Source organism: Pseudophryne corroboree, chromosome 7 (genome assembly GCF_028390025.1).
Source record: "Pseudophryne corroboree isolate aPseCor3 chromosome 7, aPseCor3.hap2, whole genome shotgun sequence".
In the NCBI taxonomy this organism is placed as follows: domain Eukaryota; kingdom Metazoa; phylum Chordata; class Amphibia; order Anura; family Myobatrachidae; genus Pseudophryne; species Pseudophryne corroboree.
The window spans coordinates 446,762,733-446,906,911 of NC_086450.1; the positions used below are offsets into that span (position 1 = coordinate 446,762,733).

Genomic DNA, 144,179 nt, shown 5'->3' on the forward strand with positions numbered 1-144,179 from the left:
CATGCAGTAGTGGGTCTCCGGGCAACCCCAGCAGCTGTGTACAATTATTTGAGTGTAGTCTCAATTTTACAATCAGCCGTATCTTTTAGGGAGGCTGCACCAGGGACAGGCAATACAATTTTTTGTGACAGCCTGGAGACTGATGCATCCACTATCGGCGGATTTTCCCATTTTTTCCTATCCTCCATAGGAAAAGATGAGAGCAACCTTTTAGGGATTTGAAGTTTCTTATCAGGATTAACCCACGGTTCTTCAAACAGGGTATTCAATTCCTTTGACGCAGGAAAAGGGACTTATTTTTTACATAAAAATAAGATTCCTCACATTCCTCTGACACTATCAGGAATTTGCAGAACATCTCTGATAGCCTCAATTCCCTGTGACAGAGTAGCATCTCCCCCCTCCAAATCCACCTCACCCTCCTCCATGTATGACCAGTCCGCGTCAGACTGCAGGATATGGGCCAGAAATCGTTTTTGCGGACAAATGGGAGGGGATTGGGATGCTGGTTTGTGGATGAGGCGGCCAAATCGGAATGTGAAGGTACGCATCCTTGATATCCAGAGACACTAGGAATTCCCCCTCCTCCAGAGTCTCTATTCATAAACTCATCCACAGTCTGTCTTAAGTATTGTGTCTCTTTCTCATTGTGGGACAGTTTTGTAGAAATATTTTAGATCATTCCCTTAATGGAATTAACCCACTCCGGTTCAGCCCTGCTATTCTGGGTAGGTGCACTGCCCTGAGTACCCAGTAGTGAGCCCTCTGGTGAAGAGGAACACTCAGTTGTACAAGAAACACACTCTTTGCCTGACATAATGTAAATGTGACAGCACACACACAAAATATTTTGGTCTCTGTACACCACCACAATGGATTTGAAATGAAACAAACAAGATGTGCTTTAACTGCAGACTTTCGGATTTAATTTGAGGGCATTTACATCCAAATCAAGTGAACGGTGTAGGAATTAGAACGGTTTCTATATGTGCCTCCCACTTTTTAAGGGACCAAAAGTAATGGGACAAACTAAACAATCCTAAATCAAACTTTCACTTTTTAGTACTTTGTTGCAAATCCTTTGCAGTCAATTACAGCCTGAAGTCTGGAAGGCATAGACATCACCAGACGCTGGGTTTCATCCCTGGTGATGCTCTGCCAGGCCTCTACTGCAAATGTCTTCAGTTCCTGCTTGTTCTTGGGGCATTTTCCCTTCAGTTTTGTCTTCATCAAGTGAAATGCATGCTCAATCGGATTCAGGTCAGGTGATTGACTTGGCCATTGCATAACATTCCACTTGTTTGCCTTAAAACCTCTTTGGTTGCTTTCGCAGTATGCTTCGGGTCATTGTCCATCTGCACTGTGAAGCGCCGTCCAATGAGTTCTGAAGCATTTGACTGAATATGAGCAGATAACATTGCCAGAAACACTTCAGAATTCATCCTGCTGCTTTTGTCAGCAGTCACATTATCAGTAAATACAAGGGAACCAGTTCCATTGGCAGCCATACATGCCCACGCCATGACACTACCACCACCACCATGCTTCACTGATGAGGTGGTATGTTTTGGATCATGAGCAGTTCCTTTCCTTCCCCATACTCTTCTCTTCCCATCACTCTGGTACAAGTTGATCTTGGTCTCATCTGTCCATGGGATGTTGTTCCAGAACTGTAAAGGCTTTTTTAGATGTTGTTGGCAAACTCTAATCTGGTCTTCCTGTTTTTGTGGCTCACCAGTGGTTTACATCTTGTGGTGAACCCTCTATATTCACTCTTGTGAAGTCTTCTCTTGATTGTTGACTTTGACACATATACATCTACCTCCCGGAGAGTGTTCTTGATCTGGGCAACTGTTGTGAAGGGGTTTTTCTTCACCAGGGAAATAATTCTTCCGTCATCCACCACAGTTGTTTTCCGTGGTCTTCTGGGTCTTTTGGTGTTGCGGAGCTCTCTGGTGCGTTCTCTCTTTTAAGAATGTTCCAAACAGTTGATTTGGTCACACCTAATGTTTTTGCTACAGTATCTCTCTGATGGGTTTGTTTTGATTTTTCAGCCTAATGATGGCTTGCTTCACTGAAAGTGGCAGCATTTTGGATCTCATATTGAGAGTCGACAGCAACAGATTCCAAATGCAAATGTCACACCTGGAATCTACTCCAGACCTTTTACCTGCTTAATTGATGATGAAATAATGAGGTAATAGCCCACTCCTGTCCATGAAATAGCTTTTGAGTCAATTGTCCCATTACTTTTGGTCCCTTAAAAAGTGGGAAGCACATATAGAAACCGTTGTAATTCCTACACCGTTCACCTGATTTGGGTGTAAATACCCTCAAATTACAGCAGAACGTCTGCAGTTAAAGCACATCTTGTTTGTTTAATTTCAAATCCATTGTGGTGGTGTATAGAGCCCAAAATATGAGAATTGTGTCAATGTCCCAATATTTATGGACCTGACTGTATATCTATCTATCTATCCCAATCACAGCGCTTTCAGTGACCAGAGGATATATCAGAATACTCGTACAATATATTCTGTAAAAGTTACACTTTTTCTCAGCGAACACTGTCTGTATCAAGACATGTAGGATACTTAAGTGTTAGTAAAGTCTCAGCGCTGTGTACAGGCGGCTTTACAAGGGAGACCTTGCCCTGCAATCCCAGCTATGCTCAGAAGATGGCGCTCAGCATCTCAGTGAGGGAGAGTGTGAGGCAGCTCCAGGGAGGGAAATCTTCAGTGAGATGTCTCCCTGGGCCAGGGGAGGAGCTACAGGTCAAGCGCCACGTCCCCTATGCTTGACTTCCACCCCAGGTACTAGCGAGCCTTAATAAACAGGGCATTAGTACATCTGACCTGTGCTCTATCGCCCTGGTGGTTTAGTGGGGTCCCTGCCCAGTGACAGTGTCCACGCCAGCGTCGCAACCCATCTCCCTAAATCGCAGATGGAACGTGATTTAATGGCAGGTCCCGCCGGGGGGACCCTCTTACCTCCTCCCCGTAGCAGCCGCGCGAACCAGCAGAGTGGTCTGCGACTCTGTGCCTAAGCCGTGACTTCTCCACCGCAAGTACCAGGGAACCAGGCCACGGGAGTATGCAACATCACTTGGGAGGTGATGGAGCTGCAATGCTGAATGTCACTCTGACTTACAGCGCTGCTAGCCCAGCCAGAGATGAAGAAATCTTCTTCAGAAAAGCTTTTTCAGGGCTGCCCAGTGCAGCCCTCCTGTTAAGTGACATGCAGGCATCAACTCATCACTGAGCTCTCAGTGCCTGGAGGCGGGGTTATAGAGGAGGTCCCAATGCATCCTCAGACAGCCAAAGCTTTAGCCTGTTGGTGCCTCTGGATTAAGATCCACTCTACACCCGATGTTTTCCCTGTGGAAAACCAATGTAACCTGCTGCAGAAATGACTATTTACTCTACTGCTTAAGGTCATTATATTTTCACTGGGATACATACGCCAGAATTCCAAACAAGACACTGCTGGGATGCCAGAGATGTAATCCACCGGTGTGTGTGTAGGTTAGGTTTACACTGGGGGGAGAGGGGATACATTTAAGCACTCCCAGGGAGGGTTAGGGAGGGGATGATTCTCACAAATGGGATCCTGTGGACGGTATTCTGACCGCTGGCATTTCAAAACAAACCCTTTCCACCTCTATCATAATACAGGTTGAGTATCCCATATCCAAATATTCCGAAATATGGAATTTTTTGAGTGAGATAGTGAAACCTTTGTTTTCTGATGGCTCAATGTACACAAACTTTGTTTAATACACAAAGTTATTAAAAATATTGTATTAAATGACCTTCAGGCTGTGTGTATAATTGTTGGGTACACACCTAAAGATTTCTGTCCAATGTCTGGTCAGAACAAAAATCTGGTGATGTAAGGGAGCATATGACAATCAACTATTTGCTCCCAAATACTGGAAATGATCAAGAATGATTGTTTGGATAAATTTGTTAATTTAAAACAGATTTAACCAATTTGTCTGAATGCTCATTGTCTGTTTTCAAGCACTTTAGAGCAAATGGTTTATGGTCATTTGCTTCCATAAATTACCAGATTTTTGTTTCTACCAGACAGATTGAACAGATAAATCTACAGGTTTAGCTTAAAAATGTGTGAATGTACACACACTTTGTTAATGCACAAAGTTATTAAAAATATTGGCCAAAATGACTTCATGCTGTGTGTATAAGGTGTATATGAAACAAATGCATTCTGTGCTTAGACTTACAGTAGGTCCCATCACCATGATCTCATTGTGGTATGGATTTTTCCGTATTTTGGAACAATTGCAATCGCCAAAATACTTCTGGGCCCAAGCATTTTGGATAAGGGATACTCAACCTGTACTCCCAAATATTCAATAAAAATAGGAATTTAATACCTACAGGTAATTCCTTTTCTCGTAGTCCGTAGTGGATACTGGGGAATACTAGATTACCATGGGGCATAGATTGGATCCACTGGAGCCTGGCACTTTAAGAATTTAATAGTGTGTGCTGGCTCCTCCCCTCTATGCCCCTCCTAGCAGACTCAGTCTTGGAAACTGTGCCCGCGAAGACGGACATACTTTGAGAGAAGGATATAACACAAAGCAGTGAGGTAACGAACCAACACACAACAATAAGATAGCAGAGCTAACTGAAATAGAAGAAAGCAATGCTAACTATAGAAGGATAACAACACTGATCAAACATGGAACAGGGAAAGCAACAGCAAACCCAACCATAACACTTACAACCAGGTAAGCAGGAAAACGAAGTACTGAGGCGGGCGCCCAGTATCCACTACAGGTTTCGAGAAAAGGAATTACCGGTAGGCATTAAATTCCTATTTTCTATTACGTCCTAGAGGATACTGGGGAATACTAGATAACCATGGGGACGTCCCAAAGCTCCCAGAACGAACGGGAGAGTGCAGAGACCCCTACAAAACCGCCTGACCAAACTGAAGGTCATCCTTGGCCAAAGTGTCAAACCTGTAGAACTTAACAAAAAGGTGTTCACACCGCACCAAGTAGATGCCCAGCATAACTGTAAGGCCGAGACACCCTGGTCAGCCACCCAGGAAGAACCCACAGACCTTGTGCAGTGGGCCTGAACAGAACTCGGCAGCGGCAGAACCGCCGAAGTATAGGCTTGTTGGATAGTCAATTTGAGCCAAGGAGCAATGGACTGTTTGGAGGCAGGACGACCAATTTTTGTAGCATCATAGAGGACAAAAAGCAAGTCAGACTTCCTGTGACAAGCCATCCTTTTGATGTAAATCCTCATAGCCCTTACAACATCCAGGGACTTTGGAGCAACTGAAGTGTCGGATAAGACTGGAACCACAATAGGTTGATTCACATGAAAGGCAGATACCACTTTCGGTAAAACAGTGGATGAGTTCTGTGCTCCACCCTATCCTCGTTAAACACAAAGTAAGGGCTCTTACAGGACAAGGCCCCCAATTCCGACACACGCCTAGCCAAAGCCAAGGCCATTAACATAAGCCTTCCACGTCAGCTATTTTAAGGTATGCAAGGGTTCAAACCAATCCGACTGGAGAAAGGTCAAAACCACATTAAGGTTCCACGGAGCCGTGGGAGGAACAAAGGGTGGCTAAATGTGCAACACCCCCTTAAGAAAGGTCTGTACTTCAGGAAGTACCGCCAGTTGTTTCTGGAAGAAGATGGAGAGAGACGAAATCTGAACCTTGATGGAGTCTAATCGTAGGCCCTTATCCATTCCTGCTTGCAGGAACAGAAGAAAATCGTCCCAGACGAAATTCCACAGGAGAACATTTTCGACCCTCACACCAAGAAACATATTTCTTCAAAATACTGTGGTAATGTTTGGAGGTAACCATCTTACGGACCTGAACCATAGTGGAAACCACCTTGGAGGGAAGACACTTCCTGGTTAAAGATTTCTTGTTGAGACAAGAAGCCATCAGGTCCAATCTGTTTACAACCCAACCTGTGCACAAGTTGTTGAAACACCCGAGGGTGGAGACCCCATTCCCCCGGATGGAGGTCGTGCCTGCTTAGGAAGTCCGCTGCCCAGTTGTCCACTCCTGGAATGTACACTGCAGAGATGGACCCTGCGTTGGCTTCCGCCCAGAGGAGAATTCTTGACACCTCTTGCATTGCGGACCTGCTTCCTCCCTGTCGAATGATGTATGCTACTGCGTGGCGTTGTCCGACTGCACCTGGATGGCCTAAATTTCCAAAGGAGGGATGAGGCCCTAATTAAAGCATTGTAAATTGCCCCGAGTTTCAGGATGTTGATTGGAAGAGCTGATTCCTGAAAGGACCACGTTCCCTGGAACTGTGCACCTTGAGTCACAGCCCCATAACCCAAGAGGCTGGCATCTGTTGTCAACAGCGTCCATGACTGGATGTTGAAACTCCGACCCTCCACCAGATGGTGAACTTGTAGCCACCATAGCAGGGATATCTGTGCTATCGGTGATAGGTTTATATGATGATGCATGTGCGATCCCGACCATTTGTCCAACAAATCCAGTTGAAACGGTCGCGCATGGAACCTGCTATACTGTATAGCCTCGTGGGAGGCCACCAAACGGATGCAAAGGTGAATTGAGACCACGCGAGGTTGCAGCACTGACCGGACCATAGACTGAATAGTTGAGGCCTTGTTCATAGGAAGGTAAACCTTCTGAGACACTGTATCCAAGATCATCCCCAGTAACTTAATTCTCTGAGACGGTTCCAAGTGAGATTTCTGGAAATTGAGTATCCATCCGTAAGTACACGTGTAGTCAAGTCGATACTGTGCAGCAGCTGTTCCCTGGACACCACCTTTATCAGGAGATCGTCCGGGTACAGAATTATTTGAACACCCCTCATCCGGAGCTGTAGCATCATTTCCACCATGACTTTTGTGAAAACCCTTGGGGCTGTGGAGAGACTGAAGGGCAATGCCTGAAACTGGAAATGTCAGTCCAGAATCAAGAACCTGAGGAACGCTTGGTGAGGGGGCCAAATTGGGATATGCAGGTATGCGTCCTTTATATCCAGGGACACCAGAAACTCCCCCTCCTCCAGATTTGCCCTCACTGCTCTTAGGGATTCCATCTTGAATTTAACAGCCGAAGATACGAGTTCAGAAATTTGAGGTTCAAGATAGGCCGTACCGAGCCATCCAGCTTCAGAACCAGAAAGAGACTTCAGTAAAACCCCTTTGGGTGCTGGTGAGGAGGCACTGGAACAGTAACTCCCTTTGAAAGCAGTTTTTGCACTGCCTGCTGTAAGGAAACCCTTGCTTCCTGTGAAGCTGGTAAGCCTGACCTGAAGAATCTGAGAGGAGAGAGTTCCTGGAATTCCAGCCTCGTATTCCTGGGATATGAGGTCCCTCACCCAAGGATCCCGGCAGGACTCTGCCCATATGTGGGTGAAGTGTTGAAGGAGAGCACAGACCTGAAAGTCGCCTTGCTGCTGGGGCCAACAGTCACGCAGCGTGCTTTGTGGAAGAGGATCCTGAGGCCTGGTCTGCAGGTCCAGCAGCAGCTGGTTTATGGGACTTACCGCGAGATCCTCTAGCAGCATTGGAGGGACCTCTGGCATTGTCTACGAATTTAGCCACCTGTAAGGACTGCTGGGAGGGTCCAGGATAGGGATGCCTGGCAGGTGGCGGAGCAGACAGAAGATATGTAGATTTACCTGCAGTTGCCTGAGATATCCACTTGTTCAGTTCTTCCCCAAACAAGGCATCACCTGTAAAAGGAAGGTTTTCAACCCCTTTTTTGGAATCCGCACCATTGATGCAGCCACAGGGCTCTACGAGCCGATATTGCCATAGAGGTGGTACGGCCATTAATCATACCAAGTTCCTTAACGGCCTCACTGATAACGTTTGCAGCATCCTGGGATGTGTTGTAATAATGTAACTCTCTTCCTGAGGTAGTGTGAGCAACCCTTTCAAACCTTCTCAGACCATTTTTCCATGGCTCTAGAAATCCAGCCGCATACTATGGTAGGGCGTTGGGCAACACCCGCTGCAGTACAAATTGATTTAAGAGTGGTTTCAATTTTGCGATCAGCTGAGTCTTTAAGAGAAACAGCCCCAGGTACAGGTAAAACTATCTTACATGACAGCCTGGACACAGAGGCATTCACTGTTGGCGGGGTTTCCCAGAATTTCCTATCCTCTGCAGGGAAAGAGAATGAATTTAACACCCATTTAGGGGTAATACATTTCTTGTCAGGATTAATCCATGCTGCCCTAGCCACGGAATCTAATTCTTTAGAAACCGGGAAGGTTGCAGAGGACTTTGGCTTCACATTAAAATACAATTCCTCTGCCTGCTCTTCCTCCTTATTAGGGATATTAAGCACCTCTCTAATGGCATAAATGAGGGCCTCAACACCCGCGGACCGGAAATCATCCCCGTCCACCTCAGCCTCTCCCTCATCAAGCTCTGGTAGTTCAGAATCAGAGTCAGATTGTACAATTGAGGGAGAGTGCGTTTGTAAGAGACCAACGGGGGGGTGGGTGGGTGGGGATGAAGAGCCTGTTTGTGGTCGGCAGCAGTTACCATAAACGTGTCCATAGTCTGTTTCAGGGTTTGCCTTTCTTGCTTAGCCAACTCTGAATATTGGGAATCAAAGTTTTAAATGATTCCATCCACTCTGGTGCTTGCACCTCACTACCTTGTCAAGGAATTGAGCATTGGGTACACATATGGGACCCCTGTGAGGAAGGTGTAAACCTAGCCTTGCATAAAGTACACACAGACTTATTTGCAGACATGCCTGAACAGAGAGTACACAGATTAGTATGAAAAACACAGTAATATTAGGGAGATATGCACACTTATCCCAGACTACCCTGAATAGAGTGACACAGAGAGACATGGGAACCAGCACACTACACCACAGCTGAGCATCGCCCCGCTGGGTGACCTCAGAGTGTAATTTTTCACACGGCGGTATAACCCCCTGGTACCAGTTTACAATGGTGATTCAGTGGGTCATGGAGGAGCAGTGTCCGCATACAGCCTGTGTAGCAGCAGCAGGAGGAGGAGGAGGAGGAGGAGGAGGAGGAGGAGGAGGAAATAGCGCCGTTTGGCTTCTGATCCCGCTCTCTGGGAAGCCCCACCCCCATAATGGCGCACGGTCCCTTCATTATTTTTATACTGGCTGTCTGTATAACTAATGTAAAACCAAAGTACAGAGCTCCCGATTACTTGTTGCCAGTCTGGGTAGTCAGTGTGCACCGCAGCCCGGAGCCGGGTGACCACTGTCCCTCATGCCACCATCATGCACTGGGGACCCGCTAACTGGGTCCCTGGTGTAACACTCACCACACAGCGTCCGTCTTCGGCTTCTGTTAAGGGGTGGCGGTATGCTGCCGGCGTGGGCTCACCCTATGGGAATGTGAGAACATCACCACAGGAGCTCAGTGTCCTGTCAGCTGGAATGACGAACCATTAACTAAGGAAGTTAGTTCGGTCCCCCCCTTAAGTCCCACGACGCAGGCAGACTGGTTGCCAACCAGTGTGCCTGAAAATAATAAACAAAAATTTCTGAAGAAAACTCTGGAGAGCAACAGAATGCACCCGGCTCCTTGGGCACATTTTCTAAACCGAGTCTGCTAGGAGGGGCATAGAGGGGGAGGAGCCAGCACACACTATCCATTTATTAAAGTGCCAGGCTCCAGTGGACCCAATCTATACCCCATGGTAATCTAGTATTCCCCAGTATCCACTAGGACACAAGAGAAAATTAATTCATAAATGACACAAGGATAATTATGAATACAATTATATAATTATGACATGATTCTCTAAACAATGTATGATGCCCTACCTAACTATAATGACTAAATATTATTTAGCTCTACTGTATCATTCAAATCTTGAGGTGCTTATGTCCTCAAATGAAAGGTCCCATAAGCTTCCCTCTTACAAAGCAAATAAAAATAAAAAAAAGCAATGGAGGAGATATAAAAATGAAAGGTATAAAACAGATTTAATATTTTCCAACATACCCATAGAACAACTGACAATATGTGTTGAGAGACCACAAGATTTTGATTTATTAACAATATTCCTTTTATGTTCCATGAATCTTGTGCACAAATAACAAATGTCTCTTTCGTTCCAATTGAGATAAACTCAGTCTCTTTACGAATAATATAAATAATGAATCTAAGCAGCGGCATAAACAGTAATTTAATGGCCTGCTAGAATAATATACGTCTGTGCAAATGTGCAGCAAATTTGGATATGGTGAACTGAGGGTGGAACATGTCAGTGCGACAGATGGAAGTGGAGGTTGAACACCTGAACTGCAGGTAAAACGCAAATTAATGCGCATGTATGGAGCATGTATAGTCATTTGAGACTTTGTAAACCAGACGAAATATATACCAGTGCGCATCTTCTATCGGGATCTGTGGACCGCGTGAAGTTAGCAGCTGCATGGGTCGGGTGTTCTCATTGGGAGATCTTTGCTTGATAAGTTCCTTAAAGTACTCTCTATTGGACTACACACAGATGGGTGATGGAGTGGTGAGATTTACTTGTGCCTGTTTCTTAGACTCATGCTACCTGGAAACACTGCGCTGAGGACGTGCAGATTGAGCTAAAAAGTCACCCTTATAGAACATATAATAGGATTTTAATACCTACCAGTAAATCCTTTTCTCTTAGTCCGTAGAGGATGCTTCAAGAACCATGGGGTATAGACGGGATCCACAGGAGACATGGGCACACTAAGACTTTGAAGGGGTGTGAACTGGCTCCTCCCTCTATGCCCCTCCTCCAGACTCCAGTTATAGGAACTGTGCCCAGGGAGATGGACATTTCGAGGAAAAGGATTTATTTAATTATTTTAAACTAAGGTGAGATACATACCAGCTCACACCACTAACACGCCGTACAACATGGCATTCAACAACAACGCATGCAACGGCATGACCAACAACAGTCACAGATTGACTGAACTCAACGCAACATGAGCGTAAACTATAACCAAACTGCAGATACAGCCCGCACTGGGACGGGCGCCCAGCATCCTCTACGGCCTAAGAAAAGGATTTACCGGTAGTTATTAAAATCCTATTTTCTCATACGTCCTAGAGGATGCTTCAAGAACCATGGGGTTTATACCAAAGCTCCAGAACGGGCGGGAGAGTGCAGATGACTCTGCAGCACCGATTGAGCAAACAAGAGGTCCTCCTCAGCCTGGGTATCAAACTTGTAAAACTTCGCAAAGGTGTTTGAACCCGACCAAGTAGCAGCTCGGCAAAGTTGTAACGCAGAGACTCCCCGGGCAGCCGCCCAGGATGAGCCCACCTTTCTGGTAGAATGGGCTTTCACCGATTTCGGTAACAGCAATCCTGCCGGAGAATGAGCCTGCTGAATCGTATTACAAATCCAGCGCGCAATAGTCTGCTTAGAAGCAGGAGCCCCAATCTTGTTGGGAGCCCATAGGACAAACAGAGCCTCTGTTTTCCCAATCTGCGCCGTTCTGGCGACAGATCTTCAAAGCTCTGACCACATTGAGAGACTAACTCCGCCAAGGCGTCAGTAGCCACTGGCACCACAATTGGCTGGTTAACATGAAATGATGAAACCACTTTAGGCAGAAATTGCTGACGAGTTCTCAACTCCGCTCTATCAGCATGGAAAATCAAATAGGGGCTTTTGTGAGACAAAGCCGCCAACTCAGACACTCGCCTTGCAGACGCAGAGGCCAACAACATGACCACTTTCCAAGTAAGGAATTTTAACTCAACCTTGCGCAAAGGTTCAAACCAATGTGATTGCAAGAATTGCAACACCACATTAAGGTCCCATGAACTTCTGGAAGGGAGGCCAATTCTTTTTGAAAAAAAAGATAGACAAGGCCGAAATCTGTACTTTAATAGAGCCTAACTTTAGGCCCGCATCCACACCTGCTTGTAGGAAATGGAGCAAACGCCCCAGGTGAAATTCTTCCGTAGGAGCCTTCTTGGATTCACACCAAAGACACATTTCCTCCAAATACGGTGGTAATGCTTTGCCGTTACTTTTCTTCTAGCCTGAAGAAGTGTAGGAATGACTTCACTGGGAATACCCTTTCGGGCTAGGATTTGGTGTTCAACCGCCACGCCGTCAAACGCAGCCGTGGTAAGTTCTGATACACGAACGACCCCTGTTGTGAACAGGTCCTCCCGAAGAGGACGAGGCCAAGGATCTTCTATGAGCAACTCCTTAAGATCTGGATACCAGGCCCTTTTTGGCCAATCCGGAACAATGAGGATCGCCTGAACCCTTGTTCTTATAATTTTTATCACCTTTGGAATGAGTGGAAGTGGAGGGAACACATAGACCGACTGAAACACCCACGGTGTCACTAGGGCGTCCACCGCTATCGCTTGAGGGTCCCTTGACCTGGAACAATACCTCTGAAGTTTCTTGTTGAGGCGGGACGCCATCATGTCCACTTGAGGAACTCCCCAACGACTTGTCACTTCTGCAAAGACCACTTGATGAAGACCCCACTCTCCTGGATGGAGATCGTGTCTGCTGAGGAAGTCTGCTTCCCAGTTGTCCACTCCTGGAATGAAGACCGCTGACAGAGTGCTGGCATGTCTTTCCGCCCAGCGAAGAATCTTCGTGGTCTCGGCCACCGCCGCTCTGCTCTTTGTACCGACTTGGCGGTTTATGTACGCCACTGCTGTCACGTTGTCTGACTGAATCAAGACCAGCACACCCCGAAGATGTTCTGCTTGCAGTATGCCGTTGTAGGTGGCTCTTAATTCCAGAATGTTTATGTATAGACAAGCTTCCTGGCCTGACCACTTTTCCTGAAAATTTCTTCCCTGTGTGACTGCTCCCCAGCCTCGGAGGCTTGCATCTGTGGTCACCAGGATCCAATCCTGAATCGCGAACCTGCGTCCCTCCAGAAGGCGAGAACTGTGCAGCCACCACAGAAGGGAAATTCTGGTCCTGGGAGATAGAAATATTTTCCGGTGCATGTCCAGGTGAGACCCGGACCACTGGTCCAGCAGGTTCCACTGAAACACCCTGGCATGGAACCTGCCATACGGAATGGCCTCGTAGGCCGCCACCATCTTCCCCAGCAACCGAGTGCAGTGAAGAACTGACACCTTTGCCGGTTTCAGAATTTGTTTTACCATGTTCTGTATTTCCAGAGCTTTTTCCACTGGAAGAAAAACTCTGCAATTCTGTATCCAGAATCATACCCAGGAACGACAGCCGTGTCGTCGGATCCAACTGTGATTTTGGCAAATTTAGGAGCCAACCGTGTTGTCACAGAATAGTCAGTGAAAGGGCAACATTCTTCAACAATTGCTCCTTGGACCTCGCCTTTATCAGGAGATCGTCCAAGTACGGGATAATTGTGATACCCTGCTTGCGCAGGAGAACCATCATTTCCGCCATTACTTTGGTGAAAATCCTCGGAGCCGTGGACAGACCAAACGGCAACGTCTGAAATTGGTAATGACAATCCTGCACAGCAAATCTCAGGTAAGCCTGATGTGGAGGTTATATGGGGACATGTAAGTATGCATCTTATGTCGACCGACACCATAAAATCCCCCTTCTCCAGACTGGAGATCACTGCTCATAGAGACTCCATCTTGAATCTTTTCAGAAAGAAATTGAGGGATTTTAGGTTTAGAATCGGTCTGACTGAGCCATCCGGTTTCAGGACCACAAACAGGCTCGAATAAAAACCTTCCCCCTGTTGAGACGGGAGTACCGTGACAATCACTTGATTTTGACAAAACTTTAGTATCGCAGCGCTTACTATCTCTCTTTCTGGAAGAGAAGCTGGCAAAGCCGATTTGAAAAATCGGTGAGGGGGCACGTCTTGAAACTCTAACTTGTACCCCTGGGTTACAATGTCTACTATCCAGGTCCGAGTGTACCCAGACGTGGCTGAAGAGCTTGAGAAGTGCCCCCACTGGTGCGGACTCCCGCAGAGGAGCCCCAGTGTCATGCAGTAGATTTGGTAGAAGCCGGAGAGGACTTCTGCTCTTGGAAACTTGCCACAACCTGTGACCTTTTTCCCCGACCTCTCCCCCTTGCAGCAAGGAAGGAGGACCCACGTCCTTTTTTGAATCTATTGGGCCGAAAAGGACTGCATCTGATAGTGAGGCGATTTCTTCTGCTGCGCAGGGACATAAGGTAAAAAGGAAGACTTACCCGCGGAAGCCGTAGACACCAGGTCAGTGAGGCAGTCGCCAAACAAGACCATACCGTTAAACAGTAGAGCCTCCATCGCCTTCTTAGAGTCAGCATCAGCATTCCATTGATGTAACCACAACGCTCTCCTTGCAGAGACCGCCATGGCATTGGCCCTCAAACCCAAAAGGCCAATATCCCTTACAGCTTCTTTTAAATATGCTGCAGCGTCCCTGATGTGACCCAGAGTCAAAAGCACACTAGCCCCGTCTAGGGAATCTCTCTCAGATGACAAGTTATCTGCCCATTTTTCAATAGCGCTACTCACCCATACCGCAGTCACGGCAGGCCTGAGTAGCGACCCTGTAGTGACATAAATGGATTTTAGTGTATTTTCCTGCTTACGATCCGCAGGATCCTTTAGGGCTGCCGTGTCAGGGGACGGAAGCGCCACCTTTTTGGATAGACACGATAGAGCTTTGTCTACCGTGGGGATTGACTCCCACCTTTCCCTGTCCCCAGAGGGGAACGGATATGTCACTGGAATTCTTTTGGGAATATGTATTTTTTGTCAGGATTTTCCCAAGCCTTTTCAAAAAGAGCGTTCAGTTCATGAGAGGAAGGAAACGTTACCTCAGGGTTCTTTCCTTTAAACATACAGACCCTTGTATCAGGGACAGCAGGGTCCTCAGTAATATGTAGTACGTCCTTTATCGCCACAATCATGTACTGAATACTCTTGGCCAGTTTTGGATGTAATCTGGCATCACTATAGTCGACACTGGAATCAGAGTCTGTGTCGGTATCTGTATCTACTATCTGGGCAAATGCACGTTTCTGCGACCCCGAAGGGGTCTGTGACAAAGCATCTTCCATGGATTTTCTCCATGTTTGGTTCTTACACTCAGATTTATCAAATCTCTTAGTCAATTTTGTCACATTTTCATTTAAAACACTCAACATATTCACCAAATCATCCGTCGGCGGTGCCGACACAGCCACTCAGTATTTTCTGTCCCCACTCCAGCCTCCTCCTGTGAAGAGCATTCCGCCTCAGACATGTCGACACACACGTACCGACAGCCACAAGCACACTGGGGCTATAGGAGACAGACCCACAATAAAGCCTGCAAGAGGGACACAGAGAGAGATCTGCCAGCTCACAACCCAGCGCCTATCCCGGTACTGAGGCCAGTAAGGTGACTGCCCAAACCTGTTAGCGCTTTTAATATAATCAATCAGCACCAAATTGCCTGTGCCCCCCTCCCCCCCCTTTTTTCACCCTGTTACTTGTACAGCAGTGCGGACAGGGTCAGCGTCTCTGCAGCTTCTGAGGAGAGAGAGAAAATGGCGCTGGTCAGAGCTGTGCGGCTAAGCCACGCCCCCTACATGGCGCGCTTCAGTCCCGCTCAAAATACTGATTATACTGGCGGGGGTCCCTGAACTAGTGCCCGGAGCACTGTTACTATATATGCCAGTCTGATCTGAGGTCTCATGCAGCCCAGGGCACCCCCCCTGCGCCCTGCAGTGCCGTGATAAGCGTGGGAGCATGGCGTGCCGCGCGACCTCCGCCCGGTACCTCTTTAACTGTCACTGAAGTCTTCTGCCTTCTCATACTCACCCGGCTTCTATCTTCCGGTTTTCGTGAGGGGGCGACGGCGCGGCTCTGGGAACAAGCAGCTAGGCGTACCGTAGTGATCGAACCCTCTGGAGCTAATGGTGTCCAGTAGCCTAAGAAGCAGAGCCCTTGAACTCTTAAGAAGTAGGTCTGCTTCTCTCCCCTCACTCCCACGATGCAGGGAGCCTGTAGCCAGCAAGTGTCCCTGAAAATAACAAAACTAAATCAAGTCTTTTTCTGAGAAACTCAGGAGAGCTCCTCAGTGTGCATCCAGACTCACTGGGCACAGAATCTAACTGGAGTCTGGAGGCGGGGCATAGAGAGAGGAGCCAGTTCACACCCAAAGTCTAATGAGTTGTATGTGTATTAACCAATCTGCTTGGCACTACAGGTTGAGTCTCCCTTACCCAAAATGCTTGGGACCAGAGGTATTTTGGATATGGGATTTTTCCGTATTTTGGAATAATTGCATACCATAATGAGATATCATGGTGATGGGACCTAAATCTAAGCACAGAATGCATTTATCTCCTATATAATAGCCCTATTCTGTGACTTTGTGATTCATTTGCCAACGCTGGGCGGAGTCACAAGACTGGGCGGAGTTAGTCAAATGAGTCACAGATCTGGCCAAATCTACAGGAGACTAGGAGCAGAAGCAGATAGTATGGGCATGGCACAGGCAGGGGTGCATACCTCCCAGCTTTCTGCAGGAGCTGTCTTCAGGCAGAAGGAGGGACACACACACACACACACACACACACTCTCAGCGAAAAGGGGGCGTGGCTTCACGGGAGGGCCCCGTTTTAGTCAGTGAGGGGGCATGCCCAGCGCTCTGTGAGCTGCTGGCATGCCCCCAGGGGCTGATTATGAGTCCGGGGGGCCCAGGGCACTTGAGACAGTGGAGCCCTATCTCATTGCTGTGCCTGCTGTGGGGTTAGGGGCGTGGCCTAATCGCGGCCACGCCCCCTTATGCAAATTCCGATTTTTATTTTTATTTTTTAAATGGGATTTTGGCCCCTCAGCTAGGGCTAAATCCAGAGGGGGTGGTCGCTCCCCCCTACACACCCGCACAGGCAGAAGAAAGCAGGGAGACTGCTGCCTCCCTGTAACACCACAGACCTGCCAATACGCAGCAGCGTGTGCTGACTGTAGCACAATGCTGCCGCTGTTGCTGGTAGGACGGGGGAGCTTCTGAGATGGGACAGAGCTACTCGAGCCGGGGGGCCCCCTAAAACTGTGGGGCCAACGGTACGTACCCCCTCCCCCCCCCTCCCTCCCTAATCCGGCTGTGCTGCTGGAACCCCCCTTAATCCGTACCCCCTGATGCCCCCTCTCCCTCTGTCTCCACTATTCACCGCTGCTCTGCTAAGCAGAACGAGTACAGGAGCTTTCCAACTGCCCCCCCACCGCGGGACACTGCGACCCGCGGGTGGGACAGCGGGACAGACCCCAAAAAATGGGACTGTCCCGCGAAAATTGGGACATTTGGGAGGTATGGGGGTGGGTGAGGGGTATGTCATACAGACAGACGGGCACCGGCTCACTGTGTGCTTGACCCCCCACATCGGCATACTCAGCAGGGTCTCTCTGGCGCGGAGGAGCGTCACTTTCTAGCACACTCCACGCTTCTTAGCTGCAGTTTTGTAGGGCACCTTCCGCTGTGCAGGTTCCGTACTGCCTCTGTTATCTCCAGCCCCGGCAACCCCACCGCTAGCTGCAGCGCTGCCACCCGCAGTGAGGTGCGCCCAGCTCATTCACACACTTTAGCTGGCGGGTAGCGCTGCAGAAATCCAAGCTGCATGCTATGACCCCCTCCTCCCTCCAGCAGCAGCATCTCCTGGGGGCTAACCAGTCATTTCCAGTCTCACCCTACCACAGTGCCCGGCAGCTGCGCAAGGTCTGCGGTGTGTGACTGAGGAGGGGGGGAGGGATGCGGACGGGCAGAGGAAGCAGGACTCCAGCCTGAGAGAGTCAACCATGCCAAGTCTCCAGCAGCAGCAGATCCCAACAGGTTGGAGTGGAACAGCAGCAGCCAGCAGCAGTGACTCCGGTAAGACACATCTGTCTGTCACCACTGTTTTGTCCCTAATACCAATCTCTCCCGTGCCCTGTGTTCTGTCATGTCCCTGTCACCCCTGGCCTTGCCCTGCCACCCTTATCCTGGCCCTTTCACCCTTATCCTGGCCCTGTCACGCTTATCCTGGCCCTGTTACCACTATCCTGGCCCTGTCACCCCTGTGCTTGCCCTGTCAACCCTATACTGGCCCCGTCACCCCTGTCCTGGTCCTGCCGCCCCTACCCTGGCCCTGTCACCCCTATCCTGTCCCTGTCATTTCTGTTCTGGCCCCGTCGCCCCTGTCCTGGCCCCGTCACCCCTGTTCTGACCCTGTCACCCCTGTCCTGAAGAAGGGATTACTGATCCTTCTCGAATATCTGAAAAAAAGTCTGAAGAAGGGATTACTGATCCTTCTCGAATATCTGCAAATTGTGGGAAGGTAGCATTGGAGGTGATGTCATTAACATATAGCATACCGCTCGAGCGCCATGATGTATACGAGGCTCTACACGTACCCGGGGGGAAGGCTGGGTTGTGGAATAACGGAATTAACGGGGACGGGTACGGGGCCAAAGCGAACCGTCTGTTTGTCAGGTCCCATGTCGCTAATGAGCGACTTACCACTGGATGTGAGAGGACCGCACGGGGGCGCTGGTTCCGGCGGAGCCACAGTAGGGAGGATAGTGTAGCTAGACCCGTCTCCTCAGTCTCAATCCCCACCCAAACCTTCCGCGTCCCACCCTCGTTGCACCATTGTGCACATTGAGAGAGTTGCGCAGCGTAAAAGTATTTCCTAAAGTCCGGGATACCCAGCCCCCCACCTCTGGAGGGGCGCTGAAGCAATTTAAGCCTAACGCGGGGGCGCTTACGATTCCAGATATAAAAGGAGGATTGGCTCTGCAGGGTCTTGAAAACATAGGTAGGAACATAAATCGGGAGGGTCTGAAACAAATACAGAAGTCGGGGGAGCACACTCATCTTGACAGAATTTATTCTGCCTATCCATGATATAAAGTAGCTGGACCATTCCAGCAAGTCATCTTTGACTTTCTGCAATAAGCGGGGGTAATTTGCTTGGAAAAGTTGGTGGTGATGATGGGTCAAATACACACCGAGGTACTTGATTTTCTTTGTATACCAGTTACAAGGAAGGATAGCTTGAAGTTCTTGTTTGAGAGCTGCCGGGATATGAAAGTTAAGTACCTCTGTTTTGTTCACATTAATTTTATAACCGGAAAATTGTGAATAAAAAAAATTGTGAATATGAACGGAGCTCAGTTAATAGAGAGGGGAGGGACTGGGCTGGATTTGTGAGGGAAATCAGGACATCATCGGCATATAAAGCTATCTTGTGTTCGGATAGGCCTGTGGATACTCCATGGATAGTGGTGTTGTTACGAATCTTTGCTGCAAGGGGCTCCATGACTAGTGCGAAAATTAAAGGGGAGAGGGGGCATCCCTGCCAGGTGCCTTTGGCAATCCCAAAACTGGCGGATGAAACACCGTTAACCAAAACCTGGGCCGAAGGGGAGCGATAGAGTGCTTTAATCCCCTCTAGAAATTTTCCAGAGAATCCCATTCTGCCAAGGACTGCGAAGGCAAAAGACCACGAAATGCGGTCAAAAGCCTTCTCAGCGTCAAGAGCCAAAACGAGGGCGGGGGATTTCCGTTTTTGAATAGAGTAAATTAAGTCTATAGCCCTTCTAGTGTTGTCGGACGCCTGGCGTCCCGGAATGAAGCCGACCTGGTCCGGATGGACCAGTTCGGGCATCAGAGGAGCCAGGCGGTTGGCCAATATTTTCGCATATATCTTCAGATCGACATTCAATAGTGAGATTGGTCTATAATTTGAGCAACTGGTCGGGTCCTTATCAGGTTTTGGGCTTACCACTATGTCAGCCCGGGTCGTCTCCGGTAGAAAGGAGGCCCCCTCGAGAATATCGTTGAATAAAGAGGATAGGTGTGGGGCTAGCTCTTTCGCAAACATTTTATAATACTGGGCTGTGAAACCGTCCGGCCCTGGAGCGGCCGACGAACGCATGGAGCGTATAGCAGCTATTGTCTCCTCCTCAGAGATCCGACTATTAAGGGTGTCTAACGGAGTGTCAGATAGGGCTGGAAGGGGGGTATCAGACAGGTAGGAGCGTACTCCTCCAGCCCCGTCAGGTGGCAGAGGGGGCGGGTCAGACAAGTTATAAAGGGAGCTATAAAACAGGCGGAAATCTTCGGTCATCACTTCAGGGTCATAAGTATAGGTTCCCCTCTGTGGCGAGTACAACTTATCTATTGCGCCTAGCGCTTGTTTACGACGTAGTTTGTTGGCCAGTAGGGAGTCTATTTTATCCATTTTATCATAGAAACGTTGCTGCAGCTTCCGGAGAATTAGTGCTGCACGGTTAGAGAGAAAGGTATTAAGTTGTCCCCGGAGGGAGTCAATCTGAGAGAGGAGGGAAGCGTCGGGGGATGCTTTATGCCTAGTTAATAAGTTGGCTATTGCAGATTCGAGTGAGGTGATCTCCTGCGTCGCTTTTTTCCTAATTGCTGACGATTTCGCCAGCAAAGCGCCGCGAATCGTGGCCTTGTGAGCTTCCCACAGGACACTAAGCGAAATATCAGGAGACATATTTTCGGTGAAGTAGTGTGTGATTGCTAGTCGAATTTCCTCCAGTGCAGAAGGGTGTTGCAAAAGCGAATCGTCTAGACACCATTTATATTTCCTGCGAGGTGAACGGTATATATCTATGAGAAGGTAGACCCCCAGCGTGGTCCGACCAACTCAGTGGCGTGATACCCGCATCAAAGATCAGTGGTATCAGGGCCGAGGAGATGTGGATCATATCGATCCTGGAATAGTGTTGGTGTGGGGCCGAGAAATGGGTAAAATCTTTGGTGTGGGGGTGTTGGGAGCGCCACGTGTCGCAGAGGCCGTGGCGTTTCATGGTGGCAGTGAGAGTGCGGGAGGCTCGAGGCAGGGACATCGTGGAAGCGTGAGGTGGAGGGCCGGATCTATCTAACAACGGGTCAATGATGGTATTAAAATCACCACCCATGATAATGCTTCCCTGTGCTTCTTGTGACAGGCGCTTAGAGAGAGAGTCAAAGAACAGGTATTGGTCTTGGTTGGGAGCGTAAGTGGAAACCAAAGTGAGGGCCACAGAGCGGAGGGTACCCATCACCATAAGAAACCGTCCGTCTGGGTCCGTCACAGTCCTGGAGTGGATAAACGGAATATTACAGTGAATTAAAATGGCTACACCCCGTTTTTTACAGTCTGCCGAGGCAAAGTAGGACTGGGAGAACCATTTACCCTTAAGTTGAGTATGGGGACCTGTGAGATGTGTTTCCTGAAGGAATGCTATGTCGACTTTCTCTCGTCTGCAAGCACTCAGGAACACAGTTCGCTTCCTAGGGGAGTTCAGGCCATTTACATTGACAGAGAAGATTTTAAGGGGCATGGCTCTTCACAGGAGGGGGTATGACATATCGCAGAACATGATCCAATAAAGGACTATTTGAGTCAGGAGGAGGCCACCCCTCGGGGCAGGGAAAGAGAAGGAGTAGAAAGGTCAAACAGAAGCCACAAGAAAAAGGAGGAGAGGAAGAACGTAGAGAAGAGAAAACCCAAACGGGCAAAAATCCCTGAGGTCGTGGGTCCCATTCGGGGACCGCAGGCAAAGAAAACAGTATAAGAAGCAATGTATACATCAGGAAGGGATTGTAGGGGGGTAACTGAGGTACCATGTGAGAAAGGGTAAACTACCCGGGCCACAAGAGTTGAGAACGGTCGTAGCCACTCTACATTTATAAAGAACATGATATAATATAGAACAAATAGGACTGTGTCCAAGCAATAAAAACACAAGCAAAAAATCAAAAAGGGGGGGAATAACAACAAAAAAACAAAAAAAGGGGGGGGGACCACGGGGGTACAAATTAGTTTAACTTAACTATAACAGCAGTAACAGACAATAGTTACAACATTGGGTTTTGGACGGAGGTCAAATCCTCCGCAACCATTGCTCATCACGAGGCATCAAGATGCTGCTCCGACATTTAGCGGGCAAACCACTGCGGGGGGTCCCCCCAGATCAAGGAGGATCTCCGTCCATAGTGCGCTGGCGGGTCACTCTTGTCCAGTCAGGAAGGGGAGGTTGAGTGTGTGGCGATTTAGACGGTGAGGTCGCCAGGTCGGCTGCAGATGATACTGGGAGAAGGTCCAACTTTGCCAGCAACTCCTGTCCTTGGGCCAAAGTCTTGACAGAGTGAACAGAGTTGTTGACTGAGACGTGAAGTTGAAAGGGGAATCCCCATCTGTATCTAATCTGGTGCTGTCGCAGGACCCGGGTGACCGATTGGAGGTCCCGTCGTTTTGGATGGTGGAGGGAGCCAGATCCTGAAATATCTGTAACTGCATACCCTTAAACAGGATCTTTGGGGAGTCCCGGACAGAAGACAGGATTTTCTCTTTTGAGCGGAAATAGTGGAAACGGACAATGACGTCCCTGGGTGGTTGTGAGGGGAAGGTTTTGCACGGAGTGCTCTATGAGCCCTATCACATAGACACTCTTCGGCTGTGAGATCTGGTACGAGGTGTATGAAGAATTCTCTCAGGAATGACGGCAACGATGGGCCGAGGACCGATTCTGGAACATTGCGTAATCGTAAGTTATTTCTACGCGAGCGATTTTCCTGGTCCTCCTGTCGCTCTTTGAGAGTCTCCATTTCCTCGTGCAACCTAATGAGCTCTCTGTCGAGGCGGTGTTGGGAGCGGCAGAGATCATCAGTCTTTGTTTCCAATGCATCCGTTCGGTTGCCGAGAGCTGTCAGGTCCGATTTAAATTCTGCGATAGCGTTAGAGAGTTCCTGTTTGAATGCGGACTGCACTCCCTCCAGTAGGCTCGACATTACCGCCTGGATCTGGGGATCAATACCCGCTTCTGAGGAGCACGGAGAAGGAGGAGAGCCTGCGGTCATGCTGGGGTTCTGCGGGCCCTTAGATTTTGAGCCAAAAAAGTTAGACGGGGTTTGCGTTACTTTCTTGTTTTTGGACATAATGGAATGTATAAAAGAGGGGAATAGGAGTGGGGGAGAAAAAAGAACAAAAAAGGGAAGAAAAAATTATTGAAGAAGGGACACAGTCCGTAGATTGTATAGTAGGCGAGCTGCGCAGGCAGGTCGAGCTGCTGACCTACAGCTCCACCTCGGGCTCCTATGGGTATGGGAAAGCAAGCGTTTCAGGCTTTAGGTAGCTCGAGGGGTGGAGGAGGGAACCGCAGCAGGTTCGTAGAGATTAACCGAGGTCCGAATTGTAATTTATTTAAGGCTTCAGTTAGTGTAGAGCAGGTTGCCAGCAGCAGCGGCCGCCATAGGGGGACAAATATGTCAGCTTCAGGTACACCAACAGCGAAGTTGGAAGGAAGGTGCCAAGGAATATTACATATAAGGTCCAGCTACTTCATTATGGCACGCGTAGTATTTTATTATAATGTATTAAATCATCTTGAGAGTGATTCGAGGATACGTGTATCCGGGCGTCAACAATGGAGCCATAACTCTTTCAGGTGCTATCCCTGCAGCTGGGGTAAGTCGCAGCCCAATCTCTCATCCCGTGGCCCAGGTACACACGGTAAGTATTAAAGCATTTTTATGGCTCTCTCAGTTACGGGCAGTAGTGCGGGCAAATTTTGCAATCCTGCTGGGGCGAGGAAAGTGTGATGTAGTGTAGCTTAGACTTTATTCCGGCCAGTTTCCAGGCTGCAAGATGCAGGCTTTAAATTCCTGTCACAGGCCTCTGTGGAGCAGGAGTGTGAATAGAGAGATAAAATGGCCGCTGTGGCAGCAACTGGTACTCACTGTATTCCAGGTAGGCTGAGTGCAGAAGGTTGTGCAGCCTTCATGTGTCTTGTCCCAGGATAGGCACCCACAGGGTCCCCAGTGCAGCTGGGGTGCGGAGGGTCACTTAGCAGGGGAACAGTTCAGGAGCCGCGCCAATGCTTTGGCTGTCCCAGGTGTGTGTGCTGCGGCGGTGTTAACAGGCGCCTTGTAGTAATGATAGTGGGGGCCTTGGTGGTGTACAGCCCCTTCAGGGGTTATTACAGCAGCAGGAGCAGAGTTTAGCAGGGGTGGGTAAATTAATAATAGCAGAAAGGGTCTCACCTCTCCACCAGACCCTAGCAGAGAGGATCGTATCTGGAGCGTATTTCCTCAGCATACAGCTCTTAGTTCCGTGCAGAGCAGGCTGAGGTGTTCCCCGGCCTCCGGATCAGCGGGAGCCCCTGCTGGTCACCAGGGCAACAGATAGATTCAGCCGCAGGGAGAGGAGGAGGTGCGCCGCCCGCACAGCTCCGACGGGACCAGTCCTCAGCCGTAGCGGTGGCCTCTGAAGGTCAGGTCACGGGCAGCCGCAGCACAGCGCCTCACCCGCAGGCTCCGAGCGAGCGATCACAGCCGTCTGCTGGCAACTGCGGCGGCATCCGCGCCTCGGATCCCGCCGCCCGACCACAGCGATCACGTCAGTTCCCGGCTCCCAGCGAGTGACTAGGCCGCAACCTGCAGGGACAGCTGTCCGTGTCCCCCGGCTCCGCGACACCAGGTCACCCGATGCAGGGGCAGACAGGCACACCACAGGAGATGTGTAGCGTCAGGGAGATGCCCAAAAGCGTAGGCTGGGTGCACAATTTAGGTGTTGAAGCGGGAGAGCACAGACACCGCACGTCCTCTTCACAGCTTGCCAATATTTTTAATAACTTTGTGCATTAAACAAAGTGTGTCTACATTCACACAATTCATTTATGTTTCATATACACCTTATACACACAGCCTGAAGGTCATTTAATACAATATTATTAATAACTGTGTATTAAACAAAGTTTGTGTACATTGAGCCATCAAAAAACAAAGGTTTCACTATCTCACTCTACCTCAAAAAAGTCCGTATTTCGGAATATTCCGTATTTCGGAATATTTGGATATGGGATACTCAACCTGTATTTACAGAACTGTAGTTGCATCACATTCTGTAGGAGGTTTTATGCAATTTTTTTTATAATGTAACACTGGCCGTGTGTATAGGTGTTTAATAAATGTTTTAATACCTTGTTTTGGATAGACAGCGCTTCATTTAAAAAAAATTCTTTAGCTATTTTACATTTATAGTCTCCCTTCCCCCATGTTTTATAATTGTACATACTGCATATGAGTGAACGCATTTATGGCATCAGACTGTTTTATTGAGACTGTATTTTGGGTGTGTCAGGTGACATATCTTTGATGTAACACCTGTGCTGCTCCTGGTTGCGCAGTTGTTCTCTATATTTTTATTGTTGAGAGAAAGTGAAGATGCCCAAAGGAACCAACCAGATTCTAGCTATTGTTCCTCTAGCACAGTCTCTAAAATGACAGAAGCTGGTTGGTTGGATAACTTCTGTTGAAGGTTTGATACACCATAGTGATGGCAATTTTTTTTTATTATAGGTGCAGTTTACGTATGAGACTTTGTATAGGTCTTTCTTACTTTGTCACCTTGAGACCACAAATGTATTTTATTTTTTTCTATTACGAGAACATGTCAGAACCAGCAATAACACAAAGGGCCTAATTCAGAGTTGATCACAGCAGCAAATTTGTTAGCAGTTGGGCAAAACCATGGCCCTCATTCCGAGTTGTTCGCTCGGAGATTTTCATCGCATCGCAGTGAGAATTCTCTTAGTGCGCATGCGCAATGTTCGCACTGCGACTGCGCCAAGTAACTTTACTATGAAGAAAGTAAGTTTACTCACGGCTTTTTCATCGCTCCGACGTTCGCATTGTGATTGACAGGAAATGGGTGTTACTGGGCGGATGCACGGCGTTTTAGGGGCGTGTGGCTGGAAACGCTACCGTTTCCGGAGAAAACGCAGGAGTGGCCGGGGAAACGGTGGGTGTGCCTGGGCGAACGCTGGGTGTGTTTATGACGTCAGCCAGGACCGAAAAGCACTGAACTGATCGCACAGGCAGAGTAAGTCTGAAGCTACTCAAAAACTACTAACTCGTTTGTAATCGCAATATTGCGCATACATCGGTCGCACATTTAAGAAGCTAAGATTCACTCCCAGTAGGCGGCGGCTTAGCGTGTGTAACTCTGCTACATTCGCCTTGCGAGCGATCAACTCGGAATGAGGGCCCATGTGCACTGCAGGTGGGGCAGATGTAACATGTGCAGAGAGTTAGATTTGGGTGGGTTGTGTTCAAACGGATATCTAAATTGCAGTGTAAAAATAAAGCAGCCAGTATTCACCCTGCACAGAAACAAAATAGCCCACCCAAATCTAACTGCAAATGTTATATCTGCCCCACCTGCAGTGCACATGGTTTTGCCCAACTGTTAACAAATTTTCTGCTGCGATCAACTTTGAATTATCCCCAAAGTCTGTACAGAACAGGCAAAACTAGTAGTTTTTCTGTTTAAGGCGTTTTGGCCTTTAAATGATCTAGGATTTATTTTAGAACCGTAATACTGTATCTACAAGTAAGGCTAGATTAGCCATTATATAGTGTATACCACCTAGCAACAGTATATAAAAAAATAAAAAAAGATACACATAAAAAATAAAAAATAAGTGAGAATACAACATAAAACAAAGCCAATGCCTGAGATTCATTTTAATTCCTATTTTAATTCAAATAACATATCTATCCAGACTTGGGGTACTTTACTTTAACAGTCCTTTCAGTAATGGTTAGTTCTGTGGGAGGGGTAAAGAGAAGGAACACTGAACATAAAAATACGCGAGACATGTGGGAGGAAAAGTGTGCAGGAGGCCAGGTGCCCTGAGGATACCGGGTACGACCCCAGTGCAGATATGCAGAGCAACACCCCACGGAAAGACGGAGGTGTAAAGTCGCAGGACACTGAACTCTTACAGCCGGGCATGCCACAGAGTACAGAACATTCTTTCTGATGCCAACAGAAGCCAGTCTAATCTGGGAGTGCCAAATGAAGAGGGCACCGTTCACTTTGGTCCCATGAGACAGTCAGCCCATTACAGGTAAATTTCAATAGTTTTGCTGGTGCTTTGTTTGGTCGTCTCCATCAAAGAGCCAGCAGCTACAAGGTCTACAGAGCAGAGTCAGAAGCAGCAGCAGCTCACAGTGCATGGTAGAGCCCCAACAGACCACCTCGATACCTGCTCAGGTGTTTCAACATGGCCAGAACCTTGCGCAGATAGCTTAAGAATGAATCAAGGTAATGTAGAGGGACGGTCATCGTTGTTTAGATGGTCCTTGAAGCCCCACACCTCAATCGTTGCAATCTGGAAGGTTTCTGAGCACAGAGGTTGGTTATTGAAAGTATTGCAGTGACTGGTTCTTCCATAATTCAGGTCTGAATCCAGATATAGGGCTTGGCCATCACCGCCACCTGATGGAAGAGAAGGTCATTCTAGACGGAGGTCCTAGCAATAATAAGATTTTACTCACCGGTAAATCTATTTCTCGTAGTCCGTAGTGGATGCTGGGAACTCCGTAAGGACCAAGGGGAATAGCGGCTCCGCAGGAGACTGGGCACAACTAAAGAAAGCTTTAGGACTACCTGGTGTGCACTGGCTCCTCCCTCTATGACCCTCCTCCAGACCTCAGTTAGGATACTGTGCCCGGAAGAGCTGACACAATAAGGAAAGGATTTGGAATCCCGGGTAAGACTCATACCAGCCACACCAATCACACCGTATAACTCGTGATATTATACCCAGTTAACAGTATGAAATATATCCGAGCCTCACTAACAGATGGCTCATAACAATAACCCTTTAGTTAGGCAATAACTATATACAAGTATTGCAGACAATCCGCACTTGGGACGGGCGCCCAGCATCCACTACGGACTACGAGAAATAGATTTACCGGTGAGTAAAATCTTATTTTCTCTGACGTCCTAGTGGATGCTGGGAACTCTGTAAGGACCATGGGGATTATACCAAAGCTCCCAAACAGGCGGGAGAGTGCGGATGACTCTGCAGCACCGAATGAGCAAACTCAAGGTCCTCCTCAGCCAGGGTATCAAACTTGTAGACTTTTGCAAAAATGTTTGAACCTGACCAAGTAACAGCTCGGCAAAGTTGTAAAGCCGAGACCCCTCGGTCAGCCGCCCAAGAAGAGCCCACTTTCCTCGTGGAATGGGCTTTTACAGATTTAGGGTGCGGCAGTCCAGCCGCAGAATGTGCAAGTTGAATCGTGCTACAGATCCAGCGAGCAATAGTCTGCTTAGAAGCAGGAGCACCCAGCTTGTTGGGTGCATACAGGATAAATAGCGAGTCAGTTTTCCTGACTCCAGCCTTCCTGGAAACATATTTTCAGGGCACTGACTACGTCCAGTAACTTGGAGTCCTCCAAGTCCCACGTAGCCGCAGGCACCACAATAGGTTGGTTCACATGAAAAGCTGATACCACCTTAGGAAGAAATTGGGAACGAGTCCTCAATTCCGCCCTATCCATATGAAAATCAGATAAGGGCTTTTGCATGACAAAACGGCCAATTCTGATACACGCCTGGCTGACGCCAAGGCTAACCGCATGACCACTTTCCACGTGAGGTATTTTAGCTCTACGGATTTAAGTGGCTCAACCCAATGCGACTTCAGGAAATCCAACACCACGTTGAGATCCCACGGTGCCACTAGAAACACAAACGGGGGCTGAATATGCAGCACTCCCTTAACAAAAGTCTGAACTTCAGGCAGTGAAGCCAGTTCTTTTTGGAAGAAAATGTACAGAGCCGAAATCTGGACCCTAACGTAACCCAATTTTAGGCCCGTAGTCACTCCTGACTGTAGGAAGTGCAGAAATCGACCAAGTTGAAATTCCTCCGTTGGGGCCTTCCTGGCCGCACCACAAGCAACATATTTTTGCCATATGTGGTGATAATATTTTGCGATCACATCTTTCCTAGCCTTAATCAGCGTAGGAATGACTTCCTCCGGAATGCCTTTTTCCTTTAGGATCCGGTGTTCAACCGCCATGCCGTCAAACACAGCCGTGGTAAGTCTTGGAACAGGCAGGGCCCCTGCTGCAGCAGGTCCTGTCTGAGCGGCAGAGGCCATGGGTCCTCTGAGATAATTTCTTGAAGTTCTGGGTACCAAGCTCTTCTTGGCCAATCCAGAACCACGAGTATAGTTCTTACTACTCTCCTTCTTAGTATTCTCAATACCTTGGGTATGAGAGGCAAAGGAAGGAACACATACACCGACTGGTACACCCACGGTGTTACCAGAGCGTCCACAGCTATTGCCTGAGGTTCCCTTGACCTGGCGCAATATCTTTTTAGCTTTTTGTTGAGGCGGGACGCCATCATGTCCACCTGTGGCCTTTCCCAATGGTGTACAATCATTTTGAAGACTTCTGGATGAAGTCCCCACTCTCCCGGGTGGAGGTCGTGCCTGCTGAGAAAGTCTGCTTCCCAGTTGTCCACTCCGGGAATGAACACTGCTGACAGTGCTAACACAAGATTTTCCGCCCATCAGAAAATCCTTGTGGCTTCTGCCATCACCATCCTGCTTCTTGTGCCGCCCTGCTGGTTTACATGGGCGACCGCCGTGATGTTGTCCGACTGGATCAGCACCGGCTGGTGTTGAAGCAGGGGTCTAGCCTGACTTAGGGCATTGTGAATGGCCCTTAGTCCCAGAATATTTATGTGTAGGGAAGTCTCCTGACTTGACCATAGTCCTTGGACGTTTTTTCCCTGTGTGACTGCCCCCCAGCCTCGAAGGCTGGCATCTGTGGTCACCAGGACCCAGTCCTGTATGCCGAATCTGCAGCCCTCTAGAAGATGAGCACTCTGCAGCCACCACAACAGCGACACCCTGGCCCTTGGAGACAGGGTTATCAGCCGATGCATCTGAAGATGCGACCCGGACCACTTGTCCAACAGATCCCACTGGAAGATCCTTGCATGGAACCTACCGAATGGAATTTCTTCGTAAGAAGCTACCATCTTTCCCAGGACTCGCGTGCATTGATGCACAGACACCTGTATTTGTATTAGGAGGTCTCTGACTAGAGATAACTCCTTGGCCTTCTCCTCCGGGAGAAACCCTTTTTCCTGTTCTGTGTCCAGAACCATACCCAGGAACAGTAGACGCGTCGTAGGAACCAGCTGTGACTTTGGACTATTCAGAATCCAGCCGTGCTGTTGTAGCACTTCCCGAGATAGTGCTACTCCGACGAACAACTGCTCCCTGGACCTCGCCTTTATAAGGAGATCGTCCAAGTACGGGATAATTATAACTCCCTTTTTTCGAAGGAGTATCATCATTTCGGCCATTACCTTGGTAAATACCCTCGGTGCCGGGGACAGACCAACGGCAACGTCTGGAATTGGTAAGGACAGTCCTGTACCACAATTTTGAGGTACTCCTGGTGAGGAGGGTAAATGGGGACATGCAGGTAAGCATCCTTGATGTCCAGTGATACCATGTAATCCCCTTCGTCCAGGCTTGCAATAACCGCCCTGAGCGATTCCATTTTGAACTTGAACCTTCGTATATAAGTGTTCAAGGATTTCAATTTTAGAATGGGTCTCACCGAACCGTCTGGTTTCGGTACCACAAACATTGTGGAATAGTAACCCCGGCCTTGTTGAAGGAGGGGTACCGTGATTATCACCTGCTGGAAGTACAGCTTGTGAATTGCCGCCAGTACTACCTCTCCTCGAGGGCAGCAGGCAAGGCTGATTTGAGGTAACAGCGAGGGGGAGTCGCCCCGAAACTCCAGCTTGTATCCCTGTGATACTACTTGCAGAACCCAGGGATCCACCTGTGAGCGAGCCCACTGGTCGCTGAAGTTCCCGAGACGCGCCCCCACCGCACCTGGCTCCACCTGTGGAGCCCCAGCGTCATGCGGTGGACTCAGAGGAAGCGGGGGAAGATTTTTGATCCTGGGAACTGGCTGTCTGGTGCAGCTTTTTCCCTCTTCCCATGTCTCTGTGCAGAAAGGAAGCGCCTTTAACCCGCTTGCTTTTCTGAAGCCGAAAGGACTGTACCTTATAATACGGTGCTTTCTTAGGCTGTGAGGAAACTTGAGGTAAACTTTTTCCTTCCTAGCTGTTGCTGTGGATACGAGGTTCCAGAGACCATCCCTAAACAATTCCTCACCTTTATAAGGCAGAATCTTCATGTGCCTTCTAAAGTCAGCATCGCCTGTCCACTGCCGGGTCCCTAATACCCTCCTGGCAGAATGGACATTGCATTAATTCTGGATGCCAGCCGGCAAATATCCCTCTGTGCATCCCTCATATATAAGACGACATCTTTAATATGCTCTATGGTTAGCAAATAGTATCCCTGTCCTGACAGGTTAATAGACCACGCTGCAGCAGCACTATCCATGCTGAGGCAATTGCAGGTCTCAGTATAGTACCTGAGTGTGTATATACAGACTTCAGGATAGCCTCCTGCTTTTTATCAGCAGGCTCCTTCAAAGTGGCCGTATTCTAAGACGGCAGTGCCACCTTTTTTGACAAACGTGTGAGCGCCTTATCCACCCTAGGGGATATCTCCCAACGTGACCTATCCTCTGGCGGGAAAGGGTACGCCATCAGTAACTTTATAGAAATTACCTGTTTCTTATCGGGGGAACCCACGCTTCTTCACACACTTCATTCACTCATCTGATGGGGGAACAAAACACTGTCTGCTTTTTCTCCCCAAACATAAAACCCCTTTTTTTTTGTGGTACCTGGGTTAATGTCAGAAATGTGTAACACATTTTTCATTGCCGAGATCATGCAACGGATGTTCCTAGTGGATTGTGTATATGTCTGAACCTCGTCGACACTGGAGTCAGACTCTGTGTCGACATCTGTGTCTGCCATCTGAGGTAGCGGGCGTTTTTGAGCCCCTGATGGCCTTTGAGACGCCTGGGCAGGCGCGGGCTGAGAAGCCGGCTGTCCCACAGCTATTACGTCATCCAGCCTTTTATGTAAGGAGTTGACACTGTCGGTTAATACCTTCCACCTATCCATCCACTCTGGTGTCGGCCCCACAGGGGGCGACATCACATTTATCGGCATCTGCTCCGCCTCCACATAAGCCTCCTCATCAACCATGTCGACACAGCCGTACCAACACACCGCACACACACAGGGAATGCTCTGACTGAGGACAGGACCCCACAAAGTCCTTTGGGGAGACAGAGAGAGAGTATGCCAACACACACCAGAGCGCTATATAATGCAGGGATTCACACTACCCACAGTGATTTTTCCCTTATAGCTGCTATAATACACAGATTTGCGCCTAAATTTAGTGCCCCCCCTCTCTTTTTAACCCTTTGAGCTTGAAAACTACAGGGGAGAGCCTGGGGAGCTGTCTTCCAGCTGCACTGTGAAGAGAAAATGGTGCCAGTGTGCTGAGGGAGATAGCCCCACCCCTTTTTCGGCGGACTTTCTCCCGCTTTTTTATGGATCCTGGCAGGGGTATTTTTCACATATATAGCCTCTGGGACTATATATTGTGATTATTTTGCCAGCCAAGGTGTTAATATTGCTGCTCAGGGCGCCCGCCCCCCCCCCCCCAACCCCCGCCCCCCCCCCCCCCCAGCGCCCTGCACCCATCAGTGACCGGAGTGTGAGGTGTGCATGAGGAGCAATGGCGCACAGCTGCAGTGCTGTGCGCTACCTTGTTGAAGACCGAAGTCTTCTGCCGCCGATTTTCAGGACCATCTTCATGCTTCTGGCTCTGTAAGGGGGACGGCGGCGCGGCTCCGGGACCGGACGATCGAGGTCGGGTCCTGTGTTCAATCCCTCTGGAGCTAATGGTGTCCAGTAGCCTAAGAAGCCCAAGCTAGCTGCAAGCAGGTAGGTTCGCTTCTTCTCCCCTTAGTCCCTCGTAGCAGTGAGTCTGTTGCCAGCAGATCTCACTGAAAATAAAAAAGCTAAAAATAAGATTTTACTCACCGATAAATCTATTTCTCGTAGTCGTAGTAGTGGATGCTGGGGACTCCGTCAGGACCATGGGGAATAGCGGCTCCGCAGGAGACAGGGCACAAAAAGTAAAAGCTTTTGGACCTAGGTAGTGTGCACTGGCTCCTCCCCCTATGACCCTCCTCCAAGCCTCAGTTAGGATACTGTGCCCGGACGAGCGTACACAATAAGGAAGGATTTTGAATCCCGGGTAAGACTCATACCAGCCACACCAATCACACCGTACAACTTGTGATCTGAACCCAGTTAACAGTATGATAACAGAGGAGCCTCTGAAAAGATGGCTCACTACAACAAAAACCCGATTTTGTTAACAATAACTATGTACAAGTATTGCAGACAATCCGCACTTGGGATGGGCGCCCAGCATCCACTACGGACTACGAGAAATAGATTTATCGGTGAGTAAAATCTTATTTTCTCTAACGTCCTAAGTGGATGCTGGGGACTCCGTCAGGACCATGGGGATTATACCAAAGCTCCCAAACGGGCGGGAGAGTGCGGATGACTCTGCAGCACCGAATGAGAGAACTCCAGGTCCTCCTCAGCCAGGGTATCAAATTTGTAGAATTTAGCAAACGTGTTTGCCCCTGACCAAGTAGCTGCTCGGCAAAGTTGTAAAGCCGATACCCCTCGGGCAGCCGCCCAAGATGAGCCCACTTTCCTTGTGGAATGGGCTTTTATAGATTTTGGCTGTGGCAGGCCTGCCACAGAATGTGCAAGCTGAATTGTACTACAAATCCAACGCGCAATAGTCTGCTTAGAAGCAGGAGCACCCAGCTTGTTGGGTGCATACAGGATAAACAGCGAGTCAGATTTCCTGACTCCAGCCGTCCTGGAAACATATATTTTCAGGGCCCTGACTACGTCCAGCAACTTGGAGTCCTCCAAGTCCCTAGTAGCCGCAGGCACCACAATAGGTTGGTTTAGGTGAAACGCTGAAACCACCTTAGGAAGAAATTGAGGACGAGTCCTCAATTCCACCCTATCCGAATGAAATATCAGGTAAGGGCTTTTATAGGATAAAGCCGCCAATTCAGATACTCGCCTGGCAGAAGCCAGGGCCAACAACATTACCACTTTCCATGTGAGATATTTTAATTCCACCGTGGCAAGTGGCTCAAACCAATGTGATTTTAGGAATCCCAAAACTACATTGAGATCCCAAGGTGCCACTGGGGGCACAAAGGGAGGCTGTATATGCAGTACCCCTTTTACAAAAGTCTGAACTTCAGGAAATGAAGCCAATTCTCTCTGAAAGAAAATCGACAAGGCCGAAATTTGAACCTTAATGGACCCCAACTTTAGGCCCATGGACAGTCCTGTTTGCAGGAAATGTAGGAAACGACCTAGTTGAAATTCCTCTGTCGGGGCCTTCTTGGTCTCGCACCACGCAACATATTTTCGCCAAATACGGTGATAATGCTGTGCGGTTACATCCTTCCTAGCTTTAATCAGGGTAGGAATAACTTCATCTGGAATGCCTTTTTCCTTCAGAATCCGGCGTTCAACCGCCATGCCGTCAAACGCAGCCGCGTTAAGTCTTGGAACAGACAGGGTCCCTGCTGAAGCAGGTCCCTTCTTAGCGGCAGAGGCCACGGGTCCTCTGTGAGCATCTCTTGAAGTTCCGGGTACCAAGTCCTTCTTGGCCAATCCGGAGCCACTAGTATAGTTCTTACTCCTCTCCGTCTTATAATTCTCAGTACCTTGGGTAAGAGAGGCAGAGGAGGGAACACATACACCGACTGGAACACCCAAGGTGTTACCAGAACGTCCACAGCTATTGCCTGCGGGTCTCTTGACCTGGCGCAATACCTGTCTAGTTTTTTGTTGAGGCGTGACGCCATCATGTCCACCTTTGGTTTTTCCCAACGGTTCACAATCATGAGGAAGACTTCCGGATGAAGTCCCCACTCTCCCGGGTGTAGGTCGTGTCTGCTGAGGAAGTCTGCTTCCCAGTTGTCCACTCCCGGAATGAACACTGCTGACAGTGCTATCACATGATTTTCCGCCCATTGCAGAATCCTTGCAGCTTCTGTCATTGCCCTCCTGCTTCTTGTGCCGCCCTGCCTGTTTATGTGGGCGACTGCTGTGATGTTGTCCGACTGGATCAACACCGGCTGACCCTGAAGCAGAGGCTTTGCTAGGCTTAGAGCATTGTAAATTGCCCTTAGTTCCAGTATATTTATGTGAAGTGAAGTCTCCAGGCTTGACCACACTCCCTGGAAGTTTCTTCCTTGTGTGACTGCTCCCCAGCCTCTCAGGCTGGCATCCGTGGTCACCAGGATCCAGTCCTGAATGCCGAATCTGCGGCCCTCTAGGAGATGAGCACTTTGCAGCCACCACAGAAGAGATACCCTTGTCCTTGGAGACAGGGTTATTTTCTGATGCATCTGAAGATGCGATCCGGACCATTTGTCCAGCAGATCCCACTGAAAAATTCTTGCGTGGAATCTGCCGAATGGAATCGCTTCGTAAGAAGCCACCATTTTTCCCAGGACCCTTGTGCATTGATGCACTGACACCTTTCCTGGTTTTAGGAGGTTCCTGACTAGCTCGGATAACTCCCTGGCTTTCTCCTCCGGGAGAAACACCTTTTTCTGGACTGTGTCCAGAATCATCCCTAGGAACAGCAGACGTGTCGTCGGAATAAGCTGCGATTTTGGAATATTTAAAATCCACCCGTGCTGTTGTAGTACTTCTACTCCGACTTCTAACTGTTCTCTGGACCTTGCCCTTATTAGGAGATCGTCCAAGTAAGGGATAATTAATACGCCTTTTCTTCGAAGAAGAATCATCATTTCGGCCATTACCTTGGTAAAGACCCGGGGTGCCGTGGACAATCCAAACGGCAGCGTCTGAAACTGATAATGACAGTTCTGTATTACGAACCCGAGATACCCTTGGTGAGAAGGGCAAATCGGGACATGGAGATAGGCATCCTTGATGTCCAGAGACACCATATAGTCCCCTTCTTCCAGGTTCGCTATCACTGCTCTGAGTGATTCCATCTTGAATTTGAACCTTTTGATATAAGTGTTCAAAGATTTTAGATTTAAAATCGGTCTCACCGAACAGTCTGGTTTCGGTACCACAAACAGTGTGGAGTAATATCCCTTCCCTTGTTGTAGGAGGGGTACTTTTATTATCACCTGTTGGGAGTACAGCTTGTGAATGGCTCCCAATACCGCCTCCCTGTCGGAGGGAGCTATTGGTAAAGCAGACTTCAGGAACCGGCGAGGGGGAGACGTCTCGAATTCCAATTTGTACCCCTGAGATACTACTTGCAGGATCCAGGGGTTCACTTGCGAGTGAGCCCACTGCGCGCTGAAATTTCTGAGACGACCTCCCACTGTACCGGAGTCTGCTTGTAAGGACCCAGCGTCATGCTGAGGACTTGGCAGAAGCGGAAGAGGGCTTCTGTTCTTGGGAAGAAGCTGTCTGCTGCAGTCTTTTTCCCCTTCCTCTACCCCGGGGCAGATATGACTGTCCTTTTGTCCGCTTGCCTTTATGGGAACGAAAGGACTGATGCTGAAAAGACGGTGTCTTTTTCTGTTGAGAGGTGACTTGAGGTAAAAATGTGGATTTCCCAGCCGTTGCCGTGGTTACCAGGTCTGATAGACCAACCCCAAATAACTCCTCCCCTTTATACGGCAATACCTCCATGTGCCGTTTTGAATCCGCATCACCTGACCACTGTCGCGTCCATAACCCTCTTCTGGCAGAAATGGACAGCGCACTTACTCTTGATGCCAGAGTGCAAATATCTCTCTGTGCATCTCGCATATATAAAAATGCATCTTTTAATTGCTCAATAGTCAATAAAATACTGTCCCTATCCAGGGTATCAATATTCTCAGTCAGGGAGTCCGACCACGCCACCCCAGCACTGCACATCCAGGCTGAGGCGATTGCTGGTCGCAGTATAAACACCAGTATGTGTGTATATACTTTTAAGGATATTTTCCAGCCTCCTATCTGCTGGCTCCTTAAGGGCGGACGTTTCTGGAGACGGTAACGCCACTTGTTTTGATAAGCGTGTGAGCGCCTTATCTACCCTAGGGGGTGTTTCCCAACGAGCCCTAACCTCTGGTGGGAAGGGATATAGTGCCAATAATTTTTTAGAAATTAGCAGTTTTTTGTCGGGGGTAACCCACGCTTCATCACACACTTCATTCAATTCATCTGATTCAGGAAAAACTACGGGTAGTTTTTTCACACCCCACATAATACCCCTTTTCGTGGTACTTGCAGTATCAGAGATGTGCAAAACCTCCTTCATTGCCGTGATCATGTAACGTGTGGCCCTACTGGAAAATACGTTTGTTTCTTCACCGTCGACACTGGAGTCAGTGTCTGGGTCCGTGTCGACCCACTGAGGTAACGGGCGTTTTATAGCCCCTGACGGTGTTTGAGACGCCTGGACAGGCACTAACTGAGCTGCCGGCTGTCTCATGTCGTCAACAGTTTTCTGTAACGTGCCGACACTGTCACGTAATTCCTTAATTACGGCCATCCATTCAGGTGTCGACTCCCTAGGGGGTGACATCACCATTATAGGCAATTGCTCCGCCTCCACATCATTTTCCTCCTCATACATGTCGACACACACGTACCGACACCCAGCACACACACAGGGAATGCTCTGATAGAGGACAGGACCCCACTTAGCCCCTTGGGGAGACAGAGGGAGAGTTTGCCAGCACACACCAGAGCGCTATATATGTATAGGGACAACCTTACAATAAGTGTCTATCCCTTATAGCTGCTTATATCTGTTATTTTGCCAAATAAGTGCCCCCCTCTCTTCTTTACCCTGTTTCTGTAGTGCAGGATGCAGGGGAGATTCTGGGAGCCTTCCTACCAGCGGAGCTGTGTGGGAAAAATGGCGCTGTGTGCTGAGGAGATAGGCCCCGCCCCCTTCACGGCGGGCTCTTCTCCCGCTTTTTTCTGGAAAACTGGCAGGGGTTAAATACATCCATATAGCCCAGGAGCTATATGTGATGTATTTTTTGCCAAATAAGGTAAATTCATTGCTTCCCAGGGCGCCCCCCCCCAGCGCCCTGCACCCTCAGTGACCGAAGTGTGAAGTGTGCTGAGAGCAATGTCGCACAGCTGCAGTGCTGTGCGCTACCTTATGAAGACAGGAAAGTCTTCTGCCGCCGATTTATGGACCTCTTCTTGCTTCAGCATCTGTAAGGGGGCCGGCGGCGCGGCTCCGGGACCCATCCATGGCTGGGCCTGTGATCGTCCCTCTGGAGCTAATGTCCAGTAGCCAAGAAGCCCAATCCACTCTGCACGCAGGTGAGTTCGCTTCTTCTCCCCTTAGTCCCACGCTGCAGTGAGCCTGTTGCCAGCAGGACTCACTGAAAATAAAAAAACCTAAGTATACTTTTACTTCTAAGCAGCTTAGGAGAGCCACCTAGATTGCACCCTTCTCGGCCGGGCACAAAGATCTAACTGAGGCTTGGAGGAGGGTCATAGGGGGAGGAGCCAGTGCACACCACCTAGGTCCAAAAGCTTTTACTTTTTGTGCCCTGTCTCCTGCGGAGCCGCTATTCCCCATGGTCCTGACGGAGTCCCCAGCATCCACTTAGGACGTTAGAGAAATATACTTTCTTTTCTAGGAGCTCAGGAGAGCCCCTAGTGTGCATCCAGCTCAGCCGGGCACAAGATTCTAACTGAGGTCTGGAGGAGGGAGGAGCCAGTGCACACCAGGTAGTCCTAAAGCTTTCTTTAGTTGTGCCCAGTCTCCTGCGGAGCCGCTATTCCCCATGGTCCTTACGGAGTTCCCAGCATCCACTAGGACGTCAGAGAAAACACCATGATCACCATGCAGTCTATACAAGGCACCAGTAGTATACACACAGAACATTTCTTCACTTGTGTATCCGTATTACCAACATCTCCAAGGCTTCACACATTGCAGCGAGCTGAGCGGCTACTCACCTATGATTATGCAGTCCGTGCTCCCAGCCATAAACATAGAAGCGGTTTTGGACGGGAGGTTGAAGTGGCGGGTGGCCAGGAAGGGGGAGAGGCGGTCCGAAGGGTCAGTGCCATCTGCGGTCTCCAGGGAAGAGATTGTTTCTTTATCTACAGCTGCTGAACTTACTCTGCCGAGCTCAGGATGCTTAATGATCACCCACTCATAGCGCTCCACCTCCGGCTGCAGCTGGACGGGCGAGAAAGGATAAACGGGGAGTTCGGTTTATGTATAAAAGTTTGCTAGGACAACACTACAGTACTGTCCGATATTCTAAAGGGGCACAATAAATTACAAAGGAAAGCTCAATGGTCAGATTAACACCTACAAGCGGCTATCATGGAATAAGTGGCCATGGGTTACTGTAGAAGACTAGGTTTACATCTAAATCAGCTACAATCCATAGCCAGAGGAATTGCACCTCACCCGAAATACAAAGCACTCTCCAGTCCCGAAGAAGCTCAGCTTGTTCCCGCTTTTCTTGCGCGCGTTCCAGTCGGTAGAGAGGAAAGCTCCACACACCTAGGAAGAAAACCGTTGCTTAGTAAGGCAACTCATAGAAATTGGGTAACAAGGCTCCCGAGTAGATATTACGCCCTCACAATTTCAGCAGACGTTTACCAGGGGTTTCTAAAGACTGGGTGCTACAGATTTTCCTGCTAGCAACACGCAGTATAGGCGCATCACCCTTAATGGGCCTATAGCAATTTGAGAACGCTGCATGCATCATCAAAGTTTAAACAGCTCCAATGTGATTGGGTCACAGCATTAACCCTTTACTCCAACCCGTAACCCTGGCAGTGACTGAGGGCCTGTGATTTGCCAGCTGGAACAGTGACTACATTCAAACCATTACCAGACATAAGAAATCGCTGGGGTGGGCAGCACACCGGTGTTACATACCTCTTGGTTGGTGGTTTTGATGAGAAGGAGGGTTGGCTCGTGACCCTCACAGTGCAAGTAAAACCTGGCAACAAAAATAATAATAATAATAATAATAATAATAATAATAAATAATAATAATAAGAATTTACTCACCGGTAATTCTATTTCTCGTAGTCCGTAGTGGATGCTGGGGACTCTGTAAGGACCATGGGGAATAGACGGGCTCTGCAGGAGACTGGGCACACTAAAAGAAAGATTTGGTACTACCTGGTGTGCACTGGCTCCTCCCCCTATGACCCTCCTCCAGACCTCAGTTAGGATACTGTGCCCGGAAGAGCTGACAAAATAAGGAAGGATTTTGAATCCCGGGTAAGACTCATACCAGCCACACCAATCACACCGTATAACTTGTGATACAATACCCAGTTAACAGTATGAAATATAACTGAGCCTCTCAACAGATGGCTCAACAATAACCCTTTAGTTAGGCAATAACTATATACAAGTATTGCAGACAATCCGCACTTGGGATGGGCGCCCAGCATCCACTACGGACTACGAGAAATAGAATTACCGGTGAGTAAATTCTTATTTTCTCTGACGTCCTAAGTGGATGCTGGGACTCCGTAAGGACCATGGGGATTATACCAAAGCTCCCAAACGGGCGGGAGAGTGTGGATTACTCTGCAGCACCGAATGAGAGAACTCCAGGTCCTCCTCAGCCAGGGTATCAAATTTGTAGAATTTAGCAAACGTGTTTACCCCTGACCAAGTAGCAGCTCGGCAAAGTTGTAAAGCCGAGACCCCTCGGGCAGCCGCCCAAGAAGAGCCCACCTTCCTTGTGGAATGGGCTTTCACTGATTCAGGATGCGGCAATCCAGCCGCAGAATGCGCAAGCTGAATTGTGCTACAAATCCAGCGAGCAATAGTCTGCCTAGAAGCAGGAGCACCCAGCTTGTTGGGTGCATACAGGATAAAAAGCGAGTCCGTTTTCCTGACTCTAGCCGTCCTGGAAACATAAATTTTTAAGACCCCGACTACGTCCAGTAACTTGGAATCTTCCAAGTCCCTAGTAGCCGCAGGCACCACAATAGGTTGGTTCAAGTGAAAGGCTGATACCACCTTAGGGAGAAACTGGGGACGAGTCCTCAATTCTGCCCTATCCATATGGAAAATCAGATAAGGGCTTTTACATGACAAAGCCGCCAATTCTGACACACGCCTGGCTGAAGCCAAGGCCAATAACATGACCACTTTCCACGTGAGATATTTGAGATCCACGGTTTTAAGTGGTTCAAACCAATGTGATTTTAGGAAACTCAACACCACATTGAGATCCCAAGGTGCCACAGGAGGCACAAAAGGGGGCTGAATATGAAGCACTCCCTTTACAAAAGTCTGAACTTCAGGCAGTGAAGCCAGTTCTTTCTGGAAGAAAATCGACAGAGCCGAAATCTGGACCTTAATGGAACCCAATTTTAGGCCCCTAGTCACTCCTGACTGTAGGAAGTGCAGAAAACGACCCAGCTGAAATTCCTCTGTAGGGGCCTTCCTGGCCTCACACCACGCAACATATTTTCGCCAAATGCGGTGATAATGGTTTGCGGTTACTTCTTTCCTGGCTTTTATCAGCGTAGGAATGACTTCCTCCGGAATGCCCTTTTCCTTTAGGATCCGGAATTCAACCGCCATGCCGTCAAACGCAGCCGCGGTAAGTCTTGGAACAGACAGGGCCCCTGCTGTAGCAGATCCTGTCTGAGCGGTAGAGGCCATGGGTCCTCTGATAACATTTCTTGAAGTTCCGGGTACCAAGCTCTTCTTGGCCAATCCGGAACCACGAGTATCGTTCTGACTCCTCGCCTTCTTATTATTCTCAGCACCTTTGGTATGAGGGGCAGAGGAGGGAACACATAGACCGACTGGTACACCCACGGTGTCACTAGAGCGTCCATAGCTATCGCCTGAGGGTCCCTTGACCTGGCGCAATATCTCTTTAGCTTCTTGTTGAGGCGGGACGCCATCATGTCCACCTGTGGCCTTTCCCAGCGGTTTACCAACAGTAGGAAGACTTCTGGATGAAGTCCCCACTCTCCCGGGTGTAGGTCGTGTCTGCTGAGGAAGTCTGCTTCCCAGTTGTCCACTCCCGGAATGAACACTGCTGACAGTGCTAGTACGTGATTTTCCGCCCATCGGAGAATCCTTGTGGCTTCTGCCATGGCCACCCTGCTTCTTGTGCCGCCCTGTCGGTTTACATGGGCGACTGCCGTGATGTTGTCTGATTGGATCAGAACCGGCTGGTTTTGAAGCAGGGGCCTTGCCTGACTTAGGGCATTGTAAATGGCCCTCAGTTCCAGAATGTTTATGTGTAGGGACGACTCCTGACTTGACCAAAGTCCCTGGAAATTTCTTCCCCGTGTGACTGCGCCCCAGCCCCGAAGGCTGGCATCCGTGGTCACCAGGACCCAGTCCTGTATGCCGAATCTGCGGCCCACTAGAAGATGAGCACTCTGCAGCCACCACAGTAGAGACACCCTGGTCCTTGGAGACAGGGTTATCAGTTGATGCATCTGAAGATGCGATCCCGACCACTTGTCTAAGAGGTCCCACTGGAAGGTCCTTGCATGGAACCTGCCGAATGGAATTGCTTCGTACGAAGCCACCATTTTTCCCAGGACTTGTGTGCAGTGATGCACCGATACCCGTTTTGGTTTTAGGAGGTCTCTGACTAGAGATGACAGCTCCTTGGCTTTCTCCTGCGGGAGAAACACTTTTTTCTGTTCTGTGTCCAGAATCATCCCCAGGAACAGTAAGCGTGTGGAAGGAACTAGTTGTGACTTTGGAATGTTTAGAATCCAGCCATGCTGTTGTAGCACTTCCCGAGATAGTGCTACTCCGACCAGTAACTGCTCCCTGGACCTCGCCTTTATTAGGAGATCGTCCAAGTACGGGATAATTAAAACTCCCTTTTTTCGAAGGAGTATCATCATTTCTGCCATTACCTTGGTAAACACCCTCGGTGCCGTGGACAGTCCAAACGGTAGTGTCTGGAATTGGTAATGGCAATCCTGTACCACAAATCTGAGGTACTCCTGGTGAGGAAGGTAAATTGGGACATGCAGGTAAGCATCCTTGATGTCCAGGGATACCATGTAATCCCCCTCGTCCAGGCTTGCAATAACCGCCCTGAGCGATTCCATCTTGAACTTGAATCTTTTTATGTATGTGTTCAAGGATTTCAAATTTAAAATGGGTCTCACCGAACTGTCCGGTTTCGGTACCACAAACAGTGTGGAATAGTAACCCCGTCCTTGTTGAAGTAGGGGTACTTTGACTATCACCTGCTGGGAATACAGCTTGTGAATTGCCTCTAGTACAGCCTCCCTGCCCGAGGGAGTTGTCGGTAAGGCCGATTTGAGGAAACGGCGGGGGGGAGGCGCCTCGAATTCCAGCTTGTACCCCTGAGATACTACTTGAAGGATCCAGGGATCCACCCGTGAGCGAACCCACTGATCGCTGAAATTTTTGAGGCGGCCCCCCACCGTACCTGGCTCCGCCTGTGGAGCCCCACCGTCATGCGGCGGACTTGGAAGAAGTGGGGGAGGACTTTTGTTCCTGGGAACCTGCTGCGTGGTGCAGCTTTTTTCCCCTTCCTCTGCCTCTAGACAGAAAGGACCCGCCTTTTCCCCGCCTGTTTTTCTGGGGTCGAAAGGACTGTACCTGATAATACGGCGCTTTCTTAGGCTGTGAGGGGACATGGGGTAAAAATGCTGACTTCCCAGCTGTAGCTGTGGAAACAAGGTCTGAGAGACCATCCCCGAATAACTCCTCACCCTTATAAGGCAAAACTTCCATGTGCCTTTTAGAATCTGCATCCCCTGTCCACTGCCGAGTCCATAAGCCTCTCCTAGCAGAAATGGACAATGCACTTATTCTAAATGCCAGCCGGCAGATCTCCCTCTGTGCATCTCTCATGTATAAGACTGAGTCTTTAATATGCTCTATGGTTAGCAGAATAGTGTCCCTGTCTAGGGTGTCAATATTTTCTGACAGGGAATCTGACCACGCAGCGGCAGCACTGCACATCCACGCTGACGCAATAGCAGGTCTAAGTATAATGCCGGAGTGTGTATATACAGACTTCAGGATTGCCTCCTGCTTTCTATCAGCAGGCTCCTTGAGGGCGGCCGTATCCGGAGACGGTAGTGCCACCTTTTTAGACAAACGTGTGAGCGCTTTATCCACCCTAGGTGGTGTTTCCCAACGTGACCTATCCTCTGGCGGGAAAGGGAACGCCATAAGTAACTTCTTAGAGATTACCAATCTCTTATCAGGGAAAGCCCACGCTTCTTCACACACTTCATTTAATTCTTCTGATGGGGGAAAGACTACGGGTAGTTTTTTCTCCCCAAACATAATACCCTTTTTAGTGGTACCTGGGTTTATATCAGAAATGTGTAACACCTCTTTCATTGCTTCAATCATGCAACAAATGGCCTTAGTGGACATTAGACTAGACTCATCGTCATCGACACTGGTGTCAGTATCCGTGTCGACATCCGCGTCTGCCATCTGAGGTAGCGGGCGTTTTAGAGCCCCCGATGGCCTTTGAGACGCCTGGACAGGCACGAGCTGAGAAGCCGGCTGTCCCGCATTTGCAGGTCGTCAATTTTTTTGTGTAAGGAGTCGACGCGTGCACGCAATTCCTTCCATAAGTCCATCCACTCAGGTGTCTGCCCCGCAGGGGGTGACATCCCTTCTATATGCAACTGCTCCGCCTCCACCTCATTATCCTCATCAAACATGTCGACACAGCCGTACCGACACACCGCACACACACAGGGAATGCTCTAACAGAGGACAGGACCCACAAAAGCCCTTTGGGGAGACAGAGTGAGAGTATGCCAGCACACACCAGAGCGCTATATAATGCAGGGACTAACTGAATTATGTCCCCTATAGCTGCTGTTATATATACTGCGCCTAAATTTAGTGCCCCCCCTCTCTTTTTTACCCTTTTCTGTAGTGTAGACTGCAGGGGAGAGCCAGGGAGCTTCCTTCCAGCGGAGCTGTGAGGGAGAAATGGCGCCAGTGTGCTGAAGGAGATAGCTCCGCCCCTTTTTCGCGGACTATTCTCCCGCTTTTTTCTGGATTCTGGCAGGGGTAATTATCACATATATAGCCTCTGGGGCTATATATTGTGGTATTTTTGCCAGCCAAGGTCTTTTTATTGCTGCTCAGGGCGCCCCCCCCTAGCGCCCTGCACCCTCAGTGACCGGAGTGTGAAGTGTGTATGAGGAGCAATGGCGCACAGCTGCAGTGCTGTGCGCTACCTTGGTGAAGACTGATGTCTTCTGCCGCCGATTTTCCGGACCTCTTCTTGCTTCTGGCTCTGTAAGGGGGACGGCGGCGCGACTCCGGGACCGAACACCAAGGCCAGTTCCATGCGGTCGGTCCCTCTGGAGCTAATGGTGTCCAGTAGCCTAAGAAGCCCAAGCTAGCTGCAAGCAGGTAGGTTCGCTTCTTCTCCCCTTAGTCCCTCGCTGCAGTGAGCCTGTTGCCAGCAGGTCTCACTGTAAAATAAAAAAACCTAAATATATACTTTCTTTCTAGAAGCTCAGGAGAGCCCCTAGTGTGCATCCAACCTCGGCCAGGCACAAAATCTAACTGAGGCTTGGAGGAGGGTCATAGTGGGAGGAGCCAGTGCACACCAGGTGACCTAAAGCTTTCTTTAATTGTGCCCAGTCTCCTGCGGAGCCCGTCTATTCCCCATGGTCCTTACGGAGTCCCCAGCATCCACTAGGACGTCAGAGAAAATAATAAATAAGAATTTACTCACCGGTAATTCTATTTCTCGTAGTCCGTAGTGGATGCTGGGGACTCCGTAAGGACCATGGGGAATAGCGGGCTCCGCAGGAGACTGGGCACTCTAAAGAAAGATTTAGTACTATCTGGTGTGCACTGGCTCCTCCCTCTATGCCCCTCCTCCAGACCTCAGTTAAGGAAACTGTGCCCGGAAGAGCTGACATGACAAGGAAAGGATTTTGGAATCCAGGGTAAGACTCATACCAGCCACACCAATCACACTGTACAACTTGTGATAAACTTACCCAGTTAACAGTATGAACAACAACTGAGCATCACTCAACCGATGCTACATAACCATAACCCTTTGTTAAGCAATAACTATATACACGTATTGCAGAAAGTCCGCACTTGGGACGGGTGCCCAGCATCCACTACGGACTACGAGAAATAGAATTACCGGTGAGTAAATTCTTATTTTCTCTAACGTCCTAGTGGATGCTGGGGACTCCGTAAGGACCATGGGGATTATACCAAAGCTCCCAAACGGGCGGGAGAGTGCAGATGACTCTGCAGCACCGAATGGGCAAACACCAGGTCCTCCTCAGCCAGGGTATCAAACTTGTAGAACTTTGCAAATGTGTTTGAACCCGACCAAGTAGCAGCTCGGCAAAGCTGTAATGCAGAGACCCCTTGGGCAGCCGCCCAAGAAGAGCCCACCTTCCTTGTGGAATGGGCTTTCACTGATTTTGGATGCGGCAATCCAGCCGCAGAATGAGCCTGCTGAATCGTGTTACAGATCCAGCGAGCAATGGTTTGCTTTAAGCAGGAGCACCCAGCTTGTTGGATGCATACAGGATAAACAGCGAGTCAGTTTTCCTGACTCCAGCCGTCCTGGCAACATAGATCTTCAAAGCCCTGACTACATCAAGCAACTTGGAATCCTCCAAGTCACGAGTAGCCGCAGGCACCACAATGGGTTGGTTCAAATGAAAAGATGACACCACCTTTTGCAGAAACTGCGGACGAGTTCGCAATTCTGCCCTATCCATATGGAAAACCAGATAGGGGCTTTTACATGACAAAGCCGCCAATTCTGACACACGCCTAGCTGAGGCTAGGGCCAACAGCATGACCACTTTCCACGTGAGATACTTTAGGTCCACTGTCTTAAGTGGATCAAACCAGTGGGATTTCAGGAAAGCCAAGACCACGTTAAGATCCCAAGGTGCCACTGGTGGCACAAAAGGAGGCTGAAAATGCAGCACTCTCTTAACAAACGTCTGAACCTCAGGCAGTGAAGCCAGTTCTTTTTTAAAGAAAATGGATAAGGCTGAAATCTGGACCTTTATGGACCCTAATTTTAGGCCCATAGTCACACCTGACTGTAGGAAGTGCAGGAATCGACCCAGCTGGAATTCCTCTGTAGGGGCCTTCCTGGCCTCACACCAAGCAACATATTTTCGCCATATACGGTGATAATGTTTTGCTGTCACGTCCTTCCTAGCCTTTATCAGCGTAGAAATAACTGCGTCCGGAATACCCTTTTCTTCTAGGATCCGGCGTTCAACCGCCATGCCGTCAAACGCAGCCGCGGTAAGTCTTGGAACAGACAGGGCCCCTGTTGCAACAGGTCCTGTCTGAGAGGCAGAGGCCATGGGTCCTCTGTGAGCATTTCTTGCAGTTCCGAGTACCAAGTCCTTCTTGGCCAATCCGGAACAATGAGTATTGTTCTCACTCCTCTTTTTCTTACGATTCTCAGTACCCTGGGTATGAGAGGAAGAGGAGGAAACACATAGACCAACTGGAATACCCACGGTGTCACCAGTGCGTCCACAGCTATCGCCTGAGGGTCCCTTGACCTGGCGCAATACCTTTTTAATTTTTTGTTGAGGCGGGACGCCATCATGTCCACCTGTGGCAGTTCCCATCGATTTACAATCTGCATGAAGACTTCTTGATGAAGTCCCCACTCTCCCGGGTGGAGGTCGTGTCTGCTGAGGAAGTCTGCTTCCCAGTTGTCCACTCCCGGAATGAACACTGCTGACAGTGCTTGCACGTGATTCTCCGCCCAACGAAGAATCCTGGTGGCTTCCGCCATTGCCACCCTGCTTCTTGTGCCGCCCTGGCGGTTTACATGAGCGACTGCAGTGATGTTGTCTGACTGAATCAGCACTGGGTGGTCCCGAAGCAGAGGCTCCGCTTGACTCAGGGCGTTGTATATGGCCCGTAGCTCCAGGATATTTATGTGCAGACAAGTCTCCTGACTTGACCACAGCCCCTGGAAGTTTCTTCCTTGAGTGACTGCCCCCCCATCGTCGTGGAGGCTTGCATCCGTGGTCACCAGGACCCAGTCCTGTATGCCGAACCTGCGGCCCTCGAGGAGGTGAGCACTTTGCAGCCACCACAGAAGAGACACCCTGGCCCTGGGGGACAGGGTGATCATCCGATGCATCTGAAGATGCGATCCGGACCACTTGTCCAGCAGATCCCACTGAAAGATCCTCGCATGGAACCTGCCGAAGGGAATGGCTTCGTATGACGCCATCATCTTTCCCAGGACTCGTGTGCAGTGATGCACAGACACCTGTTTTGGCTTTAGGAGGTCTCTGACCAGAGTCAAGAGCTCCTGAGCCTTCTCCTCCGGGAGAAACACCTTCTTCTGGTCTGTGTCCAGAATCATGCCCAGGAAGGGCAGACGCGTCGCAGGAATCAGCTGCGACTTTGGAATGTTCAGAATCCAGCCGTGCTGACGCAACACTTCCTGAGAGCGTGCTACGCTGATCAGCAACTGCTCCCTGGACCTCGCCTTTATGAGGAGATCGTCCAAGTATGGGATAATTGTAACCCCTTGCTTCCGAAGGAGCACCATCATTTCCGCCATCACCTTGGTAAAAACTCTCGGTGCCGTGGACAGGCCAAACGGCAACGTCTGGAATTGGTAATGACAGTCCCGTACCACAAACCTGAGGTACTCCTGATGAGGCGGATAAATGGGGACATGCAAGTAAGCATCCTTGATGTCCAGAGACACCATAAAATCCCCCTCTTCCAGGCTTGCAATGACCGCTCTGAGCGATTCCATTTTGAACTTGAATTTCTTCAGATAAATTTTCAGGGATTTTAAATTTAAAATGGGTCTGACCGAACCGTCCGGTTTCGGTACCACAAATATAGTGGAATAGTAGCCCCTTCCCCGTTGAAGGGGGGGAACCTCTACCACCACCTGCTGGAGAAAAAGTTTGTGAATTGCCGCCAACACTATCTCCCTTTCCATGGGGGAAGTTGGTAAGGCCGATTTTAGGTAACGGTGAGGGGGCGTCACCTCGAATTCCAGCTTGTATCCCTGAGACACAACTTGTATAGCCCAAGGATCCACCTGTCAGCGAACCCACTGGTGGCTGAAATGTCGGAGACGCGCCCCCACGGCTCCTGGCTCCGCCTGTGGAGCCCCAGCGTCATGCGGTGGATTTAGTGGAAGCCTTTTGTTCATGGGAACTAGCTGTATGGTGCAGCTTTTTTCCTCTACCTCTGGCAAGAAAGGACGCACCTCTGACCTTCTTGCTCTTCTGAGAACGAAAGGACTGCATTTGGTAATATGGTGCTTTCTTAGGCTGTGGAGGGACATAAGGCAAGAAATTTGACTTCCCAGCCGTAGCTGTGGAAACTAGGTCCGAGAGATCGTCCCCAAACAATTCCACACCCTTATAAGGTAAGACCTCCATGTGTTTTTTAGAGTCGGTATCCCCTGGCCATTGCAGAGTCCATAAGACCCTTCTGGCAGAAATGGACATTGCGTTTACTCTAGAGCCCAGCAGGCAAATGTCCCTCTGGGCATCCCGCATATATAGGACCGCGTCCTTGATATGTGCCAGGGTCAGTAGAACAGTGTCCCTTGTCCAGGGTATCTATCTCCTCAGACAGAGTATCCGTCCATGCAGCCACCGCACTACACATCCAGGCCGAAGCAATTGCTGGCCTCGGCAGTGTGCTAGAATGTGTATAAAAACAGACTTCAGGATAGCTTCCTGCTTTCTATCCGCAGGATCCTTTAGGGCGGCCGTATCCTGCGACGGCAGGGCTACCTTCTTAGACAAGCGTGTCAACGCCTTGTCTACCCTAGGGGAGGATTCCCAGCGTAACCTGTCCGTTGGCGGGAAAGGATACGCCATAAGTAATCGCTTTTTCACATAATTCATTTAATTCATGTGAAGGGGGAAAAGTCACTTCATGCTTTTTCTCCCCATACATATAAATCCTCTTGTCAGGGACAGGATTTTCCTCAGAAATGTGTAATACATCCTCCATTGCTACAATCATGTAGCGGATGGCTTTAGTCATTTTAGGCTGCAACTTTGCCTCATCGTCAACGACACTGGAGTCCGATTCCGTGTCGACATCTGTGTCAACTATCTGGGATAGTGTGCGCTTTTGAGACCCCGACGACCTCTGCGCTGTAGGATCAGGCAAGGGTTGAGACTCTGACTGTCCCAAGGTTACAGTTTTATCCAATCTGTTATGTAAGGAGAAGGAGTTTACATTATCATTTAACACCTTCCACATATCCATCCAATCAGGTGTCTGCACAGTCGGCGGCGACACCACACTCAGCTGCACTTGTTCTGCCTCCACGTATCCTTCCTCAAACATGTCGACACAGGCGTACCGACACAGCACATACAGGGAATGCTCTGACTGAGGACAGGACCCCACAAAGGCTTTTGGGGAGACAGAGAGAGAGTATGCCAGCACACACCCCAGCGCTATATAACCCAGGGATTACACTGTACCTTAGTGTTTACCCCGTAGCTGCTGTTAAATATATTTCTGCGCCTAAATTTATGTGCCCCCCCTCTCTTTTTACCCTCTATTGCCCTGTATACTGCAGGGGAGAGCCTGGGGAGCGTCCTTCCAGCGGAGCTGTGAAGAGAAAATGGCGCTGGTGTGCTGAGGAAGAAGGCCCCGCCCCCTCAGCGGCGGGCTTCTGTCCCGCTTTAATGTGTAAAATATGGCATCGATTTCGATGTCTTCATGCTTCTGCTGCTTCTGTTCTTCTGGCTCTGCAAGGGGGACGGCGGCGCGGCTCCGGGAACGGACGATCAAGGTTAGGTACCTGTGTTCGATCCCTCTGGAGCTAATGGTGTCCAGTAGCCTAAGAAGCGCTACCTAGCTGCCGTGAGTAGGTTTGCTTCTCTCTCCTCAGTCCTTCGTAGCAGAGAGTCTGTTGCCAGCAGAAACTCTCTGAAAATAAAAAACCTGACAATACTTTTTCTAGCAAGCTCAGGAGAGCCCACTAGGAGCACCCAGCTCTGGCCGGGCACAGATTCTAACTGAGGTCTGGAGGAGGGGCATAGAGGGAGGAGCCAGTGCACACCAGATAGTACTAAATCTTTCTTTAGAGTGCCCAGTCTCCTGCGGAGCCCGCTATTCCCCATGGTCCTTACGGAGTCCCCAGCATCCACTAGGACGTTAGAGAAATTATAAATAATCCCACGTGGCTCCCTGGGCATCAATCCAGGCTACAGTAGGAGCAGTACGTGGTTCCCTGTGCATCAGTCCAAGCTACGGTAGGAACAGTCATGGTTACCTGTGCAAGTAGGAGCAGTACATGGTTCCCTGTGCATCAGTCCAGGCTACAGTAGGAGCAGTACGTGGTTCCCTGTGCATCAGTCCAAGCTACGGTAGGAACAGTCATGGTTACCTGTGCAAGTAGGAGCAGTACATGGTTCCCTGTGCATCAGTCCAGGCTACAGTAGGAGCAGTACGTGGTTCCCTGTGCATCAGTCCAGGCTACAGTAGGAGCAGTACGTGGTTCCCTGTGCATCAGTCCAGGCTACAGTAGGAACAGTACGTGGTTCCCTGTGCATCAGTCCAAGCTACAGTAGGAACAGTCATGGTTACCTGTGCAAGTAGGAGCAGTACATGGCTCCCTGGCCATCAGTCCAGGCTACAGTAGGAGCAGTACGTGGTTCCCTGTGCATCAGTCCAGGCTACAGTAGGAGCAGTACGTGGTTCCCTGTGCATCAGTCCAGGCTACAGTAGGAGCAGTACGTGGTTCCCTGTGCATCAGTCCAGGCTACAGTAGGAGCAGTACGTGGTTCCCTGTGCATCAGTCCAGGATACAGTAGGAGCAGTACGTGGCTCCCTGGCCATCAGTCCAGGCTACAGTAGGAGCAGTACGTGGCTCCCTGGCCATCAGTCCAGGCTACAGTAGGAGCAGTACGTGGCTCCCTGGCCATCAGTCCAGGCTACAGTAGGAGCAGTACGTGGCTCCCTGGCCATCAGTCCAGGCTACAGTAGGAGCAGTACGTGGTTCCCTGTGCATCAGTCCAGGCTACAGTAGGAGCAGTACGTGGTTCCCTGTGCATCAGTCCAGGCTACAGTAGGAGCAGTACGTGGTTCCCTGTGCATCAGTCCAGGCTACAGTAGGAGCAGTACGTGGTTCCCTGTGCATCAGTCCAGGCTACAGTAGGAGCAGTACGTGGTTCCCTGTGCATCAGTCCAGGCTACAGTAGGAGCAGTACGTGGTTCCCTGTGCATCAGTCCAGGCTACAGTAGGAGCAGTACGTGGTTCCCTGTGCATCAGTCCAGGCTACAGTAGGAACAGTACGTGGTTCCCTGTGCATCAGTCCAAGCTACAGTAGGAACAGTCATGGTTACCTGTGCAAGTAGGAGCAGTACATGGCTCCCTGGCCATCAGTCCAGGCTACAGTAGGAGCAGTACGTGGCTCCCTGTGCATCAGTCCAGGCTACAGTAGGAGCAGTACGTGGTTCCCTGTGCATCAGTCCAGGCTACAGTAGGAGCAGTACGTGGTTCCCTGTGCATCAGTCCAGGCTACAGTAGGAGCAGTACGTGGTTCCCTGTGCATCAGTCCAGGCTACAGTAGGAGCAGTACGTGGTTCCCTGTGCATCAGTCCAGGCTACAGTAGGAGCAGTACGTGGTTCCCTGTGCATCAGTCCAGGCTACAGTAGGAGCAGTACGTGGTTCCCTGTGCATCAGTCCAGGCTACAGTAGGAGCAGTACGTGGTTCCCTGTGCATCAGTCCAGGCTACAGTAGGAGCAGTACGTGGTTCCCTGTGCATCAGTCCAAGCTACAGTAGGAACAGTCATGGTTACCTGTGCAAGTAGGAGCAGTACGTGGTTCCCTGTGCATCAGTCCAGGCTACAGTAGGAGCAGTACGTGGTTCCCAGTGCATCAGTCCAGGCTACAGTAGGAGCAGTACGTGGTTCCCAGTGCATCAGTCCAGGCTACAGTAGGAGCAGTACGTGGTTCCCTGTGCATCAGTCCAGGCTACAGTAGGAGCAGTACGTGGTTCCCTGTGCATCAGTCCAGGCTACAGTAGGAGCAGTACGTGGTTCCCTGTGCAACAGTCCAGGCTACAGTAGGAGCAGTACGTGGTTCCCTGTGCAACAGTCCAGGCTACAGTAGGAGCAGTACGTGGCTCCCTGTGCAACAGTCCAGGCTACAGTAGGAGCAGTACGTGGCTCCCTGTGCAACAGTCCAGGCTACAGTAGGAGCAGTACGTGGTTCCCTGTGCATCAGTCCAGGCTACAGTAGGAGCAGTACGTGGTTCCCTGTGCATCAGTCCAGGCTACAGTAGGAGCAGTACGTGGTTCCCTGTGCATCAGTCCAAGCTACAGTAGGAACAGTCATGGTTACCTGTGCAAGTAGGAGCAGTACATGGCTCCCTGTGCATCAGTCCAGACTACAGTAGGAGCAGTACGTGGTTCCCTGTGCATCAGTCCAGACTACAGTAGGAGCAGTACGTGGTTCCCTGTGCATCAGTCCAGGCTACAGTAGGAGCAGTACGTGGTTCCCTGTGCATCAGTCCAGGCTACAGTAGGAGCAGTACGTGGTTCCCTGTGCATCAGTCCAGGCTACAGTAGGAGCAGTACGTGGTTCCCCGTGCATCAGTCCAGGCTACAGTAGGAGCAGTACGTGGTTCCCTGTGCATCAGTCCAAGCTACAGTAGGAACAGTCATGGTTACCTGTGCAAGTAGGAGCAGTACATGGTTCCCTGTGCATCAGTCCAGGCTACAGTAGGAGCAGTACGTGGTTCCCTGTGCATCAGTCCAGGCTACAGTAGGAGCAGTACGTGGTTCCCAGTGCATCAGTCCAGGCTACAGTAGGAGCAGTACGTGGTTCCCCGTGCATCAGTCCAGGCTACAGTAGGAGCAGTACGTGGTTCCCTGTGCATCAGTCCAAGCTACAGTAGGAACAGTCATGGTTACCTGTGCAAGTAGGAGCAGTACATGGTTCCCTGTGCATCAGTCCAGGCTACAGTAGGAGCAGTACGTGGTTCCCTGTGCATCAGTCCAGGCTACAGTAGGAGCAGTACGTGGTTCCCAGTGCATCAGTCCAGGCTACAGTAGGAGCAGTACGTGGTTCCCAGTGCATCAGTCCAGGCTACAGTAGGAGCAGTACGTGGTTCCCTGTGCATCAGTCCAGGCTACAGTAGGAGCAGTACGTGGTTCCCTGTGCAACAGTCCAGGCTACAGTAGGAGCAGTACGTGGTTCCCTGTGCAACAGTCCAGGCTACAGTAGGAGCAGTACGTGGTTCCCTGTGCAACAGTCCAGGCTACAGTAGGAGCAGTACGTGGTTCCCTGTGCAACAGTCCAGGCTACAGTAGGAGCAGTACGTGGTTCCCTGTGCAACAGTCCAGGCTACAGTAGGAGCAGTACGTGGTTCCCTGTGCATCAGTCCAGGCTACAGTAGGAGCAGTACGTGGTTCCCTGTGCATCAGTCCAGGCTACAGTAGGAGCAGTACGTGGTTCCCTGTGCATCAGTCCAGGCTACAGTAGGAGCAGTACGTGGTTCCCTGTGCATCAGTCCAGGCTACAGTAGGAGCAGTACGTGGTTCCCTGTGCATCAGTCCAGGCTACAGTAGGAGCAGTACGTGGTTCCCTGTGCATCAGTCCAGGCTACAGTAGGAACAGTCATGGTTACCTGTGCATCAGTCCAGGCTACAGTAGGAACAGTCATGGTTACCTGTGCAAGTAGGAGCAGTACATGGTTCCCTGTGCATCAGTCCAGGCTACAGTAGGAGCAGTACGTGGTTCCCTGTGCATCAGTCCAGGCTACAGTAGGAGCAGTACGTGGTTCCCTGTGCATCAGTCCAGGCTACAGTAGGAGCAGTCATGGTTACCTGTGCAAGTAGGAGCAGTACATGGTTCCCTGTGCATCAGTCCAGGCTACAGTAGGAGCAGTACGTGGTTCCCAGTGCATCAGTCCAGGCTACAGTAGGAGCAGTACGTGGTTCCCTGTGCATCAGTCCAGGCTACAGTAGGAGCAGTACGTGGTTCCCTGTGCATCAGTCCAGGCTACAGTAGGAGCAGTACGTGGTTCCCTGTGCATCAGTCCAGGCTACAGTAGGAGCAGTACGTGGTTCCCTGTGCATCAGTCCAGGCTACAGTAGGAGCAGTACGTGGTTCCCTGTGCATCAGTCCAGGCTACAGTAGGAGCAGTACGTGGTTCCCTGTGCAACAGTCCAGGCTACAGTAGGAGCAGTACGTGGTTCCCTGTGCATCAGTCCAGGCTACAGTAGGACCAGTACGTGGTTCCCAGTGCATCAGTCCAGGCTACAGTAGGAGCAGTACGTGGTTCCCTGTGCATCAGTCCAGGCTACAGTAGGAGCAGTACGTGGTTCCCTGTGCATCAGTCCAGGCTACAGTAGGAGCAGTACGTGGTTCCCTGTGCATCAGTCCAGGCTACAGTAGGAGTAGTACGTGGTTCCCTGTGCATCAGTCCAGGCTACAGCCCAGTGCCTGCACACAGGGAAGGAAGAGCCGCTACCTCTGCAGACCGTTATGATGGGTGTAGTCAGAGTGTGGATGGGAAAAGATTAAAGCTATATCCTATTTAGTTTGGAAGCAGGAGACTTTGTCACATCACTGATCACAGCACAGGCTTTCCTTTATTTACTTGTAGAAGTTACAGTTCACTCACTATATTTGTGTTTTGCAAAAAAACCTAAGATAACAATTCCCAAACCGGTTATACTGGTCGGATAAATCCCCTGCCCTGTTTCTCTGAAGAACTGCTGCCTGCAAGATATGATGCAATTAAAGACAAGTCACAGCTGCTGTTTATATATTAAATACTGTATTTGTTGTGAGTAAACACAAATGTAACATCTAGAAACTGCAGCTGGGTGAAGTGCGGGAGATGATCATGTAGCTGGGAGTACAGCTGGAGAATTCCCTCACTGTCCGGTCTCTGGTTGAGTAAATCCACCCCCCATCACCCCTGTAGGGTCTATGGTGGTCATTCCGAGTTGATTGCTCGCTAGCAGTTTTTAGCAGCCGTGCAAAGGCATTGTCGCCACCCACCGGGGGGTGTATTTTCGCTTTGCAGAAGTGCGAACGCCTGTGCAGCAGAGCGCCTGCAAAAACATTTGGTGCAAAACAAGATTAGCCCTGGACTTACTCCCCGTGTGCATTGATTCTAACGTTGGAGGGTTGGCTTTTGACGCCACACACCCGCCCGGCCACGCCTGCGTTTTTCTAAGCACTCCCTAAAAACCTGTCAGTTGACACCCAGAAACGCCCCTTTCCTGTCAATCTTCTTGTGCCCGCCAGTGTGAAAGAAAACGTCGCTAGAACCTGTGCAAAACCACAAAAGCCTTTGTACCCGTACGTCACGCGTGTGCACTGCATACGCAGAAAAGCCGATTTTTTGCCTGATCGCTGAGAACGGCAGCTAGCGATCAACTCGGAATGACCCCCTATATGCAGCTCAGCTGCCTGGCTGACGGTGACATGTGCAGCTTGTACAATAGCGCAGGGAAGGAAGTGGAGGAGACGTCTCAGTGGCCCCTATTTGCCACCACATCGGAACGTCTCTCCTATGCTGGGTGTACCACGATCCCAGGTAAAGGGAGAGCTCACCTGCTGAGGCTGTTGCCGTGCTCCTGATTGGTGTACAGCAGCAGCGGCTGGCAGAGGGCAAATCTCTCCGGGATCCAGGACCAGATGTCGCGCATTTCTTTCACGCAGACAATATCAGACTTAAAGTTTTCAGCATGGACAGCCAGATGAACATTCTGCCTGCAAGATACGGGGGGGGGAATAAAATAATAACTCAATGAAACAAAAACAAAACCACACCAATAAAAATAAGATTTTACTTACCGATAAATCTATTTCTCGGAGTCCGTAGTGGATGCTGGGGTTCCTGAAAGGACCATGGGGAATAGCGGCTCCGCAGGAGACAGGGCACAAAAAGTAAAGCTTTTCCAGATCAGGTGGTGTGCACTGGCTCCTCCCCCTATGACCCTCCTCCAGACTCCAGTTAGGTACTGTGCCCGGACGAGCGTACACAATAAGGGAGGATTTTGAATCCCGGGTAAGACTCATACCAGCCACACCAATCACACCGTACAACTTGTGATCTAAACCCAGTTAACAGTATGATAACAGCGGAGCCTCTGAAAGATGGCTTCCTTCAACAATAACCCGAATTAGTTAACAATAACTATGTACAATTATTGCAGATAATCCGCACTTGGGATGGGCGCCCAGCATCCACTACGGACTCCGAGAAATCGATTTATCGGTAAGTAAAATCTTATTTTCTCTATCGTCCTAGTGGATGCTGGGGTTCCTGAAAGGACCATGGGGATTATACCAAAGCTCCCAAACGGGCGGGAGAGTGCGGATGACTCTGCAGCACCGAATGAGAGAACTCCAGGTCCTCCTTAGCCAGAGTATCAAATTTGTAAAATTTTACAAACGTGTTCTCCCCTGACCACGTAGCTGCTCGGCAGAGTTGTAATGCCGAGACCCCTCGGGCAGCCGCCCAAGATGAGCCCACCTTCCTTGTGGAGTGGGCCTTTACAGATTTAGGCTGTGGCAGGCCTGCCACAGAATGTGCAAGTTGGATTGTGCTACAGATCCAACGAGCAATCGTCTGCTTAGACGCAGGAGCACCCATCTTGTTGGGTGCATACAATATAAACAACGAGTCAGATTTTCTGACTCCAGCTGTCCTTGCAATATATATTTTTAATGCTCTGACAACGTCCAGTAACTTGGAGTCCTCCAAGTCACTTGTAGCCGCAGGCACTACAATAGGCTGGTTCAGATGAAATGCTGACACCACCTTAGGGAGAAAATGCGGACGAGTCCGCAGTTCTGCCCTGTCCGAATGGAAAATCAGATATGGGCTTTTGTAAGATAAAGCTGCCAGTTCTGACACTCTCCTGGCCGAAGCCAGGGCTAGAAGCATGGTCACTTTCCATGTGAGATATTTCAAATCCACCTTTTTTAGTGGTTCAAACCAATGAGATTTTAGAAAGTCCAAAACCACATTGAGATCCCACGGTGCCACTGGAGGCACCACAGGAGGCTGTATATGCAGCACTCCCTTAACAAAGGTCTGGACTTCAGGGACTGAAGCCAATTCTTTTTGAAAGAAAATCGACAGGGCCGAAATTTGAACCTTAATAGATCCCAATTTGAGACCCATAGACAATCCTGATTGCAGGAAATGTAGGAATCGACCCAGTTGAAATTCCTCCGTCGGAGCACTCCGATCTTCGCACCACGCAACATATTTTCGCCAAATTCGGTGATAATGTTGCATGGTTACTTCCTTCCTTGCTTTAATCAAAGTAGGAATGACTTCTTCCGGCATGCCTTTTTCCTTTAGGATCCGGCGTTCAACCGCCAAGCCGTCAAACGCAGCCGCGGTAAGTCTTGAAACAGACAGGGACCCTGCTGAAGCAAGTCCCTCCTTAGAGGTAGAGGCCACGGATCTTCCGTGATCATCTCTTGAAGTTCCGGGTACCAAGTCCTTCTTGGCCAATCCGGAACCACTAGTATCGTTCTTACGCCTCTTTGCCGTATAATTCTCAATACTTTTGGTATGAGAGGCAGAGGAGGAAACACATACACCGACTGGTACACCCAAGGCGTTACCAGCGCGTCCACAGCTATTGCCTGCGGATCTCTTGACCTGGCGCAATACCTGTCCAGTTTTTTGTTGAGGCGAGACGCCATCATGTCCACCATTGGTCTTTCCCAACGGGTTACCAGCATGTGGAAGACTTCTGGATGAAGTCCCCACTCTCCCGGGTGAAGATAGTGTCTTGCTGAGGAAGTCTGCTTCCCAGTTGTCCACTCCCGGGATGAACACTGCTGACAGTGCTATCACATGATTCTCTGCCCAGCGAAGAATCCTTGCAGCTTCTGCCATTGCACTCCTGCTTCTTGTGCCGCCCTGTCTGTTCACATGGGCGACTGCCGAGATGTTGTCCGACTGGATCAACACCGGTTTTCCTTGAAGCAGAGGTTCTGCCTGGCTTAGAGCATTGTATATTGCTCTTAGTTCCAGAATGTTTATGTGAAGAGACGTTTCCAGGCTCGTCCATACTCCCTGGAAGTTTCTTCCTTGTGTGACTGCTCCCCAGCCTCTCAGGCTGGCGTCCGTGGTCACCAGGATCCAATCCTGTATGCCGAATCTGCGGCCCTCCAATAGATGAGGACTCTGCAACCACCACAGAAGAGACACCCTTGTCCTTGGAGACAGGGTTATCCGTAGGTGCATCTGAAGATGCGACCCTGACCATTTGTCCAACAGATCCCTTTGGAAAATTCTTGCGTGGAATCTGCCGAATGGAATTGCTTCGTAAGAAGCCACCATTTTTCCCAGGACTCTTGTGCATTGATGTACAGACACCTTTCCTGGTTTTAGGAGGTTCCTGACAAGCTCGGATAACTCCTTGGCTTTTTCCTCCGGGAGAAAAACCTTTTTCTGAACAGTGTCCAGAATCATCCCTAGGAACAGCAGACGAGTTGTCGGCATTAACTGGGATTTTGGAATATTCAGAATCCACCCGTGCTGTTTTAGCACTTCTTGAGACAGTGCTAATCCCATCTCTAGCTGTTCTCTGGACCTTGCCCTTATTAGGAGATCGTCCAAGTATGGGATAATTAATATGCCTTTTCTTCGAAGAAGAATCATCATCTCGGCCATTACCTTTGTAAAGACCCGAGGTGCCGTGGACAATCCGAACGGCAGCGTCTGAAACTGATAGTGACAGTTTTGTACAACGAACCTGAGGTACCCCTGGTGTGAGGGGTAAATTGGAACGTGGAGATACGCATCCTTGATGTCCAAGGATACCATAAAGTCCCCCTCTTCCAGGTTCGCTATCACTGCTCTGAGTGACTCCATCTTGAACTTGAACTTCTTTATGTACAGGTTCAAGGACTTCAGATTTAGAATAGGCCTTACCGAGCCATCCGGCTTCGGTACCACAAAAAGAGTGGAATAATACCCCTTCCCTTGTTGTAGAAGAGGTACCTTGACTATCACCTGCTGAGAGTACAGCTTGTGAATGGCTTCCAAAACCGTCTCCCTTTCGGAGGGGGACGTTGGTAAAGCAGACTTCAGGAAACGGCGAGGTGGATCTGTCTCTAATTCCAACCTGTACCCCTGAGATATTATCTGCAGGATCCAGGGATCTACTTGCGAGTGAGCCCACTGCGCGCTGTAATTTTTGAGACGACCCCCCACCGTCCCCGAGTCCGCTTGAGAAGCCCCAGCGTCATGCTGAGGCTTTTGTAGAAGCCGGGGAGGGCTTCTGTTCCTGGGAAGGAGCTGCCTGTTGCTGTCTCTTCCCTCGACCTCTGCCTCGTGGCAGATATGAATAGCCCTTTGCTCTCTTATTTTTAAAGGAACGAAAGGGCTGCGGTTGAAAGGTCGGTGCCTTTTTCTGTTGGGGAGTGACTTGAGGTAGAAAGGTGGATTTCCCGGCTGTAGCCGTGGCCACCAAATCTGATAGACCGACTCCAAATAACTCCTCCCCTTTATACTGCAAAACTTCCATATGCCGTTTTGAATCCGCATCGCCTGTCCACTGTCGCGTCCATAAAGCTCTTCTGGCCGAAATGGACATAGCACTTACCCGTGATGCCAGTGTGCAGATATCCCTCTGTGCATCACGCATATAAAGAAATGCATCCTTTATTTGTTCTAACGACAGTAAAATATTGTCCCTGTCCAGGGTATCAATATTTTCAATCAGGGACTCTGACCAAACTACCCCAGCACTGCACATCCAGGCAGTCGCTATAGCTGGTCGTAGTATAACACCTGCATGTGTGTATATACTTTTTTGGATATTTTCCATCCTCCTATCTGATGGATCTTTAAGTGCGGCCGTCTCAGGAGAGGGTAACGCCACTTGTTTAGATAAGCGTGTTAGCGCCTTGTCCACCCTAGGAGGTGTTTCCCAGCGCTCCCTAACCTCTGGCGGGAAAGGGTATAATGCCAATAATTTCTTTGAAATTATCAGCTTTTTATCAGGGGCAACCCACGCTTCATTACACACGTCATTTAATTCTTCTGATTCAGGAAAAACTATAGGTAGTTTTTTCACACCCCACATAATACCCTGTTTAGTGGTACCTGTAGTATCAGCTAAATGTAACGCCTCCTTCATTGCCAAAATCATATAACGTGTGGCCCTACTGGAAAATACGGTTGATTCGTCACCGTCACCACTGGAGTCATCGCCTGTGTCTGGGTCTGTGTCGACCGACTGAGGCAAAGGGCGTTTCACAGCCCCTGACGGTGTTTGAGTCGCCTGGACAGGCACTAATTGATTGTCCGGCCGTCTCATGTCGTCAAACGACTGCTTTAGTGTGTTGACACTATCCCGTAGTTCCATAAATAAAGGCATCCATTCTGGTGTCGACTCCCTAGGGGGTGACATCCTCATATTTGGCAATTGCTCCGCCTCCACGCCAATATCGTCCTCATACATGTCGACACACACGTACCGACACACAGCAGACACACAGGGAATGCTCTTAAAGAAGACAGGACCCCACTAGCCCTTTGGGGAGACAGAGGGAGAGTTTGCCAGCACACACCAAAAGCGCTATATATATATATCAGGGATAGCCTTATAATAAGTGCTCCCTTATAGCTGCTTTGTTATATCAAAATATCGCCATAAATTTGCCCCCCCTCTCTGTTTTACCCTGTTTCTGTAGTGCAGTGCAGGGGAGAGACTTGGGAGCCGTCCTGACCAGCGGAGCTGTGAGAGGAAATGGCGCCGTGTGCTGAGGAGATAGGCCCCGCCCCTTTTCTGGCGGGCTCGTCTCCCGCTATTTAGAGAAATCAGGCAGGGGTTAAATATCTCCATATAGCCTCTGGGGGCTATATGTGAGGTATTTTTAGCCTTTATATAGGTTACATTTGCCTCCCAGGGCGCCCCCCCCCAGCGCCCTGCACCCTCAGTGACCGCGTGTGAAGTGTGCTGAGAGGAAAATGGCGCACAGCTGCAGTGCTGTGCGCTACCTTTAGAAGACTGCAGGAGTCTTCAGCCGCCGATTCTGGACCTCTTCTGACTTCAGCATCTGCAAGGGGGCCGGCGGCGCGGCTCCGGTGACCATCCAGGCTGTACCTGTGATCGTCCCTCTGGAGCTTGATGTCCAGTAGCCAAGAAGCCAATCCATCCTGCACGCAGGTGAGTTGACTCCTTCTCCCCTCAGTCCCTCGCTGCAGTGATCCTGTTGCCAGCAGGAATCACTGTAAAATAAAAAACCTAGCTAAACTTTTTCTAAGCAGCTCTTTAGGAGAGCCACCTAGATTGCACCCTTCTCGGCCGGGCACAAAAATCTAACTGGAGTCTGGAGGAGGGTCATAGGGGGAGGAGCCAGTGCACACCACCTGATCTGGAAAAGCTTTACTTTTTGTGCCCTGTCTCCTGCGGAGCCGCTATTCCCCATGGTCCTTTCAGGAACCCCAGCATCCACTAGGACGATAGAGAAAACACAATAGCTACAGCTTAGGCCATCACTGCCCCAGCAGCGTCAGCAGTTCCTAGTATACAGAGGGTGAGGACTGGATCCGCCACTGTAACAAGGCACCGGTACCCTCACCGCGGTCAGACGGAAATGGCAAGTCAGTGACTTGGGGTATACTAAAGCAGCTTCACTCATATCTTCCCAGATTACACTAATCATGACAGGGAGCAAGACTACATCGCAGTATAAATGGGTAGGTGGCATCCAGTCGGTCAAGATGCCGGTGGGCAGAAGACTGGTGCCCGAATCCTACCACTGCACAGAATCCAGTCAGTCAGCACCATAAACGCAGGTAGGCTGGGAGGGTTAGGGTTTGGTTGCGGCGTGGAAGGTTAGGGTTGGGCACTAGGGGAGGGTAAAGAGAAGGGTTAGCAGACTTACTAAAATGCGTTGGGATTTTTGACCGTCGAGATGCTGCTGGCGGGATCCTGTATCCAACCCTTACAAATACTCTACTGCCAAACGGCACATACGTTATACTGCCAGATAAGAATGATAGGCCAACTGTAGCTTTGGTTTAGAGAGGGGCATGTAGTGATAGTTCTGAGGGGTACTGCTGTGACTATGTATCTACATACAAAATGTTCTTAGAAAAGGAGGTTTTTTTTTTTTTGGGGGGGGGGGGGGGGGGGGGTGTTCTCACTTTTTTCTTCTTCAGATTGCCGTGTTGGGGACTGGAAGTATGAAACTCACCACCCAATGGGGCAGATGTATTAACCTGGATAAAGAAGTGATAAAGTGGTGATAACGCACCAGCCAATCAGCTCATAACTGTCAATTTACATATTGGAACTCATTGGCTGGTGCTTTATCACCTTACACTTATCACCGCTTTATCACTTCTTTATCCCTTCTCCAGGCTTAATACATCTGTCCCGATGTTCCCAAAAACCTGTACACCTTAAGTCATGCCTCCTCCTCCCTTTGTGCCCCCCAGTGCACATTATGCCACACAGTGCCCCCACACTGGTGATGTAGTTCTGTGTGAGGGCTCCTACACGGGCGACTGCCCTGCTGGTTATCCGGCACTTGCAGAGAGATTTCTGTAGCTCAAGACCTGGCGGATAACAGACCACAGGTTAACGGGAGGAGACCTAAAAAGTATCTATTTAATGTCAAAACATGTTACCCTTTGTCACATTATCAGGCTGTACGTATTTATGACAAGTTGCCCTGTCACAAAGTTTTCTTTCTTATTACAGTTGCAGTGACCATTTAAATATTTATAATTACCGTAAAGAGGATATGAGGAACTGTACTAGATTTCCATGCATTTTGTGGCAAGTCGGACACGCCTACTTCCGGTCGCTGCAATAACCAGCTTTTCTCTGCCAAGCCCCCCGCCCCCCCACACATGTGACCAGTTAGTATAGCAATGCTTAGGAGTCTTGCACAGAACAAGGTGGGGTGGGGGCGCATTCCGTTAGGCCAGGTGTGGGGAACCTTTGGCCCTCCAGCTGTTGTTGAACTATACATACCAGCATGCCCTGCTACGGTTTTGCTATTTGGCCCTGCTAAAACTGCTGCAGGGCATGCTGGGATGTGTAGTTCAACAACAGAAAGAGGGCCGCAGATTCCCCACCCCTGCATTAGACACTATCTGACAACAGCCATGCGACAGCAGAACATAAGCTGGGATTGTGTGACATGCAGAAGTCTCCACATCCCTCCTTCACATGGATGGATTTCAAAGGATTTGACCTTAGTGAATGGAGAAGCTGCTAAAAATAGTCAGACATTAATTGTGTGCGGTTGCCTGGGATACATGACAGCTGCTGGAGGAAGACATCTAGCAGGAACACTAGGGAGAACTACTAATCAGTTACTTACACCCGGGTCAGCCCTGGCCAAGTATTCCCTTACACACACACCAGCATAATGCGGGTCCATCACCTACACAGCGGATGCAGCCGCTCTGCTGGATCAGCCAATAGTCAGCGGAACCATCCGCTATGAAAACCAGGGACCCCCGTACCTCAGTGTACTGGCTTCATCCTAGAGAACAGATAGTCCACATTCCCTGGAACATGGGCTTATCCTGCTAAACCGGTGCATGCATGGTGTGTAGCAGACAGATGCAGTGTAATGCCAGCACAGATACTTCTACATATCATTACAATAGGTGCCTGAGGTCATGTACTGGGATTGTTAGGAGCACTGACTGCACGTATAAGGCACATAACCCACCCGTAACTTCCAGACATGCTTTTTGGATGGTAAATATGGCATTCTAAAGCTCAATCCGAAGGGCAGGGAGAGAGAATGAGGGGTGCGCCACGCCATTACAGGGCTGAGGATTCACAGACTTAAGTGGGAATCTGTGAACGGCCGCTACAGCGTCAGTGAATGTTAGAAGCTAATGTGGACTAGTTCCCCCCGGTTTTTTATATGATGCTTAGGCTATAACGGGACAGATGTATTAAGCCTGTAGAAGTGATAAAGCAGTGATCAGTGCAAGGTGATAACGCACCAGCGTATGTAAATTGACAGTTAGGAGCCAATTGGCTGGTGTGTCATCACCGTGCACTTCTCCAGGCTTAATACAGCTGCCCCAATGTTACTGTTTGCAACTAAAAAAATAAATAAAATGAAAGAAAGAAATGTTCCGCCCTAGCAGCATTCCTGTGCTTATGCGCAGACAGCTAGAAGCCTTCTTACAACACAAAGCTCAGGCAAGTTAGACAGCCAGCCAGGGGAGCGTCAGCAGCTGGACGTTAGAGGGGGAGAGAAAGCAAGAATACAGCATCTGCACGGTGTAGAAGGGAGACAGCGAGGTCACTTACCGCACAGGGGACTGGACTCTGGAAAAGGACAGGAAAGAAGAAAGAAGAAGAAGAAAGGAAGAAAGAAGACGACATGAGTACATACAGTAAGTGAAGTGTTAAATCACCTGTTCAGCCATATATAAAGTATATAAAGTGCTGACTGCACCTAAAGTGGTAAAACAAAAGCGCAGCTCTGAAGCATCTTACCAAATGGCGGGAAGCCTGTCTGCCAGGCAATGCTCCGGAGCTGGTGATCGTTCCATGGGACAGCTATACCATGGGCAAACTTGTAAAACCAGACAGACATTCTACACAAAGGACCCAATTCATATTTGTACGCAACCGATTGTTTAGGCTTGAGAACAGCCGATATTGGCAAGTGAAGCTACCGCTCAGACGCAATGATAAGACGCCCACCGGAACCAACGCAAACTCTCTCAACTGCGTACACATACCGTACACAAGAACATCAATTGCTGGGGTTGCCTTATGGCTACTCTGACGGATGATGGCGCCAGGGTTTCTCTACGTACATGACCGCAGATGATGGCAGATACATGCCCTGAAAACGGGCGGGACATTCTTCCTGCTACGTCTCCCAAACGCTCCCTTCCTGTCAATTACTCAGAGATAAAAATGTCAGTGCGAGAGCAAAAGCGCCTGGACATAAGCGCAGGGTGATCTCTGTGCAGTCTGCAGATAGTCGCTCACTTACGTGAACATCGGCGATTGTGCACAAATATAAATTAGGCCCAAAGTGCAACAGCCAGACTGACAAATGAGTGAATGTCCAGTTTCAGACTGCTAATAGAGCAAGGGCAGCATTTAGCTACCGGGGCACTAAGAGAACATAGAATTGTCCATAATCGGGACATCAGGGGCAGAAATAACGAGAACATAGTTTAATACAGAGTGGTAATTCTCACCAGTGTCTTCATGTGTCAGTGTGGCGTGAGCCTCACATCACTACTGTGCATTATTAGGGACCTGGCTCCAGCCACTATGACTGTCTGCAGCTCCCTGCTGCCTACATTCCCCTTCTCACATTATATCACTGTCCTCACCGACACATCACTCATCTCCTGATATACTCTGTGCTGCTGGGACCCTGCTCTTACCACTATATAATTCTCAGTCTGTGGCTTCCTGCTGCCTCCATTCCTCTCCTTACATCATGTCACTGCCCCATCACTTGCAGTCCTGCCCTCACAGACACATCACTCATCTCCTGATATACTCTGTGCTGCTGGGGACCCTGCCCCTCCACTATATAACTCAGAGTCTGTGGCTTCCTGCTGCCTCGGATCCCCTCCTCACATCATGTCACTACCTGGTCACATGCGGTCCTGTCCTCACGAACATCTCTTGTCTCCTGATATACTCTGTGCTGCTGGGGACCTTGCTCCTTCCACTATTTAACTCAGTCTGTGGCTCCCTGCTGCCTCAATTCCCCATATTACATATGGTGTACGGGTCACTGCCTCCCACAGGATCAGCTCACCTGTGCTGCTGTATAGGCGAAACACTTATGAGCAGGTGATAAATAATGAACACAATAAGACGACGCCCACACGCTATTCAAAAAAGCACCTAACAAATCGCTACTAGTGTAGAGATAATACATACATATTAGAATATACAGCATATGGCCGCCGCCCCCCCCCCCCCCCCCCCCTTAAATTTTTCTTTTTTTTCTTTTAAAGCTTTTCTTCTAGAAGTGGCCCTATGTACTGTACAATAATGCTTTAATACATAGACAGGAGAGGTTGTTACGAGAAAAATGGGGGAATTTGCAGTGGTGGAGGTTGAACTTGGGAGCACACAAATTTACACACTCCATATCCTGTATGCACACCTAGTCTCACCTCTAGTGCGTGAAGGCGTCTTGGTAATGAAGTGTAATCATGCGTACGGATATACGATGGGCAGATTGTCCTGTGACACTGCCAACGCATTTTGCAGTGCACTTTTTAATTAAATCTCAGCGTAAGTTGCATATCTTACACTATTTTTATATTTCCAAATTTAAAAAGTTGACTATGGCCGGATATTGAGCAACTTCACTGGCAGAGACCGCCTCTAGAATTTACTCCAACGTTACACATACTCCCCACTTGATGTCAAAATGGGTGGGTTGGGTGTATGTCCCACAATCCATTATTGTTGCATAGTATGGTCATAATTCTTCTGGTATCAGGCTTTCCTAAAAACAGCTTTGGTAGAAGCAATAGCCTGGAGTGCTCACCTGTTCTGCTTCACCGTGATCCCTTTCTGCTTCAGAGCCTTTTCGTTGGCCATTTGCAGCAGCTGTATTTCCTTACGGGAAAAGAGCCGAATGGCAAAGGCCTTCTCCAGAAGCTTCTCAGGAGACACTGCCTTACCAATGTCCCTCACAAAATCCTGGATGTCTCTTTTCACATTGCTGGACTCCATGGGCTGGCCGCCCCTCACCTTGTGGAAGAACTTGAGTAAAGCCAGTGCTACCCTGAAAAGCACTTTATAGCCCTCCACTAAAAACACATCAAACACGCGTATAATATAGGTGAAGGGTAGCTCTCCAAAGAGCCACCTCTGCCAGTCCGAGTAGACCTCCAAGACGTCCTCAGACACAGCCACCATGAGCTTATGGGGCCCCTGGCAATATTTGCCAGCAAGATCTCCGAAAGTCATGCAAGAAGATTCAAATGCTAAGAAGGTTTGATCAACTAGTCGCCTGTTGGGGTCATTGCAAGCCAGTATTCGGGAGACGTTCTCAAAGCATTCCGCCTCATCCTGGCTATAATGAAGGAGCAGTGCCACCAGGGAGGGGAGGATAGGACAGAAGGAAATGTCCGGGAACTGGTTTGAGATGCAGAGAGTAATTTTCCTCACAGCTCCAATCCCTTCAGCATTGAGGCAGAAGGTGGGAACTTGGCGGTCATCCACGAATTCTGGCAGAGGTAGGGTGCTTGCATTCCTCTTGCCCACAATCTTTCCCACTATGTCACGGTATACACTGGCATCAGGCGTTACCGTGCGACATGGGATGTCCTTTATCAGTTTTTGATACACCTTGGCCCGTAATGAATGGCTCTTTGCCCAATATCCCTGGCGGGACATCTGTTTTAGCTCCTGGAAGTCTGTACAGTTCAGTACTTTGGGGTTCTGTTGTTGCGTTCCACCAGTCTCCATTTTATCAAAGTCCACGAATGCGCCATATTCAGTGTCGTCCATTGCAGCTCTTTGAGAGATAATTATTTTTCTCTAGTAATGAATTCTCAGTTCATAGTGTTTTCTGAAAATAGAAAAAATAAAATAAAAAATAAAATATAAGGTAAAAGGACTTCCTTTCATTTTTTAGAAATACAACATAAAAACATGGTCACTGAATATTGTGTGTAATATATTATTTTTCCTTTCTTGCAGTCAGGGCTGGACTGACCCACAGGTGCACAGGAGGGAGAACCCCCGGAGGACCCAACCCCCCACTTTAGGGGTCAGTAACTTGCTGGAGTAAGGTAATAGATGAACTTGGGTGCTTTGTATGTTTCTATGGAAACTACCCCAAGATTAGCCCTCCAGCCAATCAAACTGGGTGGTCCTGACAAACACCTGTTCTGTCCTTTATAAAGCGGCCCGGTCACTACGTTCCTCAGTAATGGCTGGCTAAGTCCCTCTGTGGTGGTTAGCCACACCCCTTAAGCTTGGGCTCCTCCCACTGCATTCCCTGGTGGGCCTTTTATGCTCCTGTCTGACGCTGCTTGAATGTACTATTACTGCGATCTGTAGATGAAGGACTTTTAGCAGTACCTAGAATCTCCCGTAATTCATCTGGGGGTCGAGCTTTTAGTCATGCGGCTCCGACTCTATGGAACTCACTTCTCCGGACAGTGCGAGAGGCCCCAACTATAGAATCCCTCAAAAGTAGACTCAAGACTTTCCTTTTTACTCAAGCATTCCCATAATTGTCCCTTTAGTATCTCCATGCTTCTGTATTTGATGAAAATCTGTTCTGTACTTCATTATTTTCTGTACTATATTATGCTATGTATCTGTTAAGCGCCTTGAGTCCTATTGGAGAAAGAGCGCTATATAAATAAAATGATTATTATTATTACTACTATACAGAGGCAAGCAGTTGGAATATTCCTTGCCTCGGAGAAAAGGTTTTAAGTTCAGCTTTTACCACCACCCTCTCACTAGCTAGGAGAGGGGTATGTACTAGATGTGGCTCCTTCAAACGGGATCTGCATTCAATATAGGATTTACTAACCATTAAGGACCCTACAATAGGGCAACGGTAGCAGTTGGGGTTATATCGTAAATAGCAGGAGCTGTCCAAAAGGTCAGATAGTAATTCACTTGGTGGCAATGGCTGGAGGAGGTGGAATGTTCTATTTGTGTTCACATGGGTTTCCTCCTGCAGACACACTACTAGGGTAACCAAATTCTGATTAAATTGGTTCTGCATGCTCCTCCTAGGTACAAAAAGGCTTCAGAATAAAGACAGAACAACACATTGGCATATATAAATAAAGGGCACACGTTTCTCTTAGACACTACTGGCCTTAACCAGCTAAATGAAAGACAAGTCTAAACTGTAATACCTGAAAAACCTGGTCTGTAGACGTATTGTAGAGTTATTCTACAACCACAGGAAAAATCACTGCACAAAATAGGGCTCATTAAGGCATGGATTGTGTAAACACACTTACGTTTGGACACAAGAACAAACCCACCAGGAATCAGAATTCTATTTCCCAGATGCTATTTGCTGGGGACAATCAGACACAGGACAGACAAAAGTGACCGCATGCTAAAGAGAGTCACCTGTAGTGATAAGGGTGAAATCTATATTCATATCCTGCTCTACTATCCATATAGCACAGCGGCTCCATCCCCTAAACAGCATGCGTCTTTACTTCACCGAGCAGCCATTAGGATGGTTTACCCAATATGCTGGGTTTAAATCCTTGTTCAGTAAATTAAAAGTAAGGGAGAGGTCTGTGGTTCCGTGTGGGGCATCACACAGCTGCAGGGGCATTATCAGAGGTGTTACCCTTTCCTGTACCCACCTAATTATGCACAAGGAGGGACATCTGGCATGCAGGTTACATACGCTGGGTCTCCCAGGATCGGAGGTGTGCAATGAAGGGGGTTTCCCAATTGTTTAAGACCTACCATCAATTGCCTCAAAGTACACCTTCCATTCTGACCTAAGGAACCCTCATGACCGCTCCTATTCCCTGGTGCCCTGAAACACCGCAACCTGCTGCCCTTTCATGTAGTGGTGGGTGCGTCAGGGGAGACCGATAGCCCAGATTGGACACATACTTCAAAAGTTTACAGTAACGAGTAAGGAGATGCACATTCTGGAACACCTACACTACCTGCATAAGTAAAAGCTGCGTGTACTATTATGTTACACAATGTAGGTCTGTGTGCCAAGGTACATGGTCCAGTAAACGTCTGTACAAAACCAGCCTCAATAGGCTGCTACACAGGAGCGCAGAGTTACCACACAGCGCCTGATACCATCAGCCCTGACCTAGATAACATGAGACCGCTGCTGAAACATTAAAGACAGACAGCCCATTCTCCTGGAGCCAGAGGGGAAGGAGGCACGGTGCAAAGAAAGTTCTCCAGTTGTAGAGTGCCTTATACACATTACGCCAGACACAGGTGGTTTATATATAGGGAAAGCCTGGTCCTCTCACCGGTGTTCATGGCTGCAGATACAGATGCAAAGTCAACGAACTGCATTATAGCTGCCAAGCCTCCCAAGTGTCCGGGAAGTGGGCGTCCATAATGTGATCAACATGTAAAACACAGTGTTCTGGTGTTCTAGCACACTCCAGTCTGTATCTCAACATTGAGATAAAGTCCAGGGTGTGCTAGAAGCACCAGAGCAGAACATAACACCCCAGTCGGGAAGGTGGAACTGCATGGGCTGTGACAGGCGCAAGGTGCTAGAATGAACACTACACACACACCCTACTCTATATGCCAGATAATACATACAGCTGTAACATCACATTATTTATTATACCTACAGACCCTATGGTGGTAGGTATATAAAGTGCGTTCCAGCTCTTCGGACTGGGCATTACACAGCCAGTCACAGCAGTGTAGCTCCTCTGCATGCATAACTGGGTCTGTGCAGACCAAATACCTGTCTTTGTAGACCTACAGATTCCAGCATGCATGGTTAACTTTTGTAGTTTAAGATTAAACACAAACACATATGGGGGACGGGGATTGTTTTCTCCTGTGCCTGCAGCTTGTCGGGACTCCAAAATGGCTTCAGGACTTCTGTACTCTGGAGTGATAGGCCATTTCCCCCACATGCCGCTCTTGCAGCGGCCACTTCCCGTTTGCCGACTCTGTTTGGAAACCATGGCTTTCATTCTAGGGGGCCAGGCCACAGCAGGGCATTTATGGCGCTCCTCTCCATAAAAAGCTGTGGAACACTCTGACCATGGTAGAGTCACGCACAGCACTGCTCAATGACTTAGGTTAGACTTTTGTGACAGGATTGATTGGTGTAGTAATATTGTAAGACTAGCGCTATAAAACAGAAATGGATTTGTTTTTTAAAATAAAAAGTAAACACAGAAGGCGTACAGTATGGCAACACTTGAGGAAATATTTCCCATGTATGACACTTAGGGCCACCTCTGTTGGTCGCCAATGGAAGAGTGTGTGTACCCTGGTATTACTCCATCTTTCCTGTGGTTTTCTGCCTTATAATGTTGCCATCACAACACAAAGTGTGCGGGAAGTCCTGCTGGGCACGGTTGCAATGCCTGGCTGCGCACATATTGGGCACTTGCGGTAGTGCGGACATCGCAATGTGTTCTGGAATGGCGCACGCCATGATTCGACTTACCCCAAAAGACATGAAATATAAATTGCTTAAACAATGGACAATTGTGAGTCCATGAAGGGAGACTCTCCCAGAATCCCCGGCTGCCTACAGGCCACCATATCCCGTACAGTAGAGATATAAATTTGGTGCTTCAAAGCGAAGAGCTGCGAAAACCTCTATGCCCACCTGCAGGGCACAAGTGGTTATAGGAAATAGAAAAGGTGTGGTTTTCGTGCAATCTCCTGTTGTGGTATAATGCAGTCACAGTTTTATGTTCATGATTCCCCCATATTCTGGTGGGATGAATTATTGAAGTATAAATTCACAGTTACAATTCCAATGAGAATGCCCAAAATACGTTATTTCCTTATTCTCTCAGATCCATTTGAGTTATAGGTTCTCCAATTCTTTCTTCATATTTTTATTCAGAGGATAGTTATTCTTTATCTCCAACATATGAAAAGAAAAAAAAAAAAAATAAGAATTTACTTACCGCTAATTCTATTTCTCATAGTCCGTAGTGGATGCTGGGGACTCCGTAAGGACCATGGGGAATAGCGGCTCCGCAGGAGACTGGGCACATCTAAAGAAAGCTTTAGGACTAACTGGTGTGCACTGGCTCCTCCCCCTATGACCCTCCTCCAAGCCTCAGTTAGGATACTGTGCCCGGACGAGCGTACACAATAAGGAAGGATTTTGAATCCCGGGTAAGACTCATACCAGCCACACCAATCACACCGTATAACCTGTGATCTGAACCCAGTTAACAGCATGATAACAGAGGAGCCTCTGAAAGATGGCTCACAACAATAATAACCCGATTTTTGTAACAATAACTATGTACAAGTATTGCAGACAATCCGCACTTGGGATGGGCGCCCAGCATCCACTACGGACTATGAGAAATAGAATTATCGGTAAGTAAATTCTTATTTTCTCTAACGTCCTAAGTGGATGCTGGGGACTCCGTAAGGACCATGGGGATTATACCAAAGCTCCCAAACGGGCGGGAGAGTGCGGATGACTCTGCAGCACCAAATGAGAGAACTCCAGGTCCTCCTCAGCCAGGATATCAATTTTGTAGAATTTTACAAACGTATTTGCTCCTGACCAAGTAGCTGCTCGGCAAAGTTGTAAAGCCGAGACCCCTCGGGCAGCCGCCCAAGATGAGCCCACCTTCCTTGTGGAGTGGGCATTTACAGATTTTTGGCTGTGGCAGGCCTGCCACAGAATGTGCAAGCTGAATTGTACTACAAATCCAACGAGCAATAGTCTGCTTAGAAGCAGGAGCACCCAGCTTGTTGGGTGCACACAGGATAAACAGCGAGTCAGATTTCCTGACTCCAGCCGTCCTGGAAACATATATTTTCAGGGCACTGACAACGTCTAGCAACTTGGAGGCCTCCAAGTCCCTAGTAGCCGCAGGCACCACCAATAGGTTGGTTCAGGTGAGACGCTGAAACCACCTTGGGGAGAAACTGAGGACGAGTCCTCAATTCCGCCCTGTCCGAATGGAAAATCAGATAAGGGCTTTTTCAGGATAAAGCCGCCAATTCTGACACGCGCCTGGCCCAGGCCAGGGCCAACAGCATGACCACTTTCCATGTGAGATATTTTAACTCCACAGATTTAAGTGGTTCAAACCAATGTGACTTTTGGAACCCAAAACTACATTGAGATCCCAAAGTGCCACTGGAGGCACAAAAGGAGGCTGTATATGCAGTACCCCTTTTACAAACGTCTGAACTTCAGGGACTGAAGCTAGTTCTTTTTGGAAGAAAATTGACAGGGCCGAAATTTGAACCTTAATGGACCCCAATTTCAGGCCCATAGACACTCCTGTTTGCAGGAAATGTAGGAATCGACCCAGTTGAATTTCCTCCGTCGGGCCTTACTGGCCTCGCACCACGCAACATATTTTCGCCAATTGCGGTGATAATGTTTTTGCGGTTACATCCTTCCTGGCTTTGATCAGGATAGGGATGACTTCATCCGGAATGCCTTTTTTCCTTCAGGATCCGGCGTTCAACCGCCATGCCGTCAAACGCAGCCGCGGTAAGTCTTGGAACAGACAGGGTCCTTGCTGGAGCAGGTCCCTTCTTAGAGGTAGAGGCCACGGATCCTCCGTGAGCATCTCTTGAAGTTCCGGTTACCAAGTCCTTCTTGGCCAATCCGGAGCCACGAATATAGTGCTTTCTCCTCTCCATCTTATCAATCTCAGTACCTTGGGTATGAGAGGCAGAGGAGGGAACACATACACTGACTGGTACACCCACGGTGTTACCAGAGCGTCTACAACTATTGCCTGAGGGTCTCTTGACCTGGCGCAATACCCGTCGAGTTTTTTAATCATGTGGACGACTTCTGGGTGAAGTCCCCACTCTCCCGGGTGGAGGTCGTGCTGAGGAAGTATGCTTCCCAGTTGTCCACTCCCGGAATGAATACTGTTGACAGTGCTATCACATGATTTTCCGCCCAGCGAAGAATCCCTGCAGCTTCTGCCATTGCCCTCCTGCTTCTTGTGCCACCCTGTCTGTTTACGTGGGTGACTGCCATGATGTTGTCCGACTGGATCAACACCGGCTGACCTTGAAGCAGAGGTCTTGCTAAGCTTAGAGCATTGTAAATGGCCCTTAGCTTCAGGATATTTATGTGAAGTGATGTATCCAGGCTTGACCCTAAGCCCTGGATATTCCTTCCCTGTGTGACTGCTCCCCAGCCTCGCAGGCTGGCATCCGTGGTCACCAGGACCCAGTCCTGAATGCCGAATCTGCGGCCCTCTAGAAGATGAGCACTCTGCAACCACCACATGATGGATACCCTTGTCCTTGGTGACAGGGTTATCCGCTGATGCATCTGAAAATGCGACCCGGACCATTTGTCCAGTAGGTTCCACTGGAAAGTTCTTGCGTGGAATCTAACGAATGGGATTGCTTCGTAGGAAGCCACCATTTTTACCCAGAACCCTTGTGCATTGATGCACTGAGACTTGGTTCGGTTTTAGGAGGTTCCTGACTAGCTCGGATAACTCCCTGGCTTTCTCTTCCGGGAGAAACACCTTTTTTCTGGACTGTGTCCAGGAACATCCCTAGGAAACAGAAGACAAGTCGTCGGAACCAGCTGCGATTTTGGAATATTGAGAATCCAATCGTGCTGCCTCAACACTACCTGAGATAGTGCTACACCGACTTCCAACTGTTCCCTGGATCTTACCCTTATCAGGGAATCGTCCAAGTAAGGGATAACTAAAATTCCCTTCCTTCGAAGGGATATCATTTCGGCCATTACCTTGGTAAAGACCCGGGGTGCCGTGGACCATCCCTACGGCAGCGTCTGAACTGATAGTGACAGTTCTGTACCATAACCTGAGGTACCCTTGGTGAGAAGGGTAAATTTTGACATGAAGGTAAGCATCCTTGATGTCCCGAGACATCATGTAGTCCCCTTCTTCCAGGTTCGCAATCACTGCTCTGAGTGACTCAATCTTGAATTTGAACCTCTGTATGTAAGTGTTCAAAGATTTTAGATTTTAGATTTAGAAATCGGTCTCACCGAGCCGTCTGGCTTCGGTACCACAATAGTGTGGAATAATACCCCGTTCCCTGTTGCAGGAGGGGTACCTTGATTATCACCTGCTGGGAATACAGCTTGTGAATAGCTTCCAAAACTGCCTCCCTGTCAGAGGGAGACGTCGGTAAAGCCGACTTTTGGAAACGGCGAGGGGGAGACGTCTCGAATTTCAATATGTACCCTTGAGATATTACCTGAAGGATCCAGGGGTCTACTTGCGAGTGAGCCCACTGCGCACTGAAATTCATTGAGAACGGGCCCCCACCGTGCCTGAGCTTGTAAGGCCCTAGCGTCATACTGAGGGCTTTGCAGAGGCGGGAAAGGATTTCTGTTCCTGGGAACTGGGTAATCTCTTCAGCCTTTTTCCTCTCCCTCTGTCACGAGCAGAAAAGAGGAACCTTTTGTCCGCTTGCCAACAAAGGACTGCGCCTGATAATACGGCGTCTTATTTTGAGAGGCGACCTGGGGTACAAACGTGGATTTCCCAGTTGTTGCCGTGGCCACCAGGTCTAAAAGACCGACCCCAAATGTCCCCTTTCAAAGGCAATACTTCCAAATGCCGTTTGGAATCCGCATCACCTGACCATTTTACTGGTAGAATTGGACAACGCACTTATACTTGATGTCAGTCGGCAAATATTCCGCTGTGCATCATGCATATATAGAAATACATCTTTTAAATGCTCTATAGGCAATAATATACTATCCTTATCTAGGATATCAATATTTCCAGTCAGGGAATCCGACCATGCCAACCCAGCACTGCACCTCCAGGCTGAGGCGATTGCTGGTCGCAGTATAACACCAGTATGTGTGTGAATAAATTTTTGGATACCCTCCTGCTTTCTATCAGCAGGATCCTTAAGGGCGGCCATCTCATGAGAGGGTAGAGCCCTTGTTCTTACAAGCGTGTGAGCGCCTTATCCCCCCTAGGGGGTGTTTCCCAACGCACCCTAACCTCTGGCGGGAAAGGGTATACAGCCAATACTTTTTAAGAAATTATCAATTGTTATCGGGGGGAAACCCACGCATCATCACATACCTCATTTTATTTCTCAGATTCAGGAAAGCTACAGGTAGTTTTTCCCTCACCGAACATAATACCCCTTTTTGGTGGTACTCGTATTATCGGAAATGTATAAAACATTTTCCATTGTCTCAATCATGTAACGTGTGGCCCTACTGGAAATCACGGTTGTCTCTTCACCGTCGACACAGGAGTCAGTATCCGTGTCGGCGTCTGTATCTGCCATCTGAGGTAACGGGCGCTTTAGAGCCCCTGACGGCCTATGAGACGTCTGGACAGGCACAAGCTGAGTAGCCGGCTGTCTCATGTCAACCACTGTTTTTTATACAGAGCTGACACTGTCACGTAATTTTCAACAGTACATCCACTCAGGTGTCGACCCCCTAGGTGGTGACATCACTGTTACAGACACTCTGCTCCATCTCCACATCATTTTTCTCCTCATACATGTCGACACAAACGTACCGACACACAGCACACACACAGGGAATGCTCTGATAGAGGACAGGACCCCACTAGCCCTTTGGGGAGACAGAGGGAGAGTATGCCAGCACACACCAGAGCGCTATATATATATATATATATATATATATATATATATATATATATATATATATATATATATATATATATATATATATATATATATATATATATATATATATACACACACACACACACACACAGGGATAACCTTATATAAGTGTTTTTCCCCTTATAGCTGCTGTATGTTTTAATACTGCGCCTAATTAGTGCCCCCCTCTCTTTTTTTAACCCTTTCTGTAGTGTAGTGACTGCAGGGAAGAGCCAGGGAGCTTCCCTCAAACTGAGCTGTGAGGGAAAATGGCGCCAGTGTGCTGAGGAGATAAGGCAGCCGAAAAGGGGGCGGAGCCTATCTCCCGTTTTTCTGTATATTCTGGCAGGGGTTAAATGCATCCATATAGCCCAGGAGCTATATGTGATGTATTTTTTGCCATGTAAGGTATTTTTATCATGTTTTATTGCGTCTCAGGGCGCCCCCCCCAGCGCCCTGCACCCTCAGTGACCGGAGTATGAAGTGTGCTGAGAGCAATGGCGCACAGCTGCAGTGCTGTGCGCTACTTTATTGAAGACAGGAACGTCTTCTGCCGCCGATTTTTCCGGACCTCTTCGCTCTTCTGGCTCTGTAAGGGGGCCGGCGGCGCGGCTCCGGGACCCATCCAGGCTGGGCCTGTGATCGTCCCTCTGGAGCTAATGTCCAGTAGCCAAGAAGCCCAATCCACTCTGCACGCAGGTGAGTTCGCTTCTTCTCCCCTTAGTCCCTCGATGCAGTGAGCCTGTTGCCAGCAGGTCTCACTGAAAATAACAAACCTAAACTAAAACTTTCACTAAGAAGCTCAGGAGAGCCCCTAGTGTGCACCCTTCTCGTCGGGCACAGAAATCTAACTGAGGCTTGGAGGAGGGTCATAGGGGGAGGAGCCAGTGCACACCAGTTAGTCCTAAAGCTTTCTTTAGATGTGCCCAGTCTCCTGCGGAGCCGCTATTCCCCATGGTCCTTACGGAGTCCCCAGCATCCACTTAGGACGTTAGAGAAATAAGATTTTAAACCTACCGGTAAATCTATTTCTCCTAGTCCGTAGAGGATGCTGGGGACTCCGTAAGGACCATGGGGTATAGATGGGCTCCGCAGGAGATAGGGCACCTAAAAAGAACTTTGACTATGGGTGTGCACTGGCTCCTCCCTCTATGCCCCTCCTCCAGACCTCAGTTAGAGAACTGTGCCCAGAGGAGATGGACAATACAAGGCAGGATTTAGCAATCCAAGGGCAAGATTCATACCAGCCCACACCAATCATACCATGTAACCTGGAACATACATAACCAGTTAACAGTATGAACAAAACAACAGTAACGGTCCAAGACCGATGTCAACTGTAACATAACCCTTATGTAAGCAACAACTATATACAAGTCTTGCAGAGTTTCCGCACTGGGACGGGCGACCAGCATCCTCTACGGACTAGGAGAAATAGATTTACAGGTAGGTTTAAAATCTTATTTTCTGTTACGTCCTAGAGGATGCTGGGGACTCCGTAAGGACCATGGGGTTTATACCAAAGCATCCAATCGGGCGGGAGAGTGCGTATGACTCTGCAGCACCGACTGAGCAAACGCTAGGTCCTCATCAGCCAGGGTATCAAACTTATAGAATTTAGCAAAAGTGTTTGACCCCGACCAAGTCGCCGCTCGGCAAAGTTGTAAAGCAGAGACGCCTCGGGCAGCCACCCAAGAAGAGCCCACCTTCCTAGTGGAATGGGCCTTAACCGAATTTGGTACCGGCAATCCAGCCGTAGAGTGTGCCTGCTGAATCGTATTACAGATCCAGCGAGCAATAGTCTGCTTCGAAGCAGGAGCGCCAATCTTATTGGCCGCATACAGGATAAACAGAGCCTCTGTTTTCCTAACTCTAGCCGTCCTGGCTACATACATTTTTAATGCCCTGACTACGTCCAGGGATCTGGAACCCTCCAGGTCACTTGTAGCCACAGGCACCACAATAGGTTGATTCATATGGAACGAAGAAACCACTTTAGTCAAAAATTGCAGACGTGTCCTCAATTCAGCTCGATCCACATGAAAAATCAAGTAGGGGCTCTTGGGTGACAAAGCCGCCAACTCTGACACTCGCCTTGCTGATGCTAAGGCCAACAACATGACCACCTTCCAGGTAAGAAATTTCAACTCAACCTTGTTAAGCGGTTCAAACCAGTGTGATTTTAGGAACTGCAACTCCACGTTCAGGTCCCATGGTGCCACTGGAGGCACAAAAGGGGGCTGGATGTGCAGCACTCCCTTTACAAACTCTGGACTTCTGGAAGAGAAGCAAATTCCTTCTAGAAGAAAATCGAGAGGGCCAAAATCTGTACCTTAACAGAGCCTAATTTCAGGCCCATATCCACTCCTGTCTGTAGGAAGTGGAGAAGACGACCCAGATGAAAATCTTCCGTAGGTGCATTCTTGGTCTCACACCAAGACACATACTTTCGCCAGATATGGTGATAATGTTTTATCGTCACCTCCTTTCTAGCCTTTATTAACGTAGGGATGACCTCTTCCGGAATCCCCTTTTTTGCTAGGATTCGGCGTTCAACCGCCATGCCGTCAAACGTAACCGCGGTAAGTCTTGAAATACACAGGGCCCCTGCTGCAACAGGTCTTCCCTCAGAGGAAGAGGCCAGGGGTCTCCTGTGAGCATCTCTTGTAGATCCGAGTACCAAGCCCTTCAAGGCCAGTCTGGGACAACGAGTATCGTCTGTACTCTTTTTCGTCTTATGATCCTCAACGCTTTCGTGATGAGAGGAAGAGGAGGAAACACATAGACCGATTTGAACACCCACGGTGTTACCAGAGCGTCTACTGCTACTGCCTGAGGGTCCCGAGACCTGGCGCAGTACCTCTGAAGTTTTTTGTTGAGACGTGACGCCATCATGTCTATTTGAGGAGTTCCCCAAAGACGTGTTACGTCTGCAAATACTTCTTGATGAAGTCCCCACTCTCCTGGATGGAGATCGTGTCTGCTGAGGAAGTCTGCTTCCCAGTTGTCCACTCCCGGAATGAAGACAGCTGACAGAGCGCTTACATGATTTTCCGCCCAGCGAAGGATCCTTGTGGCTTCCGCCATCGCGACTCTGCTTTTTGTCCCGCCTTGGCGGTTCACATGAGCCACTGCTGTGACATTGTCTGATTGAATCAGAACCGGTAGGTTTCGAAGAAAATTCTCCGCTTGTCGAAGGCCGTTGTAAATGGCCCTGAGTTCCAACACATTGATGTGTAGACAGGACTCCTGGTCTGACCACAGACCCTGAAAATGTTTTCCCTGTGTGACAGCTCCCCATCCTCGGAGGCTCGCGTCCGTGGTAACCAGGATCCAATCCTGAATTCCGAACCTGCGACCCTCCAGGAGGTGAGCACTTTGCAACCACCACAGGAGGGATACTCTGGTCCCTGGGGACAGTTATTTTCCGATGTAAGTGCAGATGGGACCCGGACCACTTGTCCAGAAGGTCCCATTGAAAAGTCCTTGCATGGAACCTGCCGAAGGGAATGGCCTCGTAGGCCGCCACCATTTTCCCCAGAACTCGAGTGCATTGGTGAACTGACACCCTTTTCGGTTTTAGCAGTTCTCTGACCATGTTCTGGATGTCTTGGGCTCTCTATTGGGAGGAAGACCTTCATTTGTTCCGTATCCAGTATCATACCTAGGAACGGCAGTCGAGTTGTCGGAATCAACTGTGACTTTGGTAGATTTAGAATCCAACCGTGTTGCTGGAGCACTCTCAGAGAGAGCGCCACACTGCTCAGCAATTTCTCTCTTTGATCTCGCTTTTATCAGGAGATCGTCCAAGTATGGGATAATTGTGACACCATGCTTGCGCAGGACCACCATTATTTCTGCCATTATCTTGGTGAAAATCCTCGGGCCGTGGAAAGTCCAAACGGCAACGTCTGAAATTGGTAATGACAATCCTGTACAGCGAATCTCAGGTATTCCTGATGGGGGGCATATATGGGGACATGAAGGTACGCATCCTTTATGTCCAGAGACACCATAAACTCCCCCTCTCCATGTTGGCTATTATCGCTCTGAGTGATTCCATTTTGAATTTGAATCTTTTTATGTACAGGTTTAGGGATTTCAGATTCAAAATCTGTCTGACCGAACCGTCCGGTTTCGGGACCACAAATAGGGTTGAGTAGTAACCTCTTCCCTGCTGGTGCAGGGGAACCTTGATTATCGCTTGCTGTATACACAGCGTTTGAATTGCAGCTAACACTACATCCCTTTCCGATGTGGAAGCTGGTAGGGCAGATTTGAAAAATCGGCGCGGGGGCACCTCCTCGAATTCCAGTTTGTAACCCTGGGAAATTATTTCCAGCACCCAGGGATTCAGGTCCGAACTGACCCAGGCCTGACTGAAAAGTCGAAGACGTGCCCCCACCGGTGCGGACTCCCTCAGGGGAGCCCAAGCGTCATGCTGTGGGTTTTGAAGCAGCCGGGGAGGACTTTTGTTCCTGGGCACCTGCCGCAGCAGGTGCTCTCTTGCCTCTGCCCTTACCTCTGGCGAGGAAAGAGGATCCCCGACCTCTTTTAGACTTGTGCGACCGAAAGGACTGCATCTGATAGGGTGTTACTTTCTTTTGCTGTTGGGGAATATATGGTAAAAAATTTGATTTACCTGCTGTAGCTGTGGAAACCAGGTCAGTCAGCCCATCCCCAAACAATACATCCCCCTTATAGGGTAGTACTTCCATATGTTTCTTGGAATCTGCATCACCCGTCCATTGGCGAGTCCATAAGGATCTTCTCGCTGAGATAGCCATGGCATTGGCCCTAGAAGCTAGCAATCCAATGTCCCTTTGAGCATCCCTCATAAATAAGACTGCGTCTTTTATATGGGCTAGAGTTAGGAATATAGTGTCCTTATCCATAGTATGAAATTGATCTGTCAGCTCATCTGTCCAAGCTGCAATGGCGCTACACACCCATGCCGACGCAATAGTCGGTCTTAGCACAGCACCCGTATGAGAATAAATACCCTTTAAGGTAGTTTCTTGCCTGCGATCTGCAGGGTCTTTAAGGGCCGCTGTGTCAGAAGACGGTAGCGCCACTTTCTTGGATAAGCGCGTCAGGGCCTTGTCCACAGTGGGGGGTAATTCCCAAATCTCCCTGTCCTGCTTAGGGAAAGGGTATGCCATAAAAATTCTTTTGGGGATCTGCGGTCTCTTATCCGGAGTCTCCCAAGCTTTTCCAAAGAACTCGTTTAATTCATGAGATGTGGGAAAATTAATAATCTGTTTCTTTTCCTTAAACATGTGTACCCTTGTGCCGGGGACCGAGGGTTCATCCACAATATGCAAGACATCCCTTATTGCCACAATCATACCCTGAATAGTTTTAGTCACCCTAGGGTGCAATTTTACTTTGTCATAGTCGACACTGGAATCAGAATCCGTGTCGGTAGTAGTGTCTTGTGTTAAGGGAAGCTTTTGAGACCCCGACGGGCCCTGTGAGTCGGTCCAATCTGAGGATTAACCGCCTGATGTCCCCCCTAAACCAGCCTTATCAAGCCTCTTATGTAAAGATGCCACACTTGCATGCAACGTATGCCACATGTCCATCCAATCAGGAGTCGGCACAACAGACGGGGACACACCACTCATTTGCTCCACCTCCTCCTTGGAGAAGCCTTCCGCCTCAGACATGTCGACACACACGTACCGACACCCCACACACACACAGGGATTTACCTATAAAGGGGACAAAACCCCAACCAGGCCCTTAGGAGAGACAGAGAGATAGAGTATGCCAGCACACACCCAGCGCTTAAAAACACTGGAATATACAACCAGATAGTGCTTTTATATGTTTATAATCGTAATCTCCACTCACTGCGTCGCCAAAGTGCCCCTCTCCTCCTTTTTCCAACCTGTGAAGCTCAGCAGGGGAGAGAACAGGGAACCAGCGTTTTCTCATGCAGCCTCTGTGGAGAAAATGGCGCTGGTTAGTGCTGAGGATCAAGCCCCGCCCACCCGACGGCGGGCTTTGGTCCCTTCATCATGTATTAATAAAATGGCGGGGGTCCGCGGATTTACTGTCCCCCAGCCTAATCCACCTTATTTATGGCCAAAACAAGGTTTATTGCTGCCCAGGGCGCCCCTGCGCCCTGCACCCTTCAGTGCCTGCATTTTGTGTGTGTGACAGGGAGCAATGCTTACCTCATGAAGATCTGAGGTCTTCTGCCACCTGAAGTCTTTTCCTCAATACTCACCCGGCTTCTATCTTCGGCATCTGTGAGGAGGACGGTGGCGGCGCGGCTCCGGGACGAACCCCAGGTGAGACCTGTGTTCCGACTCCCTCTGGATCTAATGGTGTCCAGTAGCCTAGAAACAGTGCCCAACTTCACAAGCCAGCTCTGCTTCTCTCTCCTCAGTCCCACGATGCAGGGAGCCTGTCGCCAACAGGACTCCCTGAAAATAAAAAACCTAACAAAATTATTTTTCCACAGAAAACTCTGGAGAGCTCTCTGCAGTGCACCCATTCTCCTCTGGGCACAAGATCTAACCGAGGTCTGGAGGAGGGGCATAGAGGGAGGAGCCAGTGCACACCCATAGTCAAAGTTCTTTTTAGGTGCCCTATCTCCTGCGGAGCCAGTCTATACCCCATGGTCCTTACGGAGTACCCAGCATCCTCTAGGACGTAAGAGAAAATAGGATTTTAATACCTACCGGTAAATCCTTTTCTTAGTCCGTAGAGGATGCTGGGGATGCTTCAAGAACCATGGGGTATAGACGGGATCCGCAGGAGACATGGGCACTTTAAGACTTTAAAAGGGGTGTGAACTGGCCCCTCCCTCTATGCCCCTCCCCCAGACTCCAGTTATAGGAACTGTGCCCAGGAAGACGGACATTTCAAGGAAAAGGATTTATTTAATTTTATTTAATTTTTAAACTAAGGTGAGATACATACCAGCTCTCACCTCAAACACGCCGTACAACATGGCATTTAACAACAACGCATGCAACGGCATGACCAGACTGACTGTACTTAACATTAGTGTAACCAAAACCAAACTGCAGATACATACAGCCCGCACTGGGACGGGCGCCCAGCATCCTCTACGGACTAAGAGAAAAGGATTTACCGGTAGGTATTAAAATCCTATTTTCTCATACGTCCTGGAGGATGCTTCAAGAACCATGGGGTTTATACCAAAGCTCTAGAACGGGCGGGAGAGTGCAGATGACTCTGCAGCACAGATTGACCAAACAAGAGGTCGTCCTCAGCCAGGGTATCAAACTTATAAAACTTCGCAAAGGTGTTTGAACCCGACCAAGTAGCAGCTCGGCAAAGTTGTAATGCCGAAACCCCTCGGGCAGCCGCCCAGGATGAGCCCACCTTTCTGGTAGAATGGGCTTTCACAGATTTCGATAACGGCAACCCTGCCGTAGAATGAGCCTGTTGAATCGTATTACAGATCCAGCGTGCAATAGTCTGCTTGGAAGCAGGAGCCCCAATCTTGTTGGGAGCCCACAGGACAAAAAGAGCCTCTGTTTACCCAATCTGCGCCGTTCTGGCGACATAGATTTTCAAAGCTCTGACCACATCGAGAGACTTCGATTTCGCCAAGGCGTCAGTAGCCACTGGCACCACAATAGGTTGGTTTTTGTGAAATGAGGAAACCACTTTTGGTAGAAATTGCTGACGAATTCTCAACTCCGCTCTATCAGCATGGAATATTAAATAGGGGCTTTTGTGAGACAAAGCCGCCAATTCAGAAACTCGCCTTGCAGATGCCAAGGCCAACAACATGACTACTTTACAAGTAAGGAATATTAACTCAACCTTACGTAAAGGTTCAAACCAAGGAGATTGCAGGAACTGCAATACCACGGTGCCACTGGGGGCACAAATGGAGGTTGGATGTGCAGCAAACCTTTCACGAAGGCCTGAACTTTTGGAAGGGAGGCCAATTCTTTCTGAAAGAAAATTGATAAGGCCGAAAATTGCACTTTAATAGAGCCTAACTTCAGGCCCTCATCCACACCTGCTTGCAAAAAATGGAGCAAACGCCCCAGCTGAAATTCTTCTGTAGGAGCCTTCTTGGATTCACACAAAGACATTTTCTCCAAATACGGCGGTAATGCTTCGCCGTTACTTCCTTTCTAGCCTGAAGAAGAGTGGGAATGACTTCACAGGGAATACCTTTTCTGGCTAGGATTTGGCGTTCAACCTCCATGCCGTCAAACGCAGCAAGTCCTGATACATGCACGGACCTTGTTGTAACAGGTCCTCCCGAAGAGGAAGAGGCCAGGGATCTTCTATGAGCAACTCCTGAAGATCTGGATACCAGGCCCTCCTTGGCCAGTCTGGAACAATGAGCATCGCCTGAACCCTTGTTCTTCTTATAATCTTTACCACCTTTGGAATGAGTGGAAGGGGAGGGAACACGTAGACCGATGGAAACACCCACGGTGTCACTAGGGCGCCCACCACTATTGCTTGAGGGTCCCTCGACCTGGAACAATATCTCTGAAGTTTCTTGTTGAGGAGGGACGCCATCATGTCTATTTGAGGAATTCCCCAACGACTTGTCACTTCTGTAAAGACCTCTTGATGAAGACCCCACTCTCCTGGATGGAGATCGTGTCTGCTGAGGAAGTCTGCTTCCCAGTTGTCCACTCCTGGAATGAAGATTGCAGACAGAGCGCTTGCATGTCTTTCCGCCCAGCGAAGAACTTTCGTGGCCTCGGCCATCGCCGCTCTGCTCTTTGTTCCGCTCTGGCGGTTTATGTATGCCACTGCTGTTATGTTGTCTGATTGAATCAAGACGGGCAGACCGCGAAGAAGATGTTCCGCTTGCAGAATGCCGTTGTAAATGGCCCTTAATTCCAGAATGTTTATGTGCAGACAAGCTTCCTGGCTTGACCATTTTCCCTAAAAGTTTCTCCCCTGTGTGACTGCTCCCCAGCCTCGGAGACTTGCATCTGTGGTCACCAGGATCCAATCCTGAATCCCGAACCTGCGTCCCTCCAGAAGGTGAAAACTGTGCAGCCACCATAGAAGGGAGATCCTGGTCCTGGAAGATAGGATTATTTTCCGGTGCATGTCCAGGTGAGACCTGGACCACTTGTCCAACAGGTCCCACTGAAACACCCTGGCATGGAACCTGCCATACGGAATGGCCTCGTAGGCCGCCACCATCTTCCCCAGCAACAGAGTGCATTGAAGAACTGACTCTTTTGCCGAATCTGTTTTACCATGTCCTGTATTTCCAGAGCCTTTTCCACTGTAAGAAAAAAACTCTGAAATTCTGTATCCAGAATCATACCCAGGAACGACAGCCGTGTCGTCGGAACAAACTGTGATTTTGGCAAGTTTAGGAGCCAACCATGTTGTTGCAGAACTGTCAGTGAGAGCGCAACATTCTTCAACAATTGCTCCTTGGACCTTGCCTTTATGAGGAGATCGCCCAAGTATGGGATAATTGTAATTCCTTGCTTGCGCAGGAGAACCATCATTTCCGCCATAACCTTGGTGAAAATCCGTGGACAGACAACGGCAAGGTCTGAAATTGGTAAAGACAATCCTGAACCGCAAACCTCAGGTAAGCCTGATGTGGAGGATATATGGGGACATGTAAGTAGGCATCCTTTTTGTCGACCGACACCATAAAATCCCCCTCCTCCAGACTGGAGATCACTGCTCGGAGAGATTCCATTTTGAATTTGAACTTTTTCAGAAAGAAATTGAGGGATTTTAGGTTCAGAATCGGTCTGACTGAGCCATCCGGCTTCGGGACCACGAACAGACTCGAATAAAAGCCCTCCCCCCGTTGTGATGGGAGTACTGTGACAATGACTTGATTTTGACACAGCTTTAGTATCGCAGAGCTTACTATCTCCCTTTCTAGAAGAGAACCTGGCAAGGCAGATTTGAAAAATCGGTGAGGGGGCACGTCTTGAAACTCTAATTTGTAACCTTGGGTTACTATTTCTAATATCCAAGGATCCAGGTCCGAGTGCACCCAGACCTGACTGAAGAGTTTGAGACGTGCCCCCACCGGTGCGAACTCCCGGAGAGGAGCCCCAGCGTCATGCGGTGGATTTGGTAGAAGCCGGAGAGGACTTCTACTCTTGGGAACTTGCCACAGCCTGTGACCTCTTTCCCCGTCCTCTTCCTCTCGCAGCAAGGAAGGAGGACCCTCGTCCTTTTTTGAATTTATTGGGCCGAAAGGACTGCATCTGATAGTGAGGCGATTTCTTCTGCTGTGCAGGAACATAAGGTAAAAATGAAGACTTACCCGCGGTAGCCGTAGACACCAGGTCAGTGAGGCCGTCGCCAAACAAGACACTACCATTAAACGGTAAAGACTCCATCACCTTCTTAGAGTCAGTGTCAGCATTCCATTGATGAATCCACAATGCTCTCCTAGCTGAGACTGCCATGGCATTGGCCCTTGATCCCAAAAGGCCAATATCCCTTACAGCTTCTTTTAAATATGCTGCAGCGTCCCTGATATGACCCAGAGTCAAAAGCACGCTATCCCTGTCCAGGGTATCTATCTCAGATGACAAGTTATCTGCCCACTTTTCAATAGCGCTACTCACCCATGCCGAAGCAACGGCAGGTCTGAGCAGCGAACCTGTAGTGACATAAATGGATTTTAGTGTATTTTCCTGTTTGTGATCTGCAGGATCCTTTAGGGCTGCAGTGTCGGGAGACGGAAGCGCCACCTTCTTGGATAGACGCGATAGAGCTTTATCCACCATGGGGGGGCGACTCCCACTTTTCCCTGTCCCCAAAAGGAAAGGGATATGCCACTGGAATTCTTTTGGGAACCTGTGCCTTCTTGTCAGGATTTTCCCAAGCCTTTTCAAAGAGCGTTCAGTTCATGAGAGGGAGGAAACGTTACCTCAGGTTTCTTCTCCTTATACATACAGACCCTTGTATCAGGAACAGCAGGGTCCTCTGTTATATGCAACACTTCTTTTATGGCCACAATCATATAACTGAATGCTCTTAGCCAGTTTAGGATTTAATCTGGCATCACTATAGTCGACACTGGAATCAGAGTCCGTGTCGGTATCTGTATCTTAATTGGGCAAATGCACGTTTCTGTGTCCCCGAGGAGTTCTGAGATTGTGACAATGCATCTTCCATGGATTTCCTCCATGTCTGGCTTTTAGACTCAGATTTATCTAATCTCTTCGTCAACCGAGCCACATTAGTATTCAAAACACTCAACATATTCACCCAATCAGCCGTCGGCGGTGCCGACACTGTCACTCCCCCAGTCTTTTCTGTTCCCACTCCAGCCTCTTCCTGAGAAGAGCACTCAGCCATGTCGACACACGTACAGACACCCTCAAGCACACTGGGGCTATGGGAGACAGACCCACAACAAAGCCTGTCAGAGAAACACAGAGGGAGTTCTGCCAGCTCACAACCCAGCGCCTGACCCGGTTCTGAAGCGAGTAAAATACTGCCCAGACCTGCTAGCGCTTTCACATTACAATAATTAGCACCAAATGTCTTGTGCCCCCCCCCCCCCCCCCCCGTTTTGCACCCTGTTACTTGCACAGTAGTGTGGGAGGCCAGGCTCAGCGTCTCTGCAGGTTCTGTGAAGAGAAAATGGCGCTGGTCAGAGCTGTGAGGGCTAAGCCATGCCCCCTTATTTTCAGATTTTTTTATACTGGCGGGGCTGTAATCAGTGCCTAGGCACTTTATACTCTTGCCAGTGGCTAATATTGAGGATTAATGCTGCCCAGGGCACCTCCCTGCGCTCTACAGTGCCGTTCTGAATGTGGGAGCATGGCGCGCAGCGCGGCCGCTGCGCGGTACCTCAAAAGCAGTCTTCTGCTGTCACTGAAGTCTTCTGATCTTCTAATACTCACCCGGCTTCTATCTTTTGGCTCTGCAAGGGGGGCGACGGCGCGGCTCTGGGAACGAGCAGCTAGGCGCACCAAGTGATCGGACCCTCTGGAGCTAATGGTGTCCAGTAGCCTAAGAAGCAGAGCCTTTGAACTCAGAAGTAGGTCTGCTTCTCTCCCCTCAGTCCCATGATGCAGGAAGCCTGTTGCCAGCAGGTCTCCCTGAAAATAATAAACCTAACAAAGTCTTTTTTCTGAGAAACTCTGGAGAGCTCCTCAGTGTGCATCCAGTCTCACTGGGCACAGAATCTAACTGGAGTCTGGAGGAGGGGCATAGAGGGAGGAGCCAGTTCACACCCCTTTTAAAGTCTTAAAGTGCCCATGTCTCCTGCGGATCCCGTCTATACCCCATGGTTCTTGAAGCATCCCCAGCATCCTCTAGGACGTATGAGAAACAGGAGGAACCAATAGTGTAACTCAATTTTAATAGAAGAACAAGGACAATTAAAACATGTGGCTGGCAGCGTACCTCAATCTAAGGTGTATAATGCACACCAAGTCTCGTTTTGTTCAATGTCTGCGGTGCCTCCCTGAAACCAGACACAGCAATGGCTGCTCTCTGCTCCTGCTGCCTTGCTGTGTCTGGTAGCAGGGAGGCACCGCAGACATTGAACAAAACGAGACTTGGTGTGCATTATACACCTTAGATTGAGGTACGCTGCCAGCCACATGTTTTAATTGTCCTTGTTCTTCTATTAAAATTGAGTTACACTATTGGTTCCTCCTGTTTTTCTTTTCATATGTTGGAGATAAAGAATAACTATCCTCTGAATAAAAATATGAAGAAAGAATTGGAGAACCTATAACTCAAATGGATCTGAGAGAATAAGGAAATAACGTATTTTGGGCATTCTCATTGGAATTGTAACTGTGAATTTATACTTCAATAATTCATCCCACCAGAATATGGGGGAATCATGAACATAAAACTGACTGCATTATACCACAACAGGAGATTGCACGAAAACCACACCTTTTCTATTTCCTATAACCACCATATCCCGTGTTTGTACAATTTTAGTTCTGACAAATTATAGCTCAGTGACTCTAATGAACTGGATAACAGAAAGCATTACACACTGTGCGCTCCGCAGCGACCGCCAGCTCACCAGCCCAGGCAGACACAGAAGGGAGGGGGGGGGGGGGGGGGGGGGGAATCACCAGCAGCAGCACAATAGATCCATTACAGAATCGCTGCACAAGTCAATAAAACTCTGTAACGAGATCAAACCATGTTCAATTTCCCCCCCAACATAGCTGCCGGCTACAGAACGCGCTACACATTACTGCACACTGCTGGCATAGCGCAGTACACAGCCACCCAACACCGGCTGCTAACTGTACATCTCCCCTATAGGTGACCAATAATGCACACAGAATGCTTAGGATATATATTAAAATAACACAGAAGGTGCTGTCCTGTGATTGTCGGTGTGATTGATTAAAAAAATATGAAATGGTGACAAGACCAATACACACATGAAACACTTTAAAAGGTTTATATTAGAAGACATAATAGCCTTAAAAAAATAGATTCTGCGCAGAGTATCTGGACAATGACCATCCCGCACCGCTGTCAGCACTACGATCCCTGTGACTCTTGTGACGCAGATCACTGCATTCCGAATTCTCCAGGCACCAACACACAGTGTAACAGGAAGAGCTGATTAACAAGCCCAGGGGAGGGGGGACCCCACTGTTCTACGAGTTAGATGGGCAGAGAAGAGGGGAAAAAAAAGAAAAGAAAAAGAAGTGTATAGATACACACACACACACACACACACACACACACACACACCTGTACATATCTTGTGAACTTGCTGAGACGTTTCAATTAATTGCAACATTATATCAACTGAACCATCAGTGCTGCTGCTATTTATCTTCAATGCAGCGATTAAAACTGCATTTTATCATTTATGGAGTATGCGTTGTGTATATTCTAATATATTAAATAGATCACACTCTAATCTATTATACACACTCTTCTACTTTATACATACCTGCTCTATACACGGGTGGTCTTCTGTATGCCGACTGACGGGATCCCGGCGCACAGTATACCGGCGCCGGGATCCCGACAGCCGGCATACCGACACTTATTCTCCCTCGTGGGGGTCCACGACCCCCCTGGAGGGAAAATAAAATAGTGTGGCGCGCGTAGCGCGCCACCGTGCCCGTAGCGTGGCGAGCCCGCAAGGGGCTCATTTGCGCTCGCCACACTGTCGGTAAGCCGGCGGTTGGGCTCCCGGCGCTGGTATGCTGGTCGCCGGGAGCCCGACCGCCGGCATATCGTAGTGAACCCCTATACACAAACCATTACCAATCAATGCTCGGAGAAAAGTCTGTAGAACAGAGCATTATGCTGCAATCAGCAGTCAGGCAATACGAAGATTTCCTTTCATAAAGTATAGGACATCAGATTCACTATACGCACACACCATTCTCTGTAATTACACCAAGGTTCTTGGAGAAGACGGATATTATCCCTGGTCCGATCAGCCCCTGTGGCACATACTAATGCCCCTTTCACACAGCCATAAATTTCCCAGGTTAAAACACATGAACGCGCATCAACCCGGGAAATTTCTTGGTGTGAAAGGGTACAGGGACAAAAACCAGGGATTTCTGTCCCTGCATTTCAACCCTGCAATCGACCAGGGTTGGTCCCGGGATCGTCCCTGGACCCTGGACAGTGTGAATGGTGCAGGGACATGTCCCACCTTCCCGGGTTGCCTCTGCTGATGCAGATTGGCTATTCAGGGCACTTCCTGGTCTTGTGGTTTTTCTGAGACGCCCATTCTCAGAAAATGCAGGGCCATCCTGGGTTCAGTATGAAAGGTGCAGACCCGGGATGTCTCGGAAAAAAATGCTGGTGTGAAAGGTGCCAACCCGGGAATGTCCCAGCATGAGCCCGTGGCAGAATTCCCGGGTTTTGCCCCTGCATTTCTGGTGTGAAAGGGGTATTAGTAATGCAGAACATAAAGCAGAGTGACCCAGTACCAGAGGGATCTCAGACGTCATGACAGCGCTACTAGCAACAGAAACCAAAACGAACCAAAGTGTAAGAAGCAGCTTAATTAATACATTGGCCAAAATGTTCAATTAAATCATGAAGCAGTTGGTCTAATGAAAGGGATAGAGACGGAGATAGCAGTGTTGGGACGTAGTTACTGCTCTGACCGTACAGACAGGGAGATTGACCAGGCTGATCTAAAGAAATGCTGACAGGCCAGTGATGTCACAGCAGCTCAACAGAAGGTAATCTCCACTTTTTTACAGGTCTCGTGTTGCACCAGGCCATGGTCTTCTGAACCACAAGAGACACAGGTGCATTACCTATATTAATTTAGCCAGCGTGCGCAGTAATTTGCTAGATTTTACAGTCAGCCCGATCACAGACAGATCAGATTTTAATCTAGCAGATTGCTAGTGATGGCGGTTTGGAGACCACACACACACACACACACACACACACACACTGACTGTAAATACCAACAACCCCACCCTACCCTAACAAAAATAAACCAACCCACAGCAAATAAGCTAGGCAGGTTTCAGCAATATTACAGATGCCTAGAACCAATTACTTGATACATCTGTCGTTTGGATTGAGCGCGGTACAACAAAATTAGATTTCAATGTGGGTCTCTGAAATGGGCAAATTCAGTTCTATATTACTCCACCTCAACTCCCTTATGTGGTGGGTGCTGGGGGTAATAACGTGATAACGTGTGAAACAATAAAAATATTTAGTACATGGCATTGCTGGTGCCAGCAAACATGCTGGCACTTGTAGAACTACAAATGCCAGCATACCCTGATGGCTGCCAGAGCATTCAGTCGCGTGTATAGTCTACGTACGTTTGCCCCTCTCCCCGCTCCTCTGTTCAAACTCTCTAGGCGCACGGCAGTAAGGAACAAGAACGCGACACGGACGTTGGCTTGTGCGCTACAAAACGGTTTTGTTCTTAAATAAAATACAAAGGGCCCCGCGTCACTTATTTTATTTTAACACCCTAAGGCATATACGCAATTTCCCTTTACGTTACACAAAATGAATCTGTCATTTAAAATATCCAGACAACTAAGCTCCTGGTCTTTCATGTGTCCTTCCAGTGGTACATCCATGCTGTCTGGGGTTGTATCGGGCAGTACGGTGCTGTAGTGGTTAGCATTACTGCCTCACAGCACTGAGGTCATGGGTTTGATTCCCACCATGGCCCAACTGTGTGGAGTTTGTATATTCTCCCCATACTTGCGTGTGTTTCCTGCGGGTTCTCCGGTTTCCTCCCACAATCCAAAAATATACTGGTAGGTTAATTGGATCCCAATAAAATTAACCCTAGTGTGAATGTGTGTGCGTGTGTACATGTGATAGGGAATATAGATTGTAAGCTCCACTGGGGCAGGGACTGATGTGAACGGGCAAATATTCTCTGTAAAGCGCTGCGGAATATGTGTGCGCAATATAAATAACTGGTAATAATAAATATCATCATTAGTCTCTTCAGTTTCTGTTTCTATTTTTTCATTGACGGTGATTATACTGGTACTGTATATACCCATTTAAGTATTTGAAAAAAAAAAAAAAAAACACACACACACACACACACACACACACCTATCTGCACAATACAAACTTATCACTACAGTAACCTAAACTACAGTGTACACCCATTTTCACCCCCTAATAGAAACGTCACCATAAATGTACAAACATCAGACGCTCCAACGCTAGGACAATGATCGTGGCAGCTCTCAATTACAGCTGGTGATCGTAAAGCCCAGCATTTCTGAAGTATACACCCGATATACCTCCAAAACCAGTGACTACGTACAAGCACAGCATGCAGCCAATATGGCCGAAAGGGTTTTTTCAGTCAGAAATGTGATCTTCTTCCAGCGAGTCACTAATGGAACACACATGAAATCTACTTAGGGAATACCAAGTCTCTGCACATAGGGGGGAAACCATAAGGATTTATTTATATAGCATTTTTTCTCCAGCAGGACAGTCACTTAACAAGAATCAAAAACAAAGCACAAAGTTTTAGTATTACAGCAAGAGGAAAACTAACCAAAAACAATGAACACAGTATACATATGATATCCCAGCAGACGGGATGTTGGCTGTCGGAATCCCGGAAAGATGCAATTGCATGGTGATTGACAGGTGACAGGTGTCAACGCACCGCTGTGACGCGCAGTTATTGTGCAGGAAACGCAGACGTCATGGCCATTTTCAAGGCTAGCTGATGTCACCTGCATTTCCTGCAATAGGAAACATGGCGCTGGACCACCAGCATATGGAGCCATGCTGCGTAGGCAGGTGTCTACCTCCATTTGATACGATCGCAACTGAACTGCAATTGCATCGTGGGGCACTACCACATATGCTGGATGGCCTTGCCCTACGCTGGGCAGCCCCCAAGCACGCAAGTAGTATGGTATCGCTGCAAAATCTGCGACCAACTCTGAAAAAAACAGCAATAAGTCAGCACTCTGGGCGTCGGAAATGGATTTTAGACTGGGGTAGCCATTTTACGCAGCTAAACCCTGTCTGCTTGGGCGCAACATGCATGGGCGCTCAAACAGCAATTGAATTGTGACAATTGTTTGGGCATCTAAACATTCCAGTTTAGATGGGAAAATTAGGCGCCCCAAACTATTAAATTGGCCCCATACTGTATATGTATGCAACTCAATGTTCTTTACTATGAAGAGATTTTTTTTCTTTTAAAAGAGGCAGAGACAGCAATTGATGAGACTTTCAGTTCAGTCGGGGCCCCTCTGGGTACGCAGAACACCCATTCTTTCCTCCGAGGCAGGTCACCACATCCAATTTAGTGTCATTTACACCCCCCATCCAACCTGGAGCCATATTTTATATGGAGTAATATGTGCACACATAGATGCCAAATAAATGAGTAATAAAATAACAGGCTCACAAGGAAAAAAAACCAAATACATGCGTGTGCATTTTGCACTTTAACTAGTTGACAGAAGTTTTATAGGCCCTACACACATGTCGATTTGTTTGAAAGATATGAACGATCTCGTTCATAAATGAACGAGAACTCGTTCATATCTTTCAGTGTGGAGGCTCCAGCGATGAACGATGCGCGGCCCCGCGCTCGTTCATCGCTGGTCCCCCGTCGGCTGTGCATGCAGGCCAATATGGACGATCTCGTCCATATTTGCCTGCACTTCAATGGAGCCGCGTGACGGGGGGAGTGAAGAAACTTCACTCCCCTCGTCACTGCCCCCCCGCCGCCGGATCGGCCGTCGGGCACCTCGGTGGCGGATCGGCATGGCTGTAGGGCCCATAAGGATGGAGCATAGGACATTCTAATGTAATACTACAGGACCTGTACTACCCCAATGACTGCTATGCAATCAGCTGCAGTACCACATGAACGGCACAACCCTGGTAACAAATCACAAGGACAACTCGATACAAAGCGTCCAGTCTCCATAACAGCCCCAGAAAACACACAATGGAGATCCTGTACTGCAGGCCCTGCGCTGCATTTCCAAATGGTGCGGATGTGACCACAGGTTACTGTCGCTTCACCCGAACAGAGAGAACCACACAGGAGAGAAGAGGACGAGCGGGAACGGATTGTGTAAAGTGTGGTCAAACAAGTACAGGACGATTTATCTAACCAATTTATCCATCAAATTATGCAGAAAGTCCAATTACTGCCTAATTTTATGCATTCTGGCTACGCAACAGCCTAATGCTGGAGAAATAGTCTGCAATAGGCTAAATGCCACTGCAGACCACAGTCTCCATTATTATCAATGGGGACTACAGTCAGGTATGGTCATTAGGTCGACCACTATTGGTCAACATGCAGTAGGTCGACATGAGTTTGACTGTTTTTGGGGGTCATTTTCTTCGTAAAGTGACGAGAAACCCCAATTAGTGCACAGTGTCCCCTCGCTCGGCACAGGTTACCGTTCCCAATTGTAGTCCACGTGGATCGTAAAGTATTAAGAAAAAAAAATGTGAAAAACTCATGTCGACCTACTGAATATGTCGACTAGGGAGGCCAATCCCAGGATTGGCGGGATCCCGGGATTTGGGCTTCCAATCCCGGGATTAGAGTGCACATGCGCAGTTTTTACCGGACAGCGCGGAGCACTATAGCTTAGCGCTGCCCGGCTGTCAGCGAGGTAGTTCCACAAACACACACAGACCGCGCTAGCTGCATTTCAAATGTAGTGCCGGCTGCCAGCCAATCAGAGCTGGCAGACCGGCAGCCAATCAGGGACGCGGCAGCGGCTCCTGATTGGCTGCAGGACTGCCAGTTCTGACTGGCTGGCGGCCAGCGCTACATTTGAAATGCGGCCAGCGCGGTCAGTGTGTGTGTGTCCATGGCTGCTGCCCGCGGCCTGCCCAATTAGTAAGTACTATCGCTACCTACAGCCACACTCCCTCACTGCTCCAGACATCCTCCCTCTCTTACTCCTGACATCCTCCCTGCCCGCTACACCCACCTTCCCTTCCTGCTCCTCACATGCTGCCTACACACCCACTGTCCCGCTGCTCCCTACACCCACCCTCCCTTCTCGTTACATTCTCCCTACACCCACCCTGCCTTGCTCCCTACATCCACCCTCCCTCCCTCCCTCGCTACCTTCCACCCCTCGCTGCCCTCCACATATACTCTCTCTGCTCCCTACACTGATCCCTACTGCAATCCCGGGAATGAGCATTTTTCAATCCCGAATCCCGGGATTGAAAAAATGCCCCGGGATTGGCCTCCCTAATGTCGAATAATAGTGGTCGACCTAATGACCGTAACCCCTACAGTCTGACACCTAGGTTTGGTCTTGTTGGTTTACGCCATAAAACGCTTTATGCCTATGGAGGCAGAGTGTCATTCCTTGGTGGAGACTTTCAAAAATAATGTGAAATACTTCTCCGATCCCCCTTAAACACTGGTTTATTGCTGCGAGTTACAGTATATTTAATACATAACCAGGATAATCATGTACAGAATTATGTTGAATTAAAGATCATTTCGGCACGTCTTCAATGTTACTATCTATCTATATGGGGTGATTCAATTGTTTTCTCCCTAGGGGGCGCAAGATTGAACAATTCAATTGGTGCTCTGTTTAGATGCCCATTAGGTACGGGGGTGACATTTCCTCTCGCTGCCTACAGAGGCGCGAGAAGTAGTGCTGCAAATCTGTGGTTTAGGTGCCCAAACGGCATTTGGGGGCTGTAACCAGGACTTTAGATGGTATTAGCAGATATTCGTGGCTAAACCCAGTCTATTTGGGCTTGTATAAAGCAATATGCGCCCGATCAGACAACTGAACTGATCCGATGGGTGTAAATAAAAACATTTGAAGCGCAACTTACAAAAACAATATACTGTAAGCAAAGCAACAGAAAATAAGATTTTACTCACCGGTAAATCTATTTCTCGTAGTCCGTAGTGGATGCTGGGGACTCCGTAAGGACCATGGGGATTAGCGGCTCCGCAGAAGACTGGGCACAACTAAAGAAAGCTTTAGGACTACCTGGTGTGCACTGGCTCCTCCCACTAAGACCCTCCTCCAGACCTCAGTTAGGATACTGTGCCCGGAAGAGCTGACACAATAAGGAAGGATTTTGAATCCCGGGTAAGACTCATACCAGCCACACCAATCACACCGTATAACTCGTGATACTATACCCAGTTAACAGTATGATAACAACTGAGCCTTTCAACAGATGGCTCAACAATAACCCTTTAGTTAGGCAATAACTATATACAAGTATTGCAGACAATCCGCACTTGGGATGGGCGCCCAGCATCCACTACGGACTACGAGAAATAGATTTACCGGCGAGTAAAATCTTATTTTCTCTAACGTCCTAAGTGGATGCTGGGGACTCCGTAAGGACCATGGGGATTATACCAAAGCTCCCAAACGGGCGGGAGAGTGCGGATGACTCTGCAGCACCGAATGAGCAAACTCTAGGTCCTCCTCAGCCATGGTATCAAACTTGTAGACTCTTGCAAGAGTGTTTGAAACCGACCAAGTAACAGCTCGGCAAATTTGTAAAGCCGAGACCCCTCGGGCAGCCGCCCAAGAAGAGCCCAATTTCCTCGTGGAATGGGCTTTCACAGATTTAGGGTGCGGCAGTCCAGCCGCAGAATGTGCAAGTTGAATAGTGCTACAGATCCAGCGAGCAATAGTCTGCTTAGAAGCAGGAGCACCCAGCTTGTTGGGTGCATACAGGATAAATAGCGAGTCAGTTTTCCCGACTCCAGCCGTCCTGGAAACATACTTTTCGGGCCCTGACTACGTCCAGAAACTTGGAATCCTCCAAGTCCCAAGTAGCCGCAGGCACCACAATAGGTTGGTTCACATGAAAAACTGCTACCACCTTAGGAAGGAATTGGGAACGAGTCCTCAATTCCGCCTTATCCATATAAAGTACAGATAAGGGCTTTTGCATGACAAAGCCGCCAATTCTGATACACGCCTGGCCGACGCCAAGGCCCACAGCATGACCACTTTCCACGTGAGGTATTGTAGCTCCACGGATTTAAGTGGCTCAACTCAATGCGACTTCAGGAAATCCAACACTACGTTGAGATCCCACGGTGCCACTGGAGGCACAAACGGGGGCTGACTATGCAGCACTCCCTTAACAAAAGTCTGAACTTCAGGCAGTGAAGCCAGTTCTATTTTGGAAGAAAATCGATAGAGCCGAAATCTGGACCTTAATGGAACCCAATTTTAGGCCCATAGTCACCTCTGACTTGTAGGAAGTGCAGAAATCGACCTAGCTGAAATTCCTCCTTTGGGGCCTTACTGGCCTCACAGCACGCAACATATTTCCGCCATATGCGGTGATAATGGTTTGCGTTCACTGCTTTCCTAGCTTTAAATAGCGTAGGGATAACTTCCACAGGAATGCCCTTTTCCTTCAGGATCCGGCGTTCAACCGCCATGCCGTCAAACGCAGCCGCGGTACGTCTTGGAACAGACAGGCCCCCTGCTGCAGCAGTTTCTGTCTGAGCGGCAGAGGCCATGGGTCCTCAGATCATTTCTTGGAGTTCTGGGTACCAAGCTCTTCTTGGCCACCCGGACCAATGAGTATAGTTCTTACTCCTCTACTTCATATTATTCTCATTACCCTGGGTATGAGAGGCAGAGAAGGGAACACATACACCGATTGGTACACCCACGGTGTTACCAGAGCGTCCACAGCTATCGCCTGAGGGTCCCTTGACCTGGCGCAATATCTTTGTAGCTTTTTGTTGAGGCGGGACGCCATCCTGTCCACCTGTGGCCTTTCCCAACGGTGTACAATCATTTGGAAGACTTCTGGATGAAGTCCCCACTCTCCCGGGTGGAGGTCGTGTCTGCTGAGAAAGTCTGCTTCTCAGTTGTCCACTCCGGGAATGAACACTGCTGACAGTGCTAACACATGATTTTCCGCCCATCGGAGAATCCTTGTGGCTTCTGCCATCGCCATCCTGCTTCTTGTGCCGCCCTGTCGGTTTACATGAGCGACCGCCGTGATGTTGTCCGACTGGATCAGCACCGGCCAGTGTTGAAGCAGGGGTCTAGCCTGACTTAGGGCATTGTAAATGGCCCATAGTTCCAGAACATTTATGTGTAGGGAAGTCTCCTGACTTTTCCATATGCCTTGGAAGTTTCTTCCCTGTGTGACTGCCCCCCAGCCTTGAAGGCTGGCATCCGTGGTCACCAGGACCCAGTCCTGTATGCCGAATCTGCGGCCCTCTAGAAGATGAGCACTCTGCAGTCACCACCACAGCGACACCCTGGCCCTTGGAGACAGGGTTATCCGCCGATGCATCTGAGGATGCGACCCGGACCACTTGTCCAACAGATCCTACTGGAAGATCCTTGCATGGGACCTGGCGAATGGAAATTCTTCGTAAGAAGCTACCATCTTTCCCAAGGCTCGCGTGCATTGATGCACCGACACCTGTATTTGTATTAGGAGGTCTCCGTCTAGAGACGCCAACTCCTTGGACTTCTCCTCCGGGAGAAACCCTTTTTATCCTGTTCTGTGTCCAGAACCATACCCAGGAACAGTAGACGCGTCGTAGGAACCAGCTGCGACTTTGGAATATTCAGAATCCAGCCGTGCTGTTGTAGCACTTCCCGAGATAGTGCTATTCCGACGAACAACTGCTCCCTGGACCTCGCCTTTATAAGGAGATCGTCCAAGTACGGGATAAGTACTTCGGCCATTACCTTGGTAAATACCCTCGGTGCCGGGGCCAGACCAACGGCAACGTCTGGAATTGGTAATGACAATCCTGTACCACAATTTTGAGGTACACCTGGTGAAGAGGGTAAATAGGGACATGCAGGTAAGCATCCTTGAAGTCCAGTGATACCCTGAATTTTTCCAGGCTTGCAATAATCGCCCTGAGCGATTCCATTTTGAACTTGAACCTTCGTATATAAGTGTTCAAGGATTTAAATTTTAGAATGGGTCTCACCGAACCGTCTGGTTTCGGTACCACAACATTTTGGAATAGTAACCCCGGCCTTGTTGAAGGAGGGGTACCTTGATTTCACCTGCTGAAAGTACAGCTTGTGAATTGCCGCCAGTACTACCTTTCTCCGAGGGCAGCAGGCAAGGCTGATGTGAGGCAACGGCGAGGGGGAATCGCCTCGAACTCCAGCCTGTATCCCTGTGATACTACTTGCAAAACCTAGGGATCCACCTGTGGGCAAGCCCACTGGTCCCTGCAGTTCCCGAGACGCGCCCCCACCGCACCTGTCTCCACCTGTGGAGCCCCAGCGTCATGCGGTGGACTCAGAGGAAGCGAGGGAAGATATTTGATCCTGGGAACTGGCTGACTGGTGCAGCTTTTTCCTTCTTCCCTTGTCTCTTTGCAGAAAGGAAGCGCCTTTGACCCGCTTGCTTTTCTGAAGCCGAAAGGACTGTACCTGAAAATACGGTGCTTTCTTAGGCTTTTGTGAGGAAACCGGAGGTAAAAATTTTTCTTCCCAGCTGTTGCTGTGGATACGAGGTCCCAGAGACCATCCCCAAACAATTCCTCACCCTTATAAGGCAGAATCTCCATGTGCCTTTTAAAGGCAGCATCACCTGTCCACTGCCGGGTTTCTAATACCCTCCTGGCAGAATGGACATTGCATTAATTCTGGATGCCAGCCGGCAAATATCCCTCTGTGCATCCTTTATATATATATATATAAGACAACGTCTTAAATATGCTCAATGTTAGCAAAATATTATCCCTGTCTTAGCGTATTAATATTATCTGACAGGGTATCAGACCACGCTGCAGCAGCACTATTTATGCTGAGGCAATTGCAGGTTTCAGTATATAACATGAGTGTGTAAATACAGACTTCAGGATCGCCTCCTGCTTTTTATCAGCAGGTTCCTTCAAGGTGGCCGTATCCTAAGACGGCAGTGCCACCTTTTGACAAACGTGTGAGCGCCTTATCCACCCTAAGGGATATCTCCCAACGTGACCTATCCTCTGGCGGGAAAGGGTACGCCATCAGTAACTTTTTAGAAATTACCAGTTTCTTATCGGGGGAAACCACGCTTCTTTACACACTTCATTCATTCATCTGATGGGGGAACAAAACACTGGCTGCTTTTTCTCCCCAAAAATAAAACCCCTTTTATGTGGTACTTGGGTTCATGTCAGAAAATGCGTAACACATTTTTCATTGCCGAGATCATGTAACAGATGTTCCTAGTGGATTGTGTATATGTCTCAACCTCGTCGACACTGGAGTCAGACTCCGTGTCGACATCTGTGTCTGCCATCTGAGGTAACGGGCGTTTTTTGAGCCCCTGATGGCCTTTGAGACGCCTGGGCAGGCGCGGGCTGAGAAGCCGGCTGTCCCACAGCTGTTACGTCATCCAGCCTTTTATGTAAGGAGTTGACACTGTCGGTTAATACCTTCCACCTATCCATCCACTCTGGTGTCGGCCCCACAGGGGGCGACATCCCATTTATCGGCCTCTGCTCCGCCTCCACGTAACCTTCCTCATCCAACATGTCGACACAGCCGTACCGACACACCGCACACACACAGGGAATGCTCTGACTGAGGACAGGACCCCACAAAGTCCTTTGGGGAGACCGAGAGAGAGTATGCCAGCACACACCAGAGCGCTATATAATGCAGGGATTAACACTATAACTGAGTGATTTTTCCCCAAATAGCTGCTTGTATACATATATTGCGCCTAAATTTAGTGCCCCCCCTCTCTTTTTAACCCTTTGAGCCTGAAAACTACAGGGGAGAGCCTGGGGAGCTGTCTTCCAGCTGCACTGTGAAGAGAAAATGGCGCCAGTGTGCTGAGGGAGAAGCCCCGCCCCTTTTTCGGCTGACTTTCTCCCGCTTTTTCTGGAATACTGGCAGGGGTAATTTTACATCTATATAGCCTCTAGGACTATATGATGTAGATTTGCCAGCCAAGGTGTTATATATTGCCCTCAGGGCGCCCCCCCCAGCACCCTGCACCCATCAGTGACCGGAGTGTGAGGTGTACATGAGGAGCAATGGCGCACAGCTGCAGTGCTGTGCGCTACCTTGGTGAAGACCGAAGTCTTCTGCCGCCGATTTTCCGGACTCTTCATGCTTCTGGCTCTGTAAGGGGGACGGCGGCGCGGCTCCGGGAACGAACACCAAGGTCGGGTCCTGCGGTCGATCCCTCTGGAGCTAATGGTGTCCAGTAGCCTAAGAAGCCCAAACTACCACCTGTTAGGTAGGTTCGCTTCTTCTCACCTTAGTCCCTCGCTGCAGTGAGTCTGTTGCCAGCAGATCTCACTGTAAAATAAAAAAACCTAAATATACTTTCTTTCTAGGAGCTCAGGAGAGCCCCTAGTGTGCATCCAGCTCAGCCGGGCACAAGAATCTAACTGAGGTCTGGAGGAGGGTCTTAGTGGGAGGAGCCAGTGCACACCAGGTAGTCCTAAAGCTTTCTTTAGTTGTGCCCAGTCTCCTACGGAGCCGCTAATCCCCATGGTCCTTACGGAGTCCCCAGCATCCACTTAGGACGTTAGAGAAATATAAAATTGCAAGAAGGATCTGCAGGTCATTAATTACAATCTCCTTTATAAGAACGTCACAATAATGCAATAAAATGTAACTTATGGTTGGTGTGCACCATGGACATTTACGTAGTGTAGTAAGAAGCCCAGCTGGCTGTGCAGAAGAATTTAAAGTACAAATGCTTTAGCTCTGGCCCCATGCGGTTGTTTCTGAACTTCGCCGCACGTGCAATGCTCCTGGGGTGTGGGGGGAAAGTCTGAAGGGCCAAAATTAGAGTAGACAACGGGACACCGTTATGTGTGCTTGTTTTACAGGTGTAAATCGCTTACTGTAACCAAGCATGGGCTCAGTGCTCCTAGGACCTAGACCAATAGCACAATGTAAAGGAGCAAGAGACTGAAATAGGCGGGTTACCTGCAGCTTGACCCAAGACATGGGCAAGTGGCTGCGGCCAGGCACCAGCACTAGTTATGCCTATCACATAAATAATTAGCGCAAGTGCTAGACCACCAACCCATGGCAGCTTTGGAAATGCCCCGCAGCACCTAGTTTGGGAACCGCCACCCTATATAACAATTAAATTATGGGCACAAAAGTATTATTACAGCCAGCAGCAGAACACCAGAAACCGTTTCTCAAGTGCGACCAATAGATGTGACAAGCAGATGCAGCTCCTGGTGTAATACACATTGCCTTGCTCTCTACTACCGTACACAGGGACGCAGCCAGCCATCACGGCAATGTGCCCTCTCCAAGCCAATAGGCACAAGAAAGCCAGACCGCTAAACATATCATGTTTCTTACCCCTCACACACACACACACACACACACACACAAAGCCTGAACCATTATAAAACAGAAGTACTCCCAGAGCTGCTCACTTACCTGTCCAGACTGCGCTGCAGGGACCAAGCACTTCCCCAGTTGGGGCCTGGGTGACCCCTGATGAATAATAATATTACTACACAGAGCCTGTGCACATGCAGAGCTGGAGACAGTAACACACACAGGGCACCAGGGCACAGTGGGTGTAATAAAGCAATTTGCACCAATGCTGACATGCATGCCCACACATGCCAGGGGTGTCACTGGGCATGCAACAGCAGGAACACAGGGCATGGAAGGGTCAGCCCAAAAAACACAGGACACCTTACCTGCACCCACTGCACAGACAGCATGGAAGGAATCCATAGGTCACCATAATATCCTAAGTACCTGTAGCACCACGTGACCAGGGGAAGCCACTCCCCCATTAGCTCCCTCACCTGAGTCCGCTGTCATCCGTTACAGGGAAGACCTCCCCTCTTTATCCCCTCTCCAGCAGCCGGGAAGAGATATGCCATTCCGCCCACCACCGGTCTTCTACTCCCGCCTCTCTCTCTGTCACTCCGGATCCCATCCACAGAGACAGCCACAGCAAGCCACGCCCCCTCACGTACCTGGCAGCGCTGTCACTCATACACCAAAGCCACGCCCACACATGTACCCGCTCCTTTGTGCACCGCTATTTCGGTCCTGCCAATCAAAGCGCACAGCCCCGCCTGCCACCGTGAACGCTGCGGGCTTCCAGCTGTCACTCATGGTGGTTGCTCCGCCCCTCTGTGCGGTGCTGTTCCGCTACTCGGCGCATGCGTGTTAGCCATCCGGCGCATGCGTGTTAGCTATCTCCGTACGCCGAACCGCCAGTAGGGGCTGGGGTCGGAACCGTCGGATCATATGTAGAGGGGGAGGTTGCTCTGCAGATAGGGCTCAGGAGAGAGGGGTTGCCTGCCAATGCCTATATCACTTTACTGATTTACAGAAATATGTATATACCCTGCACCATTTATTGTGCAGAATGTCCAAAAATGTATTTTTGTACTATTTAAATGGTCAATGTTGCCTACCGGAACGGTGCTCAGACCAGAGTGCGTACCAGAGGCGGAACTACCAGCGGTGCATACCCTCCAACTGGACATTTTTAGCAGGTACACAGGGCCGGTTCTACACCTTGTGGCGTCCAGTGCGAAACTTTCCACTGGCAGCCCCCCCCCCCCCCCAAAACAGTTAGTGCGTGCCGGAAGCGCGTGTAAAAAAAAAAGGGGGTGTGGCCTCATAGGGAAGGGGCGTGGCCGCAGTTATGCCCCCAGATTTGTCCCAGGTAGTTGTGCCCCCTGTTGCTTTGCCCCCAGTAGTTGTGTCCCCTGTAGTTTGCCTCCTGTTGCTTTGCCCCCATTAGTTGTGCCCCGTCGCTTGTTGCTTTTCCCCCAGTAGTTGTGCCCTCTGTTGCTATGCCCCCAGTAGATTTGCCCCAGTAGTTTGCCTCCTGTTGCTTTGCCCCCACTAGTTGTGCCCTCTGTTGCTGTGACCCCTGTTGCTTTGCCCCCAGTAGATTTGCCCCCAGTAGTTGTGTCCCCTGTAGTTGTGCCCTCTGTAGTTGTGCCCTCTGCTGCTGTGCCCCCTGTAGTTGTGCCCTCTGCTGCTGTGCCCCCTGTAGTTGTGCCCCCTGCTGCTGTGCCCCCTGTAGTTGTGCCCTCTGCTGCTGTGCCCCCTGTAGTTGTGCCCTCTGCTGCTGTGCCCCCTGTAGTTGTGCCCTCTGCTGCTGTGCCCCATGTAGTTGTGCCCCCTGCTGCTGTGCCCCCTGTCGCTGTCAACACACACACACACAAAAAAAAAAAAATACCACTGCCCCGCTCCTGCTTCCCGACCGCCGCTGCTGCTGATGCTCCGTCTCTGGCCTCCCGCGGCTCCTCTCTATGGGAGAGACGTCATGACATGGGGATGGTGGGGACATGCAGGTAAGCATCCTTGATGTCCCAGGATACCATGTAAGCCCCCTCGTCCAGGCTTGGAATAACCGCCCTGAGCGATTCCATCTTGAACTTGAATTTTTGTGTTCAAGGATTTTAAATATAAAATGGGTCACACCGAACCATGCGGTTTCGGTACCCCAACCCTTTCTGAAGCCGAAAGGACTGTACCTTTGTCTGTGAGGAAACCTAAGGTAAAATTATTTCTTCCCAGCAGTTGCTGTGGATACGAGGTCCCAGAGACCATCCCCAAATAATTCCTCACCCTTATAAGGCTCTCTATGCGCTTTTTAAGTCAGCATCACCTGTCCAGTGACAGGTCTCTAATACCCTCCTGACAGAATGGACATTACATTTATTTTGGATGCCAGCCGGCAAAATATCCCTCTGTGCATCCCCCATATATAAGACGACGTCTTTAATATGTTTTTATGTTTGCCAACTTGTTGTCCACTCCGGGAATGAACACTGCTGACAGTGCTAACACATAACGCCGCCCTTGGATGGGGGGGGGGGACAGCCTCGGGCTTCACCCCTGCCCCTTGGGTGGCTAGAGGGGGGGAGACCCCTTGATTTAAGGGGTCCCCACTCCTCCAGGGTACCCCGGCCAGGGGTGACTAGTTGGTGATTTAATGCCAGGGCCGCCGGGACCAATATAAAAGTGTCCCCCGGCTGTGGCATTATCTCTCTGGCTAGTGGAGCCCGGTGCTGGTGGAAAAAATACGGGGGACCCCTACGTCTTTTATCCCCCGTATTTTTTGCACCAGGACCAGGCGCAGAGCCAGGTGCTGGTTGTTAAAATATGGGGGAACCCCTGTCAATTTTTTCCCTGTATTTTTACAACCAGGACCGGCTCAAAGAGCCCGAGGCTGGTTATGCTTAGGAGGGGGGACCCCAGGCAATTTTTTTTTTCAATTTTTACACTAAACAGACCCTTTCCCATAGATAACCATGCACAGATCTCACTGATCCGTGCATAATTATCCAAACTCGCCTGGAAAAAGCAGGTCTATTTCTGCTGCGGGATACACTGGGCTCCACAAGGATGGACAATGGGGTGTAGAGTAGGATCTTGATCCGAGGCACCAACAGGCTCAAAGCTTTGACTGTTCCCAGAATGCACAGCGCCGCCTCCTCTATAACCCCGCCTCCTTGCACAGGAGCTCAGTTTTGTAGTTGGTGCTGCAGTAAGCAGGCACATAACAGAGGGGTTGCTCCAGGCAGCCCTAAGAAGAGCTTTTTTATGAAGAAAAAGTGAAGACTTCAAGGGCAGCAGCGGTGGTAAATGTCAGAAGACATTCACTGCTGCAGCTCCAGCTCTCCCCAGTGGCGCTGTACACTCCCGAGCCCTGGTTGCCCGGTAACTACATACAGCAGGGGGCTCCGGTTTTCTTCACGTCAGGCACACACGACGGGGGCTCTCCGGGATCGCGTGGCCGTGCTTCGGGAGGTGGTGAGTGTGTCCCGCTTGCGGGACCCGGTCTTTATCGCGATCCGGCGCGGTCAGTGGGAGGCGGGCCGCGCGCGCTGGCGGTGGACACTGTGGCAGTACAGGCGATCCCACTAGATCACCAGGGCATGGGTGTAGGTCAGGTTTTCTCTCTAAACCATTTTCAGTAGCCCACAGTACCCGGTGGTTTTGCCAGCAGGGGGGTAAGGCTTAGACCTGAAGCCCCTCCCCCAGCCCCAGGGCACCATTTCCCGCAAATGTTCCCGCCCTGGAGCTGCATATCTGTCTCTCCCTCACTCCCTGTCAGTGTCTGGGCGCCATTATCCCTCAGCTTCACTGTTCCTGGGACTGCTTGGGCAAATCCTCCTGTGTAAAGCCGCCTGGTTGTCAGTGCTGTGACTTTACATGACACTTAAGTATTCTACCTGCCTTTTTAGACAGTGCTAGTTAAGAAAGAGTGCATTTAGTCAGGGTTTTCTAGTACAATTACCCTGTGATATACATCCAGTTCTTACTGTGTAGTGTTATATCTATTGACTATATAGCTATATATATATATATATATATATATATATATATATATATATATATATAAGCTAGTCCAGTGCAGTATTATTGTCAGTAATAACCTCTGCATTGTACAAACTGTGACTATCTGTGTGTGCATTAGATAGCTGAGTGGTGTCCATTTCGTGTCTTTCACTCAACCTGCTATCCCTATATTCTATAACCTGAGGGGGCTTGGTGCGTCAGGTTTTATATTGATATAGGATTTTCACAAAGATATACTTTAATATGTATTTTTCTCTGTGGTTTAGTCACCATATCTCTCCTTTATCTCTGCTGGTGCTGACTACACTGCGCAGGGGTTTGGGTAAGAGGTATTGTGCTGCTGCCAATTGTACTGTGTTACCTGATACTGCAAGTTATATCATGTCTGCTTCTGAGGGTAACGGTTCTGGGGCTGAACACACTGCCGGTGTTGCTGAAGCCACAGATACCTATTAGGAGAATATAGCAGCTTTGGGCTCTGGTTCTGGGGGCTCCTTGCCCCCCAGTGGGACTGTGGCAACGGAGGCACATAATGACCCACCGTGGGCCACTATTTCCACACTTCTGCATACGCTAGTTCATAAACTAACACCCCCTATGGGACCCCCAATGCCGGTACAACCGTATGTGGTCCCTGCAGCTAACCCGCCGTGGGCGGACGATTTATCTGTTCAATTGAAGAAGTTGAACCAGTCCCTGACTACTAAAAAGTCTGACCATCGCTCGCCTAAGTCCAAGAGGTCCTCTAAGCGAGCGCTTGTCTCCTTACAATCCACTGCTGTCACTGACACCTCATCTGATGAAGACGGCACTTACACTGACCCCACAGGTTCTGACTCAGATACGGCTGATGGGGAGGGTAGTTCACATGTGGATGTTCCTGATCCTCTGGAGGCTATTAAGTTAATTCTGCAGATTACGGATGATCCCGAGCCATCCGTCTCACCTAAGAAACCTGATAGGTTCAAGCGTCAGAAGGTGGTTAAACAAGTTTTACCTCACTCTGACCACCTAGTGGATATACGTCAGGAACCCTGGGAAAACCCTGGTACAAAGTTTGTGCCTCAAAAGAAGATGCCTGCTTGCTATCCCCTCACGCCAGAGCTGTCTAAGAATTGGGAAACGCCTCCTCCAGTAGACTCACATGTGGCTAGGATGGTGGTTTCCTCAGCTCTGCCTGTCACTACCGTCACGTCTCTAAAAGAGCCTACGGATAAACGTGTGAAGCGATTTACACCCTCACGGGTGCTGCACAAAGGCCCACTATTGCAGCAACATGGGCTGCTGAGGCTATTGAAGCATGGGCCTTGGAGTTAGAAGCTGAAATCTCCTCTGACCATGCTAGACAATGCTTGTCATATATTGTCACAGCTTCTCGCTATATTAAAGAGGCGGCTTCTGGTGCCGGTATCCTAGCAGCCAAGGCCTCTACTACGTCAGTCCTGGCTCGCCGGATATTGTGGCTGAGATCCTGGTCTGTGGATCTGGACTCTAGAAAAACCCTGGAGGTACTCCCTTTCAAGGGAGATATTCTGTTTGGGGAGGACTTAAATAAGATAGTGGCTGACTTGGCTACTGCCAAAACTTCCTGTCTGCCAAGTACCGCTCCTTCTGTGTCGAAGGCTAAAGGTACTTCCTTTCGCCCCTTTCGTCCTTCAGGTAAAGCAAAAGGTCAGGCGTACAACAAGCAGGCCCGCACTTCCAAACCTGGTAAGCCAAAGCCGAAAAGAGCCTGGGCGGCCCGTCAGCCAGCTTCCAAGGCCGATAAGCCTGCCGCATGACGGGGCGGGCCTCCCCCTGGGGGATCCCAGGGTGAGGGGCCGGCTTCTAGGGTATACCCAGGAATGGTTGAACACCACTTCAGATGCCTGGGTACGGGAAGTCGTCACTCGAGGTTACGCCATTGCCTTCAAAAACAGACCCACTCATCGATTTTGCCAGACAGACGTCCCATCGGACCAGACAAAGGCAAACACTCTGCATTCGGTGGCACAGACCCTCCTGGATACAGGAGTCGTAGTACAGGTGCCTCTTGCGCAGAGGGGCCGGGGGTACTGTTCTCCGCTGTTTCTAGTCCCGAAACCGAATGGGTCCTCCCGGACCATTCTCAACCTCAAGGCATTGAACAAGTTTGTGAAAGTTTCCAAGTTCCGTATGGAAACCCTTCGCTCTATAGTTCTGGCTTTGGAACCTGGGGACTACATGGTCTCCCTGGACATACAGGATGCTTACCTGCATATTCCTATAGCAGCATCACATCAGCAATACCCGAGGTTTGCTATTGGCAACCTCCATTACCAGTTTCGGGCGTTACCTTTTGGTTTAACAACGGCTCCGCGAGTCTTCAAAGTAATGGCGGTGATGACGGTGGTACTCCGCCTTCAAGGGGTCAGGATACTGCCTTATCTGGACGACTTGTTAATCCTGGCAAATTCCCCAGAACTTCTCCTACGTCATCTGGATATAACGGTCCAGTTTCTACAAGCCCACGGGTGGCTCATCAACTGGAAGAAATCCTCCCTGATCCCTGCTCAGAGCATGGTGCATCTGGGAGCGCTATTGGACACTCGCAACCGGAGGTTGTTCTTGTGTCAGGAGAAAGTCCTGAAGCTTCAGGACATGATTCGTTGCTTCCTTTCTCGTCCGCAAGTGTCGATACATTCGGCAATGCAGGTGCTGGGCCTCATGGTATCAGCATTCGACATGGTGGAGTATGCTCAATTCCATTCTCGCCCCCTCCAGAGGCTGATTCTAGCCAAGTGGGACGGCCTGCCTCACCGGATCAGGTCTCAAATGATCTCATTGACTCGGAGGTCCGTCTGTTGCTGCTCTGGTGGCTCCAGGACCAACAATTGCGCAGAGGCCGTCCCTTCTGGATATCCAACTGGGTCCTGTTGACGACAGATGCCAGTCTAATAGGTTGGGGCGCGGTGCTGGAGCAACACTCCCTTCAGAGTCGGTGGACCAAGGAGGAGTCCCTCCTCTCAATCAACATTCTGGAATTGCGGGCGGTCTTCAATGCATTGAACCTAGCCCAGCATTTAATTCACAACCGTCCTGTTCAAGTGCAGTCGGACAACGCCACCACAGTGGCTTACATAAATCATCAAGGCGGCACTCGAAGCCGTCTGGCAATGAAGGGAGTCTCACTGATTCTACATTGGGCAGAACGCCATCTACCGGCCATATCGGCAATCTTCATTCCGGGAGTCCTGAATTGGGAAGCAGACTTTCTCAGTCGTCAGGCCGTGCATGCCGGCGAGTGGGGCCTCCATCCAGAAGTGTTTAAACTCCTAGTGGAAAAGTGGGGTCTTCAGACGTAGATCTGATGGCGTCTCGACACAATCACAAGGTTCCGGTCTTCGGAGCACGGACAAGGGATCCTCAAGCAGCATTCGTGGATGTGCTGGCGGTGCCGTGGAGGTTTCGGGTGCCGTACGTGTTCCCTCCGGTGTCACTCCTGCCCAGGGTAATTTGGAAGTTCAAGCAAGAAAAAGGAATTCTGCTTCTCATAGCTCCAGCGTGGGTCAGACGGCACTGGTTCTAAGACCTGCAGGGCCTATCGTTAGAGCATCCAATTTTACTTCCACAACGCCCAGACCTCCTCGTTCATGGCCCCTGTGTCTACCAGGACCTAGCCCGGCTGTCTTTGACGGCGTGCCTCTTGAAGCTTCCATCTTGAGGGCTAAGGGTTTTTCTGAGGAGGTCATTAAAACTATGTTGCGGGCCAGGAAACCGGCTTCTGCCCGGATTTACCATAGAGTCTGGCATTCCTACTTTGTTTGGTGCGCATCTAACAATTATGACGCTTCCAAGTTTAGTACAGCCAAACTTTTGGCTTTTCTGCAGCAGGGCCTGGATTTAGGCCTGCGTCTGGCCTCCCACAAGGTTCATATTTCTGCCTTGTCAGTGTGGGTTCAGAGAAAAATTGCGACTTTACCTGATGTTCATACTTTCACTCAGGGTGTGTTGCGTATCCAACCTCCCTATGTCCCGCCTGTGGCTCCTTGGGACTTGTCGGTGGTTTTGGAGTCGTTGCAGGAGCCTCCGTTTGAACCCCTTGGTTCAACTAATCTTAAGTGGCTTTCCCTTAAGGTGGTGTTCTTGCTGGCTATTGCCTCTGCTAGAAGAGTGTCGGATTTGGGTGCCCTTTCCTGTAGTTCCCCATATCTGCTTTTTTACCGTGATCGGGCGGTACTTCGGACTCGTCTCTGTTATTTACCAAAGGTGGTTTCCTCGTTCCACCTTAATAAGGAGATTGCGGTACCGGCCTTTGTCTCTCCTGACTTGTCTTCCAAAGAGTGGTCTTTGGATGTGGTACGGGCTCTCCGTATCTATGTGAAGAGAACTGCTTCTATTCGAAAATCTGATTCTCTCTTTGTTTTGTTTGGATTTCACAAACGCGGCTGGCCTGCTCACAAGCAGACTTTGGCCAAGTGTATTAGAATGGTGATTGCACATGCTTATGTGAAGGCTGGTCTGTCAGCTCCTGATCACATTACGGCCCATTCTACTCGGTCTGTTGGACCTTCTTGGGCGGCCCAACATGGTGCGACCCTTGACCAATTGTGCAAGGTGGCTACGTGGTCCTCAGTGAACACGTTCATAAGGTTCTATGCCTTCGATACTGCCGCTTCCCAGGATGCTTCCTTTGGACTCCGGGTTCTTGTGCCCGCTACAGTGCGTCCCCTCCCATAAGGAACTGCTTTAGGACATCTCCATTGTCCATCCTTGTGGAGCCCAGTGTACCCCGCAGCAGAAAACGAGTTTTATGGCAAGAACTTACCGTTGTTAAAACTCTTTCTGCGAGGTACACTGGGCTCCACAAGGCGCCCACCCTGACGCACTTAGCTTCTTTGGGTTGGTATGGCATTAGCCGCTGACACTTCTCCTGTCGTGAGCGTGTGGTGTATGTGGCTACTAACCGTTGTCGTCTCTTTTCCTGCTACTACATTGGGCTGGTTAACTAAAAACTGAGCTCCTGTGCAGGGAGGCGGGGTTATAGAGGAGGCGGCGCTGTTCATTCTGGGAACAGTCAAAGCTTTGAGCCTGTTGGTGCCTCGGATCAAGATCCTACTCTACACCCCATTGTCTATCCTTGTGGAGCCCAGTGTACCTCGCAGAAAGAGTTTTAACAACGGTAAGTTCTTACCATAAAACCCGTTTTTCTCTAACGTTCTAGTGGATGCTGGGAACTCCGTAAGGACCATGGGGAATAGCGGGCTCCGAAGGAGGCTGGGCACTCTAGAAAGATTTATGACTACCTGGTGTGCACTGGCTCCTCCCACTATGACCCTCCTCCAAGCCTCAGTTAGATTTCGTGCCCGGCCGAGGTTGGATGCACACTAGGGGCTCTCCTGAGCCCTTAGAAAGAAAGTATAGTTTTAGGTTTTTTATTTTCAGTGAGACCTGCTGGCAACAGGCTCACTGCAGCGAGGGACTAAGGGGAGAAGAAGCGAACTCGCCTGCTTGCAGCCGGATTGGGCTTCTTAGGCTACTGGACACCATTAGCTCCAGAGGGATCGACCGCAGGCCCAGTCCTTGGTGTTCGGTCCCGGAGCCGCGCCGCCGTCCCCCTTACAGAGCCAGAAGCAAGAAGAGGTCCGGAAAAACGGCGGCAGAAGACATCAGTCTTCACCAAGGTAGCGCACAGCACTGCAGCTGTGCGCCATTGCTCCTCATGCACACTTCACACTCCGGTCACTGAGGGTGCAGGGCGCTTGGGGGGGGGGGCGCCCTGAGCAGCAATAAAAACACCTTGGCTGGCAAAAATAGCACAATATATAGCCCCAGAGGCTATATATGTGGTAAATACCCCTGCCAGAATCCAGAAAAAAGCGGGAGAATAGGCCGCGGAAAAGGGGCGGAGCTATCTCCCTCAGACACACTGGCGCCATTTCTCCTTCACAGATCCGCTGGAAGGAAGCTCCCTGGCTCTCCCCTGCAGTCTACACTACAGAACAGGGTAAAAACAGAGAGGGGGGGCACTAAATTTGGGCGCAATATATATATATATATATAATATAAAAAGCAGCTATAGGGGACATAACTCAGTTAGTCCCTGCATTATATAGCGCTCTGGTGTGTGCTGGCATACTCTCACTCTGTCCCCCCAAAGGGCTTTTGTGGTTCCTGTCCTCATTCGGAGCATTCCTTGTGTGTGTGCGGTGTGTCGGTACGGCTGTGTCGACATGTTTGATGAGGATAATGATGTGGAGGCAGAGCAGATGCCTTTAGAAGGGATGTCACCCCCTGCGGGGCAGACACCTGAGTGGATGGGCTTATGGAAAGTAATGAGTGCACGTATAGACTCCTTATATAAGAAAATAGACGACATGCCAAATGTGGGACAGCCGACTTCTCAGCTCGTGCCTGCCCAGGCGTCGCATGGGTCGTCAGGGGCTCTAAAACGCCCGCTACCTCAAGCAGACCCAGATGTCGACACTGATACTGACACCAGTGTCGACGATGATGAGTCAAACCTGATGCCCACTAAGGCCATTCACTGCATGATTGAGGCAATGAAAGAGGTGTTAAACATTTCTGATATACTACAGGTACCACTAAAAAGGGTATTATGTTTGGAAAAAAAAAAAAAAAAACTACCCGTAGTTTTTCCCCCATCAGATGAATTAAATGAAGTGTGTGAAGAAGCGTGGGCTTTCCCTGATAAAAAATTGTTAATTCCTAAGAAGGTACTAATGGCGTTCCCTTTCCCGCCAGAGGATAGGTCACGTTGGGAAACACCCCCTAGAGTGGATAAAGCGCTCACACGTTTGTCTAAAAAGGTGGCACTACCGTCTCCGGATACGGCCGCCCTCAAGGAACCTGCTGATAGAAAGCAGGAGGCGATCCTGAAGTCTGTATATACACACACAGGCATTATACTTAGGCCAGCTATTGCGTCAGCTTGGATGTGCAGTGCTGCCGCTGCATGGTCAGATAAACTGTCAGAAAATATTGACACATTAGACAGAGACACGATCCTGTTAACCATAGACCATATAAAAGACTCAGTCTTATATATGAGAGATGCACAGAGGGAAATCTGCCGACTGGCATCTAAAGTAAGTGCATTGTCCATTTCTGCTAGGAGAGGCTTATGGACTCGCCAGTGGACAGGAGATGCAGATTCAAAAAAGCACATGGAAGTGTTACCATATAAGGGTGAGGAATTATTTGGGGATGGTCTCTCGGACCTAGTTTCCACAGCAACGTCTGGGAAGTCAGCATTTTTACCCCATGTCCCCTCACAGCCTAAGAAGGCGCCGTTTTATCAGGTTCAGTCCTTTCGGACCCAGAAAAACAGGCGTGGAAAAGGCGGGTCTTTTCTGTCCAGAGGCAGAGGTAGGGGAAAAAGGCTGCAACAAACAGCAGGTTCCCAGGAGCAAAAGTCCTCCCCCGCTTCTTCTTCCAAGTCCGCCGCATGACGGTGGGGCTCCACAGGCGGAGCCAGGTACGGTGGGGGGTCGCCTCAAAAATTTCAACGATCAGTGGGTTCGCTCACAGGTGGATCCCTGGATCCTGCAAATAGTATCTCAGGGGTACAAGCTGGAATTCGAGGCGTCCCCACCCCACCGGTTCCTAAAATCTGCCTTGCCGATTGCTCCCTCAGACAGGGAGGCGGTGCTAGCGGCAATTCACAAGCTGTATTCCCAGCAGGTGATAATCAAGGTACCCCTACTTCAACAAGGCCGGGGTTATTATTCCACACTATTTGTGGTACCGAAACCGGACGGTTCGGTGAGACCCATTCTAAATTTGAAATCCTTGAACACATACATATAGAAATTCAAGTTCAAGATGGAATCGCTCAGGGCGGTTATTGCAAGCCTGGACGAGGGGGATTACATGGTATCCCTGGACATCAAGGATGCTTACTTGCATGTCCCCATTTACCATCCTCACCAGGAGTACCTCAGATTTGTGGTACAGGATTGCCATTACCAATTCCAGACGCTGCCGTTTGGACTGTCCACGGCACCGAGGGTATTTACCAAGGTTATGGCGGAAATGATGATACTCCTTCGAAGAAAGGGAGTTTTAATTATCCCGTACTTGGACGATCTCCTAATAAAAGCGAGGTCCAAGGAACAGTTGTTGGTGGGAGTAGCACTATCTCAGGAAGTGCTGCACCAGCACGGCTGGATTCTGAATATCCCAAAGTCACAGCTGGTTCCGACGACACGGCTACTGTTCCTGGGTATGATTCTGGATACAGTCCAGAGAAAAGTGTTTCTCCCGGAGGAGAAAGCCAGGGAGTTGTCATCTCTAGTCAGAGACCTCCTGAAACCAAAACAGGTATCAGTGCATCGCTGCACGCGGGTCCTGGGAAAGATGGTGGCTTCTTACGAAGCAATTCCCTTCGGCAGGTTCCATGCCAGAATCTTTCAGTGGGACCTGTTGGACCAGTGGTCCGGATCGCATCTTCAGATGCATCGCTTAATAACCCTGTCTCCAAGAACCAGGGTGTCTCTACTGTGGTGGCTGCAGAGTGCCCATCTTCTAGAGGGCCGCAGGTTCAGCATACAGGACTGGGTCCTGGTGACCACGGATGCCAGCCTTCGAGGCTGGGGGGCAGTCACACAGGGAAGAAACTTCCAAGGACTATGGTCGAGTCAGGAGACTTCCCTTCACATAAATATTCTGGAACTAAGGGCCATCTACAATGCCCTAAGTCAAGCAAAATCCCTGCTCCTACACCAGCCGGTGCTGATCCAGTCAGACAACATCACGGCAGTCGCCCATGTAAATCGACAGGGCGGCACAAGAAGCAGGATGGCGATGGCAGAAGCCACAAGAATTCTCCGATGGGCGGAGAATCATGTACTAGCACTGTCAGCAGTGTTCATTCCGGGAGTGGACAACTGGGAAGCAGACTTCCTCAGCAGACACGACCTCCACCCGGGAGAGTGGGGACTTCATCCAGAAGTCTTCCAGATGCTGGTAAACCGTTGGGAAAAACCACAGGTGGACATGATGGCGTCCCGCCTCAACAAAAAGTTAAAAAGATATTGCGCCAGGTCAAGGGACCCTCAGGCGATAGCTGTGGACGCTCTAGTGACACCGTGTGGTGTACCAGTCGGTTTATGTGTTCCCTCCTCTGCCTCTCATACCAAAGGTATTGAGAATAATAAGAAAGCGAGGAGTAAACACAATTCTCGTGGTTCCGGATTGGCCAAGGCGAGCATGGTACCCGGAACTTCAAGAGATGCTCTCAGAGGACCCGTGGCCTCTACCGCTCAGACAGGACCTGCTACAGCAGGGGCCCTGTCTGTTCCAAGACTTACCGCGGCTGCGTTTGACGGCATGGAGGTTGAACACCGGATCCTGAAGGAAAAGGGTATTCCGGAAGAAGTAATTCCTACGCTTATTAAGGCCAGGAAAGATGTTACGGCAACGCATTATCACCGTATATGGCGAAAATATGTTGCATGGTGCGAGGCCAATAAGGCCCCAACAGAGGAATTTCAACTAGGTCGATTTCTGCATTTCCTGCAAGCAGGATTGGATATGGGCCTAAAACTAGGCTCCATTAAAGTACAGATCTCGGCTCTGTCGATTTTCTTTCAAAAAGAACTAGCTTCAGTACCTGAAGTTCAGACTTTTGTAAAAGGAGTGCTGCATATTCAGCCCCCGTTTGTGCCTCCAGTGGCACCTTGGGATCTCAACGTGATGTTGAGTTTCTTAAAATCACATTGGTTTGAGCCACTTAAAACCGTGGATCTGAAATATCTCACGTGGAAAGTGGTCATGTTATTAGCCTTGGCTTCAGCCAGGCGAGTGTCAGAATTGGCGGCTTTATCATGTAAAAGCCCTTATCTGATTTTCCATATGGATAGGGCAGAGTTGAGGACTCGTCCCCAATTTCTCCCTAAGGTGGTGTCAGCGTTTCACCTGAACCAGCCTATTGTGGTGCCGGCGGCTACTAGTGAATTGGAGGACTCCAAGTTGCTAGACGTTGTCAGGGCCCTGAAAATATATGTTTCCAGGACGGCTGGAGTCAGAAAATCTGACTCGCTGTTTATCCTGTATGCACCCAACAAGCTGGGTGCTCCTGCTTCTAAGCAGTCTATTGCTCGCTGGATTTGTAGTACAATTCAGCTTGCACATTCTGTGGCAGGCATACCACAGCCAAAATCTGTAAAGGCCCATTCCACAAGGAAGGTGGGCTCATCTTGGGCGGCTGCCCGAGGGGTCTCGGCTTTACAACTTTGCCGAGCAGCTACTTGGTCAGGGGCAAATACGTTTGCAAAATTCTACAAATTTGATACCCTGGCTGAGGAGGACCTGGAGTTCTCTCATTCGGTGCTACAGAGTCATCCGCACTCTCCCGCCCGTTTGGGAGCTTTGGTATAATCCCCATGGTCCTTACGGAGTTCCCAGCATCCACTAGGACGTTAGAGAAAATAAGAATTTACTCACCGGTAATTCTATTTCTCGTAGTCCGTAGTGGATGCTGGGCGCCCATCCCAAGTGCGGATTGTCTGCAATACTTGTAAATAGTTATTGTTAACCAAAGGGTTATTGTTGAGCCATCTGTTGAGAGGCTCAGTTGTTTTCATACTGTCAAACTGGATATAGTATCACGAGTTGTACGGTGTGATTGGTGTGGCTGGTAAGAGTCTTACCCGGGATTCTAAATCCTTCCTTATTATGTCTGCTCGTCCGGGCACGGTGTCCTAACTGAGGCTTGGAGGAGGGTCATAGTGGGAGGAGCCAGTGCACACCAGGTAGTCATAAATCTTTCTAGAGTGCCCAGCCTCCTTCGGAGCCCGCTATTCCCCATGGTCCTTACGGAGTTCCCAGCATCCACTACGGACTACGAGAAATAGAATTACCGGTGAGTAAATTCTTATTTTTTTGCTGCTTTTTTTTAACGATTCGCAAAATAAAAAGAACGCAATAGAGCATTCAGAAACTAACACCCAAATACGAATGAATAGTAAATTCCCGTGTTGTATGAACAAACAGCCGTGTTTGACCGATGGTCTATTCATTCGTATTTCTGAACTTAGCCGTGAAAACCATTACGAATTGCACCAACACTGCCGAGATTTGTGCTTGGTAAATTCCCGTGTTGGGACTTAGAAAACCCCCCACAAATCGGACAAACACGAAATTTTAGTAAATATACCCCTGTGTCTCAGAGGATTTTCCTTCCTAAGGACAAGGCAAGGACAATTTAGACGATGGTTCAGTCCCTCCTGAAGCCAAACAAGGTCTCGGTTCATCTTTGCATACGTTTACTGGGAAAGATGGTAGCCTCCTACGAGGCAATCCAATATGGGAGATTCCACACACGGCCCTTCCAGCTGGGTCTACTGGACCACTGGTTCGGTTTACATCTGCAGATGCATTAGATGATACGTCTCTCGCCCAGGGCCAGGATTTCCCTGCTGTGGTGGTTGCAGACCTCTCACCTGGTGGAGGGTCGAGCCTTCGGAATTCAGGATTGGATTCTCTTATCCACGGATGCAAGCCTCAGAGGTTGGGGAGCAGTAACCCAAGGAGCTCAGTTCCAAGGAAGGTGGTCAAGTCAAGAAACAGTCCTTCCGATAAATATTTTGGAACACGGGGCAATTTGCAATGCCCTTCTATATGCCTCATATCTTCTTCAGAATCAGGCCATTCAGGTACAGTCGGACAACGCAATGGCAGTGGCGTACATAAACTAACAAGGAGGTAAAAAAAGCAGAGCTGTGATGAGAGAGGTATCCAAGATACTCCTCTGGGCGGAACAAAATGCTAAAGCCGTCTCAGCCATCTTCATCCCGGGGGTAAACAACTGGGAGGCAGACTTCCTCAGCAGGCACAACCTGCACCTGGGGAATGGGGCCTTCATCCACAGGTGTCCCAACAACTAACACAGCGGTGGGGATTATTATTATTAAATTTTATTTATAGGGCGCCACAAGTGTTTCGCAGCACCGTACAAAGGGGGTAATTCCAAGTTGATCGCAGCAGGAATTTTGTTAGCAGTTGGGCAAAACCATGTGCACTGCAGGGGGGGGGGGGGGGCAGATATAACATGTGCAGAGAGAGTTAGATTTGGGTGTGGTGTGTTCAATCTAAAATAAAGCAGCCAGTATTTACCCTGCAAAAAAAAAAAAAAAAACACCCAAATCTTACTCTCTCACATGTTATATCTGCCTACATGGTTTTGCCCAACTGCTAACACAATTCCTGCTGCGATCAACTTGGAATTACCCCCAAAGAACAGTACAGGGAGACAAAACGTAGCATTTGCGGGGATGTCCGCAAATCAACATGATGGCTTCCGACTCAACAGGAAACTCCTGTGTTATTGTTCCAGGATAAGGGATCCGCAAGTGGAAGCTGTGGATGCTCTGACGACGCCATGGTCTTGCCAGTTGATGTGCCTGTTCCCTCCACTTCCTCTACTTCCCAGAGTTCTCAAAAGAATAAGAAGAGAAGCAGATCGGGTAATTCTCATTGCCCCAGATTGGTCGCGTAGAGCCTGGTATGCAGATCTCCTGGCCATGTCAATTGAAGATCCTTGGCCTCTGCTACTTCGAGAGGATCTTCTTCAGTAAGGGACGTTCGTCTATCCAGACTTACCACGGCTACGTTTGACGGCATGGCAGTTGAAATGGAGATTCTAGCCAGAAAGGGCATCCCGGCCAATGTTATCTCGACTATGATCCAAGCCAGAAAACGGGTCACGTCAAAACATTACCATTGTATATGGAAAAGATATATCTCTTGGTGTGAAAGGCGACAGCTTTCTGCTGTGGATTTTGATCTGGGCCGTTTCCTGCATTTCCTTCAGTCAGTCATGGACGTGGGCCTACGTTTAGGCTCTCTTAAAGATCAGATTTCGTCCCTGTCTATATTTTTCCAAAAACAATTGGCTGCCCTCCCAGAAATGCAGACCTTTCTGCAGGGTGTCCTTAATATTCAGCCTCCCTTTGTGGCCGCCACGGCACCGTGGGATCTCAATTTGGTTCTCAGATTCCTCCAGTCTGACTAGTTTGAACCTTTAAACAAGGTTGAGGTGAAGTATCTCACATAGAAGACGGTCATGCTGTTGGCTTTGGCCTCGGCAAGAGGCGTGTCGGAGCTAGGGGCTTTATCCTGTTAGAGTCCCTACCTGGTGTTCCATGAGTATAGAGCAGAGCTCAGGACTCATCAGCAGTTCTTGCCTAAGGTGGTGTCTGCCTTTCATATCAACCAGCCGTTCATGGTTCCGGTTGTTGCTGACACTGCTGCTACTCCAAAGTCCTTAGATGTCATACGGGCTTTGAAGATGTCAAACGGACTGCTCGGACACGGAAGTCTGATCGCTTTTTGTACTGTGTGATGCCATCAAGATTGGCTGTCCTGCTTCTAAGCAGTCTATTGCGTGTTGGATCAGGCTTACTATCCAACAGGCTTACTTTGCCGGTACCGAAGTCAGTTCAGGCCCATTCCACTAGGTCGTGGATTCTTCCTGGGTGGCTTCCCGGGGTGTCTCGGCTTTACAGTTGTGCCAAGCTGCCACTTGGTCAGGGTCGAATACGTTTGTTAAGTTTTACAAGTTCGACACCTTGGCTACTGATGACCTTCGGTTTGGGCAATCTCTTTTGCAGGGGTCTCAGCACTCTCCCACCCGGTCTGGGAGCTTTGGGACTTCCCCATGGTACTAAGACCATCCCAGTATCCCATAGGACGTTAGAGAAAATAGGAATTTGATACCTACCGGTAAATCCTTTTCTCACAGCTCGTAGGGGATACTGGGCGCCCACCTCGGTGCTTCGGTTTTGTTCCTGCTCACGCTGCTTGCTTGTTGTGGGTTGAATCAGCTGTTGCTGTCCCTATTTCTAGTATGGTTTGTATTACTATCTTCTCTTGTTGTGTGCTGGTTCTTAATCTCACACTTTCCCCTTCAAATTTCCTTCTCTCAGTGTATGTCCGTCTCCTCTGGCACAGTTTCCTAGACTGAGTCTGGTGGAGGGGCATAGAGGGGAGGAGCCAGCACACACGCTAAAGATTTAAAGTGCCAAGGCTCCAATAGGACCCATCTATTTCCCATGTTACTAAGACCATCCCAGTATCCCCTACGGACTACGAGAAAAGGAATTACCGGTAGATATCAAATTCCTAGTTTTGCTGCTATTGCATTATATAAAAATTCCACTGGAAATGACACCAGATGTTCTACCAACAGGTGAAACGTGCACTGGAAAATATTTTACCAATTTACTAAAATTCGATTTGGTATTCAATTTTATGAATCAATAAAATCGTCTGAAATTGATTCTACTTGAGCTGCAAAATCCCTTAAAAAATCCCTCATTTACTAATTTTCGATTTTCCAAGTCAAATTCGATTTCGGTTGATTTTAACTAGGAATTTTGTGTTCGGTTTTGGAGTGCCTTTCCAAAAATGAGCATGAAATCACCTGCCAAATCGAGCTCAACTTTCACATTTCTTCCTATTGGGCCAAATGTACCACATGCACACTAATACCCCTTTTACACCAAATACCCGGGTCTGACCCAGGACCTGGAACACGGTTCCAAGCCGGGTCAGACCCGGGACTCCCCCCTTTTATACCGCAGTGCCGATCTGAGATATTCCCGGATTGGCACCATTTACACTGCACTCGGGAGCAGTGTCTTGTGGCCGGCGCTTAGAGATGATGTCATCTCCAAGCGCCAGGAAACCCTGCAGAATGGTGCTCTGGAGCGTCACGCTGGGGGGTAAACCCAGCAATCTGAAAGCTGCTGTGATGCCCCCAGCCTCCGGCACTTCCATGCATCAGACACGGCGCCGCTGTCTGCATAGACAGCATGCACCGTGTCCCCAGCCGGTGCATGACAACCAGCACGGAAAATGGACCCGGCGTTTAGGAGAAGGACCCTTTTACACCGCCTGCAGTCCCGGGATTTTGCACATTCCCGTGCAAAATCCCGGGATATTTCAGGCGGTGTAAAAGGGGTATTATTAACAGGGGGAAAAAATGGAAACACTTGTGCACACTCTAGAAAACTGAAAGTGAACGTGAAGGGGAGTTATTTTGTTTTCCTAACCATACAATACTAATGTTTGTTGTTTCATCTTAGATAAGCATTTTAAGTTAAAGTGATTATGTTTGGCCCATGCAAAATTAGAACATTACCAAAAAAAAAATTTGTCTTTACACTGCTTTCTACATGAACACCTAACTGTAGAATATTTTTTTTTTTGTTATTTAATTGTAAAGAAATAAAAATACTTACAGTTGAAATAGTTGGCAATAAATGTAGCCCTAACCTGCCTTCTACTTTCTGTGCTCACATATGGGGTTATTCAGAGTTGGTCGCAGATTTTGGTATCTCAGCAAAATCTGTGACCACTGTGTACGCAGGCGGTCTGGTGCCATGTTTTGGCGGTTTGGCAGGCGGTCTGGCGCCAGGAAATGCAGATGACATCATCGGGCCTCCCCGAAAATGCCCATGACATGCCTGCGTTTCCTATCCCCACCCCCCCATGTTGTGTCGCCTCCCCTGGATGCCCATCGTCTGTCAATCACCACGCGTTTGCACGTGCACTGTAGCTGCTGCGCGCCACACAGACCTTTTGAATGCGACCGCTGTGTGAATAAGGCCCTTAGGCAGTTGTTGGTGACAAGACCTCTACCTGCCTACCAATAGAATGGTGTCGAAGCTCAAATCTCCTGTCGCTTATTATTTTATTCATTTCAAGTTTGATGTTGAGTTCGTTTTGCAAATTGAATGTTAGTAGATTAGAGGATCCTATATTCATCTATGGGAAAACATCGATGTTCTTCAGAAATCTGATTTTGAGTGGGATTTGAGTTGAATTCAGTTTTATGTTCAATTTGACATTCAATTTTTCCTTTAGTAAATTTACAAAGTCAAAATCGAATAAAAATCGAATGTCAAATCCCTCAAAACTGAAAATCGGACATTAGTAAATATACCCCCAGGTGCTAAATGAGTATTCCCATAGACCTCCATAGTGTTCACACTGGGAATATAGGAAAGGCCAATAAGGGATTCCCTCTTACTCTCACTAACTGCTTATTACTGACTCCACCCACTGCGCAGTGGGCGGGTATGTCGCTGCCACCACCAGGTTCCTAATACGTGGCACCTGGAACCACGTTTACACTCAGGCTCCTACTGCTGGCACCTGTACCACTTGCTGCTGTGTATGCGTGGACAAGCTGCTGCCACACCACCTGGTTGGCATTGGCTGACCCCCTCTGGTCACTAACCAGGCCCCTGCATTGGTAGCTGGCAGAAGGCGGAGCTTCGAGATGCTGGACTCACTCCAGAACAGGCGGAGAATGGTACTGCGTTTGTTGCATTCCTGTTGGTCACATTGATGAATAGTTTTGACACAAGGATGTTTATTTGCCCAAAATAAGTCCTCAAAAGCACCCTCCCCTGTGACCAAGGGGAACAGCATACAAAATATGTTGGTTTTTTTTTATTGAAAAAGCATTCTTTGCATAAAGATAGCAAAAAACATACATAAACATTACATACAAGAGTACTGTGTCGCAGCACAGCCAAAACACAATACACAACACATAATTAGGCATACATGATAGTACATTGACGTGATATACTGCATAAGCATATCTCCAAAAAATTTGGTTTCATGAAGGAGGCTCCATCCAAATAGGGGGCATGGCCTATTGAAAGGGGGCGTGGACTCACATGGACGACGCGATCGCGAGTCACGCCTCCAATTTTCGTCACAGTGGGACATAACCAGCGCTCTGTGAGCTGCTGGGCATGCCCCCAGTCCCTCTGCCTCACTGGAATAGATGCTGTGTGCATGCGCACAGCATCTATTCACTTCTGCTCTGAACTGAGCAGAGCAGCGAGTAATAGGGAGCCTCCCAACTGCACCCCCCTCCACCGCGGGACACTGCGGCCCGGAGGAGGGACAGCGGGACAGACCCTAAAAAAAGGGACAGATGCGAAAAAAGGGACAGTTGGGAGGTATACATAAGTTACCCTACACAATATATTATGCACTGCACTATTCACTCATGACTTATATGAAAAACAGTCACCTAGAACTATGGGTGTGGTGGGTAAGAGGGGGAGGGAGGGGGAATCACATGCCCAAAGCTTTATTGAAAAGCAGAGCTCCTGGACCCCAGGGGCTGGCGCAAATGCCCTGCTGCACCAGGACTGGTTTCCTGGCTGCAGCAGTACCTCCTCTCTCCCGGTGCACTGGGCATTAACATACATTGCTGCGGCCGTCAGTGAGGGTCCAGGGCCTTGGCACATCCAAGTACAATTAAATAAACACTATTCTACACACCTGGTGCCAACACCTTCAAAATTGGTACCTAGTGCTCAAGTTGTCCCTTTAAAGATGGCTCCGCAGCACGGGGTTAACCTCTTCAGTGCCGCCGTGGCCATCTTCTTCACGGAGTCAGGGTCTCTGGCCACAGTGGCCATAGAACATTTTGTTGGGGCTGCAAAGATGGATATAGAAAAAAAAGCTATTGAGAACAAAGATCTCAAGGGCGCCTCCTAGTGCAGACAATGTATATCACACCAAATGTAAATAAATGGAAAGTCATTGACCCTGCGCCAGAACTATACAGCTTATCTTAGAATAAATCTTCCAAAGTAAGTCTCCAGTCATGTCCACCAAAGAAAATGTATTGGTATCATTATATGCTCAGAAAAATAGGGAAAAAATAAAAAACATAATGCCATCCTGTATTTTGAACACTTTTACACATTGTTACATTGGAATTGTACACAAAGTTTTCATATCTAGATTTTACTAAACTGATTAAAGTCATGAAGACATCAGTCCAATTAGTCACACTTTATCGCAGCCTGAAATCGCTCAAACTGCTCTCAACCCCATTGGGCAAAGGGGGTGATTCCGAGTTGATCGTAGCCCTGCAAAATTTTGCAGGGCTACGATCATGACCATAGACATGTGAGGGGACGCCCAACACAGGGCTATCCCACCCCGCAAGCGCAGAAGTGCAAAAGCATTGCACAGCGGCGATGCTTTTGCACTTTAGGAGTAGCTCCCGGCCAGCGCAGCTTTAGCATGCTGGCCGGGAGCTACTCGTTGCTCCCCGGCCTGCAGCGGCTACGTGTGACGTCAAGCAGCCACTGCGGCCCGCCCCCGCATGGTCCAGCCACGCCTGCGTTGGCCAGACCACGCCCTCGAAACGGCGGCCAAACACCGCCGTTCCGCCCAGTGACCGCCTCTGCCTGTCAATCAGGCAGAAACGATCGTAGCGCAGCGACGGCCTGCGGCCGTCTGGCATGTGCCGGCGCACTGCGACGCATGCGCAGTTCTGACCCGATTGCACTGCTGCGATAAACTGCAGCGTGCGATTGGGTCAGAATGACCCCCAAAGAGCGGGCCGCGAGGGGTGCAAGATGTGCCGTTACCTGTGTTTTAACACAACGGCAATTCTCTCCCTTTGCGGCTAAATGGATTGACCCCTATAAGTGCAGGCAGAAAGGACCCGTACTTTTGGTACAGGGCCAATGGCTTTCATGTTTATTCTAATCACATTTGGCATTTGATATGCATTGTGTGCACTAGGGGGCGCCCTTGTTACCTATGTTTTCAGTTCATATGGATCTCAGTGTGGTTCTAATCAAGTTTGGCTGCCGTTTCACACTCTTTGAACTACACTAGGCTCAATTAAGATTTCTCAGTATATTGAGATATGTTATATCTGCCCCACCTGCAGTGCACGTGGTTTTACCCAACTGCTAACAAATTTGCTGCTGCGATCAACTCAGAATTAGGCCCAATATCCCGGCCCAGGAAATTCTGACAGTTCAATTGGTCTGCTGCTTAGAGAAACCATTTGGAACATTGGGGGTCATTCCGACCTGATTGCTCGCTGCAGTTTGTCGCAGCGATCAGGTCAGAACTGCGCATGCGCTGGCACCGCAGTGCTCCGGCGCATGGCAGTCGTCGGTGCCCAGCGATCGCCTCTGAGACAGAGGCGGTCGCTGGGCGGGAGGGGGCTGAATGGCGGCGTTAAGCCTGCCGTTTAGGGGGAGCGGTCCGGCCAACGCAGGCGTGGCCGGACCGTTGGGGGGGCGGGCCGCGGCGGCTGCGTGACGTGCCACGCAGCCGCTGCGGCCAGCGGGAACGACGAGTAACTCCCGGCCAGCCCCAGGAGCTGCGCTGGCCGGGAGTTACTCCTCAAATACAAAGGCATCGCCGCTGTGCGATGCTTTTGTATTTGTGCGGGGGGGAGGGGGCTGACATGCGGGGCGGACTAGCTCATTCTCAAGCAAAACTCAGAGGGGCGTTCACTACTTGGATTCCGGTGCCCGGAGCTCTTTCACGAACGGATCCTATTACCGCACGCAGCGCAGTGAAACCTGACCGGGGATAAAGCAATAGCAGGACCGAGTGCAAAACGGTCTGCACCCCGAGGGAAGCCGAGGCGGCTGTGAGTATCCCTTCAAAAGACGTGCTGCGGCTGGGACATAGGGGTCGTAGCATACCGCTGTGCATTCATTCACCACACAGCGCTCTCCCCCTACTGCTATCTATTAAGGAGCCTTCCAGTGACTGATACATTTTTGCTGGATACCAATAATAAGAAGATTGTCCTGTTCAAAGCCAATTTATTATCAAGACAGCATGGTTACAATTGGACACAATTAATGCGTACTAGCGGAGATTGTTCGGATCTATCTGTGTGAATAGACAATTACTAATTTGAGCTCAGGGCATGGGACTAAATAAAGAGTGCACTATATTGTTTTAATATCCGGATATTATCCTTGATTTTATTTGCTGTTTATATGTGGATTGTAATAAATGTGTGATGTAAACTGACCCTGTTCTTAGCGCTCCCTTGTTTAAATATATTTTGTGTTTCTTATCAGCAACATTATAGCTTGTATTGTTTTGGGCATGTAATTGGGTGTTAGTGATACGTATTTACTAGCAGAAAGATGTAAAAAGAACATTAAGAGGACATCATGATCACACATAAGGGCAATTATTCTGAACTTCAGGGGCTGCAATGGGGAATGACAGAAGCTGGAATGTGGTAATGTCAGTGTGTAAGTTATAGAGAACAGCCCCCTTTTATGTAACATGCCCCCAATTCTCTGACAGGCAGCGTGCCTGTGCTAGGGGCCCTACAGTATTGGAGAACCTGGGAGTGTTTTCAGCTGTTGGGAGGGGGCGGAGCTTCCTCAGAGCTGGACAGCAGCCATCAGCAGCACACTCTCAGCTGGAAACTGGTACATTGTGTAGCTAGGGAGGAGAGCAGCTTGTATACACTATTCTGAGCCTAATTTGGACTGTATTTATTAGGTGTTATTGTGATTACACAGCTGACAGTCTCACTGGGGCTGTGCAGCTCAGGGTGTGCTGGTATTTCTCCCTCTCTGTGTGTCTCCTCTCACATACAGTAGGAAAAGCAGGCTTGCATTATAACTGTCTGTGTGTAAGTGTATCTGTTTGTACTTTCTGTGAATAATGGGGGTCATTCCGACCCGATCCAACGCTGCACTTTTTCGGAGCCGTGTGATCGGGTCGGAACTGCGCATGCTCTGCGGCCGCAATGCTCAGGTGCGTCGTTACCTGCCGACGGCCGTTTGGGCAACGACAAGAACTACGAAGAAAGACTTTGCAGCAGCGAATGCAAGAAGATTGACAGGCAGAAGGCGGATCCGGGCATCAACTGACCGTTTTCGGGGAGTGGTGAGTCCAACGCAGGCGCGTCGAGGCGTTTGGAGGGCGGATGTCTGACGTCAATTCCGGGACCTGACAGGCTAAAGTGATCGCAGTGGGTAAGTCCAGACCTACTCCTAAACTGCACAAAATGTTTTTGCTTAGCTCGGCTGCACAAGCGAACGCAGCCTTGCTATGCAAAAATACACTCCCCCATAGGCGGTGACTATCTGATCGCACAGCAGCTAAAAACAGCTACCGTGCGATCAACTTGGAATGAGGGCCTCTATGGGTAAGCACAAGCTGTGCAGTATGTGTCACACCAGATTCTCTCCATTGTATAATGACTCTGTTTCCTGTGAGCAATGTAGTCAATCTTCACCAATTAGTGAAGAGGCTGGGGGACAGGGTACAGAGCCCCACCGGTTAGGGTCTCTTAAAACTATGATGTCAGATATGTCATCCCAGCTCACTGCTAATGTGCATAAGACTCAACTACTGCAAGAAGCTCTTGCAGATTTAGCTGCACAGCCACCCCCTCTCATGCAGGTCCCCAGAAGCGTGGTTTACCTGCACTGCTCTCTGATACAGATGATGATGTCCAGGATGATGGGGATGACCCGGACCCCGTTAGTAGGGATCCTGATTCTACTACTAAGGGTATTGAACCCCTCGTTTTGGCTATAAGGGATGTGTTACAGCTCCCTCTAGAGGATGCTTCTTCACAGCAGTCGTTTATCTTTGTACAAAACAATCCCAATGTCACTTTCCCTGATTCTCCAGAGTTAGATGACTTATTCAAACAGGCCTGGAAAAATCCAGACAAAAAAATCCAAGTGTCCAAAAAGTTTTTGTGCATTTTCCCATTTGCTCCTCAAGGTAGAAAATTTTGTGAGGAACCCCCTGGGGTGGATGTCTCCGTCTCTCACCTGTCTAAGAAGGATCCGGGGAATAGAAAGATAGAGACTACCCTAAAATCTATATACACTGCAGACGGCCTTTCCCAAAGGCCGGTCATTGCGGGTTGCTGGATGACCCATGCCATTCACTCTTGGGCAACGCAAATTCAGGGGGGCCTCTCGGGGGATATGCCCTTAGTTACCATGGTTACCCTCCTGAAACACATTCAAGACACTACCCATGTCCTCTGTGATTCCCTCAAGGAGATGGGGAACATTAATGCTCGGACGTCGGTCATGGCGGTGTCGGCGCGCAGGGCCTTGTGGTTGCGTCAGTGGATGCAGACACAGAATCCAAACGTAATGTGGAGTCCCTCCCCTTTTCTGGGGAATGGCTTTTTGGGGTTCAGTTGGATGCCTGCATTTCCAAGGTTACTGCTGGGAAATCCACGTTTCTCCCCTCTGGGGCCCCGCCGGCGAGACGTTCCTTTCTGGGACTATCTGTCCAGTCCTTTCGGTCTTGCACATTTTGATCTATGGCCAGTGGTGCCTCCAATTCGGCTAGAGGTACCAGAGGTAAGTCCAGAAAATCTGCAAGTACCAGTCCTCAGTAACAGTCCACCAGTTCTGCTTCCACTAAAGCCTCAGCATGACGGTGCCCCCCCCCAAACCCCCCCCCCCAACCGCGACTGGGAGACCTCCTGCCAGAATGCCTGGATCAGGAAGCTAGTTTCTCAAGGCTACAAGCTGGAGTTCGACAGTACTCCGCCCCAACAATTTTTCAAATCAAGCTTACCAGCTTTGGAGGATATGCAAGTTACGTTACAACAGGCTATCCGAAACTTGGTCCAGTCCCACGTCATTGTTCCAGTACCTCTACTGCAACGCGGCAAGGGGTTTTACTCAAACCTGTTTGTGGTGCCGAAGCCAGACGCCAGTCTGAATCTGAAATCCTTGAATCCTTATTTAAAGGTGTTCAAGTTCAAGATGGAGTCCCTGCGTGCAGTGATTGCGGTCCTGGAAGAACAGGAATTTATGGTCTTGGATATCAAGGATGCCTATCTCTATATTCCGATTTGGTCTTCTCATCAGGCGTACCTGCGGTTTGCCCTGCTGGATGATCACTTCCAATTCCAGGCACTACCCTTCGGCCTGCCAACAGCCCCGAGGGTATTCACGAAGGTGATGGTGGAGATGATGCTTCAACTCCGGATCCAGGGGATAAATGTGGTGCCTTATCTAAACGATCTTCTGATAACGGCGAGATCCAGGGAACTTTTGTTGCACAAATTTTGTTGCTCCATATCGGCCGCACCATCCGTCTTCTGTCCGACCATGGTTGGATCCTCAACTTACAGAAGTCCCACCTGGAGCCAACTCAGAGGCTCCTGTTCCTGGAGATGTTGCTGGATACTGTGGCACAGAAGGTGTTTCTACCAGAGGTCAAGGCGACAAAACTTTAGGAGATGGTCCGCAGGATGCTCCGCCCTACTCGAGTGTCCGTACATCTCTGCATAAGATTGTTGGGGAAGATGGTTGCCTCCTACAAGGCAATCCAGTATGGGAGGCTCCATGCCAGAACGTTTCAGTTGGATCTCCTGAGCAAGTGGTCCGGATCACATCTCCAGATGCACCGGATGATTCGGCTGTCGCCTCAGGCCAGGATTTTCTTCCTGTGGTGGCTTCAGTCCTCCAATCTCCTGGAGGGCAGGAGTTTCGGGATTCAGGACTGGACCCTCCTCACGACTGATGTGAGTCTGCGAGGATGGGGAGCTGTCACCCAAGGGGCGCAGTTCCAGTCCAGTCCCACAAAAGCTTCCTTCCAATCAACATTCTGGAACTTTGGGCAATCTGCAATGCTCTGCTTCAGGCATCTCCTCTGCTCAAGGATCAAGCACTCCAGGTCGGACAACGCCACAGTGGTGGCGTATATCAATCGACAAGTGGGGACAAAAAGCAGAGTCTGCATGCGAGAGGTGTCAAAGATACTCTAGAAATGCTAGAGCCATGTCAGCAATCTTCATTCTGGGTTTGGACAACTGGGAGGCGGACTTCCTGAGTCGTCACGATCTCCACCCGGGGGAGTGGGGGCTTCACCATCTGGTGTTCCAGCAGATCATCGACTGGAGGGGTTGCCCAAAAATATACATGATGGCTTCCCGTCTCAACAAGAAACTTCCCTGGTATTGCTCACGGACCAGGGACCCTCTGACGAGGGCAGTGGACGCTCTGGCGTCGCCTTGGTCGTACCGACTGGTATACCTGTTTCCTCCGATCCCATTGCTCCCAAGGGTGCTAAAGCGGATCTGGAATCAAGGTGTCCAGGCAATTCTATTGCCCTGGATTGGCCTCGAAGGGCGTGGTATGTGGATCTTCTGGACATGTCCGTCGAAGACCCTTGGCCTCTACCACTCAGAAGAGGTCTTCTTCAACAAGGACCGTTCGTCTACCCAGACTTACGGCGTCTTTATTTGACGGCATGGAGGTTGAGCGGAACATCCTAGCTCACAAGGGCCTTTCCAAGAAGGTTATTGCAACCATGGTTCAGGCCAGGAAACCTGTGGCGTCAAAACACTATCATCATATCTGGAGGAGATATGTCTCTTGGTGCGAGGAACGCACATACCCGCCTGTGGAGTTTCACTTGGGACGTTTCCTACGTTTTCTGCAGGCTGGTGTGGATAAGGGCTTACCTCTGGGGTCCAATAAGATCCAGATTTCAGCTCTCTCCATCTTCTTTCAGAAGAAATTGGCAGTGTTGCCAGAAGTGCAGACCTTCTCGCAAGGGGTACTCCACATACAACCTCCCTTTGTGCCGCCTACAGCACCCTGGGATTTGGATGTAGTGTGTAGTGTTTGCATGCTGTGCGTGCCTTGAAGATCTATGTCAAGCATACAGCTTGGCTCAGAAAGATGGATTCCTTGTTCGTGCTTCATGATGATGCAGAAGAAGGGTCGCCCTGCTTCAAAGCAGTCCATTGCTCGTTGGATTAGATAAAATGAAAATATTAACTGCGCTTAGTAATGTATTAATTAGCAGCTCTTATATCAAAATTAATTTAGAAAATAATAAAACATACAGATCGCTTGTATATTAAATATGTGTATACGCAAACCTGTGAAAAAAAGAGAAGGTAATTCAATGTTTACAGCTCTTTCTTGAAAACATGTTTTTTGTATCCAGTATTATTGGAGGGTTCCAAATGCTAATGTTGTGCAGTGAACATTGTGAATGACAGGTGCTGCTAGACTAACTTTCCCTATCTAACAGTACCTGTGAGCGCTGGCTAGCACTGCTTAGTTTTTTTGTGGTTCAGGTGAATGTCTCAATGCTGCATCCGTCGGCTGGTTCCCTCCGTTCACTTGCTTCTCCGTGCACTTGCTTCTCCATGCGGCCGCCGGCGCTGGATGATGTGGAAGCTTTCACTTTTGTTCTCATTAAGGATAGTCCGTGCACTTGTTTTTCCGTGCTGCTGCCAGTGCTGGGTGGTCTTGAAGCTTTTTCTGTTTCCCCTGCTCTCGTTCAGGATACTCTGTGTACTCCCTAACGCGTTTCAGGCGCTCAGCCCTTTATCAAAGAATAGGATCAATCCCTCTGATCATCTTTATAGAAAAAAACCTTATTAAAAACATAGGAAGTTAAGCTAAAAAAGGCGGATATCATGTGTTCCTGTTTAGGGGCACAACGCCATCTTAAAAAAAAACAATTATGGGGGGCGTGGCCTAGCGGGACTTAGGAGTAGATGCACGGTGCCTGAGCTCCTAATAAGAAGCTACTAACTTCAGCTTTCTAGGTGCCTACCTGCCCTCTAATTTGCCCCCAGTGCACCCACAAGACCCCCACAGCGTAAGGTGGTGAGCTGCGGAGCCGGAGTGTAGGTCACTCCTGCACTTGCGGGTTGCGGCCTCCACCCGGGGTGAAGCTGGGACCTAAATTTGAGTGTCAGCCGACCGGGCTCCAGTGCGCTCTGGGCGCTACGTACCGCCACACAGCCGGCAACAACGATATACCCCCCGCCTGGGAAGCCTTACCGGGAGAAGCGGCGGCGAAAACGAGTCCCAGGAACTACGGGCTAGCCACCGAGAAGTGCCGCGGCCCTGCTCGGGAGAACCCGGTGGCGGCGGCCATCTTGGGAGAGGCGGGCGAGGAACTGCGGGAGGTGAGACTACACGGACAACCCCGTTAGCGGCAGACATCCCGCCATCGGCGCCTGGCTGAGAGCTGAGGAGGCGGTATAGAGTCCCCATTCAGGCAGACGGACCACGGGCAGCGGTGGAAGGAGGTGAGGCCCGTTTGAGCTGAAGAGCGGCGGCCATCTTGGAGGGGGCAAGGTCAGCACTCACTATAGAGATCCTGCTGATCCCCACCAGTCCTGTACAATCACAGCCTGAGGTACTCTGTTCTGTATATATACTGGGTGCTGGCTTATATGGTGCATTCAACACCTCGTACCTTTTTACGCCTATCCAGCATTCCATAAGCATTGCTTAGTCCTCACCCACTACACCGTGCGTCAAAGCCCCCTGCTGGAAGTCCATATACAGCATCTCCCTCACCTGATACACAGGGGCACTATCTGATAAGAAAGTGACAACGTTGGCTCCCTGTAGCGGTGCATGCTACGGCACATATAGGATGTAGACACCTCTTCAATGAATCCTCATCGTCACCCCCCGCAATCATTTTAGCTGACGTAATCACGCACATGGCGTAAGAAGATATCTGCAGTCCTAGGCCTTAGACGGAATTCTCCTTTCTACTGGGATTCTCCCATTCCCTCAAAGTAATACATGATGGCTCCAAAAAAGAATAAAGCCTCCAAATCAATCTCTCAAGTTGCCTTTTTCAAGCCTTCCCCCTATCGAAATAAGTCTCAGGGGCCTGGGTCTTCTACCTCCGGGTCGGATCCCCCGCCCACAACATCATCGCCCATGATGGCTCTATCTTCATCCCAGGATTCCCCCCCCTCTCCTCGCCTGGAAGACAGCGAAGCCTTAACGGTGGGTGCCATGAAGCTATTGTTACACCAGTTTAAAGATGAGGTGGCGTCTGAATTTCGTACTATGTTGCAATCTTGCCAGCGATCCGTTGAGGATTTGGGCGAGAGGACCGGACACTTGGAAACTAAGATGGGGGAGGTAGTAGGCTCTCATAATACTCTTATCGATTCCCATGATACCATTGAAGGGGAAGTGGCGGCTCTGCGGGACAAAGTAGCGGACTTGGAGGACCGCTCACGCAGAAATAATCTTAAGGTCAGAGGGGTACCGGAATCCGTATCTAATAGCAGCCTGCATGACTATACATTCGAACTATTCAAGAAGCTGCTACCCTCCGCTACATCTGCAGACTTGATATTGGACCGTATCCATAGGATCCCGAAGGCCCGCAGTGCTCCCGAAGGGGCGTTGAGAGATGTTTTAATGAGAGTCCATTTCTTTCATATTAAGGAATCCCTGCTTAAAGCGGCTAGACCTACCTCAGAAACGGCGAGAGCTCTGGGCCAGCTTCAACTTTTCGGAGACTTATCACACTACACCCTCACCAGGAGACGTTCCTTTCAGCCTGTCACCGCGGCCCTTAGTAAAGCTGGAATCGTATATAGATGGGGTTTCCCTACGCGTCTACTGATTTCTAGGGAAGGCTCCACTATAGTGGTGTCTTCGGTCGAGGACGGTATGAGACTTCTTCACAAATGGAATATAGCTGGAGATCAGGGGTCCGGCTCTCCTGACCGCCGACTTCAGCCGGACTGGTCGACGGTTGGGAAGTAGGCCCTTCTCACTGCGGTGTTTTCCCTGCCATGAATGTCCATTTATAGAACTAGCGTTGTTTCCATACGATTGTACTAATTTCATGGCCTATTACAACTTACATGCTTGGTTATTACATGTTTACACCCCCTAGACTAATGTACGGCAGGGTTTTTTTTGTTTCTCCTTAAAGGTTGTGGTGGTTCCACGGGCTCCTGGACGGGTCTGCATGCTCTTCTCTGAGCCCTTCTATTGCTGTACTTACAGTATTGCTCTGTGCCGGTTCCGGGAGCCTGTGACTCATTACAAATTAACCTATTATACCATTCTTAATGATATTCCGTTTATATGCCATGTGCGATTGAATAAACAGTTTACAAATATTTGATTATTTGATTGCGGGGAGGTTGGCCACTAACCTCCCAACTTTGTTTGGTGAGGCGCTGTATGTTTTGGCGCCTTACTATGGCTTCGTCTCTACACGGAGTCGACTTTCCTTGTTTTGTGTACTATATTTTTCTCTTTTCTCTCTTTGTCCTCCTCAGTGTGTCTCCTTTTGTGTCTCGTCCCCCCCCATGTCTTTTTTCTTCTTTCAAATGTGTTCAGGGAATTGTACCTTTTAATCACATTTCTTGGTTTCAGAGGATGCTCCGCCTCCTGGTTAGTTTTTTATGGTTAACATGGTATCATTGAACGTTAAGGGATTGAATTCCCCACAGAAGCGTAGACTGGCCTTATCTTCCTTCTATAAAATGAAGGCGAATGTGGTCGCTATCCAGGAAACCCATTTTAGGAAATTAGACCCCCCTAGATTCTATGATAATCACTTCCCTACCTGCTACATGGCCAACAGCCCCGTAAAAAAAGCCGGAGTGGCTATACTAATCTCTCGTGACTGCCAATTCACTTTAGAATCCCAAATTGTAGACCCCGAAGGAAGGTATTTAGTATTAATCGGTAAGCTTGAAGATACTGTTGTCACCTTGGCCTCCTGCTATGCGCCCAACTCTGGTCAACTCTCCTTCTGCAGGAATCTATTCTCCCTGATACAGAAGCACGCTAAAGGTGCAGTCATGCTATTGGGGGACTTCAACTTAGTTGTAGACCCCTCCGTTGATAGATCTCTCCCCACCAGAAGTCCCTTGGCTAAATCCAGAACTTCCCCTATTAATACCCCTGGGCTTCGCCAATTGCTAGGAGAGTATGAACTCTACGATGCGTGGAGAACTAAACACCCTACGGTTATGGATTACTCCTTTTATTCGCATGTCCACTCCTCATACTCTAGGATTGATCTCGTATTAACTGACAGAGTATCACTCCCGGCCATTATGAAAATTAACATACTACCGATGACATGGTCTGACCATTCTCCGCTGAAGGTAGTGTGGAAGCTCGGGGCCCGTAAAGTGTCTCCGGGCCCTTGGAGACTAGGAAAATTCTTGTTATGCCATCAAGAAGCTTCACTTGCCGTTCAAAAAACCTTAAGGATATATTTAGAAACTAACACACCCGAAGATACTTCAGTATTTAATAATTGGTGCTCTTGTAAGGCTGTAGTGCGGGGGGCTGCCATTCAGGCCGCTTCACGGCTGAAAAGTTCTCAAAATGCTGAACGTACTGAAGCCGAGAGCGAAGTTGCAAAACTAGAAATAGCACATAAGGCTGACCCACATAATAGAACTACCTTTAAGCTTTTGCTGGCCGCAAGGGAAAGGGTGAACACTTTTTCTCTACGGGAAGTACAACGCAACCTCGCTCGATTGAATCAGAGATTCTATGTATTTGGAAATAAGGCAGGGCGCCTCTTGGCGCGGAAACTAAGAGGTAGGCGGGCTAAGGCCAGAATCCACTTTGTCTACTCTCCCACGGGTTCAAGAGTCTCTGACCCATATAGAATAGCAGATACTTTCGCAGAGTATTACTCCCGACTCTACAACTTACAGTCAGACCCTGATACCGTCCAACCTATTGAAGCCGAAATCCAGTCCTTTTTAAAAAACCTATCCCTACCGACACTGGACTCCGAGACCTGCCTGTCCCTTGGCTCCCCCTGGACTATGTCTGAAATTGAGGCAGCTATTGACGGTCTCCCACGAGATAAAGCACCGGGCCCAGACGGTTTTCCATCTAATTTCTACAAAACCTATAAAGCAGACTTGGCTCCAGTGTTATTGGCTGTCTTTAATGAGGCGTCGGAGGCTGGGAGGTTCCCGAAAGAGATGCTTGAAGCGAGGATAGTGGCTATCCCTAAGCCAGGTAAATCTCCCACATCCGTTCAAAATTACAGACCGATAGCTCTGTTGAATACAGACGTAAAGCTTTTTGCTAAGATAATCGCTAATCGTCTTTGCCCCTTATTGCCTTCCCTTATAGCTGCTGACCAGGTTGGCTTCGTCCCGGGCAAGCAGGCCCCGGACAACACTCGGAGAGTTTATAATGTCATTGAGTATTGTAATGTTAATAGAGCGCCCCTCCTCGTCCTATCGTTAGACGCTGAGAAGGCGTTTGATAGGCTACACTGGGGGTATCTAAGATCAGTTCTGAGTAAGTTTGGATTCCAGGGTAGGTTTCTAGATTCCATCTTTGCATTATATTCTGCCCCCTCCGCCAAGGTGTATGTCAATGGGTGTCTGTCCAGGGGTTTCGAAATTCTAAATGGCATAAGACAGGGGTGTCCTTTGTCTCCCCTGATTTTCGCTCTGGCTATTGAACCCCTGGCTGAGACTATTAGGACTGACACAGAAGTCTCGGGACCCGAGATAGGGGGACTGAGTCATAAAGTCAACCTCTTCGCAGATGATATTCTAGTATGCTTGACAAACCCTGAATCCTCCCTTATCGGACTCCATGCCATATTAGATAGGTACTCCAGATTGTCATTCTATAAATTGAATACTTCCAAAACGGAAGCTCTACCGCTTCATATCCAGCCACATATCCTGGCCTTGCTTAAGGATAGATACAGATATGCTTGGCAGGTGAAATCTATTAAATATTTAGGTATACATCTTTCACTTGATAAAGACCTTTATGATTGTAACTACACACCTTTATTTAGCGCCTTCGACAAATTGATTAAAGAGTGGTCTCTACATGAAATCTCCTGGCTGGGGCGTGTCTCTGCAACAAAGATGGTACTGCTACCGAAACTCCTCTACCTGTTTCGGGCCATCCCCCGCCATTTCCCTAAAGCTCTTAGTGTTAAGGCTAATAAAACGTTATCGCACTTTATCTGGAAGGGAGCGAAACCGCGGATCTCTAGGCAGGTTTTGTCATTGCCCAAGGGCTTTGGTGGGGTTGCTTACCCCAACTTAGATGCATATCACTCCGCATGCCTTCTCAGCCAGGCCTGAGATTGGTTTGTCGATCACTCCCCCAAACCATGGGTAGTTATTGAAAAAGCCTTCTTAGGGCAGATTAATATTACAGACCTATTTCTATTACCTAAGCATAGTGTTCCGAAATGGATAGGTCCTGGGAACACGATTAGATGTACTCTGAAGCTATGACACTCCGTGGTTGAGTCTGACCCAACTATAACGTTACCTGCAGCGGACCTCTCTATCAGAACGATTGCTTGTAATATCCCTGATCTTGTTTTGGACGCCTGGATTGACGCTGGAGTTGGGAGACTGAAAGATCTTTTTTTGAATAATAGCTTGATCCCGTTCTCCCGGCTTCAGTCTCGATTTGGGATTTCGAGACATGACTTTTTCAAGTATCTACAGATACGCCATTGGCTCCAATCGTATGTTAACGGGTCTAGAAACCCACTCCCCCTACCTGCTGTTATGCTCTCTAGATTGTCATCCCCGGGCCATAGCGGTGGGATATCCAGATGGTATCAGTATATTGTTCTTTTGAATAAAAAAGGTACACTACCTGCGCAGTTTAAGTGGGAGAGAGATCTCTCTATTGTACTTCGAGAGGAAGAGTGGGATACAATTTCATCACAGTGCTTTAAAATCTCTAAATGTCTCCAGCACTCAGAAATGTTCTATAAATTATGCAATAGGGCGTACTTCACTCCGCAGCGGCTTCACCACATCTGGCCCTCGACTTCCCAGCTATGCTGGAGAAAATGTGGTGGCGAGGGCTCCATTCTACATATTTTTTGGGACTGTCCAATCTTGAGGCCTCTGTGGACGGAAGTATTCTCTCTTTTGGGGGAAATAGTGGGAACGACAGTGCCATTGGATCCACTGTTTGCCCTGTTTCACTACCCTTCTCACACTCTTCTCAGCTGCGACAGGTATATCGTAGGACATGTCTTAATATCAGCTAAAGCAGTGATAGGCCAACTGTGGAAATCACAGTCCATACCTCACATTCAGACGGTTATTAATAATACCCATAAGCATTTTCTGTTTGAAACAGCGGGATGTGTGTATTCTTCATCCCCTTCTTCTATCTACATGAGATGGTTTAAATGGAGTGAATTCCGGGAGAGACAGGGTCACTCCGTAATTTTTAGTGATCCCATTGACACAGCAATTCTGCATTCTTCACAACCCGATAACACCTAGTGGTGCAGATGCCCCCTAACTAACTAACTAACCAGCTATCTATCTCTAGGTTACAATATTTGAGTAAAGTGCTCCCCTGTTACGCATATTCTCATCTCCTTGACGTTACGTCTTTTGCCCTCATGTGTCACTGTCTTGTTCTGTTTTTCCCTCTCTACTGCTCTTTCTATTCTGTTATTCTTAAGGTTATAGTTATGACAGATAGTTGAGAGAATCAGTGTACACGATTAGTGAACTAAGCTTCTAGATTCAGAGTTGGTTTATATGATTGGGCCTACTGTAATTAGCTCAATGCTGTACTCATTATATGACCTTTGTTTGTGTACATTTCTCTGATTTTTCTTCTCTATACTTGGAAATTAATAAAAAATCATTATTGAAAAAAAAAAAAAGACCAATTATAAAAGTTCGGTTATGCGCAATTCTACTATTATACTAAAATCAATGTTTGTTAGATATGTTATAACTTAATAAAGTGATATTAAAAAAAGGCATTTAACTCTATATCAATGTTTAATCCATTGGGAGATATCGTATTCATTAAATAAATCCATCTTGTTTCATTTATTTTTAGATCTTGTGTTATATCTCCTCTCCAGTTTTTTGATATTTTTGGATACCAGTGAAATTAAGTTTAGATGGATCCTTATTATGACAATCCAGATAATGTTTGGAAACACTGTGTTTCCAGACCTTTTTTATATTTAAAATATGCTCAGATATTCGTATTTTTAATTTTCTTTTAGTTTGGCCGATGTACTGGTGCCCACAGGGATACTCCAACATGTATATAACTCCTTCAGTATCACAAGTTATTTTGTCTTTTATCATACATTTCTTGTTTGTTTTATTGGATTTGATTTCCTTTACTGACTGAGTAGATGTTTGTTTTGTAGTTTTGCCATTCTTTTATTTTGGTTTATTTAATGCCGGAGCAATAAAACGTTTTACCAAATTTTTTTTTAGGTTATATGCTTTCTTATATACTATTTGCGTTTTTTCTGTTGTAAAGGGTTTCAATTTGTTATCCAAATGTAAGACGTGCCAGTGTTTGTTTAAGATGGCCTCAAATGCTAGATGCTGACTAATAAATTGTGTAATTACCGCTATTTGTATTTATCTTGATTACTCTTTTGTTTGTACTTGATAAGTTCTCTGTTCAGACGGGAAATATGATTTATGTTTTCTTGTAGAATGTCTTCATTGTATCCTTTCAGTTTTAATTTTTCTTTCATGAGGCCACTCTGTTCCAAACATGTTTCCATTTGTGAGGAATTCCTTTTGAGTCTTTTAAATTGGCCTGATGGGATGTTCTTTAACCAATTCTTATGGTGTTTGCTGTTGATGGATAAGGTGTTATTGCCACTGACTTTTTTTTTTATGTGAGTCCTTGTATTGATTGTATGTTGTTCAATGAATATCTCTAAGTCCAAATAGACAACCATTTCTTTACTTGTGTTAGATACAAATTCCAATCCAAATTCCTTCCTTCCTACATAGTTAATGAATTTCTGCAGAAGTTCGTTTGTGTCACTCCAAATGAAAAACATATCGTCTATATATCTATTCCAGACAATGATGTTATCTTTATAGGGGTTGTTATTCCAAATTTGTTCTTCCTCCCACCTAGCCACGAATAAATTGGCGTAGCTAGGTGCGAAGGAAGATCCCATGGCCACACCTTTTGTTTGGTTATAGAATGTGCCATTGTTCCAAAAGTAATTTCGATTCAATACAGTATATATTCTATACAGTTCATGATAAAGTTTATTTGTGAATTCGGTAAATTTGTACCATTGGATAGGAAGAATCTTGTTGCTTCACAGCCTAGATTATGAGCTATGCAAGTGTACAGTGATTTCACGTCACTGGTGCAAAGAATGTAATCTTCTTGCCATGTTATGGTCTGTAAAATTTGTAGAATGTGATTGTACTAATTCTTGTAAATAGAAATCAACGTACTTGGACAGATTTGATGATAGGGAGTTTATACCAGACACAATTGGTCTTCCTGGTGGATTTAGCAGATTCTTGTGAAGTTTCGGTAATTGATAAAATGTGGGAATTTTTGGATATGTAATGAAAATGAATTCATATTCTTTTGATGTGATAATGGCTAAATGCAGTCCTTCTAATAATAATTCTTCCAGTTCCTTTTTGTATATTGTTGTTGGGTCATCTTGTAATTGAATGTATGTTTCTGTATCTGAAAGCAGATTCTGTATTTCTTTTTCATAATTTTCTTTATCCATTACGATGAGACCCCCGCCCTTATCGGCCGGCTCGATGACAATGCTGTCGTCTTCTTTAAGTTCTTTCAAAGCTTTTTTTCCTCCTTGGATAAATTATATTTTTTTCTTTCTTTACCTGTAAGATTTCTGATATCTCGTTCCACTAGTTTCTGAAATGTGTCTAAGGGGGTAATTCTGAGTTGATCGCAGTAGCAAGTTTGTTAGCAAGTGGGCAAAACCATGTGCACTGCAGGGGGGGGCAGATATAACATGTGCAGAGAGAGTTAGATTTGGGTGGGTTATTTTGTTTCTGTGCAGGGTAAATACTGGCTACTTTATTTTTTACACTGCAATTTAGATTTCAGTTTGAACACACCCCACCCAAATCTAACTCTCTCTGCACATGTTATATCTGCCTCCCCTGCAGTGCACATGGTTTTGCCTAACTGCTAACAAATTTGCTGCTGCGATCAACTCAGAATTAGGCCCTATATGCGGGCCCTTTATGTGTGATGGAAAAAACTTTGATGTGGGTTTGAAGTGAGTATGTTGATATTCTTGTTGTGTCCCAGTCGGTGCATTTTCCTGGCTTTGGCAGGCAAAGAATTTCTTTATACATAATTTTCTCACAAACTTTTGAGTATCAATGTATAAATCAAAAGGGTTTATATTAGAATGGGGTGAAAATTTAAATCCTTTTGATAATAGAGGTATCTGATAGGTTGTTAAAGTTTTTTTGCGTAGATTGTGTATACCATCTGTCTCTGAATTTACCTCTTGAGTCATTTTTTTTACTTTATTTATTTTCTTGCCACCCCTGACACCCCTTCTCCGGGTGATAATGTCTGTTTTTTTCTTTGTCGTTTGCTGATGACTTCCCTCCATTCTGGTGATTTGTCTTTGTCCATAAGAAGGCCTAAAAAATCATCCTCAGTTTCCTCCTCAAATGTGTAAGCTTGTTTTTTCTGTTTGTTTGTTGTCTGTACCTCATCATGATCCTTGCTTTAAATTCTTTTCATTCGCATCTGGTATTCGTTCTTTTCTTGCTCCTTGGCTTCTTTTCTTCCTTGTTCAAATTAATCTCTTATTATTCTCTGTGGTGTGGCTTTACGATTCTCTAAATTTATTGGATTGTAGGGGGCATACATTTTTCTTTGTGTTGGCATAGGTGGATGATTCTTGATTAATGGTTCCTTTTGATTGTAATTGTTAAAGTTTCCTTTGTCTATTATACTGTTTTTGATACTGGTAGGGATGGTCTTGTTTCCACTTCTTATTCGGTTGCTCCTGTATTTTCTAGAGATGAGCGGATTCGCTTTTACTCGGTTTTACTCGGTTCTCAAAACCGAATCTTATTGGCTATCCAAAACACGTGACATCCGTGAGCCAATAAGATGTCGTTTTGAGAACCGAGTAAAACAGAGTAAAACCGAATCCGCTCATCTCTTTCCTCTGATTGAGCACTGTCCCCATGGAGGTTCTTTTCTTTAAAATCTCATTGACATTTTCGCTGTTTTTGTTTAATAATGTCCTCTTCCAGTTTGGTTAATTTAGTGTTTGTTAATTTCATTAAATTCGTATAATCTGTCATGTGCTTTAATGGTTCAAATTTATTTTCAGTTTCTTTTATTTTTGCGTTCAAAAATTCGAACGATTTTTTTCTATCTTCAATAATTTATTTGATCAATTCTTTCAAACAAGTATCTAAAATGAGGTTCCGCACGGCGAAGCAAGTGAACGGAGAAGCAAGTGAACGGAGGAAACAAGCCGACGAATGCAGCATTGAGACATTCACCTGAACCGCTGACAAAAAACTAAGCAGTGCTAGCCAGCGCTCACAGGTACTGTTAGATAGGGAAAGTTAGTCTAGAAGCACCTGTCATTCACAATGTTCACTGCACAACATTAGCATTTGGAACCCTCCAATAATACTGGATACAAAAAACATGTTTTCAAGAAAGAGCTGTAAACATTGAATTACCTTCTCTTTTTTTCACAGGTTTGCGCATACACATTTAATATACAAGCGCTCTGTATTATGCTCGTTGGATTAGGCCTACTATCCAACAGGTCTATGTGTCGGCTGCCTTACCTGTTCCTAAGTCTCTGAAGGCCCACTCTACTAAATCAGTGGGCTCTTCTTGGTCGGCTGCCCGTGGAGTCTCGGTCTTGCAACTATGCCGAGCTGCTACCTGGTCGGGGAAGAACACCTTTGTGAAGTTCTACAAGTTTGATACCCTGGCCAAAGAGTATACCCAAAAAGAAAAGGTGAGTGTTTCCTCAACTGCGCACAACCTACTGTCACGAATGAATACCATA

At 48.8% G+C, this 144,179-nt stretch overlaps 1 protein-coding gene across 7 annotated transcripts; it reads right to left on the reverse strand.

Moving 5' to 3' along the window:
* Positions 1-26,471: 26,471 nt before the first annotated feature.
* On the reverse strand, positions 26,472-105,016 carry TBC1D24 (TBC1 domain family member 24). Of its 7 annotated transcripts, none has more exons than XM_063935014.1 (8): positions 104,888-105,016; positions 67,295-68,323; positions 65,068-65,085; positions 56,354-56,512; positions 39,680-39,743; positions 39,203-39,298; positions 38,740-38,965; positions 26,472-27,234 (listed from the first exon to the last, which is right to left on the reverse strand). In XM_063935014.1, exons 2-8 carry the CDS (start codon positions 68,260-68,262, stop codon positions 27,056-27,058), a joined length of 1,710 nt encoding a protein of 569 aa, XP_063791084.1. In that variant the 5' UTR covers positions 68,263-68,323; positions 104,888-105,016; the 3' UTR covers positions 26,472-27,055. The 7 variants fall into 7 exon arrangements, with proteins under 7 accessions (XP_063791084.1, XP_063791085.1, XP_063791081.1 ...); XM_063935015.1 differs by lacking the exon at positions 104,888-105,016 and adding an exon at positions 104,441-104,465; XM_063935011.1 differs by lacking the exon at positions 104,888-105,016 and adding an exon at positions 104,267-104,433.
* Between the last annotated feature and the right edge of the window lie 39,163 nt (positions 105,017-144,179).

Bases quoted from the DNA above. Each gene is read 5' to 3' on its own strand.
- TBC1D24 (XM_063935014.1), bottom strand. From the start codon at position 68,262: ATGGACGACACTGAATATGGCGCATTCGTGGACTTTGATAAAATGGAG. The intron at 38,966-39,202 runs GTGAGGTGCAAT...TCGCCCGTCCAG, and splicing joins GAGAGTGCTTTGTATTTCGG to CTGCAGCCGGAGGTGGAGCG. The intron at 27,235-38,739 runs GTGAGTAGCCGC...CTCTTCCATCAG, and splicing joins CACGGACTGCATAATCATAG to GTGGCGGTGATGGCCAAGCC.